General features: G+C 33.2%; 2 protein-coding genes across 6 annotated transcripts; both read right to left on the reverse strand.

Annotated features, from left to right (window-relative positions):
- Positions 1-32390: 32390 nt before the first annotated feature.
- On the reverse strand, positions 32391-56655 carry LOC128234530 (synaptogenesis protein syg-2-like). 4 transcript variants are annotated; one of them, XM_052948796.1, is made up of 12 exons: positions 56519-56655; positions 53592-53891; positions 50539-50647; positions 47780-48070; positions 47257-47574; positions 41379-41690; positions 40556-40702; positions 38966-38987; positions 38494-38582; positions 37859-37874; positions 35926-35999; positions 32391-35620 (listed from the first exon to the last, which is right to left on the reverse strand). In XM_052948796.1, the coding sequence occupies exons 2-12, from the start codon at positions 53598-53600 to the stop codon at positions 35565-35567; spliced, it is 1443 nt and encodes a 480-aa protein (XP_052804756.1). In that variant the 5' UTR covers positions 53601-53891; positions 56519-56655; the 3' UTR covers positions 32391-35564. The 4 variants fall into 4 exon arrangements, with proteins under 4 accessions (XP_052804756.1, XP_052804755.1, XP_052804754.1 ...); XM_052948795.1 differs by having other exon boundaries at positions 50539-53380; XM_052948794.1 differs by having other exon boundaries at positions 50539-52325; positions 52504-53891.
- A 1556-nt stretch (positions 56656-58211) lies between these two features.
- Positions 58212-109394, reverse strand: LOC128234531 (basal cell adhesion molecule-like). 2 transcript variants are annotated; one of them, XM_052948797.1, is made up of 5 exons: positions 109262-109394; positions 96805-97155; positions 80371-80703; positions 76656-76948; positions 58212-58351 (listed from the first exon to the last, which is right to left on the reverse strand). In XM_052948797.1, exons 1-4 carry the CDS (start codon positions 109314-109316, stop codon positions 76764-76766), a joined length of 924 nt encoding a protein of 307 aa, XP_052804757.1. In that variant the 5' UTR covers positions 109317-109394; the 3' UTR covers positions 58212-58351; positions 76656-76763. The 2 variants fall into 2 exon arrangements, with proteins under 2 accessions (XP_052804757.1, XP_052804758.1); XM_052948798.1 differs by lacking the exon at positions 109262-109394 and adding an exon at positions 97712-97765.
- Positions 109395-144179: the final 34785 nt, after the last annotated feature.

Here is a 144179-nt window from a genome sequence, read left to right on the forward strand (position 1 = left end):
AAACATCATTATAAAGAAGCATTCTCAGTGTTAATTATCTGGTGCTCAATTGAAAGATTGACAACAATGTCTGTTTGCAAAACTCTTGTAGATTAATGACGTTATAAGTAAACACAGATACAAACCATATTTTTCTGCACCATTGAAGCCCAATATTATATATTTAAAACTATAGCAATACATTATTAGAGCTATAGTTGTCATCTACGGAAATACAGTTGTAGAATATGTAACAAACATAAACGTATTTTATCACAAGCATTATCACATTTTAAGATAACGATAATAATTGCACAGAAGATTTTTACAAAAAAAAAATTAAATCAAATTTAGGAATATCATGGGCAAACATTTACTCATCTACTAATATAATTGAAACAAAAACATTCCTAAAGTTTTGAAAAGATTATTTATTGCACATGCTCAATGAAGTATATGTAGCTAAGAAACTCTGACACTATATTTGAAATATCTGAGTGATAATAAATTACATTCTTAGTTATTTATTGTCAATAACATAATTCATGTCGATATAGATCATCTGTATGTTGCATGAGGACAAAACCAGTTGCAATAACTGTTGTTGCGAAAGGTCAACTATGAAAACATTTTTCACATCTATTACATATTGTGGGAAAAAAATATTGTTTGAATAAGTTCATGTTAAAATCTCCATAACCTTTTAAAGTATGAATCTGATTTCCTATCAAAAAATATTTGAGTGCAATGGTATTTAATGACTGAGCTATTTTTGCATTATTGTTTATGTGTACATGCATGTTAGATTTAAAAGCTGTAAGTAACAGTTCGTATGCACAATGTTCAGGCAAATTAGTCAAGCGCCAATTTCTTTATTTTTATGTAAACCTTTTACAAATATAAAAATAACTCACTTATTATGTACGATTCATTATTATATTATTAGACAACGATTGTCTTTGCAACAATATAAGGAAATGAGACTATGCTGACGAAATATGTACAATTGATACTAAGATAAATTACTGCCTTTGCCAATATTTATTTGCTTGTTTTTTGCCCTAAATTTGTCAAATATTTGCAATTCCAAACACCTACACACATGAAGATTTTTGTTTATAATGATAAATAAGGTACCCAAACAAAGGTCCGAATTTGCAATTAAAATCATTAACATATAAATGAAGTTACTAGACAGAAATCAAAACTTTATCCCTGAACTATGACGGAAAATAAATCCAATCCAAAACGCGGTTGCTTTGATATAAAGTGTACTTAAGACTTACAATATGTTATGTTTGTTTCTGGTTGATATTTGATAAATATTACATCAGAAGACATAAATACAAAGGTGGTATCTCTTTTCATGAAATCTTTGTATCACATTGAGCTAAACAACTCTATATGTTAACAATTGGGAAAGTGGAGGAATTAAAACGTTTAAATTGTTTCAAATGGTGTGATGCAATATTTCAATGAACCATTTTGCAGTCTGAACAAATGAGAATACAACTTAATGCTACGTACTTCTTTTGCCAATACATAACTATATTATTTATAGATAGTTCGCCTTATACTGGAAACTTCAACAATTCAAACAGCATACTGAACACTTTCTATCTCTCAATGTCCCTCGAGACACTTGAAGACATACTTCGTATATGAACAATTTCATTATGTTATAATTCATGAATGGATCTGTAGTAGTTCCTACATTTTTGTAATTTATTTAACATTAAAGATGTATAATCGGTTTGATTTTGTTTTATATATTGTGATAGTATTTGTTGTACCAGTTAAGTTATTAAAGTACACAATTGAGCTACTCATTCTTCGATAGGTCTCCTCAATCTTACAGTATGACTGCAACCAGTCGTTATTAATTAATTGTCTTTTTGGTATAAAATTGAAATTAAATTTTGTTTTTCTGCGTACGTCTTGGTATGTCGACATGACTTATTTAATTCAAACATAGCCATTTTTTAAATATATGTTTCATAACAACATTATTTGTTAGAGGGTACAAACGTTTGTTTTTATTATATCGTTGCTATGACAGGTGCCGCATTGACTATGTTTCAGTAAACCTGAATTAACAAAAATGTAAATTAAAAATGCCGTTATATTTGCATTTGCTTAGAAGAGGTGGGATATAAAACGCCTTTGCAAAATCAAGTTTAAAAAATATGAAATGATTTTCAAGAAATAGAATCTCATCCCTTTTTTATCAGGAATATTTTTAACAATTGTTTTTACCATAACAAATAAGTACTATGACAAATCCTATTCTCGCACATAATTAAACGACTGAAAAAGAACAAAATTTGTCCGTTTGTGGGAATCTATTTAAAAATATGCCCGACAATTGGGTTTAAGCGTTATAGAGACTACAACATTGACATTTGTTGAAGCACACACGTTTGTTGGTCTTACTTATATATTTATATTTATCCTGTCACTTGCATACAAATTGGTCCAATAACAAAGACCGTGTAAACTTTAGTTCATTAGGTTAGTAGACCACGTGATGTTTATCTACAGTCAGGTGGTCATGTGACCGCAAAAACGAACTTCATTTCAATATTCTGCAATGTCAGAGGAAAAGCACAAATACTGTTTCAGTATCTTATCAATAGACCGTCAACACTCGAACACAACAAACATTCGCCCATAAACTCCCACAAGTCTGCATAATAATGACACTGGCAAAACAATCGACCTGAAAATCTACATGTGATGTGAAAAGATACCCCACCCGCAAATGCTGGAATTTGTGAAACAGCATTCAACGATACGTGTCGATAGTTTATTCCATTTCTGTGGTGTATGATAAAAATCTCACTTACAACAGAAATGAATGATCGCTTAGTCGGTGCAGTTCTAAACATCCAAAACTATCAATATAAATTAAATCCATTTAAAATGTGGCGTTGTTTGTAAACACTCTTGATCTTGAACCGTGACCTGTGTACTGCACGCTGTGACTTGCGGAATAATTGTTACATTATCAGATAATGTTTGGTGAATGATCCGTGTTTGTGCACTTTTAAAAGCTTTTTTATGTTTTGAATTGAATTTGTCATATTAAAAGGCAATGACTTTGACTATAAGCGTATTAAAAAAATGAACAATTTTAAGAAGTATTTTTGGGGCGATTTAAACATGGATACCTATTATGCTGACGTCACCAGTGAAAAGAAGTTGTCCCCATTATTTCTAGAATACTAGGTTAGTGCCGTGGATGGAGAAAGTTTATCTGGCTCGGCTGCGGAATTGATTGGCTTCAGCTCTCTATAAACTATTAACGATGGAATAAGGTTCCATTGCGTATATGCATTGTCGCGAAAAAAAATTGAATCTTTTTTCTTTCTTTCTCATATTTATTTTCAAAATTATATCATCATTTTAGAAAATCATATTATCTTTAGGATTCTGTTAAGCAGTTATCAGAAAAAAATATTCATTCAATTGAATTTGCTTTAATGAAAATTAATTAGCTGATTTATTAAAGGTATCTAAGCATGGGTGATGTAAAGAAGCAAGCCAAAATATATAGAAGCTTTACTATCTACAAATGCAGCACTTGGTTGTATTTACAATAATAATGTGACCATTTTACTTCTTCATACGTATAAATAAAGGCTCTCTTTTTGTGTATTGGATTTGAATATATCTGAACATATGTATATAAAGCTTAAAACTGTGTTACTCTAAGTTTGTAGGTTATTTTTATTTTTTAGATACATATTCAAACAGGAAGCATGTGTCTGAAGTTGATATTATCATCAAGCAAAATTGACTTTTTACGTCGACCGGGTCTGTTTACATAATAACATATTTTTCTTATGTATTCCATCGCATTGCGTGCTGTCCGTCTGTTTGTCTATCCTGGTGTTTGACTTATTGTAACAACGTTTGCAGACACAACTCCGCCGTTACCAATCCAATAATACCAAGCCAAATTAAATAGATTGTCGGCAGTTGAGTATTGTTAAAAGTAAATAAGGCAAAACGTCTTTGAACAAAGCTCGTCTCGTCAATGAACTTATTGTAAAACGGCCGTTTAATTTTGTTTTTAAATTTCAGGTTATATCTAATCATTTTTATGATTTATATCACAGAGGCAGGGTGCGTTGTTATGTCATATTCCATATGCCATGCCTCCCCCCACCTCACCAAATACCAAAAAGGCAAATATATTTCCAGGATCAAAAGAAATGTTTGGGGAACTGTAACAAGTTCTTAATATTAAAACTTTCATTTAATACTATTCTTCTTGCCCTGAATTACCATACATTTGAAGAGATAACCATTGTATAACTGTATATACCTCAATTTCAAGTTATTACATTTATGTAAAAAAATGATCATAAATATTCCTAGTGGAAGAAAATTCCGACCCATCCTCTGCTCCCCAAGATGGGGGTAAAATTACCAAAATAAATCGGCACAGTTCGATACACTATGTTCCGTTCATTAACCTACGTGCACTACATTCCGTTCATTAAACTACGTGCACTACATTCCGCTCATTAAAACACGCGCACTTCATTCCGTTCGTGAAACTATGCGCACTATGTTCCGTTCATTAAACTACGTGCACTACATTCCGTCCATTAACCTACATGCACAAGATTCCGTTCATCAAACTATTCCGTTAATTTACGTACGTGCACTATATTTTTTTCATTAACCTACGGTTACTACTTTCCGTCCATTAACTTACGCGCACTTCATTCCGTTCACTAACCTACGTGAATTACATTCTGTTTATTATCCTACGTGCACTATACTCTGTTCATTAACCTACGGTCACTACATTCTGTTTATTAAACTACACGCAATATGTTCCGTTCATAAACCTACCGTCACTTCATTACGTATATTAACGTACGTGCACTACATTCCGTTTATTAGCCTACTGTCACTACATTTCGTTTATTAAACTACGCGCACTATGTTCCGTCCATTAACCTACGGTCACTTCATTCCGTTCATTAAACTACGTGCACTACATTCCGTTTATTAACCTACGGTCACTACATTCCGTTTATTAACCTACGGTCACTATATTCCGTTCATTAACCTACGTGCACTATATTCCTTTTAATTAACCTACGTGCACTACATTCCGTTCATTAACCTACGTGCACTATATTCCGTTCATTGAACGACGCGCACTATTTCCCGTTCATTTTTCTACGGAGTCAGAGACTACCAGTTTTACGGTCGGACTATCAGAATGTTTACGTCAATTGTCCATTTGACTACCAGAATAAATAGTATTATTTCAATAAAGTGGCCATTACACCTGCATAACGCTTTATATTGTGTTAAACATAAAATAAAAAAGCGGTACCCGGAGATGATCGAGCATTTACGTTCAACAAAAAAAATCCACTATTCTAAACAGTAACAGACGAGCTGGATTGTTCATTGTATTTTGAGCGCATTTCGTGTATCCTTTCGATCAATATTTGAACCAATCTACGGTATGTCTATGTTTACAAAGGGATAACTAATTATAATATGGTAGGGTGTGGTTTATATGCGAAAAAGACAGATTTGTCGATTTTGAGATAAAGTCATAGATAGTTTTAAAAAATCGATTTTAAATTACGTTAAAGGTCTATCGTTGCTTACAAGCATGAATATGCGAATATTTTAGACCTTTCAGAACCTAAATCGAAAAGAGAAACACAAAAAAAGACAATTGAAATAAAGAAAACAGTAAAATGTGCTCATTGAAGAAGCTCATTTTTTAATCACAAATCAGTATCTTGTGATAACAATCTTCCACCAGAAACATTGGCCTTCCAAGAACGGTTCGATAATGAACATAAAGGTATTGGCATAACTGACAACTGATCCACTAACTCAGAGGTTTTAAAGACGGCAGGTCCAGTTGAAGTACTACAAAGAACGCGCAAGAGATGTATTCTTTGATCAACTTAGTATCAGCTACAGCTGTCAAAGCAGTGACCCCGAAGGCCGCCTGAACGCACGAATGACAAATTAATTCTTTGAACAGAGGCCATAATTCCAAGTGTTTGTCGGACAAGGAAAATTGCAACTTTTGTTTGTCGGGGCATAGTAATTGTAACAGATATGTTGACTACATAATACACACCATGGGAACATTTCAATGGTCACGTGACATTCACGGACCGAGTTGTGTTATGTTTCATTTGTTAGAAATACATAACGGGCAGTATCATATCATGTTTTACATATCCACATAAATGTTATCATTTCTTGTTATTAAAAAGAACATGAGTCATGTGTCCAATTAATTTACTGAAGGGAATTCAATGGTACACTTACCCATAATTACAAGTTTCTGTGTTTGTGTCTCTTTAAATATATAATGGCAATCTTAGCATCCGGCGTTGGAGAGGTCATGAAAAAGAATACTGAACTCTTATAATGGTAATCTTTGAAAACATATAAAAATTACTACATTATACATTAATAATTGAATATTCGCTTCTTCGAGATAACATTTCTCTGTAGTATAAACAATTCACTAGGCTTTTCATATTTCATATCAAATCGTTCCATCCGGGTTAAAATCCAAATGTTTTTGTATGTAAATAATGTTTATATCATTTGAATATTGAACAGTTCATTTTAACGATGACTCTGAGAAGGATTGTTTTAAAAAAAACAACATTAGTCTAACTGTGTCATTGGACCTGTAATATATAATATTCTTTATGTGAATTTCTTTAAAATGTATATACTCTGGCCGAAAGTAAGAGTGACAAGTTTACTTTTAAAATATTTTAGGAAAGTGTGAACGTCATTCAGGTGATTTACATAATAGATTAAACGTATGCGTGAATAAATTTATTGCAAGATAACTAATTCCTGCAACAAAATATAAATGATTTTGTAAAATTAGTAAAAAGAGTGAAACTCAAATTAATCCTTTAATGAAAGAGTACTCGTACTTTGAATTTTTCATTATACTGGTATCTGGAATCAAAATAAAATGAAACTATCCATTGTTTTAAAAAATGAGTTCCTTAGAGAACTATTTAGAAGAGGCTATTTGTACATAACCTTTTCCCAGTATTCAGTATTTAGAAAGGATGCTAGCATTGAACTTTAGATATTGCATAAACCAGATTGTTTATGAGCTTGTAGTTAGAAAAGCTGTTTGACCTTATTAATAACGTAATCCAATTTCCTCCTCGATCACAAACTTTTCCCCCGAAACATAATGGACGCGTGAGAAGTTGCCATAGTGTGTGAGCAAATACGCTGACATTTTGAAGTCAAGATGGAAACGCAACTCCAATGCACCATGTTCAATGATCCCTAGCTATTTATTAAGGCATGCAACCATAAAACAGGAAACGTATCATAAATTTACCTCCGCTATATTCTATATTGCTATCGAACCCTAGCTTTTAATTAGATAAATGCTGTTTTTTATGAACATTATTAAAGTTTATCTGCATAATGATATTCACGTTGTTTACGGACAATTAAAATTGTTTCAATATGAAATGTTTTTTCTGATGATTCTTTACTAATAATAGTTACTGAAACAGTTCCTAATGCATTGTGCCTACTATGTCGAACCTCGTGGAATATATCACACGAAAATGGTTTATGTTTAAATATGCATCCTTGTATAAAGACCTTTCAAATGGCATCATTTTTATATTTAATGAAGCTCCCACAAATAGGATATATAAGCCCATTTCTATCTCAACAATGACATAACAATACTTTAGTATATGACCAGTCAACAATGAAGTGGCAACTTTGATCGGTACGTAATCTTTGTAAAACACCTATTTTCTTAAGTGACCTGAACATTACTAAATTGTTTAAGTATTGTTCAGATCATTTGTATGAATGCAAATAAATGTTATATTTTCATTTTAACAACAATATTTGACATAGTTAATAAGGTATTTAGTGGCGTATAAAACCCACATGTCTTTCGTTTCGAATGAATGAATCAGCTATTTTGTTATACGGAATTTTCTTCCTGATCCATGCTATATAATGAATGAAAATCTAGCATGGTTGTTGAACGGGACAAAACTCGATCTACATGGATCATTTTTTTTATTAATGTCATTTGGCACATGTGAGCGTAACAGTAAAGCCCGAATTGCCAAGCAATCTTAAAGCCTTCATGACGTTTCAAGCATAGCCCCTAATGTGTTTGTTTGTACAATTTGTTAAATAAATGTAAGTTCATTGCGACGTATTTTGAGATAAAAAAGAGGTCGTGTGTCAGTTAATCACGATACAATAGCTTTTATGTTGACAATTCTACTTTAAGTAACTAATTTGGCTTAATGAAATTAGGTATTTACTAAGTATGTAAAGCATTTCTTTATTATAAACATAATGTAAATAGGTTGGAGGTTTTTTATTACAATGAAAGCGCGCTTCATACAATTAATGGAATCAAAGAATATGCTTGGTCCATGGTCGCAGAACTTCGCTTGCAGTTCTTTAAAATAAAACAAATATTCCACTATGCGTTTGTTTTAATAACTACCTACTTACGCGTTAAAGTTGCTCAATTAGTTCAATGTAAGGACATTATATGTTCCAACTTTAAGGGATATTGTTCAAAGTATCAATCAATATTCTTTTGAAATAATAAAACTTAAGTTAATAAAAGAAAAACTGTGAGTAATTTGGTAATTTGTACTCGCAAATTGGCGTGTTGTACCGAAAAGTATTTTCTTCAAATCTGACATCTGACATCATTGATTTGAATTTTCCAGCACAGGATAATAGTGAAACCTAATATAAACACATATATTTATTTTGTTTTAAATGTGAAACTTACAAGCTCCAAAACGAAATGTTTATTAACCAATCACAGGTGGCAGTAAAGTTGACAGGACCCACCTATTTACCACGACTTCTCCTAAAAAATAAAAATAAAATAATAACAAAAGTGATTGCAACATAATCATTTATCGCAAAAACCTAAATATCAACCTAAAATTCCACACAAAATTCCACACAAAACATTCTTACTTTGTTATTACTTTTTAGAGGTTCCCATGTAAAAGCCTTCGTACGGACGATGGTATTTCTGTAATATTTATGCGAAAAGCTACAGACAACAATCTCAGTAGCAAAAAGTAAACCTCGTCACTAACTTGATTTTCAAAAAATTGTCTCCAAATAACATGCATTCGTCTTAAAATATAATTGGAGTTCTAAGAAAGGGCAGCTTTTATACATTTCTATAAAGGAAATTGATATATTAAAACTCAACTCCGAGAAGGGCTAGGAAAACAATTCATAGTCCCAATCGACATCTGTGTAACAACAAAATTTCGATTCGTAAAACTAAACAAATTACTGGGCTTGAAAACTTCCACAGGCAATACAACGATAGGGAACAACCTAGTCACACACAAAAGGTATTCCAAAATCGCTACCAGAAAAAGGTTCATTTGTTTTGACTTTAACTGTCCTGAATTCTGATACTCATAATCGGATGCGGATATAAAAATACATAAATAGTTGTCAACGGGAATGTTATACCAGAGAGTTAAATGTAACGACTTGTTTCATATTTTGCTTCAGGTTTCATGCTCTCTCATTTGTTAAATTTGACGACACTTGCGAAATTTTGTTGAACATTTATTAGAAAAACTACTGAAAAAATACAGTAGCCGAAAATTTAAGCATTTACCCTGTATAATGGCACAGGGTCGACGCCAATGGCATAGAAAACATAAAAAAACAGAAACAGGGAAGAACAGCACAAAACACCACAAACAACTCACTACATATACGATACATAAAACAAACTAGTGGTGTTTTTAAAGGATTGTAAAGTACCGCCGCGGAACGATTAATAAACTGTAAATTTACTGGAGGTTTAATCTTAACCTTAGCAAATAAAAGGCAGGGGCGTAGCCAGGCTTAACTGAATGTTACGTACGAAAGAGGGAGGGTGTGGAAGGGAAATATCCCTGTAGCCGTAGGGGGGGGGGGGGCTCGCCAGGGAAAAAAGGAAAATGGAACTAACATGTTGAGCTCTGATGTGTATATGAAGGGGATGTCATTTTTTGCCATACTTATTTTTTTCATTTTTCAAATTGATGTTACGCACATGCGTAGGTCTGTAACGCTGGCTACGCCCCTGAAATGTATTTAACTGTGTGATCAAAGAGTTTTATAACAATGCCGTAAAATTATTCAGCAACATTTATTTTGCAATAACGTCTGTTACTCGGAAGACGTATTACATCATTTTCAAACGTTTCCGGTTAGAGAGATAGAGATACAAAGCGAGGTAAATTTGTAACATTTAGTATTGTGTTTTTCTCTTTTGTTCAAATTTTAGACTTCATATTACTAATACCATTTTTTTATTCCAGTGTTCCTTTGATACTAAAATACTGATATACTAGCGGGTATAGATATCATTTTAAAATGCACAAGTTTACCTTTTTGTTTGAAAAAGGTCTTGAACGCTCTCATGTTTTCTTATCACTGAAATGAATTTTAATGGCTGAAAATCCAAACTAGCTAAAACAGCTAAAATAGCTAAAACATATGGGTTTTATTCACAATAGCTATACGGTGAAAGTCATTTTAAATGAAAACATAAGTTAAAACAACATATTTTGGCATGTCCAAAAAATGTACAATTAAGTTATGTCTAACGTAACGACGTCTCACTATTTATTTGAAATACAAACTATAATGATCTGTTTTGCCTTAAAACTATGTTACTATATTTATTTTAATACTTAGAATTGTATTGCAGATTTGATATTTCGCAAGAAAAATAAAATGATTTTTTCGCTAGTACAAGCCAATTAAAAAAAAATGTAGCTTAAGCAAAACAAAACCCCGTGCATATGCAACCCCTGAATGTTTGAAAAGTGATCCGATTAACCTCTACAAATTGTACAGTGACACAGGGCCAGACGGACCAATCAAGATATTAACCCTTTCTTTCCCACGCCTGGAAACTCTGCCTCCGGCCAGAAGTCCTGGTTCCGTAAAGCACCGATGGGACAAACAGACTTTAAGGGATCATGAACGAGATGAAAGATGATGCCGGTATCATTGAGCACAGGATCAGTCCATTTAGGTAACATACTTCATGGGGAAATTGTTTTGGACGTTCTTTGAAAGTTGTTTCATTACGTTAATTTATTCTTGGTTTCATACAAAATCAGTTTCAAATGCCAGTTTTATTTTTAGAGAATATTTGTTCGTGTTGTTTAAAAAGTTCAATTAACTGTTTATGTTGGTCCTTGGAAAGTTAACAGTGAATGTAAATCTGTTTGAGTTCATCTGGCAATGATTATTCCTATTCCCTTTGTTCAAACACATTTTCATGTATGGTGACTTGTGGTAATGACTTTTCGATGAATGGTATACATTCTTGAAGTTAATGTTATTACGTTAACTGTGTATTTTTGTTTTGCGTTAGACCTACAATGGGCAAATGCTGGAGCTTGTTCTATGTCTTAAGTTTCCTGAATAAATGCAATATAATGTTGTTTCTAAAGTTTCCTGAATTATTGCATTTGTCGACTGGTGGTTGATTTCTTTGCATGTTCTGCAACTTATGTCTTTGTTTCGAGCTAATGATTTTTTTAACTGTGTCCGCACGGCGTAGTAAATCCTGTCTATTATGATTTTTTTCAACAGTTTCTATCTCATATCAATTCATCTAAACACCAGAAACAATGTTCACCACAATTGTTTCTACATTCTTTCCAAATCTCATTTGTAATGTTTATGCCTAACAGAACAGATATCCTGACGTTGAATTCAGTTCAACAAGTAATAACCATAGTTGCTCTGAATGGGGATTACAATGTGTTTTCAAATTAACTTTGATAAAAGCATTGTAAAGGACAATGTTTCCGTCTGCACATTCTACTTTCAGTATTATGCTTAAAGGTTTGAGTTGTTTGTCTGTGAGATTTTCATCAAAATATTGTGCTGAATACGTCAAAGTCCTTCTGTCGTGAACGCCTTTTTCTAGAATAAGACAATTACTTCGTTGCGTCCGGTCCGGTAGCTTACTTCCCTTTTTGAGGCTATCCAAAAAAAAGTGAACATTTGGGACTTGTTCCTGATTTTTTATAGATTCGTTCTCTTCTTCGACCGTTTCCACTTTGTTCAATGCTTGTTCAAGATCATGTGGGTTTGCAACTTCACAAGAACAACATATAAATCGATTGTTTGAAAACGTGAGCAAATGTGTAAAAATATAGAATATTATAAAAGTATTACGAACTTTGTTTTTATAATGAATTGTCAATTTAAATTTATGGCATTTTGCTGAATATCAAATAAAATAAAGTAAAATAATTTTAGTCAATCACACTATGTATTTAAATTGAAATGCCAAAAACCTAAAGCACACATGAATTTAATCAATTATCCTTTATATTTATTGATACTGTAAAGGTTTACAAGCGTATACTACCAAATGAATGAATAAAGCTATGAAGGAATCAAAATTTCACTAAACCATAAATAACATGACACAATCAAGTATGTACATTCTCAACATAATATCAAAGCAGTTTAACGCCACAAAATAAAACATTTGAATTGTAATTATAATAAGATATGATGGTAAATTTACAGGGTAAACTATATCCAACGCACTAAATATATGTGTAATAACCCTCAGATGGACTAGAAAAATACTCTTCAATAATCATATAATGCAAATTTATTAAAAACTATCCAGAACAACTGGAGGTATAAGTAATTCACGGGCAATGACACGTTTAGGTGTTTACTTTTAGACTTTAGATATCTGCTGTGTGTTTACGTACATTATGTATCGATCAACTTCTATTGTGGGTTAATTGTTTCAGTTAACATAGAGTGATTTCATTACTAGGCCTTACAATATTTAGGCTATACTATTCATGTTTCTTGGCATGCGTCAATTTTAGTTCTTACATCTTGCTACTTATTGGAAAAGCCCCGAACGAATTTTATTAGTGAAAAAAAACGAAACAAAAGAAACAACTTAACCAATATAATAGACAATGCATCATTTTCGATGTTTAAAAGAACATCATAAAAGTGAAAGCAAACACCCCAATACTAAATTATCAGAACTAGAAAACTATTTCACCTTTTGAATATTTGTTATATTATAAAACTATTTGATGATTAACGCTTAAGCCAGGTAACAAGTTTCACTGGCTAGGAAATGTTGTCAACAGTGAAGAGAAAGATATTATTTTAGAGTTAACATGCAAAGCATACTAACCAAGGACATTTTATCCCGTTTTTGGACCCTAAACGTCAGCTTAAGTGCTTACATTTGCTTACCACTGCGTCAAAAGAATTCAAAAAGAATTAAAAGAAATGAGCAACAATAATTTGAATGATTTTAATATAGATTTTGATTTCAGGATGGATGGAACAGTTTAAGAAATATTAAATGACAATGATGACGGAATTTGAAATTGACATTTGGGCAAACATAAAGCCTCTGACAAAACATGAAATCGAGGAAATGAAACAATAACATATTGTAGTGCATCCAGGAACGTTCAGAAGAAACAGCTCAGTTTAACACCAAGTCTTCTCGCGTCCTTTGGCTTTTCCTTCGGACTCCACCCATTTTGAATAGCCCCATTGCATACCATTCCCCAATAAAATGCAAAAGGTCGAATTTTAATCCTTAAATGCGTGTTAAAATTTGTTATTCAGACAAATTTTCACTGAAACCATGATTTTTATGGACTATTCAATTGATAACATATCTAACATATCACGTAAAATAAGATATAAAAAAGCAGAATAAATCGAATACTTATATTCGAAAACAGATTTCATTACTAACTAGATAAAATAATAGTAGATCATAACATGTATTGTATGTTTCATGCACCTTACGTGTTACGTACATACATTACAAAATACTGGAATTAGAAATTAGGATATCTTAAATTTTATAGTTATCTTTTATAAACTGGTAACTTTGAATAGATCGTATTTGGTAATTTTCAATATATCGTATTTTCTTTGACAGATCATTACTGTTTAGTGAAATTTTTAATAACGTAACTACGAACTTAATAATTTGTTTATACGATTCTTTGGTCACGTTTGCAAAATTTACCATTTATTCATTTGGGTAAAACGGTGTTTAATCATTCCTACTTTCCTCGTTATATGTTAACAGATATGGAACAAACACTCTTAAGATAAGATATATATTGGTTTGCCTTTAAATGTATAAGTACATTTTGCTGACATCAAACAAAACCGGAATCAGATTTTTATTTAATTTTGGACATTGGACATCATTCTAGGTAGATTTGCACAAACTTATTTAAAATTTATTTATTTGTATAAAGTTTGTTGCGGGTCTCTTTACATGTTATGCAGTGCATGTACTATTCCTAATTTCGCGAACTTTCCAATCGTCCCTTATACATATTTCCATAGGTTTAACTGATCATGAACAGATTTGTTCCACTTCATGGCATATGCTTAGCATATTCAATTTTAAATCTTGAAAGCACAGGAACGCGAATCCACATGTATATCTATTACTGTCTACCATAGACATACATACACACCATTAAAATCGGAATAAAATATACCTTAGGCATTTTGCTGAATCATCTGGATCTGGAATTGTACCCCCTTTACATACACATTTGTTGGTTGATGCCTGGCATTCAAAGGTGTTGACTTCGCATGTTCCACACGTAGAGCCACATGGATCATCGTAGTAAACTAAAAACAACGGACGTTTTATGCCCCTTGGACAGTTAGTCAAACATAAGCTAGACTTGCTTGAGGTGTTTTGAGAATAAATGCACAACATTGAGTTTCAATGAGGCACTAAAGTCCTTCAAATTTAGGCAATTTTACAATAACCAATACCGACCATCACTCAAGTTACACTGACCCGATGTAGGCGAAATCAATTGTTCATCATGTACCTTACAAGAAGTTGAATGGGAATCAATAAAACGTTTATAAAATGAGTTCCAAAGAAACGACTCTACTTGAATGATTTTAATTACTTATTTATTTACTAAAGGGCAATAAATATTCTGTTATTCATTTTCATCGAAGCTAGCACAATTTGCGAATAAACAAACACACACGCTTAATATAAGTTTAAATAATTTCTGGCTTTATATGACAAAGTAATGGCTCTGGACAGAAAACTATTAGGTTTTCTCATATCTTCAAATGCTTAGTTTCCTACTGACTGATGATGCGAAACGTGGGCGTGCACCAGCGCACTAAATACACCAATTTAAACTTCTTTGAAATATGTTAAGGGCCTAACATATATATTATATAACTATATATTCGCCTTTAACTCTTATAACAGACTCATTACCTTAAAACCTCAAGTATACCCTCTTTTGGCAATTTTAGGCTATAAAATTTCAGTAACTAAAGAATATATATATAAATATTCCAGAAATTCATGACAAGCCAAACTTACTTTATAAAGGCATGCCGTTACCATACATTATAGGAATTATTTACGCTTTTTTTTCTTTCAACTATAAAAATGGAACTTCTTTTGTCTGTAAAAAATGTTTTACAAAGATTGTGCAGTGCCTTTTTGGCGAATACAAAGGGAACCAGTCAAAATAATCCAAATACTTGAATGTGATTATATATAAATTACTGAATGAATACTAGAAAAATGTATGGGTAATTTTCTGAACAATTAATCAATATAGAGCTTCTGTTACACTATATAATGAATGCCCCGTAAATAAATTGTGCACATACACAACAAAACCCAAAATTATAAACCATCATAGTGTTTATTTTCAACATTTTTCTTTAATTTCATATAAAGACAACTAGAAACGTTTGTACACCAAATTATTAAAATAAACAATCAATCCAATGGTCTAAATAATCAACGCATATGCATCGATTTCATTAATCTAGAATTTAGAACAATCGTTATCAAATTTAAGCTAAATTTCACTAAGATGCTATATGAATAACTGCTTAGGAAATTTTAAGTAAATAAATATAAGTAGAATAAGGCCCGTGGCGGTCACAAATCCCTCAGAGAAAATGGTTAATTCCTTACCTTCATGCTTAACACTTATTGAAGAAGACACTGTTGGATCTGTTGCCAATTCACACTTGTATGTTCCACAATTACTTGTCTGGAAACTACTGATGACATATCTAAAGTAATTGACTGACGCATCAGACTCATCCACAGTATATGATAACCTTGGGGTACATGTGAATGCTCCCATAAAAACACTGCATGAACCAAGAACAGTTTCATATTTATCTGCTATTGTAACAGAGGTAGCTTTATCGCTGTTACTGCAGGTCAATGTCACCGAGCTTCCAGTTTGTACGACATATGTACTGTCTTCAAATTGGCCAGATGCTGTCAGGTTTATTTCTCCTAAAATTATAGTCAAAATAAGTGTACAGACGGACAACAATAACTAAACTACAACTCGAAAGCAATGCAAAATAATTTAAGTGTTCGATAAATTGTGATAATGAAGACTGCCATGGTGACCCTATATTGCTCACCAGCGTAATCAGCTCGATGACACGTATTTATTCTTGAGCGAGACAATGACCAAGTTTCACAGAGATCGAATAAATAAGTAGTTATGTTTTGCGGAAAGTGCTTGACCCGAGATGACCCATGTTCGAAATGATTTGAAACGTCAATCATGTACCTGAGACAGTGTTGGCGAATAAAGGAAGCAGCAGGTAGCATAGTATCTTTTTCATTGTTACCTTCATTGTGGAAATCATCTGAAAAGGAAACACCAGAACACCTTATCTCAAAACATGAACATTTTGAAGTGATTGATTTGTGATTATTTGTTCTATGTCTTTGGCGTCGCCCTGACTAGTTTTTCACACACTATGCATACTATTTGCCACTACATAATGTGTTTGCTTAGGGCAACTTTTCTTGTTTCTAAATTTGCCATCGTTTATCATCATAATTCAGCGATTCTCAGTAAAATATAAAACGATTAATTTAAAACGAGAAAAAGCCTTCAAGTTTATTATCAGTCATTTTTAATCTTTTAAAAATAGAAAAATGGAAACATATTTTAAAGGATTTGCATAATAGATACAGAAATATTCGTTGTTGTATAATTTCCAATTTCTTAAAAAACACCAGAAACCTTGCTTATATACAAGAGGACTGTAGACTGCTTATAAAGAAGTCGTTCATCAGTGTTTAGTATTTTTTCCATTTTAGCTGCTTTATCTTTCAATGTTTTTATTGTAAATATGACAATTAAATCGCATGGATGATTTCTTTCTACAAACCTTTTGATCAAACTGATTCAAATAATATCGACATACCTAATCTCAATAAAACCATTTTCATTTAAAATGTAATGAAATGCGTAACAAAATAATACATCTCTTTCAAAATGTGACTGGGTGTACCAGAAGACGCTTAGCAAGTCAGTCTCCATGCAATTGATGCAAAATTGAGGACCAATTCGTGCGATCTTCTTCCTTTTAATAAGTTTCCTCTTGACCAATGTTTTTGGAATGTCAGTCCAATACATCAACCATTTTAATGTTAAATGAATTTTCTGACCATTGAGTTGGAAGTATAAGAACAGTGGCAAACAAAGGGAATTAACCATCACGGTGGAAAGAATCCAATCATTCTGCACTACCTCCTTTCTTTGACTATGCTTTGAAAATCGCAGTATAAAGACAACGCTGTTTAAATCGGCTGTAACTCTCTGGACATATCTTTCAATGCCGTTATCATTCCAATTGAAATGAATTTTATCAAATTTCAGATGCTCAAGTAACCCATTCAATATTAAACATGACGACATTTACATATTGATAGAGGCTATAGATATTGTACATTTTGTCTTTAAATAAATGGATATGCTATTGTTGAAAACGAGATTTATTTTCTTATTAACTGCCCCTTAATTTATTAGGAACTAAGGTATATCAATCTTGTAAGCATAGGAAATGTTGTTAACAGTGAAACTAAATATGTTAAATATATGACTGAAGAGCGACGTCGGTACATGGTATCATTCCCGAAATATTTTAGGATGTCATTTTAGTTAAGGGAAGTTTTTTTTAAAATCTAACTCTGTTATTTATTGTTTTATGTACTGCTAATTTGAAGCATTTCATATTCTTGTACATTAGTCTTGATTATATAAACTTTGTTGTAAAAAACATCACTCTGAACACTATAGATTTGTAATTTGGGCCGATGGCATTTCCTTTACAAATAAAGTAATGTTGTATTGTACTCAATTACTTCGTGTAAATTAGTTACATTCGGTGGTGAATTTTGTGTCAAACTGATCCAATACTCCAGCGCGGCGACATTTAATTTAAGATTTGCCAGTCAAAGTATTGGTGAAAATCGCCGGCAATCGGTGATAAAGACTTGTGTCAGTGAATAACTGTTCCAACAGTCCATGGTGAAAATATAAGACTTATTTCCATCGCTTCAACTTAATTTTATCCGCTTTTTTATTTTTCATCGTTCCAATACTGTACCATTTTACATTTATAGTTTAAAAATATTGTTGTCATGCCATGCTATCATTAATTGTCATGAATGATCTTGAAGCGCCTAAGCGAACACTGCTCAATCAAGTAAAGATAAACTGAATATTAGTCTTTATGATACACGTGATGATTTTAATTTTCAAAATGATTAATTACCCTTCTTTAGATAGACAAGTTCCTAGTTTACCATTATGTCTTAAATCGCTGATTGCTAATAGTATCGCTCAACCCGTTGTTTATGGTGATGTTTTCAAGAAAAATCGTACAATTAAAATATGCGCCGATATAAAGCTTTTCATTTGAACGTACTGCGTTTATGTTAAAGAACACGAATCAATGAAAAAGTATGATGTGGGGAGTAACTGATTGTTTAATGCTTCAAAAAGAATTGATAGATACTTACTTTACAATATTTATAGCGTTGTTCTACTCGAAATATTTCGTTCTAAAATATGTCTGAGATAGATTTAAAGCGCGAAACTTATCATAAAATAGTCTATAAGAGCTACGGATGAATTAAGCGTGTTTACCTTTTTAATTCCCATGACCGTTGACCAACGCATCCCGTTGGGTATCTCATATTTAGACCACATTTACTGAATTATAAAAGTGCATGCCGGAATAAATAGGGCAACATCGCAATACACAGTTTTTCGTTGCATCCTATTTTTAAACACACAATTAACAAACAATTTACATAATTATTTACATTACACAGCTTAAAAAACACAATTTTAATGCATTTGTAAATTTGATACTTTTAATGTGCATGCTTTTATGCCAGAAGCTTTGAAATTTATTACTTAACATTTATGTTTCAAGTGTCTGCTGATTATAAACATGCAAGAAAACAATTGTTTAGTTGTCGCGGTAACAGATGTCGGAAATCAAGCGGATTATTATGCATTTACATTTGAGAAACTGACGAACGGCGTATTTCCGGTGACCGGACCGTTGATTTCAGTTGTTTTGTTGGGTTTGTTTGGATATCAAAAGGGACATTTGGTATTTATAAACAAACCTGACAGTTGACCTGGGTACATAATGCCTTTGCTGTGTATGTTGTGTTCTAACAGCAACTGCTGTCGCTGAATATTACTTGTGCAGTAATTGATGATACTGTAAATGATATAGTTCGTTTTTTAAAAACAGTGATATTTCAAATGTTTACTGTTTGAATATATTATTTGTAAAAAATCCAAAATATTTTACTGATAAATCTCTATAAACCGACGGTTTAAATAAATTAAAGAAAACATCAGCAAGGCAGAAAATTTCAACATATGATTATATGGTTGGATAAACGGGTTTATATTTCTCCTAAATTTGGGATTTTTTGCGCTTCTTTTCCTTTAATGAAATGGCATAGGAATAAGTTTCAGCAAAGAATCACTGCTGTTTATTTTACGAAACTTTGTAAATCCACAAACCCGGCTATGTATGCCTTCAGGAGGGATGAACAGACACATTATTGAAATGACAACTGAAACAACACCAAAATCTTATATACAAAATAGGACTAAGCCAGTTCGGTGATATCTAACCTCATTTTTCTCTGTAAAACATTATACTCAAATCAATTAAATGATATAACTTAGTCTATACATTTCAGGTAAGTGCATGTTAACCAGTTCCAGTAATGTTATTTGTCAATGACCGTTTGGCTTGAAAATTGTGTAATTAAGGGAAACCATTCCTACCCGATTAAGCCGCCAATTCCAGATCCTCAATCCGAAACAATAGTGAACCACTAGAATTGTAGACATAGAGGCCTCCTTTGCTTGGTTGCCAGTTCTTGAGACGTTTAATAACACTGTCCATGACATGGTCATAGACCAACGCAGAAGCAAAAGGTATCTGATAGTGTGGGTCTGTCCATTGGTCATACAACTTGGATATTATCAGAATTGTCCGAGATCAGGGTTGAGTAACTATGTGATTTATTTGTCAAGTGTATGGCAACGATTGAAAATTAATGGTCTTTCTACAGGTAGTTTTTTTTTTAAAGATAACCTTCTTAATTCTGGGAAATTTTCTGTCATATAAAGTCAATAAATCCCACAATAAAAACGCTTTTCACGATTATATAATCTCTAATTCCCTAAACTTGTTTTGAAAAATCTTGACCATCTGATTTCTCGGAGTTGAAAAATGTCGGCATAAAACACGGCTACTGATCCATATATTACTAAAATTTGGGTTAGCCGTACACAATTCATACGGTGATAATATCGTTGTATTCATTGAATAGGTTTCAGAGGCTATGGTTTTAATTGTAATACCTATTTCAAATCGAAAAATGAATAAAAACAGAATTGATAAAGTACATGGACGTTTCGGAACCTTAAGTGAATATCCTTAGAATCCTTTGTATTTCACTGACGGCTGCTTAAATGCATTATTATAAATACTACTAAAACTACTCATAAGTTAACGTTGGTCCCTATATGAAGCTTACGCAATTAATGGAGTGGAAATTAAAGAATGAACGCATTGAAAATTCAGACCGACGAAGTTTTTTAATGTTGAAATGTGTTCCTTATTGCAGGGTTTATGGTATTTATATGACAAAAATTATCCAGGTATTAAGAATCGCATCATTAAAATGCATACTTGAATCGAAACCTTTCATTAACAGTTTTACTGTACATTTTGACCAATAAGTAACCTTGTTTCTCCACCCTGTAGACGAGGAGGGTAGCATTCAGGCCATAACAGTGGTAAACTTCAAGTAAACATGAATTTTCTGTTTCCCTGTTACACTCAACATTAGAAAATAAAAAGAAGGCTTAATGATACATACAAAAACCATTGATTAGTAGACTACATATGCTTGTCTAGTTAAACTTTGATTATTTTTTAATATTCTCCGATTATGATATTTCTGTTACAAACGTTTATAATTTGATTTGAAGTCAGTATTGATATATTTGTTTCAAGTTTTACCTCTACAAGTCTAGTCAAACTTTGATTACTCTTGACTAACTATGACTATTTAGTTTAATTATCTATAATTGTTATTTTATGTATACTAAATTGTTGTGTTCAGTTTATACTTTATACCATACCTTAAAGGCATTGGAGTATTCAAAAATCTTAACAAATGTATGAACTAACTTGTATATTTATGTGAAATATACTTGTTATCTAAAATTAAGTGACTTGTTACCCTTTGTCAGTACTTTGATAACCTCTCCACTATCGTCTGAAAGTGACTCCAAGAGTGTAAATATCAACAACATATTTCTTTGTAAACTAGATTTGGTTCAACTCAGAAATGATTTACTTTTAAATCTTATAAAAACAAATATTGTTCCCAGATGTTTTAAAAAAATAACACGCTGTAAGGTCGTTAGTGATCTGTATTATTATAAATAACTGTATATTCAAATATATGGACTTCACAAAAAACCACAACAAATAAAACACATTGTATATTTAATGAACTTAAACATATTTATTCAAATACTTACCAATATAGAACACCAGCCAAGATTATCAATTAGAACCTTTAATTAAGCAAGACCTAAATCCCAACGACCTTTCTTATCAATCATGTATATAAAAGAAATAATTATTGAAAGGAGATAATTTCTGGGTTAACTTCAACCATTAAAATGACCAGATATTCAAAGCTATTCCCTTAAGAGGAATTTATCAAGTGTAACCAAAAATTATTTCGGCTTTATAGGGACAATCCAATTACACTACACTTCCTCAGATGTCATTCTCAAAGCCGTAGACCGTACCGTACATTTTAATTGTTTAAGAGTTAAATGCTTTATTGTTCTATTTTTGATATGTTTTAATGCATGTCTATCAATACAACCAACGGGCCAATAAACCATTGTTTAAAGGTCCGTGATTCAATCAAGTTATGAACAGTATAAATAATCAATACTGTTTTGTACAATAATCTTCATTTAGTTAGTTAACATGTTTGTACTTTTGTTGGAAGGAGAGAAAACAAACGTTTAATTTGTTCTACAGAGAAAAATATGTTATTCAGAATACGATTAAACGACAATTTAAAAAAAGTTAAAAGCCGCAGAAGAGACTAAGTTTCTTGCGGCATGGCTTCGATTATATCTACATAAATGTAAATCTGCAAACTACTTATTTCGAATCAAATGGAAACGGTGTAAAAATAAATACATGTTCTAAGTCATGTTTTCATTTAACTTTTAAAACCGGTTGTGCACATTTTTTTTTTAAATATACTACCCAAATTTTAGATTGAGTATCCACTCGAAATCAATTATTAAAATGAGCCCCTCCCTTATCATGACCCCAGCTCTCATTTATGTTAAGGAGATCGCCGCTGAAATCTATCAAACCCACCGCTAATTCAAAATGAATCCGTCGTGACAAATATAAATGAGCTATGGGTTTATTTTGCATATAATTGTTTAAGGAATGAATTTTGGGCTGGACAAAGTGTGTGGAGTCCGAAGGAAAATGATATAAATCCTGCAATACATTACTTATATTTACGCTAATTGTACATTTCATTCAAAAATTGTTAAAAAATACTTTTCATTTCATTTAAGAAAATCTTTCACTAATCTTTTCTTACCCATTCTGTAAATAGAACGAACCGATTCTAACCGGAAACGTTCTATCAAATGACGTCACGATAACGTGGGAAAAGATCAACCACTCGAAATCACTTTTAACCTCAAAATTGAAACACGTATGGCAACGATACATTTAACATATTATAATTTAACACTTTCTAAAAGTTTAATGGTTATTTTACGGCACCTGCTGACACAATACAAACAATAACAAAAACATTTTTTTCATGTATATTGTCATGCGATGAATTGTGGTCCGAACATATCTGAGGATGTTGAGTTCATCGATTGATTAACGCAATTATCAAAAGGCAGTTAATTTAGGGAACGGACGTTGAGGTGTTAATATATGTTGTTAGTCGTTATTATTAGGAAAATTATGATAACAATTTGTCTTTATTTATACTACACATGTTTATACTAGGGTGAAATAACTGTTCCTCAAAACGATTATTTTTGGCTTATTTCTGAAAATATATGATGTTAACATATTATCATATTTGAAATACAGAAAAAAATGTTAGATATAAGATCTGGCAAGTGCTTTTTTTGTTGAAGAAGTAAGATTGAAATGCGGTATGTATGGACGAAAAACGACCCCCTCCCTCCTTTGAAAAAAACACCACCCTCTATGTTCCTTTGGTAATAAAGTGTATTCCCTTATTAGTGGTTGTCTCTATATCTAAATTTGGACCAAACAAGGTGAAATCATAACAATTTCATCACATGACTCCTTACAAATACCCCAAAAACACCTTAGAGACTCGGAAAAAGTTTCAAAGCTTGTAACTCGTGTAGCGGCTTCAGTAACATGCCTATTCGCATACACGTTAGGAAACAATGTAAATATGAACATTCCTACTGCCTTCGTTGCTTCGAGATTACAAAGGCTTCTGCCTACATTGTTAGATAAACCAGTAGGCAGTAACCTTTGTATCGCATTCAATAAGTGCATGATGTTTGAAGCCCAAACCGTAAAACATATGGAGTGTGCACATTTTAATCATAAGCATGTGATTATCCTTAACATTTCTATACTGATCATAATATATACTTACTTTTTTGGTGGTTTGGTTTCGTTTGAACGGTTTACGTTTTTTTTTATTTGGCTGCATTGGATGTATGGTTCATTCACCTGTAATTGATATCCTGGTTTAAATGGTTTGGTGTTGTTGTGTTTTTACATATGTTATGCAGACTACTCAATTCAGAATATCAAAATAGCAAACTTATGTAAACACTATATTCATTTAACTCTATTTGCAAGGATGTGGAGCTCCGCACGAAAAGGACCCTAGCGCTGCAGTTTTCATAATATCACAATGTGCATCTGCTTTCTTCGTGTGATTTAACAGAAGGTTAAACTCCATGTTGTGTCCTCACTCGGTTTCACATCCAAATCATCATGATTAAACTACATCCAACATTCATAATGATTATGTTCATTAAAAATACATTTGATAAATTCAATTTGTTTTACGCGTTTTTCAACACTTTATTTTGGAAAAATCTCTTATAACTTAGTTTGTTTTCCATATTGGAAGTTAGTATAGAAAATGTCCATCTAGTAGTATCCATTCCTAACTGTTAAGTCCTTTGTAACGTAAAACAAAAGTGCAATCCTATTTTCAAAATTTGTACTAAAATTGGGCTGTGAATACCTTAAATCTATGAGCATTCGGAAAGATCCAATTTTCAATGTCATACATTGTATGCATGTGTTCACAATTAGAGACCAACAATAGTGGTTCGATTGTAACACAATCGTTTGCTTTAAGAGTTCTAGATAGTAGCGAAAACTACTAGGCGTTTACATCTTCGCGGATGATGCCACAATTAAAAAATGTGGACCTGTAAAATAATTGACATTTGAAAAAAAACAGGAATCTGTAATGTTATATCAGATATCATGGTTTATGTCTAACTGATCATTATAAACATTTGTGGTAAATTCATTCCACTGGCAGTGATAGCAACCGAGCCAATAATATCAATTGATTAGTAAAACATGACCTATATCCGACTTATACTTTATCATTAATCTTTGAGTATGATGTAGATGCTCAGTATGAATCGATAAAGGGAGATATAGAAATAAAAAATACAATGCACTAATTTAATTTGATATAAATGTTGAACTATCAGTGAAATAAATGGGAAAATAATTTTAATGGAATAACACTCAAAAATCAACATAACTTATACTATAACAGGATGTGAGAAGGCCCCGGAATTAAGCATAAAGATATAGTAAGCAATTTGAAAGCATTTTTAACTTCAAGTTGTAATTATGCAAAAATCCTTAAATTTTTTACAATTAATACATGTAATGCAATTCAGTTATTGTATAATCTTGCAAATTAGTACAAAAACATATCACTATCAAATAATTATTCCGATTTTCAAGCTCCGGTGAATGCTAAAATCATTTGCTTTATACATGTACATACAATTATACGCCACTCGAAAGTTGATCCTTCGACTATAGATATAAAGATTCATATCCGTCAAAATATTAATATTAGATGATTTACTATCAACAGTTTATGGCAAACTATCAAAGTCAAACATATAAATTAGGATGAGATCAAACTATTGTATTTAGAATGCATGGCATTTATTCGTCGGTACTTTATGTTGTGAAATTGTGGCCCAGAGCCTTCTAACTGCTTTTATCAACTGTTTATACATTTTTACATCTGAAAATAGTATTCACATACTAGTAAAGAACAAGTGATATTTCAGTTAAGTACATATGCTCATGCAAATTATGTGAACAATATTTAAAGCTGCTGGTGATTGAAGGGAGTATTAAAAACATTAAATAAAATTTAAATTGTGGAAACAGGAAGAAAGTTGGTTCCGTGTAATTTTTCTTATTCTGTTCTACTCTGTAGGTAGAACAGCTATGTATACATATAATTATATAATGATAGTAAGACTAATAAGGCATGTTTTGCAAAGAAAATATTTGAGTTATAAATAATTACTCCGTTACCGGTCGATATCATTTTCTATTATGAATGTTGATTTTATGATTAGTTAATGCTATATGTGCTTTAATTTTCTTTTCTTCCTTCAAGTATTTAATAAAGATATATAAGGACGTATATAAATCAAAGAGGATGCGTCTTTATTATTTCTGTTGGTGTTAAACTGGGTATCAATTGCTTTTGTAATTGCCTAAGATTTCAATAAATATAAGGGCAGTAATGTCAGGTGCGTCTAGGTTTCCTGGTTCATTGTTTTGGCTGAAAAACGTCCTCGATACTTTGGGTATTAACCCTATTTTCTGTATTGTTTTACCGATATATTTTATAAAAGAACTTGTGAACCGAATGAAGAGCAATTGCTTGATTACGATGATGCTTGTTTTAGATGAAAATGATGTCCGTAATAAAATATCTCGTGAAAACAATGCATGTTCTTACTAGGCTTACCAACTCACTCAGTGCACTTTCTTCTTCAAAATTGTGATTTAGAACCATTTTTTTGTGCAAACCTCATCCAATACCTTGTTTTGGTCGATGATATTATTGTTTTTGTTATTGTTTTGTCGAGTGCAGAGTTCAAGATAAATTGCAACATTTAAGGAAATGCCTACTCGTTCACTCTGTTCATTTCTAGAACCAAGGTTCATCTAAAATCGTTATAACTATTCTTATTACCAGTCATTTCAGCTCTTTTTTATCTTCACACCATAATTAATTTTGCTAATTAGTTCATACAATACGAACGTGTACTGATATATAATTTATAAATCAGGGAATGAAAAATGAAACGATAAGAAAGAGAACAAACTTGACTAAAAAAGACGAAAAACCCGACGCTTTAAAACGACAAGGAAACAGGTTCTTATTTGATTAAGTGTTTCACATAAGTTAACATAAACTAGGTATATTTAAAAAGGGCATATTTTAAATAATATGGATAATGTTTTTTACTTTTCACTGATTAAAAGCTGTTAAGTATTTCAATAAAATAAATAATCATAATTACATATATTGTGACCCTTTACTCATAGTAAAAATCTTTAATTTACAACACATAAGTCTCATGCAAAGAGTCGTGTCCACCTTTAAGACGAAAAGTGCATTTAAGTGATGTATGAGGTTTGGCCTTTAGAGTATTCTCACAATCCTCACCAACATTCATGATGTATGAACTTATTTTAGTTTGTGTCCAAACTGACAACAGTTTTATATATTCTTTGATTTCTAAGAGTTATATTGCTATTTGTATCATTATTAAATCTTAAAAATTTTCTTTTTTGTATGCATACTTTGAACATATCTTATTATAAGATGTGCAAATTTCAAACTAACCTTTCATACAGTATTCAGTTAAGTATAGTTCTGATTGTTATGAAAGGTTCATTCGTTGTAGCTTAAATCAATCAAACTCACTCTTTACATTTTACTGTTGGAATAATTGTTTATAACTTGGACATTGTAAACTGTATTGCCACGGCATTTGCTCATTTTTGCATTTGCTAATAATCATATGCTTGCAAATATTATAGTTTAAGATACACATGTGCAATTAAATGTACTTATTATTTCTTACATACATTATTCTCATATATCGATAGGATATAGTCAATAGTAATATCTAATACTTCAGTTTTATAATATGTAATATTGATTATAGACGTATGTATTCTAAACATAATTTAAACAGAGTTTGTTCATCATACTGGAATTAAGTCGAGTTGTATAGAAAACTGTGCTAATACTCACCATTTCGAGGATGTTTTTCAGCCAAAACAATGAACAAGGAAACCTAGACACAACTGACATTATTGCCCATTTATGAATAAAAAAGAAATAAAAAGAATCAACTTCATATCATTCCATTAAATTGTAGAGTTCTGTCTGTAAACCGTCAGATGCTGGGTCTTTGTTATTATTCTTTGCTAATTGAGCACATTCTTTTTCTGCTATCCCTTTTTTTATTTAATTCTTCTTAGATGATATCATTTTCTAATGAAACTGCTGACTTGTACTGGTCTTTGGTCTGTATTGTGCATCTATTCTCACATTTTGTTTGCTCTTTTAAGCAAACATGACATTAATTACAAACAAGTAACAAAACATACTACTCATATGATGCAGAATGAAATTTTATTTAGTTTGCATATGATTTTCAGCTTATGAACAAGAAAAGAAATCTACTTCAACAATCATAACAGCACAATGAGATCCCTATTTTAAAGAAATATTGCTACTTTTCATTAATTCATTAATTCATACTTTCAATCATTCAAATATCTATGTAGACAAGAACCAATGCTTGTCAAAACGTGGTCTTTTGATGGAATTCCATACCGGTTCAAGTAAGAATTAATTCTAAGCATGTCTGGTTTCAACGCTTTCAAAATGCATCTGGGTACTCAATTAGTTGACATTAACATTTGAGTTGTTAAAAACTGATTGCAAAATGTCCTAAAGACTATATATTTCATAAATTTTGTCTTGGAAATATTTGAATTCAGGACCTTTTTTGCATATTTATTCCATTTATACCTACATAGAAGGTTGTGTATGCCTCAAATGAGTATTTTCAGGCATTGTTTTTATAATTCAACTGTCGTAACATATATATTTATTCTGTGTCAAACATTGATTTTGTGTCTTGCTTGCAGATCATGATGTGCCAATAAGCTATAGTTTGTTGCGGCCTTTCGCCCCCGGCAATAGTCCTGCAATCTGAATCCAGGAGATGCATCTCTGAATCCAATATTTCAGAAGAATGAAGATGTTAGTCAACTCTGTAGTTCTTGTTTTTGTGTATTTTATTCAAAAGAGTGAGATTTATAGCCAATCAGTTATAAATAAGCAACTTATAGACAGTGGTAAAGTGCTGTACTCTCAAATGTATGCCAAATCTAGCCTTCAAAACAGTTTCTTAAAGTAAAAAATTGGACATAATAATGGTATCTCTGCATTTTCTATATCATGTAGCCACTTCACACATGTAAACACTAGCAGTTGTCATGAATCTCAGTTTGTGTTTTTTTGTGTTTTTTTGCCATTTCCTTTGTTGCACCATTTGCCCCGGAAGCAATCAGTTTGGCATATAGTGGTGTTTAGTCTGTCTATAAACACATGATCACTAAATGTTTTTGTTAAACTGAACAGTTCTGTTACCTATGTATATAAGTGGACCAGAAAGGCATAACTTTGACAAGTTGAAGCATTTTAGGTTGATTGTATATAATATTTATATGAAACAAAGGGTTTCCGATTTTGTTTTCATTTTCTTAATCAAAATGGTGCAATACCGTGCATTTTAAACAAGTTTATAGCTATGTTCCTTTGATTCAGATTTATTTATCTTTTTTTCTAAATAAATGAAAAGAACGATACAATAATCAAAGTTTAATAATAAGCAACACAAAATATAACTTTACACGACTCAATTGCATTAGACGACATAGCATAGCAATCAAACAAGGAGCGGGCGTTTCTCCCTCGCCCACTCGCACACCATCTTCTCTGCCTACGTTTTGATAGGTATTATCTTTTCTTCGACCATGCTTCTCAAATACAATTCAATAATTGGTAAACAAAAGGACAATTAACAAACGGACTCGGGATCAATACACAAAATAAAACCACACATATTTTTTGTTACCGAAATCAATTTACACTTATTGTTTACTTTGCAATTATAGGTGATTATAGGGATGACGGTCGCAATTACGACAGTGGTGTTTTTCACACATTTTCATTTTGATAAAGAATAGGAGGAGTTTGGTTAATTGCACTGTCGATCCTCACCGACACTCCTTCGTGCTGTCGTCGATCCTGAATGGCTGATACAAATGCCGTAATAGTCCCGACACGCTTTCTGGCTGTCAGTCAACCGTTGCACTTAAGTGATAAAAGTAGAAAAATCTTATTTTGCTTAGAAAAAAGTCTTAAAACAGTAGGCAGGCCATTTTTGTGTTGTTGTTTTATAAACACCATTGAAAGCTACAAGGAAAACTTAACTTGGTCAGACTATTCCAATGCATAAGGAAATAATGACTCTTCAAAGGTTTGCGGCTTACCATTTGATGGAAATGGCTAATTCTACTTTTCATGAAAATATCACAGGTACTAATATTTGTCTCATTCTTTAAGTGTTTTACACGTTATTGCCAAACTTTCAGTGTGTGTTGCATATAGCCTGAAATTGAACTAAAGTAGTTTTGAAGTCTGCTTTACAAAAATATTATTTTTAAGTGAAAAGCCAGGTTAGTGTCTATATGAAACATATCATAAAAATAACTGTGGTCTTAGGCCATATTTACATATTTATAACAAAGGTGACTTCATTTGTTAGTGTGATAGCCTCTTCATATGTGTCATTGTGAACAAATTGACCGTTGCGTATTACTACATTTTGGTGTTAATCTGTTTGTTTTTTCAGGAGCGTATTCACCAGTAACGCAGGATACCAGATCGGCATCTGGGATTGATCACTTCAGTACAGTATTTACCTGTAACGTTTTATCCAGGATACCAGAGTGGCATGAACGATTGAGCACTTCAGTACCGTTTTCAACAGAAACGTTTTATCCAAGATACCAGAGTGGCATCTGGGAATGATCACTTAAGTACATATATAACCCCTTAGCATGTAGTCAATCACATTAAACAGAAACTTACCTCAAACTTAACTTTGCCATTTAAGTACATTCTCTAAAAATCATTAGTTATCAGGCAAGTCATATAGTAACAAACATCAGTATATATCTAGAATCTATACAAGCTCACTCCATCATGAATGCATTCAGAATGTACAACCTCGTTATCCATCTAATTCAACACATATGCTCTCAACCATGCACCCAATGCCTGCAGTTTTCTGTCATTGTTGTTAATTCAATTTGGTTCATCTTGTTGGCATCACGACCTTTCTGGGTCGGACCCAAAGCATTGGCTTTGGAATAGATTGACCTCTTATGTCCACCATACTATAGCTGGTTGTTCATCTATATCCGAATGATTCTGAATAGTCGTTCCACACCTGTACATCCATGGTATATTCAACCGTATGTGTTTCCTCGTTTAAAGATGCACTCTTGTTCCCAAATAAGATTTATCACAATTAACACAACTGTTTTAATATACTAAAAAAGATAAAAAAAAAAAAATGTTGAAAACAATGTTTTTTATGAAAGATACCATTTTAAATTTGAAAGAAAGGTGCAGAAAACACAGTTTTTCTAACTTTTGTGAAGAAAGTTGATCACAGTAAATCTTTAAGCATTCACCAATCATTAAATAATTTTTGCATTTTCCTTGGATATAATCTTGTTATCAGCTTTTAATATTTTCCATAAACGCATTATTTATTAAGGTTGATCACTCACAAGTTATGTTTGCAATACCTGAGTATGTATTGATTTTTAATAAGAGTGTCACTTTAACGTTTTCTTCTTCAATCGGCGGGTTTTCTGCATTCGTTGCGTTTCCTTTAACTTCACTGTCTTCTTGACATACACTACTGTTCACTTTTGATATGTCTTCTCCAAGATCGATATTTCCAGCATCATCATACCGTGTCGGAGGTACCATACCTTCTTCGAAAGCATGTTGATCATCTTTAACTCCTCTTACATCTGCATCGCTATCATCAATTCCTTCTTTCATCTTCAACAACCGGACTGTAGTCCGTTCACATTTTCTACATGGAGTGTTTTGACGAGGTTTCTTAGAGCATTGTATCTAACAGTTATCTACTTAGTTCACTAATTACCAATTATGATTCAGCTATAAAACGAGCGCTTTGATAAGTCGGTATGTGCAATTACTATAAATAATACTTTTAGAGTATCTTTTAAAACTTATTGTTCTATAATTGTGTTATATATTTCCGATGATGTTGTGTTCTCTTTTAAGAAGAATGATACTTTGGCCATTGACTTAACACATATTAACCATGGCTCTTAGCAAAGGGTAATGAAAAGGTTTCAGTGTTTGTCTATCCAAAGAGGTTGTTTGTACGAGTACAACTTGGGGTAAACTTCCCTGGCTTCTCTGATTGACACGGATGACGAAACATATCCATATTCATATTTCCATTTGATCAAAATTTGTCACATTGTCTATATTGTACCACCATTTCTCAATAAAGCAATCGCGATAAATCATTAGTGGAATCATGTACTTTTTCTAACTTTGTGAATTCATTCTGCACGATATCTTCACTGTTATGGTGCTGTTATTCATAGAGAATTTACGTTCATTGTTATTGTTTTTGTTTAAAAACTTGATATGATTTTTTTTAAATTTATTACAGAACAGAACAGAACAGAAACAGAAAATTTATTGTTAACTTGAACATACACAGTTCATCGTTGTTACAATAACATAACACATGGCATTGCAATAGTTGATAAATGCGAGAGTGCCTTATACATATATACATATATGAACTAACAATGATTTCAACATGTTAAAAGTTAAGAATTATTATTCAAAGCAGTATATCGTAGCTTAAAAGCATGTTTGCAATACAAAGCTAGTTTTCGTAGACATGCAGCATTTTCCGAGTTTAATAATTGAATGGATTTAAACATGCTTTGTCTTGCATAGTAAAATTAGTTATGTATTTTTTCCTAATGTCATTATATTTCGGACAAATCAAAACAAAGTGATATTCATCTTCGATATCATTATGAACACATGAAACACATTTACGTTGATTTCTTTCAATATTAACATATCTTCCTCTTTCAACATTTAACATATGAGAGGACAACCTTAATCTAGCAATAATATTCCTAAGTCTATAGCTCTACAATTTATCTATATACGATGACATATGTATAGTGCATTTTAGTTCTCTGTATAACACTAGTGAACTTAATGAGTTTATATCATTTTTCCAATGTCCAATAAACGAGTCGATTAACCTTCTTCTAAAATTAGGAATAAAATAATCAATATTAATCGACTCCGAATATAACCATACTTCATGGAATCCTGCATTTTGTAATAAAGTGCGTACATTAAAACACCAATTGTTTGAATTTGCGTTATTTTCCGCATCATATCGAAGGCTTTGCAATGTATTGTATAAAATGCAATTGTCTCTTTTAAATTGATACAGTTTAAGAAAATATTTAACAATTCGTACATGTCTAGTAACATACATAGGGTACCGTCCTAGTTCACCATATATTGCAGAGTTACTAGTGCTTATTTTTACACCAAGAAGTCTTTTCAGAAATTTTCTATGAACCCTTTCTATATTTTCAGCTCTACAAAAGCCCCATACTTCACAAGAATAGCACAAAATTGATGACACAAATGAGTCGAATAAACTCAACATAATTTTTACAGGAATTTTTTCCCCCTAGTTATCCCAAACAAATTTCCCATAGCCTTAAGTCCTTTATCTGCTAATGTCTGTGTAGCATTCATAAATGATCCCCCAACCTTTTCTATCCATTCATCATTGTAATAAATATTTACATTTTCATTGTTATTACCTCCCTTTTTATAAACAACTATTTTTGTTTTATTAATATTAACCTTAAGTTTCCACTTTTCACAATATGCATGCAAATTATTTAAAGATCTTTGAAGACCTTCAACAGTATCAGAAAATATTACAGCATCATCTGCAAACAATAACAAATAAATTGAAAGTTGGTCTAATGTTAAACCTGCATCGTTATTTTCATTTAAATATAGTTCTATATCATTAACGATAATTGAAAATAAAATCGGTGACAATATTTCTCCCTGTAAAAGGCCAATATCACAATCATAAAAATCAGATAGCGAGCCCATATGTTTTACACATAATCTTACTTGACAATAAATTGATTTAATAACGTTAAATAGACGACCGTCTAATCCAGACTTCAATAGCTTAAACCACAAACCATTTCTATAAATAGAATCAAAATACTTAAGTAGGTCAATGTAACAACAATATAGCTTCTTTTTCTTTTGCAGTTGTTTGTCAATGAACGACATCAACAAGAAAATTGCATCTATTGTACTATTATTGCTTTTAAAACCGAATTGAGCATCGGTGAGTAAGTCTGTTTCCTTAACCCATCGTTTCAGCCTTTCATTTATCAAAACAGTAAAAACAGCGAAACAACTAGTCAATGTAGTGCCTCGATAATTATTAGGATCTGAATTATCACCTTTTTTAAATATGGGTAAAACTACGCCTTTTGACCACGAACTCGGAAAGCATTGCTTTTCTAAAATGTAATTAAATATAATCTCCAAAGGAGTTTCCAATATGTTAATCCCCTCTTTAAAATATTCATAAATAATGTTATCAAAAGAGCATGCTTTATTTGTTCCTAGTAATTTCACCGCTTTTCTAATTTCATTCTTTGTAAATGATAAGTCGAGTTCTTCGAATATTGTTAAAATCTCAGTAGAAAATTTTTCAACAAAATTCTGGATGTCTACGTCTTCTTCAATTACCGTTTCACTTGATAATTTTTTAAAGTGTTCAAAAAAGGAACTGATATTGACATTTTCACTGTTATCGTTTACTGGCGCCCGTCGAAACATTTTCCAAAATTCTTTTGTTTTTTTATTTCGCATATCATTCATTGTTTTTGCCTGTGCCTGATTATATTTGCGTTTACTTAATCTGCATTGATATTTATAATCTTTTTTGCCGGTAGTAATTCAGTTCTACTTTCATTAGTTTTATTCAAATTATAAGTATTTAAATTGACGGTATAAATATTTTTCTTGACACGACAGTCTTCATTAAACCATTTTTTCATAGTTTTGTCGCTTTGCGTAAAATATGTATTTTTTGCTACCTTAGTGCGCTTTTCAAAGTACTTATTTCCTTTAGAGCTTAAAAATACCGTAAATGTTTGTACCATTTCATACGTATAACAATCATTGCTTTTCATTGTTTATAACTGTCCACATAAAATATCAATATCTCGACTTATATCTTCTAAAAACTGTTCTTTATGCTCTACATTCCACTTGAAGATCATTTTGCTATTCAATTGTTCGGATTTTACCATTAAAACCTTCAGATTATTACAAGGCTGTGTACATTAGAAAACATAGCATTAAGTGTATATATGCTCTATTTACAAAAACACAAGCAATGTACTGCGTAATATAAATGTTTTGAAGAAGTATCCCTAAAATAAATAAAAATCGAATTCCAAATGTGCAGCTCTGGTTTTATTTATGTGTGTGACTTTAAACAATTTTAAGATGAGTTTGATAAGTTTAAGATATTCTGGATATGATACTATAATGGAGATTACCGACAAAAGTATCCAAAGATTTGTTTTCCTTTGTTTTGTTCTACGTCCATGAACATAAAAATAAATACATTATGTCATATCGGTTTACCGCATTTTACAAGTCGGTTATCGATTTTGGTCTTACACGGTCTGGCAAAATACGAGAATTAATCACTAAAAATATATAATAGTATACACTATCTAGGCTTTGAGCTACAGTTATATGACCATTAGAGCACTGTCTGCGCCGGATTTGTCAGTGACGTGTTGTTGTAAATGGGATCCTCTGCAAACAAATGAGATCAACATTTCTAAACGGTACGTTTATAAGCCCAAATGAAATAAAAATTAATATTCCGACATTTTCTCATTTCGGATTTCAAGTATTAAAGCAATTGAATTATATTGTATAAATAAACTTGAAATCAAACACTGCCATTTTCCTTCAGTATATTTCATCGAATATAATTACACGTTTTTAAGTAAGTACGTTATCTATTCCGATACAGCTAAAACGCAGAACTGCATTTATAGTTCAAGGGTGTCTAAATATTTCAAGACATTATTAAAGTAAATAATACAAAGTGGTACCTGGTTTGACATTCTCGTAGTTTACATTAGACTTTGAATCATCCAAACTCGTATACACGTGTGATTCTTTGGATCTAAAAAGGCAAACGTCTACATAAATTATTGATGTTAGTTAATTACATCTACATAAATCATGGATTATTTTTGACCTCATCTATAAATTATGTATGTAATTTGGTAACATCTTCCTATTATAAATGTTATTCAATTACGACTAAATATATTTAAATGACGGTTAAATAAATGAATAAAGCAATAAATATGTAAATAATACATATTACCTATAAAAGTGTGTTGTAACGTTAAAAGTTTGATATAAATGTTTAAACAATCAACTATATCATTGTCATTCGGAAGTCAATAGGAAAAGAAATTGATACTTTGTCAACAGTAAGCTAGTTTGTACAATTGATTTTTGACTGGTCGCATAACGCATAATGCAAATAGGGATATTATGATAGGACGCTCTTCTGATGACCTATATCACGTCGAGTTCGGTGTGTAAACACGGATATATGTTTACTCTACGAACGAGACGTGATGCAGTCACCAGAACAGCGTTTTATCGTAATATTCAAGTCAAAGGAGGCTACTGCAGCGAAACGAAGTCAGAAGTTACAGAATTACTACATTGCGCAAAATAAGTAGAAAATGCTTTATAGCTTAGCAATATTTACAAACTGCTGATAGGAAAACAATTATTAAATGTCACAGCGCAAAAAACAACAACAAAAATACGGAACTTATTTTACGAGTATTCACTAATCGCCATTATCTGTAGACGTAACGCGGCCACTTTTTAACAAAGTGAACATTCGTGGGATTTTTTGACGATCATTATATGCAGAATTGAGGAGATTCCGTGAGTCAATCGCTTTTTCTATCGATGACGCGAATTTGCGTTCTTCTTTGTATTGGCAAGCTACTCATGTTTATGATAATGCTACGATATATGAACTTCGAAATAACAAACATTTAGTTGTCTAGATATTGATAGATTCGAAGTGTTCCCTGCTTCGACCTCCGTGCTTTTTCTCATGTTTCTTTAAAGAACCACATTCCTGAATATTAACATGCTTCTGGAGCGTGAGTAAAGTAAAATCAATTTATGTATTATGTATATTTTATAAAAGTGGACAGACTTTTTCAGATTTTTTGCCACGCTATTTTTACCAACGCGAAAGTTGTTCCGACACTACACACGGTACTCGCATGATACGGAATCAGAAAACGACAGTTTGGTGATACGGATTTATCAATACGGCGTGCTGTATTTTCACTGTTTGATATGGAAAAGAAAATTGATGTGCATATAATAAATATGCCATATCTATCATATTGTAAATAAATAATCGACTTTTGATATGTAAAATAGTGGCAGCAAAACTCGTTTCTATACAAATAAAAGACAGCACAATCGATATGTATTTATGAACATATACGGAGCCGAAATGATTAGAATACTATCTGACATATCTTCTGGGATTTTCTTATTTCTATAATCAGATCAAAATCGATTTATTTTTATGGCTGACGATGTCATGTCATGTGCATGCCTCATGATTGCCAATGGACGCTTTCAACAAAAACGACATATTTACCGTTTCAAACAATAACATGTAGATTAAACATCTTGTACAAAATAAGTCACACTTTCTAATATTTTCTTTGTACTTGTAAAAGCTGTTTGAATCTTAATAAATGAGTTTCATAAAATTACCAGATTCATACGCGTTCATACCCTGAACAGGTTAGTCAGTTTAGAAATTCTAAACAATAAAATTCTTCAAAGTAATATAAGTTTTGAAAGCATTTAAAAGCTGTAAACAGAAAGATATCGTTTTAACGAAATGACATGGAGCTATTGGAGAAGCAAACCATATGCTTTATGGCAACAACTTAAATTTACAAATAGTAAACGTTAAACGCTTACCTGTCGTTTCCAATATCTGAAACAGAACAAAACTACAAAAAGTAAGACTAATCTAATATTATCTCAGAAACTGAACAATGTTTTATTCCATATATATAACTTTCATCTTGAGTGATTAAGGTTTGTTGAATTGACCTTCGGTTGGAACACATTTATTTTGCAGAAGTCTGCACTCAACGATTTGGGATATCATAAAAACTGTTGAAGTGCCTAATTATAACAATGTTTCAAATTGCTTAAACTATCAAATAGAACACGCACAATTTGGCTGTTGCCAAAAAGAATTCTTAGTTTCGCAGTTACCGCGTCATTCAAGTTATTTTTGTCAGTTTGTTAATATTACCAAGTAGTTTATTCTGATCAATACTCAACATTGTTAAATTTAAAAGGTGTGTGTAACCATATTTTATTACAAGAACTGATAACAAAACCGGTGTCAGGTAATATTAAAGTAATATTGCCTTTTAATAACAACAGTTTAAGTTTTCTATAAAGTAGACTGTATTGATTACGTAAACATAAATAGCACATAAGAGATAAAGGAAATGATGGAATAATGAAAACATATTGCATTGCCTTTAAAGTTTGAAAAGCAAATGTGCCTACCATAATAACTATTCTTATTTTAACCTTACCTAGAGCGTCATAAACAGTCTTGTTATTTGTCATTGACACCTCTTCGTAAGTAACCGCAACGTTATATCCGGGGTTTCCAGTGCCATGTCTGGAAATTTGCAACCCATTGAAATTAATTTTCTAGTTGAGTTTTAATGACAAAATTTGCGGAATTTTAATGTATTAAGAAATTTTAATTTACTTTTTTTGTAACATGAATGAAATAATATATCATTTTATCAAAATGCTTTTTTTCCGTCTGAGTCTTGACTTTGATATGAGACTGTTCATAAGTAAGGCTTATGCTCATACATTGTGGAATTAGTAATGTCTCTTAACACAACAAAAGCGAACAAGTGGTGAATAACTTATATGAGAAATATGATATTTATTTGTAATATTCAACAATATGATTTAAAGACCTATATTGACAGGAATAATGCCATAATCGTACGTCTTGATTGTAATAATATTTTATTCCTTAAAACTTACCCAGTTTGACTTGAAGGTGAATCTGTAAATTTAATATTAGACATATTTTAACAATGTATTTATAAGAACACAAGTTGTACTGATTTACATATACATCAACATTACACAAACATTTATCCAAATGTTCAGAAATACTTAACATTTAATTCATCAATACTGCATTAAACAGGCCATAAACGTTTTGTTTGTAAAAACTATTTTCTTTTTTACAAAACATCTATTTTCGAGACTGTCTGAGATTTCCCCAAACAATTATTGTGGTCAAGTTTCGGATAAAAGTTTGATCTCTTATCTGTAAATAACAAACCAATGGGATATAAATACCTTCAAACTGATCCTAAACAATCCAAATAAGTAAATATACAAATAACAATCATCAGCATATTTTTTTCGGCCATAATTCGCAGTCATAAGATGAAAAAGTGAGTCTTTATAGCGTTAAAAGTTTGTCCGAAGTGTTGACCCATTCAACGTTTGTGAACTTGACAACACATTAGCTTCATAATTTCGCAAAGATCGGATGAATAAACCAATATCTGCTGTTTATACATTTTATGAACTAGTTTAATTCCTGGATATCCGATATTTTAATTCCAGAATGATTGTTGTAGTACAGTCACTCTGACCAATTTTCGCTAAGCCCAAGGGAAATACAGATTCTATTGGATGCATGTTATTTATCTAACTTTCTAACTTGATTCAAGATGACCCGTATTTGATATTACCAAAAACTATTAGCACAATCATTTTGACAACTATTCCTGGGCCCAATTTAACAAAAAATAATTAAGTGAAATCCTGATTTTGTCTCAACGTATTTACCACAGCGCATCAAAGGTAATTAAAAACCGTATACGTTTTTACACATTTAGTGCGCATTCCATCAAAGGCCATGTTCATAAAGGCCTTTGGTCAAGCTTCTCAGAGATTTTTTTACAGCAGAAAATGTATTTAAGTACAATTCATACTCAAGTATATTTGCTTGCTCTAGAATATTTTTTTCTTATTAACACAGTCTTTGCGAAAATACGTTTTAAAATAGGTATAAAAACAAGTAAGGTTTTGAATAATAATTAGCTTGTATTTGGTAAATTGAGTTAAGATTGAAACTGAGATTTGACTTGAGTATTTGTGTGATATTTGGGCCTGGTGATCATATGATAAATGATGCATCTTTTGCGTAAAGAAGGCTTTTTTAACTGATTAAGTTTTAGGCAAAGACTCAGTATTTCGAATTTTCATAACATTTTTTTATCAACATTTATTTAGAAGTGTGTACTTCCGCGTGTATGTTCGCATATGCAAACGATGCAGACGCAAAACGGAAGATGTTCAATCGTCCGACCTGAATAGCTCACCGAGAGTAATTCAATTAAACCATACCAAATACAATCTTTCAAAAGTCACAGTATTTAACACTTGGATTCAGATATTTTAAAGAACAAATATGTGCAAGTCACCTAATTATACAGTCCGTGGGAAGTGAAAATCCTCAACATCTTTAGTGTAGGTAAAATATATGGCGTAGGTCAAACATAAGTCCACCAATGCCCAAATATCATGAAATTAGATTTGTAAGTGTGCCAATACCTTCTTTACGGGTAAGCTTGAAGGCACACGATACAGAATATTTCCTGCGAAGAACAAAGATGACTACCGAAATACCCAGTATCGATACAATCCCAGCTGCAACACCACCAGCAATTGTAGAGGTCTGTGTTTTTAAATGGCTGATTTCTGTAAGATATAGCAAAACATATGAACTAAAAAGTAATTCATACTTGTCAGAACCCTTACTCATTAATTAGGTTATGAGCCTTGTATACATGCAGGTATTGGCACTGATAATATATTTATTATATTTCATGTCAATAAACTGAACGAAGTAGTTATATTTGTGGGGTATTGTGAACATAACAGTTTTTGAAAACGATCAAAGGACGCAATCCCAGAACAAAATCATACATAATGAGGATTCCTACACATGTGAATGTCGCCTGTAATCTGTGTACGTCTGAAACAAATTTCATCATCGATCTACAATTGATTTGGTGCAGAGACAAGAAATGAAAGAATTGTCAATTTTATCATATAGGACTTACAAACATGTCTCTACCAATCTGAAAAACAACCAATACTCATGAGCATATGCAGACAAAATCTTAACTTCGCGGTCGATTGGTGCAAAATAAATATAGTGCAGTTACATACTAATTGGTCAAAAAGTATAGTATGATTTTACACACACATACGTGTGTCATGAATCGTTTTCGAGCCCGTCCTTATAAAATTCTATCATTCACTTAAAGATATATTGCGCGTTTGAATTGAACACTTCACCACAGTTTAATGGCTACGCTAATGAAATGCCTTAAACTTGTTGTTGCACATATGACAACGCCATTCAAATTACCTGATGGTGTATGCGTCAAGGTGCTGAACGTTATGTTCCTTCTCACTGACGCCCCTTCTAAATTTAATGCATACAATTCGACAATGTACGACTCTCCTGGTTCTAAATTGTCAAGTGTAACGTTCATCTCAGTCTCTCCTGTATGTGTGACATTCATCTCAAGCCAATCTGCAAAGGGTTTTGAAGGCCGATATGATATGTGAAAGGTTTGCAGAAGACCATTATTAAACCCTGGAATCCATGTAAGTACAACGCTGTAGCTCGTGATTGTATTTGGAATAACCTTGAACCCTCTTGGCGAGTCAGGTGGACCTTAAACAAATAAATAAAATGTCATGACATATAATATTTAGAAACAATGCGAAAAATGACCTTATAAAAAGATATATATATATTTAGCATTTACTTATGCAGCTCTGTTAGGTTGCAAATGTACAATTAGGAACATCGCTAATTAACAAATGTAAAATATGGGTTCCAAATAAAGGAGCCCCAATCGAGTTCATTACACTCATCAGAGTGTATGGCTACAACGTCAACGGTATTATTAAGTCAAAAACGTCCAACTATTAATCAAATTAGGACGGAACTTTATATAGATTATCCTCCTTTCAATCTTCGTTCGGTACTGTCATCGTTGCTCATCATGTAGAACTGGAATATCAGATATGGTGGTGCTTATTGACTGCGATTGGTTGAAAGTTGTGGAGATGATTCATATATTGAAAGCTTTACTCTGCTCCTAGGGCTTGTTGTGTCCCATGTGTAATTTTCGGACAACAGTTGCATAGCATTGTGCACGTTCAAATTAAGTTATTATAATTCACTTAAGTCACGGGTGAAATGAGCTTTAATGGGTGCCGTTGTTCGAAGTATCATTCATCTCTTTTTTAATACAAACATACTTTACAACGAAGCAGACGACAAGTGTTTTTATATATTGTTTGTTTCTGTCACTTTGTGTTAAGATGTTTTTTTAATGCAATATGTGTACTTAACATAATAGCATTACAATGCTTTTACAATCGGTGGTTGTCAACATTCAACTGGTTATATTTATACCTTTGATAATGTAAACATTTGTATTGAATGTTGTTGTTAGGGTGGATAAGCGGCATGGCCAAGCTCTATCTTTCCATTTATTGGTTTTTACGTTTAAATATTTCAAAGTGTTGTATTCAGATTCATTTTATTAATTATTGGACGAAAGAAATATCATTAAACATCAACGATTTTAAGGAAATGTACAAATTTACTAACCCTTATTTTGAAATGCGGTAAAAATAGGATATTCTAATGGATTGATCCAATAACTGACTTAACCTCTGAAGCCTGTAAGAGATATGTCAAAAAGCATGCACTCCAAGTGCAGATTTGTGAAAAGCATTTGAATAATAAAAAACCGGTGTTTAAAAGGGAGAAGTCTAGAAGCCGAAAATCAAAACTAAATCCTGTTTAGAGGAAAAGTCAAGGACACAAACGACAATGAACTACAGTCATTCTAGAGCTTTTGAGATACGAAACAGTTTGCTCTGTAGCATTACCATGACTTAACATGGCGTTTTAGTGTGCTCAAAAAACTTCTGAAAACTATTGACATGCCAAGATCTAGCTTGCATTCATTAGAATCTAGTTGATGTTTACATTAAAATATGCCATAGTATGTGCTATAATACTAACTTTTCTGTTATTTCAAGATGTGACCCACTGACCGCCATGACCTTAGACCTTTTTCATTGTATATAATTATGTTGAATGTTTGAGCTAAAATAAACTGATGTGTTGTGTTTTAGAACTTAAATTATGGCAATTATCTCTAACATTATGTAAAATGTTCACCTTTAACATGTTCAAGAAATTCCGGCAATCTTATTTAAAGGTCCAACCGGCAAAAAGTGAAATCCACTTTATTTTCCAGTACCTTATTATATTCTTGTTAACACTTTGCTCTTGTTAGCAATCAATTTTTCAAAGCTACATGTGAAGGATAGTAAGTTCGTCACGAAAATAGGTAAGATTAAAGGCTAGCCGTCCAGATTTGTCCAAATAATAATGGATTTCTGTCCAATGAGACATTTCTTGGGCATTTGTCACGTTCCTGTGACAGTGCTTATTGTTATCAATTTAGTGCTTTAATTTATTTTAATGGTTACATAAAATGAACAGTATAAGGCAAATATATATCGCATAATTGTTGTAAACAAAACACACTAAATGTTCTGGCATTTTTCAAAAACAAAAGGTGTAAAACGAATCCTCTTAAAAGCTCAAATGAATTATTCTGTTTAATTATATATATATGTATATCATTATTATGCAAATGCTGTGGTGTTTATTGAAGCTTGTACCTTGCGCAAGTTTATGCAATTTATTAAATTTAAATAGATAATCATAAGTACGAAAACAATATTGTCAACTCAAGCAGGCAGGATCATATGATTTGACAAGTCCCGATGAAACCTCCACCCAGGAGTCGACGTCCACCCCCCTCCTCCACAAAAAAAGATATCAAAAAGTAATCTGGCAATATTTGTTACACACTATGATACTTTGGGTCCAAATGAGGTAAACACTTTTTTCCGATAAAATCGCCTTTATATTGACGACACACAATTAAATTTTATTTCCAATAAATTTCCAGCAAGTACTATCGCATAGGAATCATTTGATCCTGATGTTGCTAATGAACTTTTAAATGGTGATCAATTCTATTTTGGAAATGTTGACATTGTTGACCTTTCTGACACAGAAGACAACAAAACTCAGTCCATACTAGAAGCCTTGATATTGTTGAATATCAGATACTTAAGAACAAAGTTATTATTGTTGTGACCATTTCTGTTATCAAGTAGTAGGTCACTTAGTAAGATAAGCGTTTCAGAGGATTAATTAAGCTGACTGTTTTACGTTGTTATTTTAAGAAATATTTTGTCTGATGTTTTTGTGACAACTAACCTTGCCCTTTTAAATAGTGATAATTAGGCAGTATGTTAACATGAGCACATGTTGTGAACAAAATGTTAAAAACCATTTTTATATTTTAAGCAAAGGGTTACAATTGTAATGCTTTTTAAATAAAATTTTGTGACCTTATTGGAAAGATAACTGAGCAACATTTAAAAATGTTTATTTTTGCTGTATATATAATGATGATCATTCAGAAGTAAACATTTAAAGAAATGCACTTTTTTCTTGTCATTTCCTGTTCTACAGAAACATTAATAGCTCAGTCAAAAAATTACATTTCATCAAAAAACTGATTTATGTTGGGAAAAGAATAGGCTTCATGAATATGATTATAACTCAGAGCCAAAAGTCACATAGTAAAACACCAAATGTTATCAATAAAGCTAATAAAAGTCCTGTTCAAGGCTATAATAAGATAGGAATCCAAATAAACTATAATTATATTTCAACGATCTAATATAATCCACTGGATCTTTCAAGGGTCAGTGACAAACTTTAATTATGTAACCTATATTGACAGACTGCAGGTTGTAATTGTACCGTTTCTTCTTTTTACCCGTCACCACATATTGAAAGGTACGTTAATTTAGCCGGACAGTCGGACAGCGGTAGAAGATTTCCGGCCGGAGAATAAAGTGGTTTACACAACTTAACGAGTTTTCCCAGGTTATTGACCATAAATGGGTGGTAGGTGTATGTGTCCCCTACAAGCTAACTAGGTGTTAGTCCGCCTACTTCACTCTAATGGGTACCAAACATAGTCAGAAATCGGTAATGGGGGAACGAGTTTAATTAAGTATTCCGAAAAAATCCCTAGCCGGAAATTTCCTTTTTCCCATCGAATAACTTTATTCTCCGTCAGGAAATGTCTTCCCGCTGTCCGGCTTTCATATATGCTAACTTCACACACCTGGTATTGAGACGGTAACTATTTAAATTGACATGATCGTTCTTTAATCACCGGTCGGATGAATTGCATTGCTTTTCACTAACAACGCAGGCTATTTATTGAATGTTGTTCTGTAAAAAACAAACAATACTTCCAGCCCTCATGATTGAGTTAATACACTAACGATGTATTTAATCTCAATAACTCAAGTTGAGGGTGCTGAACATTTCACTGTGCACACAAATAATTATATTTTGTAAAAAAATAGAAATATATCTAAGGGCTTGTTATTCCAAAGGTAAATTTGCAAATATGTACGTGATTAATCATGCATGTTCTGCATTAACGTTCGTAGTAATATTAATTGAATATTATATTTACATTTTTACTGGCAGTGAATACACTTGCATCCATTTAGAGAAAACATTGCTTAAACTAATGTGCCTTATTTATGTAAACTATTTTGATTGCGTATAACAATTCGAAGGAACATAATTTTGCTAAGCACTAATTTAAAACAGAGCAACATTCAGATTATAAGTATCAGCCATGGTCGAGAGTGTAAGATAGGTTCGTCCCAACCCGAGCGAGGCATTGAACGCCTTGCGCGAGCGGCTATGGTAGATGTTTTTTTTCTTTCGCTACCGCAGTTAAACAAAATAAAGTTCTCTGGAACTGTTGTATTCGTAGTGAAAATAATGTGCATATAGACATGTAATAATTCGTGGTTGTCATGGATATGCGCGCAGTGATTCAGATAACGTTTATAGTCAAATCGCTCTTTTAAAAATCCGAGGAGAGTGCAGCATTATTCTTTGGGTGCCATTTGAAGCTAGAAATAAATAATAAGAATACCGAATAATGCCACAAGATAAGTTTTCCATAATGCTATAGGCGGCGGTCTTCAACAAGGGATGCGTAATGACAATAAAAAGTTCCTTAGGGTTCTTGTTTTATCGTTGCCCATGGGCAAGATAAAATTTCAAGCATTGTTAATTTTTTTGATCTACTTATCAGTGGTGGAACGTAGATACAAACCAGAGGTAAATTCGACACACTTGCACATCGTATTGATCAGTTTTGAAATACACCTAATGTTCAGTATACTAAGCTTAGAAAATAATTTCGGAAGGTTTTGGAATATGTGCGTGTCCATTTGCTGATGTTATTTGTATTGTGACTGTTGTGAACGTGTTTGTCCTTTTATGTGACGTTATGAACATTTTGCTTTGATGTATTGTTATGTAGGCGGCTTATTTATGTATTGTGCACTTGCTTTGTATTTAGAATGATGTTTATTGTTACATATTATACATTTGGAACATTCTGGAACATTGCTGATACTTTAAGAAAGTTATAGAATAGTATGGAAACTTATGGAATGTTTATTACTTATCAAGTATATTCTAGAAGAAGATTATTCTAGAAAGATCTTTTACTATATATATAAGGTATAAAAGAGATCGAGGGGGATATTTGGTTATCTTTTGTGGAATTCATAAGTTTTAAAATTTAGATTTACATTTGGATTATGCTTTGATGAGTTTACTGTTTGGACAATTTAAAATATAAGTGCTCAAAAACATTCAGCTTTTTTGACTTTACAATGGGAAAAAGGACATAATCCAGGATTGAAATTATTTAAGCTATTTAAAAGTGTAACAGAGGTATTCAAATTGTATTTCAACATTTTAACATTTTAATTAACTTAATTAACATAATAAATTTTGTTGTAAGGTTTTTTGCTGGCTTTATTTTTATCGTTACGCCTGGCTCAGTATTTAGAAACTGACTTTAAAGTCATTTTTCGTAAATGTCATCAAACAAACCTCAGAGGAGATTGAATATTGAAATACATAGAGATACATGCTAGTGGAAAAAATAAAGAAGGGTAAAAGTACATCAGAAAACTGTTCATTTTATTTCCAAATTCACTGAGATTTATGTTATTCAGAATATCGAAGCGAATATCGATAAAAGGGAGCAAACCATACATTTGCAGCAACTAGATCAGTAGCTTACCTACTGGTTGAAGGAAGATCTCTTCGACTAACTCCTCGCCAATACCGTTGTCAATTGAAATAGTGTAGACGCCGAAATCATCCATACTGATATCAAAAATGGTCAAACTACTCGATAATCCTATTGTTGTAATTTCAGTTTTTCTGGAGGTATTTGATAAATTGGTACATTTTGTACTGCTTGAACATCTCTTCCACACAAACTGTGACGGACTAGGGACTGGGTATGCAAGGACTGTGTATTGCAGTGTTGCTTTGTCATGTAGTCGGGCTGTAAAGTTCGTATTGATATTCCCGCCAGGAGGGCGCCTTGGTGCACCTGAAAATGAAGGTTTAATCCAGTTTGTGAGTTTCTTTTGATATATACACACTATATTTCTCAAATTTTCATACACATTATGTTTTATAAAGCGTTGTCAAATTTTAGACATTGTGTCCGATGATTATATACGTTTCAATAGAATTGACTTCCATCAATTGTCTGTCAAGTTATCAGCCATCATTTAAATGTGCATTTAACTTACATGTTACAAACAACCTCAAATCCTTCGTCGAAGGTGTGTTATTATTAAACTTATTGCTGCCATCGCATGTGTAAAGCCCGGCATCCCAGCACGTTAAGTTTACAATGGTATATTCCAGCTGTTTTGAATTTTCGACTGATCTCCTAATTTCATCTTCCTTTCGAATTTTGAGGGTTGATAGCGGATTGCTATCCACAGTGCAGGTAAACGTCGCATCACTGTACTCTGATTTTGTAACAGTAACAGTTCCGATGTGCTCAGTAAGGTGAAAGTCACTAATGAGAGATTCATCTGGAAAATGTATTTGATTATTGCTGGTATTAGTAGATGTTGAAAACCTTAACCTACATTTTATTGTTATCATTTAGGTTACAAATTCGCTTTGTATTCGGGACCTGTACTCAATATGTGATGCGATGTACGCTTAAAGTGAGTACATTTCCTACTTCTGGTACAGTTACTTATATCGTACGCGGTACAAAATGGGAGATTGGTTAGTAAATCTATTTTGGTAACGTGCAAATTGAATTGTTTTTGTTTTCACACAATTATGCGACAGCCGTCTATGACAATATTTGTCAAATATATGACCAAATTTCATTCACATCTTTCTTTTACGTTAAGTTTAACTGTGAACAGACTGATGCAGATGCAGAGAGAAAGCAAAACATACCATTCCTCTATGTTATGTATAACAAACTAAATCGTTTTGTTTTGCACAAGTTGTGGCTATTTCAAAGTTGAAAAGGGAACAAACAGCGGTTCAAAATAAAATAAAAAAGTTATACTGTTTCAATTAAACGGTATTATAAAAAGCAGACCAAAATGTTTAAAAGAAGAAGTTCCATATATAAAATCCCCCTTCTCTCTGTACATAATGAACTGTATTATCATTATATATGGTTAAAATCATGTCAGACGCGATATTAATGTATAAACCCTGACATTATGCATAATGAAATCTTCAAAATAATGCACCCCTTTGAAAAAAACTCAACAACTTAGACTATTTTTGCACAGTATGGAACTAATTGTATATATGTGTAAATAATTATGTTGTCAAAGCTACTAATTACATGCAGTTGATTATGTGCAAGTTGTATTAAAAGCAAAATCATTTGTTATTATTTGAGACTCAGTATTGTTTTCAAGAATAGAGAATATTTACGATAATACAATGAAAAATACAGGGCAAGCCCAGTAGTCGAAAATTTTAAACTTATCCCTGTTAAGGGTCAAAAGGCAAGAGTCCAAACAAGTTTACCAGTTCAGCTTGGTGTACTTTTTGCAAAACAATCAAAGATTACTTTATTTTTCTTAGAAAACTCTCTTTTATGTTTTTACAAATCGGGACCGGATAAGAAGTTCGATATAACCGGAAAATCGAGATATCAGAGGTCAAAATAGCGAGTTTATACCATATTTTTAATGTAATACTTTTGAATTATAACGGTTCCATGCAAAAATGTAAATGTTTCTGTTCTTTCATTATTTTCTTTATATCATAAAGTAAATAATAATAATAATAATAATAATAATAATAATAATAATAATTTTACATGAAACATACTTTCTTTTTATTGCTTTTACATTCAATGAACAGTTGCCATTACACCTTTTTTGTTTGTTTGATAAGTGAATGTTTTAAAATAAACATAAAATAAGATATAAATTAATTTAATGGAAAATAAAGAAAATGCTTTGTTTTATAAAATGTATTTAACTTTAATAAAGACGTTTCGTAATTATATTTTGGCAGGAAATTTGATAAAAGTGAAAAAAGTAAACTCACAAACTTTTTAAGTTTGTATTGACACCACAAACCAACATCGAACAAGACGTGATAAAGGTATTTAGAAAAGCGTCCCATTATAATACTTCTTTAAGTATATGTCTATCTCCATGTGTATAGAAACTGCCTTTAGATTGCACACGCCGGATTTTACATTTCCCGGAATATCCATGACGCCTTAATTAATCACTTGATTTAGTGCTTTTTTGTATATAGACACAAATTAGCAAATGAATACATTCGAAATCTGTTTTTCGGAAATAAAATACGTTCGTTTAAAATTTGTTACTCAATTGTAATTTTATATTGCAAAACATATTTAATTAACACCAGTTTGTGACAGGAATCACTTAACACATGCTACTATGCTAATACGGATTTTTTGAAGAGCAGTATCATGATTATACGGCTGCTGTATTTCCACTGTTTAAAATGGCAATTGAAATAGATAGATAACTATACAACATATACTCATTTTTACGTTTTTATTGCTAGGAGATATAATGCAGTAATTGTTGATGGTAGGAATAAAGTTCATTCAAATGGTCCGGAATAGCAGGGGCCTCGTTAATGAACACTTTAATAGTGAAAGGGGGAAATATTCAGCCATGACTGAAGCTAAGAGAATGGGTATCCCGCACTGCACTTGCGCATATTACCTCCTTTGTTTGTTTTGAGTTTCAATACAATCCCTTATAACTTTTTAGTTTTGACAGAAAGCCGGAAAGACGCACGAATTTACGGACGAACGGACGAACAAAGCTACGACTTTAAGTAGTAGAAAGTTAACAATGTTCCCGACATGTCAATTACCACCTTATAATGCAAGACAAAGATGAAGATACGATGAAAAGATTGTGTCGCTCAAATGTTAACAAGCAACTGTTAACGAACAAAGACGAACAAGAAGTTGTTTATGATCACTAATTTTATCTTAAGTTTACAATAAACGAAAACATTTACATACACTGCACATTAATGTGCGTAGTTCCACTGTGAATTCCAATCTGGATGGGAGATCCAGTAGGCGCCATCTTGTTTGTCGCAGTACACGTGTACATGCCGTCGTCAGATCTCTGCACAGAGCTGATACTAACAATTTGGCTATTCCATTGTCTGTGGTCAACTGACGACGTCCAGACAATGGATGTCTCAGAAGGGTTTCCAGGAATAAACAAGCATGGGTAGCTTAAAGCAGCGCCCTCCAAAATGTTATAAGTATTAGGAACTTGCACTTTAGGTCCAACTACAGGAGTAAACATGGTTAGTACATCTTATCTGTTCTGTATGAGACTGACAGTTCGATGTTGTGCATACGAGACGTTTATGTTCAAAATTTGAACAGCGGATTGTCAGACTCCTCAAGAGCTTTATTTTATAGAAACATTTCTGAATTTGAATTAAAACCCTATCTTAAGTGTGTTAATGTACAGAAATTCAGAATTGCTTTAAGCCAATTGAGATTATTGTCGCATCGGTTAAATATAGAAGTTGGTAGGTGGAATAATACAATTTAGGAACAAAGACTTTGCCCACATTGTAATGTCTTAGAAGACGAAATTCATTTCTTGGTTGAATGCAGCCTGTATACAAATTTTAGATCTAAATATATTCCTAGATATTATCGTACTAATCCAAATATGTTTAAAACCATAGAATTGCTGAATACAGATCATACTGATTTGTTAAAGAATCTTTCTATTTTTGTGTATAAAGCATTTGCTCAGAGAAAGAATTTCATTACTTTGCATGTTACATGATTATTATATGTATTAATACCAGCCGTTATATAGTTGTAATAAGGATTTGTTCGTAATAATTCTTCTTTGATTAACATTTGCTACTATTTTTGTTACTGTAAAATATCTCAACTAGTTAAAAAACATATCATCACCGCCAAGCAAGTGTTTAATAATGGAAATGATCGTGGACTATCATAGTCTACTTCATTGATGTATATATGTGTGATGTTATGTGTGGAAATAAACTTGTGTTCTGTGCTGTTCTATATATTTAAAAACAATCTAACTCATTTTATTTATTGTGCAAGTCTCACTCGAAGATGTAATAGTAATAAGAATCATGTTGAATAATAATTACTTAGAATAGAGCTAGGTGTTGTAAGAAATACATACATACGAGGGCTGTCCCATTAAATCGTAGACGTTCCTTATTTCCGAAAAACTAATGAACTAAAAGAAGACAAAGATATCTGACGTTTTATTCATGATCTTGTGCAAATACACACGAAATAACACTACAAAGGAACAATAAATAAAAATTCTACAACACATTTAATAATACCATGTACACATACATAATCGGCTCAAGCCGACGTCAAAATTGTGGCGGTAGATAACATAAGAATGTCACATATTATGCCTTCTCAAAGTATTCACCCTGATGTGCGATACACTTATGGTGGCGTCTTACCCAATTCTCATAAACGTTCATGAACCAGTCACGGTCTAATATGCGATTTTATGTTTGTATCGCATGGCTGATCTCAGTTCTATCATTGAATCATGTTCCTCGTGAAATGTCTTCAACTTTGGAAAATATGCGAAATCCAATGGCGCAAGATCGGGGGAATATGGTGGATGGATAGCTCGCTTGAACCCTAACACATGGATGTCTAATTGTGTGTTTTTAGCAGTATGGCTTGGCGCATTGTCCAGGTGGTATACTAAGTTTTCAATCTGTGCTGTCTGGGCACTTCTTCCGTAACGCATGCATGAGATCGCGGCGTACCGTCTGGGATGAGACAAAACACAATTTCCTTAGTTTGACGAATAAGTGTTATAAGAGTTTTAAACCTTGAATCATTTAAACATTTCATAAACTTCAACCATTAACGATTTTATTGTTATAATAATTTTATATTATGTTATATTTTTATCTAGTGAATTTAAGTAATTTATTATTAACCAACCTGCGAATAGTAGCTTGAGTTGACCGTATCATGCGTATGTCCGGGTTTGACGATATGCACCAATATGACACCCTGCAGGTCTATATGACGATTCACATCACCTTTCCTATCGACATCACTGCCTTCGCCTTTTTAGGAGGTGCTGTCGACGAGCTTCTAAACCATTGATGCCTGTTTACTCTCTGGTTCAAAGTAGTGGACCCAAGTCTCGTATGTTGTTATAATTCGCGAGATCTCTTCCAACTTTTCGAACGAACGTCCTTGATGCTCTGACTCGAACATCCTTTTCTTCCACTGTGAGTAGTCTAGGGACCCATCGAGCTCTCACGTGTGACATACCCAAGTCCGATTTAAGAATGCGTTGTGCTGTAGACTAACTTATATCGGCCATCTCAGCAACTTCTCGAACGGTACGTCGTCTGTCACAGTCGATGACGTCCTGCACAGTTTTTACTGTTCTGCAATCCTTGTACTTCGGCCGCCCACGAAGTACACTATCCGTATTACCGGCGCTTAATCTACCAGGTCATTTATACACAATTGAAACATTTTTGTAATGATCTGTGGATTTCATCTGGCGTAACGCGTTGATAGGCTTTATTCCTGGTTGAAAGCATTGAATAGTTGTTCTGCACGCCGCTTCTTTGCCTGACGTCGCCATTTTCTGCTTAACACAATTTCTGATGATGTAATATTATCATGTGTATCATTGTCAGTAATAACGTCAATATTGTTTGAAACTTAACATGATGACGTCCAAATAACGGCGTCGTCATACGATATGACGTTTTTTCCCGGGGAAATTGACGCAAATGTCTTCTCTGAACACTTTAATCAGAACTAACGAATTTTCTAACGTTTGCTTATTAGACTGCGCCTGTAAGGTATAGTTGTACATTAAAAACAGTGTATTAACACTAAACTAAACAATACCGTTTTTGTTTTCTAAATTTTTTTGTTAAATATTGAATAAATTAGATGTTAAGTATTTTCCATATGTGACGTCGTATAATTGTTTTATCAACAAAGTCTACGATTAAGTGGGATAGCCCTCGTTTTGTCTTTTTTATATTTTTTATACAACTCACATTGTACATCCACCCAAAACGTAGTAGTATTTGTACCCGTTTCCATGATTTCTCCAGTGGGATCCATTGTATTTGTTACGGTCAGTGTATACTGTCCTTGGTCAGCTGGGTGCTGAACATTGGTCAGGGATAAATAAGCTCCAGACACTATTCCACGGCCCTGAGTAGACCAGGTGTATGAGATCGGAGTCGGCATGGCGGAACTGGTACAGATTATATTGCCGTCTGTTCCATTTAGTAGTATTGCGGTAGTCGAGATCAAAGTTGCGTTGATGGTACATGATGGTGTAACAGGAGGATCTAAGGGTATAAAAATGAAGGATGATATAATAATGCATAGGTGTGAACTGAGGTAGGTTTAAGGAACCGGTGCAGTTGATAATGCGGTATGTCCATCCTCAACTGGTATAGTAGTAGTCGTGATAAAAATTGCATTTATAATTCATTTAGGTGAACTCGGCGATCTACGTATACATAAGTAGTAACTTTACTGGGGCAGGTTTGCGAAAGCCGGTATGTGTCATAAACCAGTCCATATAATTTTAATTCAAAATAGACACGAAGGATTATCTCAGAACTCGTAAAATTAATTTGCACAGTATATCGTAATCATTATAACTGTGTAACTTGCTGATTTTTTAATTGATACAAAATATTTTTACAACTGGATGTCTGTACACATTACACTAGCAAAGTATTGCCTTGTAAAGAACATTTCATGTACAAGCAGTAAAACTGTCAGATGTTTATACATTTTCATTAAAAAAAACCTGTATAGTTTCTGCTTCAGATTAAGCTATAAGGGGCATATAAAATGGTTTTACAATTAGAAAGTTTACAAATTTATTTCTTGTAAGAATTAAATGCTACAGCACAAACGCTGAATAAGTCTGTTTATGCATTACTAGAAAGAGTTTTAGCTAAATGTTCAACTTACATTATAAAACTAAGGAGAAAAATTATACATAGGAGGACTATAAAAAAAATCGTAAAAAATAATTCATGACAAAATTAAATGTACTTTGATTTAGGAGATTAAAATCATTGGATTCTACAGTTAAACGCTGATTCCATTTCTTGGATAAAACGATGCCAAGTAGTATTTAAGTGACGTTTACGTTAACTCAATAATTAAGTTTAATTGGACCAAGGCCATCTATATTCGCAATTATAGAAACGGGGGATAGGGGATAAGGGCTAATTGGAAGACGGCAATTTTAGACCAGGATCTAGTTTGTGAATATTGATATGAGCCTTGCTAGAGCCCTAGATTTAAAAAAAAACAACAACAACAGAGTATGTATATATGTATATCACGCCAACCCCTAAAAACGGTTGGCCAACTCGAATGACAGCTTTACTAATTACCCAAACATAAATCCCTAGGAACCTGGTGGTCTAGACCGAATTGCATCTTTTTCATAATACCAAACATACCTTATGAAGTAGTACAGACTGGACAATGACTGAAAAGCCATTAAGGTGTAGAAAAATATGTAAAAATAAAGTGAATAATATAAGTAGAACATATGGAAGATATAACAGACATGAAAGCAAGGATTAAGACAGAAACGACTAAATAAGCTATAAAAAGGGTATAACATATATTAATAACATATCGGGGTAATATAAGCTTATTTTGCAGATTTTTTTGGTTATGACTCTGCCAATAATTCTGCTTCACACCATTTAGTCAGGTGATCTGATTTATCAAGTTAAGTGTTCATTAAACTTGAAAATAGACGTTTTTTTCACTATCTATCTCTAAACTCCAAATCATAAAGTCGACAAAACAGAACAACTTTGCCATAAATGTTCATAGCTTGTAGAACACGCAAGAACGAAAAGATAACAAATGTATCGAATAAGTTATCAGAACACTCATAGAATATTCAACTAATTAATCCACTATTAATATGTTAAAAGATTAAGATAGAAAAAAAATATAATGAGGATATTGTCAATGATAAAAAATTACAGCCCCGATGTAGAAACTGGGGAAGAAAGAAACAAAGAAACAAAATGCCATTAATCCCCCCCCCTCAAAAATATGGCCAAATCCAGTTTGACATTATAGATATCCTAAACACATCAGAGGGCAAGTACCTGGCGATTTTGATTTTCCCAACAAACACTGCATACACCATAATGCATTCGTTCGCTAATGAGAAACTAGCGGATGAAAACAGTTATCTGGATGCCAGGTACTATTACCGGAATATAAAAGCATTTTATATGTCAAGACACTTATTCCAAATCGTTTTGACATAGACAAGAAAGTAAAATAGCTCATAGATATACATCTGTTTCTGTTCCTGGGTAGAAATCTAAACACCTAGAATGAATGTACACATCAGTCTCAACACAAAATTGTAAAAAAGGCATAGTCTGCCTTTAGAAAATAGTTATACAAACGTATGAACCACTCCTTGGTCATAAAATGTATAGACAAAAGTTAACACTGTTACCCATAATCTACCTTAAACAATCAAGGAAATTATGCTTTGTTCTGTTGCTGATTGAAGTATTTGGAGAATATTTTAGATTTTTTTTGACTTATTAAAGCTTTTGAAATGTTCCATTATACAAGCTGATGAATAACTTGCGTACTAATACCAATTATTCAAGGAAAAAGGAATTTAAAATTGCAATTGATCATCCCAAACTTAATAGGTTATTTTTTACAGAATAATAAAAATTTCATCTTAGTATGGCGTTTAAGACATTCCTTTATGTTTCACTTAAATCGCTCCATAGACCATCAGCTCTAGTTATAAGATAGACAGGATTGTTGATTACGAAATTAAGTTTTTTTCTAACTCGCATATATATATATATATACGAGTATATGAAATATATGAAATGAAAATATATGAAATGAAATGAATATATAAATGAAAATTAAAATTCTTCAAAAATGAACTTACATAGAACTTGGAGACTCGCGGTTGTTTGCTTGGTCTTATCCAACGCTGTTTCTCCAGTAGGTGAAAGCGTATTCCTGGTTATACACGTAACATTTCCGGCGAGTGTGGTCTGCACGCTGGTAAATATGAGGTCTGGGCCAAAATATGAACCTCCACGGGGTACGACCAAGCATAAGCGGGGCTCGGGTTTCCCAAGCTGCTGCAGTTGAGCGTCATGGGACGTCCGGATATAACGCGCACGCGGGAGATTATCGCCAAACCCCAGTAAGATACAATAGGGGTGGAAATTTCGACTGAAAGAGAGAGCGTTTTTCATATAAATATTTTGTTTGGTATACAACGACCACGATAAAAGACAGTAGAAAACTTTCAGTAAGAAAGCATTTGCTAATTAGTGTTTATGTGATATACCATATGGATTATGCATACTTCATCGTTCTCTTGGTTTAATAATACGCTGTGAGTTTTCTGAAATCAAACCGAACCTGCTCATACACATATATTTACCGTACGCTGCAGTGTACAAGATTGGTTAAAGGTTACCTTCAATCGCTCGTTGTCAATAATGCAAAACGAAATAAAGCATACATTTGTTTTATCCCGATTAGGAATTAAAGATTGAGAAAAGAGTTACAAGTTGAAGAGATGTTGGAAGTGCTTCGTTGTAATAATCCGTCGGTCAGTTGTTAGAATCTCACACCGGTGTACATTTAAATGTACGATTATGCAACCTAATTTTGTTTGTATGAATTGTTACAAAAATTGGTCGCATTCAGTTCACTGGAAATTGAACTTTACTGCTTTAAGTGAAAATATACAAATACAAGCTCGTTAAATGAGTGATGACGACATCGTTTAATGAAATCAAACACTGTCATACTTTAGTCAGCTATTTATTGAAAAATGAGTATTTCTGAATAATGGACAAATCAAACAAGACTGACAGTGCGACATAAACAAGTTTTGATTTTGTTTTTGTTACGGGTTGAATCATTGTAAGTTAATAAATGCTGCAGACAAAAATTTTCAATGAGCTATATTGTCATGATACAAACTTCGTTGTTAAATGTCTGCGCCATACAGAATGGTAGACGGCTTATACATGCAAATACTGAATTCATTTTTTATGATAACAATCATACAGTGTGCCTGTACAGTATATGTATTTTAACATTAAAGCAATGGTACTGTATTTGTCGGGAATCCCCCGAAATATATGCATGCCCTGAAGCCATTTTTAAACAAAGTCAACAGTACAAAATCATAAAAACATCGGCTTATAGGTTGGAGGTTTTGTTTATTAACCGTACCATACATAACGTAATGTTTTAGAGCGCTGTGATAATGATGACGTATTTAGCGTATCCGTATAGAAACCTTGCATCCGAACACTAGCGACAAATCTTAAACTTAAACCATGTAATCTGTTTTTATTAGCGATTATGTAACCAGAGGATCCATTGGTAAAATGTTTCGATACTAGTAGAATCATACTTAAAGCAAATATATATCTAAATAAATAAATAAACTCACATTGTATATTCACCGAAAACGATGTGTAGCTTATTCCCGTTTCCGTGTTTCCTCTTGTGGGATCCATTATGTTTGTGGCTGTCAGGGTGTACTGGCCTTGGTCGGCGGTTTGCTGGGCATTGGTCAGGATCAAACTGTCTCCAGACATTTTTCCACGTCCCGGAGTTGACCAGGTGTACGTAATAAGGGTCGGATTTGCGGAACTTATGCAGCTGATAGTGCTGTCTGTGCTCTCGACTAGTACAGCAGAGGTCGAGATAGAAGTTCCACTGATGGTGCATGATGGTCTACTTGGAGGATCTACGAATGCCAAAGTCACTAGTTATTGTTATGTACATTCTATATAAACGGTATAAAGATTGTTTCATATTAAGATAATTCACAGAACTATTTCTAATAATGAAAGTGTTTTAAATGGTTTGTCCTAAACAGTCTTAAAACTTATGTTACCATAAAAGGTAACGTATGTGTACCAGTTGTTGTGATATTTTGCATGGCGTACCGGTAAACGCGGTATTTAATAAGGTTGCCGTTTCTATTCAGCGTTGACATTGGCAAAACAAAACGGCAAATTTGATCAATTATTTCCATACAATTTAATGTTGTTAACTGTTTATAAATTTTGACATCAAGCATATGATTTATTTTATTCTTGTAGGATAAACTGACTATGCTTGATATGAGTTTATTTATTTTAAATTAAATTGGGAAATAGAAGACATGAAAAGGAAGAGTATCCGTGATTCGTAATATAATTTGATAAAACTTGTGAAATCTTCATGTGCATATTAGCTGCGTTATACACGAAGGGAATTAAATAAAAAAAAGCACGTGCCCATCACAGAAGTTCTTGTTTGTTACCGATTTTGGCCTACTCTCAAAACTTATATTTAACATTATGGTAAGTTCATTTAACACAATGCGGCTTAAAGGATAATAATGTAGTACATCGAAATCATTTTAGGTTAAAATACTTATTAAGAGGATGTTGTCCTTCTACCCTTCGTGTATATAAGGGCCTACTTTCTTTCTTAGCCCTTAAAAGTGTTTGTTAATCTAGTGGGAACCAGTAAAGCTCGTCATTTATTGCTCAAATAAGGAGCGTTCAGCTCGGTAAGAAATTTGTATACATGTTTATTTACAACAACCAATGAAAATCAATACGGACATACCCGATGTACATGTACATTAGTACATCGTCACTTTCCGTAAAACAATTCGAAAATAAACATTTATGGAAAGTTCCATATTTGATCATAAACTATAATTTACAGCTTTTTTTCACAAAATGCGATAATAAATATTTGAAACACTTCCTAATTTCCTAAAACCAAGCTACGTTTAGAAAACAGTCAATCCGCAGAAACGAAACAAACCCCAGGACAATGCACTATTTCAGAGGGCTTATTACACTTAACATCTTTATCACAGAACGACCATTCCACTTTGACATTGACATACCTTGAAACCGTCTCACGCTTTTTAGTAACTTGTATATTTTATAACAATATGGGGATTTAATTTCGGATAAGATGACAATCTTTACCGGTTTTGAAAAATTATTCAAAGTTTGATGAGAAAGTTTATTTCGAGTCATCTTGCATACCAATTTATTGGTTAAATAAATGTAAAGCTCAAAACGAAATATCGATTTGCTCTCAACGTCTTGGTATGGCAAAATGACTGACGCCTACTGTTCTTTTCATATAATTCGTAACGAGCGTCTACTTCACAGCGGTATCAATCAATAAATCATGAGCGAAAATCCTTTGGTTAACGATTAATAACAAATCGGTTTTGCGTTCCAAGGGATATCGTAAATCAAAGATAATAATATTAAAATATAATTATATAGTTTGTGTTTAGCCGACCACAAATTTTGTTTGTTTTTCGTACAGAGGTTAAAGGATGAACTAGCTGAATATTTCTTTTACATTGTGAAAATAAGCTAGGTTGGTAGTCATTTATTTTGGACGGTTATTTTCTTGTGTCCAAAGTATATATATCATTGAATCAATTACTTAGTAATTATGACATTAATGATGCCAAAAAGTAACAAAATGCATGTCAACTGTTCCCACTATTAGACGATGCAATGTCTATTTAAAAAAAAAAATGATCGCAATAATAAAAAGAAACATAATCTTATTTTGTAATATTTTTACCAAAGAATATAATTCAGGTATGAGCTTTTAAACAGGGATGATTTGGGTATCTCAAGAATTTTTCATTTAATAATGATAAATTTGCAACTTGGTGACAGTGTTCTTGGGCAGAACATCGTCAAAGTTTGGTTGTAGAGTAAATCGTATAAGTAACTCCAGAGTTATGCTCAATTTGCGTACAAAGAAAAATAGCATTTTGTATTGTGCTGACAACAATTTTATTTTTAATTTCTCAATTATGATCGAACTTTGCGAGAGTGCTGATGTACATAGTGTCTCGGTAAATCTATGTTGTTCCTTTATTCCATTGTTAAATTTATTTTATGTAAACAAACATAATACTTATTTTTTAGTGCAGACATACCTTAGGTACCTTTTAATCAAGTCATGAAACTTGGTGACAGTCTTTGTCAGGTTTTGACTATAATGTATCGCTCAAACTCGATCGTAAAATATTGTCTTTTTGTCTTGTATTAACATGAGCATACATATTTAGTACAATGAGTACATTTTTCCCAGTATCATAATATTTACAATTAGTAAACCCATGAATTTTGTTACGAACGAAGAGATAATTCCGAAGTTACATAAATGATTGCAACTAATAATCGAACATGGCCAAAACATTATGCCCATATACACAGTTATTATTCCATCATGATTTGATAGAACTACTTGATGTAATTGTCTGGACAATATATAAACCTGTATTTTTTTCTCAATGTAAAAAGAACATAACCCTGGACATTAAAGCTATTCATTTCTCAAATTGTGTTAAGCAACACTGAATAGAGGTATACTACTGAAATCAGCAGCTGCCACTCTACAGTATAATAATCATAACAGAACTTTTATCAGCTATTTCAAACGCAACAAATAAATATGTAAACGTATATCCAACTTTGCTCACGCTCCAGAAACATGTAAATATTCAGGAACATGGTTCTTCAAAGAAACATGAGGACAGGGACGAAGCAGAGAACACTTCCAATATTTCTAGACAACTAAATGTTCGAAGTTCATAAATTGCAGAATTATCATAAACATGAGCAGCTTGCCAATACAAAGATGAAGGCGAATTAGCGTCATCGATAGAAATAGCGATTGGCTCACGAATTTCCCTTAACTCAAATTGAGTCCAAACAAAACATATCTAAATTACTATATATTACACATGCCAAAATATATTGTTGGAACTTAAACACAAACTGAAGTGGGAAAAATCTGTAAATAAGGATTTAGCTTGGAGATAAATTTACACAATTTCTTACAATGCAACAATCGAAACACGTATACGAGCTTTTCAATTCAAGCTAATGAACAGAATCGTGCCTACAAACGAATAATTACTCAAATGTAAATTATCTAACACTAGCTTGTGCGACATATTTTTTCGCAAAATATAAACTTTTTAACAAATATTCTGGCAGTGCCATATCATACATGACCTATGGAATAACCTCATCTCCAAACAAGAGCTATATTTTTTGAACTCAACGAGGTAAGCGTTCTTTTTTAAATGAGCGAAAGGAGTAATAATAGCAGTATTAACTTCATTATTCTACTCATTTTGTCTTAAACGCAGATGTGAATTAAACTTTCCATTTTCGAAAAGTACTTGCGCATACGCAACACGCAATTTGACACAACGTAAACGTGAATAGCTCTAATGAAAAATAAAACAAACTAAATGTCCACATACATTATTGGGCATTTCTATCATAAAACATGATTATTATTTTTTCGTTTTTATTACTATTCTTTGTACGCCCATATTTAAAAAAACCCATATCAATTCGATATCGTACATAACGTTGTTGTTTTGTTTTACATAATAAACTCTGCACCATTATAATGAAAAAATAAGTATATGTTTACTTTATTTCGGTATTGATATTGTTTTATTGATAAGTGAATAAAGAAAATATTGCATTAGTTGAATAACTTGACAATTGACATAAGTCCTAAAAGTAATAAATAATAACAAAATGTTAATTCAATTCAGAGATCCCAAGTCTCAAGATAACTCTGGAAAAATAAAATTCTTATTTTAACTATATAAAACAGTATGCTTTTATTAAAGAAATATTGAACTGTAACAGACCTTCATTTTAACGAATTATAACACATTTTTACACATAACCTTACAAATGTGCAGTGATTTTACACAGTTTACAATAACTTGAATTACACCGGATGTAATTGTTGTACACAAGTAATAATGCACAATTATTAACGCTTAGACGTTTGAATTCTGATTTGACAAGGGTAACGTTTCATGTTTACATGCAACCAAATAAAAACCGAGTGACAGCAACAAGATCCGTTTTAAATCCTTTTTGAGAAAAAAGTAAAAACTCTTAGATTTTATAACCTCATTACAACAAACAGTTCACAAAACGAGCTCTTTCACTAGGTTTTTGTTTCAAATTAAAACAATGGTATGACTCTTCTATTATTGAAGTCAGAGTTACAGACGTTATGCAACACGGACACGATCTATCACGGGTCGTTTCATTAAACACATTTTTAATTCATCGAGCTAGTTCAGGACATATGATAGAAAGCAAGCCTTTCTGTACCTTGCTTACATGTTTCCTGGAAAAGTGGAATATAAATGTGGATAAAACGATGATGAGTGTTGGATTCTTCTCGCTTCTCATGAGCATAGTAATCCAAAGCAATATGCTGTCTACATGCTACATGCATTGAAAAATGTATTACCCGAAGTAATTTAAAACAAAGAGATGTATCTGAGCGTTTATATCCCATTTATGTTGTTAGATGACATGAAGTAGCATCCTAATGATTAAGAGGGAGCTGAGTGAACGTATTGAACAAGCCATTCTTAGTAATTAAGATTTACTGCAGATCATCTTACTCACTGAGAATACAACAACATTACCAATGTGACATCTGACACAAGAGTGTGTAACAGGTAACTGGCTAAAGGCGGTCTTACATTCAACCGCAAAAAATAAAATTCTTAATGATAAAGATTAGTACTATTTTTTGCCTTGGTGTCATTACATTAGCTGAACATGTAGGTTGTGATCTAAACGAACAATGTATACTAAGATGATATCCAGTAAGAATCATTCCATAAGCACTATATACTAATATGAACTAAGGCGCTGCCTCTACGGGCTTGAAGAGCTATTGCCGGACATTTTAAGTTTACTTAATGTCTAAGTGAAACATACTAGTAGTAAAAGGGAAACGTTTTTTTGTATATTTAAATAAAACTTTTTAAATAACAAGCAGTTCTGTTGCTATTAGCAATTTATTTAGTGTATACGCAACAATATTCAATAATAATGTATACATTATATATAATGCATTACTTTATATTTTATATGAAGTTTAGAGTTAATCTTCTTAATTAACTTAAATAAAACTACTATGCATTTGAGATCAAGTACACAAACGCATTTGAGGAATATGTTGCAAACAGAAAATAAATAAAAACAAGAGCTGTCACAGAGACAGCGCGCTCGACTATTCCGCCGCTTTTCGGTGTATGGACTGAAAAGTTTTGGAGAAACATGCATTGATCACTGTTATATTAGACTTTAATGCAATACATGATGTGCTGAGATATTTACATGAATTGGAAAATATTTGAGGTGGTACGCAAACTTTAACATGAATTGTAAGTTGAAAAAGGGGAATAATTTTGTCAAAATGCTTGATAGAGTTACCTCCTCCTGTGTACAGGTTGGGGGCATGATGGTGAACAAGCCTGCAAAGTTTCAAAGCCAGATGTCGATGGACTTTGAAAATATTTGAGGTGGTACGCAAACTTACACGTAAATTCTAAGTAAAAAAGGGGCATAATTCTGTCAAAATGCTCGATACAGTGACCTCATTCTGTGTACAGGTTGGAGCATGATGGTGAACAAGCGTGCGAAGTTTCAAAACAGTATGTCAATGGACTTTGAAAATATTTGAGGTGGTACGCAAACTTTAACATAAGTGGTAATGCTGACGCTGAAACTCGGGTGACTAGGGTAGCTCTCCTTATTCTTCGAAGAGTCAAGCTAAAAATGATCACATATCAATAATGTTGCATTGAAGTATATTACAAGCAGGGGTAATTATAATTTTAACTAGAATTGAATGGGTAAAAATCTATTTAAATATGATGGTAAAACATTTAATCAATTACTAATAATTATGATTGTATATGAACAATATGTAGCCAAGCAGCTCTGGAAAATTGTCTGCAAAATATCTCAGTGAGAATACAGAATATATTCTTATTTGTTTGTTACAAAAACATACACCACACCCCCGCCAAAAAAGTTGCAAAATGTTAATTATGAACAAATGTGTTGTTTAGATTTTAAGGGCAAATACAATTCTGCTTTAATTACAGAATTATCTTAACGATGCTTTCAATAAACTTTAAAAAAAAATTGTGTTTGCAATGACAAATCTGACAAACATCATGTCTAATGATCAAATTATCTAAATTTCAATTAATGAATATTGTAAACAGCTTTTCTAAAATCAGGTATAAACCAAAAGACCTGTGACAGTTGAATATGCAGCAACACATGTATTTTTTACAGATCACCAACAGTGACCTTTTTGATAAAAAGGTTGTTGTTTTTTACATCTGGTGGGAAATAAAATTGTATGAATACATTAATGTTAAAATTTTCTAACCTTTAAAGGCCGAATATGTTATGACCTCTTATGAGGTATATTCTAAATGAAGCATGAAAATAGTCAAAACCAATTGTTCATATCATGGGACTTTCAAGACCCAGTGTATTAAAGATTAAACTTATCAAGGTGTAATTACAAACAAATGACTTCTAACCCTCACATAATGTTTAACCCACAGGGTGATCTAAAAAGAAATGATAAATTGCAATTACAATCAACATTCAACAGAGCTGAAAAATATATTCTAAATTTAGCATCTATATAGAATATACAATAAAAGTAATCAAGTCAGTGATATTGTTGGAACACACCCAAATAAGAACCCAGTGAAAAACTTTCAGCTGAGCTCACTAAGCACTATTTCATATATTTTTTATATTTGTTGAGTGTACCAGCTAATAGAGCAAGACCAAATTTCAGTTCCAAAACCATTTATATATGAAAACAATTGAAACAATTAAAATGATTATATTATATTATTTATACAGAATGACATCATGAGGCTATTAAACTATTCACATATGTTAATATGCACAAAATAAGGCTACAGTTATCTACTATTAATTTATATAGATTTGAATAAATGCTTGCAATATGTACAATGTCAAATTATGTTGATAAAATTCAGTGTTCTCAAAAGCACAATCAATGTTTTCTGTACTGACAGCTGGATCTTCAATATTTAACATATATATCAGTTTCACAACATACAGTGATCTTGGACTCATTGACAGTTAAAACACCATAACTACTATACACCGAACTGGTGTCTTCTTGAAAAAATCATGAATAAAAGAAACCGAACAAAGCAGCAAAAACTGAAAGTATCTGGTTTTAAATGCTAAATATGGCACAAAATGAACAGAACAGAGTTTTGCAATTGTCTATACGTTGCTCAATTATTACATAATTGCTGTAAATTTCACATTTTGTATTATTCACACAAACAAGTTTGACAGGGGTGACTAACATCTGTATTCTCTTGAAATATGGGATTCTGTGCTGCATCCAGTTTCAAATTGTTTGACCACTTCAGGCTGCTGGCACATCAGAATCTGCAAATAACATAAAAGCAATGTTATTAACAGAATAAAAATACTAACTACTACTGTAAAGGTATACCAGTTAACAATCATTTGAGGCATACACACTTCTTTATGTAGTAATAAATTTGATATAGTCACATATGGTGATAATTGAAGAAGTCCAACTTTAACCCAAATTATTTATTTATGAAAAAACGTTTCGGCCATTCGGCCTTCATCAGGTTGTTTGTATATAATGAACAGGAAATGACGTCAACATCAAATGACGTCAACGTTGATAACGTTGATTGATAACGTTGATATAGTCACATAATGATAGTCATAGTGTAATTTGACGGATTCAAAGATCAAGACAAAATAGATGAAATATATTATGTTTGAATATTTTGCAATGAGTATTTACCAACTCCAAGGTAATTTACTACAAATAAGCATTTTGGAGGAGTCAGAAATGCACTTGCTTAGAATCTCTTTTTACTTGAAGACATTTTCTATTCTCTGGAGGTGGTATGGAATTCCAGACAGAACTATCTTGAACAGGATTTTTTGTACATAAAGGTCCTTTAGAGCTTCAGCAACCAGGTGGCTATAAAAAAAAGAACCAATACATTTGTGCTTTTACAGAATGTTGAAATGTATTAAAAGTATTGAGGAGTCAAAAACCTGAAATTTATAAAAAAAAGCAAACAAAATAGTTCATTAGAAAATGATATAATCTCATGGCCGTGACCGGAAATAATTTACAACCAGCATGAAACAATGTTATTTAGGAATGAAACAAACAGAAAAGATAAACTTAAAAGATTCAAACTCGCTACTGTTTGGATACATTTTCATAAAGTGATTGTGAATTACTAATAATTTACCGCATGATGTCTAATCCAATTTGAGTTCGGCTGGCTGGTCTGTCATCATCCCCATCTCCAACCAGTTGCAAACAATAACAAATTAATAATAAGTTATTAAGGAATTGGATTACTGAAAATGTCCACTATACCTGGTTGATGTAATTACTAAAAATCTTAATTTCATAAGGACATTCACTAAAGGCTTCGAGTTGGGTTGTTGAAGCTGGCATTAATGCACCAGTGAATTGTAACCATCCCCCCAGGCCCGGGGAATAGCAGGGACTTTGACTTCTGGTCAAGCCAAACCCGGCTAAAATCTCCGCCCTGCGGGGACGAACAAATGGTAAAATCCCTGCCAAACGCCCCCGCACCCCAGGGACTCTTGGTTGGCCCATTCCCCGCTATATTTTGCGCCAAGACAAAACCACCGCATTCATCCGGCACTGCGGGGCCACCTGAAAAGTAACTAGAGCTATCACTGAAGGTGATTAATACCCCCGAACGCCACTCTGATATGAAATTGCAGTCAACTATTTGGAAAGCCAACCTATAAATGACAACTTTATTTTATGGACTATCGTCATTGTAATTTGCTAAAAAAAGTGTAATGATTCATGTACACTGAACTCCTTCTCATTGTGCTGTAACATTGTATAAAATTTTATTACATTCCATCCGGTAGATTTCAAGTTATGCTCCGGACAAGAAAAAAGTAACAAAGGGCAATTACTCTGTAATTGACTCAAATAGAATTGCGGTTCCTATACACTGCACTTCCTCTCATTATGATCTATCACTGTATGAAGTTTTATTAAATTCCATCTAATAGTTTTCAAGTTATGCTCGGGACAAGAAAACAGTATTAAAGACCATAACTCTGTAATTAGCTAAAATAGAGTTATGGTTCTTGTGCACTGCACTTCCTCTCATTGTGCTTTACCATTGTATGAAGTTTCAATAAATTTCATATAGTAGTTTGCAAGTTAATGTCTGGAAAAAAAAACAACAAATAAAGGGCAATAACTCAGTAATTAGCTAAAATAAAGTTATGGTTCTTGAACACTGCACTTCCTCTTATTGTGCTTTACCATTGTAGAAAGTTCCAATGAATTCCATCCAGTACTTTTCAAGTTATACTCCAGACAAAAAAGTAACAAAGGGCAATAACAATAACAATAGTATTAAGCAAGAAAAGAGTTATGGTTATTATACACGGCACTTCCTCTCATTATGCTCTACCATTGTATGAAGTTTAATCCAATTCCATCCAGTAGTTTTTAAGTTTTGCTCCGGACAAAGTTGCAACGGACCGACTAACAAACTGACCGACCACAGGGAATAAATATTATTAAAAGTTAGAAAAAACAATAACATGATAGTATTTAACAGTTTTTTTCCATTGATTTTTTAACTGAATTGTCCCTGACATGAGGAAATAGTAACTAGATTTTTTTTTTACTTCTTATATTGATACTTATTGTTCTGGGTGGTGAAAGTTACATTCACAGATTTCCTAAACAAAGATGAAGTTTACAGATGACACCTCACATTTGACAGTTTAGACATTATTTAGTTTTTGTATCAGATGAAAGAATCAGCTTATTTTTGTATCATTAAAAAACAGATCACAAGTGTATGAAAATATCCCTTGAATTACATTTTTCCTAAAACATTATTAAGTAACGGCTTTTTCTGCCCAATTTGGGAAAAAGACCCTAGACATTTTGGATAATTTTGCGTCGTGAAAATGCTGAAATTGGGAAAATTAACTGTTAAAAGAAAAAGCTGTCTACTCTCCTGGGAATTAGGAAATGATTTTATATTAGTTTAACTCTCTTTAATAGAACCAAAATGGCTGAAATATCAATCCTTGGGTGTAAATATCTATTGCAATTAATCAATCATGACAGATAATAATTCATACAGATATATATGAATGTGATAAAATTCAATGATTTCCGAGTACAATTATCAAAAAAACTTTACATCACATAATTTATTAGGATGTTGAAAATGAACCAGTACATTTTAAAAGACTTTCTTAATTATTTTTTTGAAGATTGGGAAAAACATCTTATATTTTGCTTTGGGAATGGGTGCGAAAGTCGAACCCGTGGATACTATAGAAAAACCCGTATCTGAAACTCACATTGGCAGCTAGATGGTTTATGAAGGTGACTTGATAAGAACAGACTCATATACTGACAATATTTTTAAATCAACAGGCCCCAATTTCTCGAAACTTTTTAAGCTTAACACGCTTAAGTTGCTTATTTCAAACAGCCAAAATACATACTTATAGTGAATTTTGATGAATGAAAAATAGTTTATTGTGATAAACGTAACCATAATTCAAATTTAAAGGATTAAAACTTTTAAAGGAGTATATAAAACGCAAAATATTGAAAAATGAAAATAGTGGGTTTAGCTTAATCCTGTTATAAGGGACTTAAGAAGTTTCGAGAAATTGGGGCCAGGTATTTATATGGTACACAAACAGTTAATTTTAAATTGGTAAAACACAAAAAACAGCGAAAAAAGCAATATTGCGCCATTGGCAAAGGTTTTCGCTATATTTTTTTTCTTGCAATTGCACAATCTGGTGTCCCTTACAGTTGCACTCCCACAGATTTAACGTTTTGACAACTTTCTTATTTTTGTCTTTTAACGAGCCAATTTTTGTGTAAATGCATGGAAACAAGTTGTATAAGACTGCTGACAAAAAATTTGATCGCAGATTTTTATATCTTATTTCAATTTTTTTTTTTTTATTCATTTTTCTTAAACAGTTAGGCCACTCCTTTTTTATTTTTTGGTTTACAAGAATTTTTGGGAAAAATGTCCACCGGGCGGTCGAAAAAAAAAAAAAAAAAGGAAAAAAGTCACAAAACATACTCTTAAAGGGTAAAAATCAGAGAACAACATAAAAACATTGAAAATTTATATCATTTACATGACATTTTAAATTTTTAAACTGCTATTAATGCATGTTTTAATACACTCAAAGTTTCAAAGTTCTAATTAAACACACAGTTTAAATCTTACATACTGTGCATATAAAACATCAATGAAATTGACTATAAAACATGTTTACATGTATAAACTACACTTTTTATCAAAGATACATTGAATATCACTCAGCAAGACATTTGTTAAGCTTCAAGGGTATGCTAAAGCAAAAGTGAATGCAGAACACTAAACTGAACAATATTAAATTGAAAAAAAGAGAAGGCAATTTTACGCATTAAAATACATACAATTGCACTGTATTAAAACAATACATAATATTTTCTAAACATTGTTTCAGTTATTTCAATATTGGAAAATGCCAATAAAGTGAAATAATTACCAATTTTGTAAATTAGGAAGTAAGTAACATTTTATGAAGACATTTGAGCTTTAACATTGTGAAAGCAATTCCTGAAAAACTAAAAACCAAACTAGACCTTGATTTGAGTTTTAATAAACTTTACCATGGTGGGTCCTAGTTGTGTGTAACCCGATCCATGCTAAGTTCGGATATTTTCGGACCGGGATATTTACCATGGGATGTTCACCAAATCCATTTCAAATTCAAATCTTGCAGCAAATTACAACATCAGTACATAAAAATCACATAACAAAATAATAAATCTAGCATGTGACTTAACTGTATGTACCAATGATAGTAACAGAGAAATCCATAATTATGTATCGGATATTTTCATCTTCTCCCAACTCCGCCATTTTGTGTATACACGAGTTCACAGGGCATCTATACTTCATGCTTGTTTATTTTTCATTTTAAAGAGTATTCCTTGGTTACAACAAATCTCATTTATAGTGAAATATCAAGTTCATTACAAATTGAAATGGACTTATTCAAAATAGTTTTCCGTGTTGTTTTATCTAAATGTTTTGCACACAACTCCTGGCATTAGTATTAAAATGTCATTGAGACATGTGTTCAACTCTTTCATTGTTTTTACTCTACTATTAACCCAAACATGAATAAACGTGTATTCTAGAATAAACATAAGCTTTACATTGACTCAATTTTTAACAACAAGTATTTTCAAACCATTTTGTGATTTCAAATCCATAAACACCATCGACCGAACTTGTGAAACTAGGTCACCGGTGTCAACTTAGAAATTTTACTTTCGATTTCACCACTCACACTTAGTGTACTGCTATTTGATATTTAACCATAAAATGTTTTTCTCACACATAATTTACAGATATTTGTGTCTACTAATTCGATGGCAGCCGCTGACAATTTTATTTTTTATCTATAAACAATAATATTTTCATGACCTAAATTGGCGGGGAATAACAACAATCACGTGACAGTTATTGTTTGTATCGGCTGTTAAATTTGCCAATGTTTATTGCTATTGTTATTTTAACAACTCCTGCATATTTTAATTAATTATTTCATACAAAGAATGACTGCTATCGTCAATTCCGCCATTGCCAGCGACGCTGCCATAACAGTTGACTGGCTCACATGCTATCACTATAAATTGGCAAATGCGGCCACGGAACAACAAACCAGTCGAGATCTACTGCATTCGTACTCTTATCTGTGCGTTTTTCTTTCGTTTCGCACCAAAATCAATACGGTCGGGAAAATAATTTTTGAAAAAATAGTGAAATTCATTTTTATTTTTTTTGTACTTTTCGGAAAATTAGACCCGCCGGTTTTGTAAACCAATTTATATAAAAGTAGTGGCCTTAGTAACGTTTTAAAAACATAAAACATTAATGCGCCAGTCAAATGTAACCACGCCCCCCCCCCCCAGGTCCGGGGAATAGTGGGGACTTTGACTTTTGGTCAAGCCAACCCCGGGTAAAATCCCTGCTCTGCGGGTACGAACTGGTGGTAAAACCCTGACCAAATGCTCCAGCACCCCAGAGACTCAATACAAGGCCTAATTTCCGCTAAATTTAGCGCTAAGTCAAAACTACCACGGTCACCCGGCCCTGCGGGGCCACCTGGAAAGTAAAAACACGGCCCATTTCCCCGGCTATCCCTTGTATACCCCTGGACCTGTGGAAATATAAAAAAAAATCTGCAATCAGATCTTTTATCAGCAATCTTTTATCATTGGTTTGCAGATATTTACGCAATAATTTGCTATTTCCAAGGTAAAAAAAAATAAAATGTAAAAACGGTAAATCTGTGAGAGTGCAGCTTTAAATTCAATCACTGAGAAATGAAAATACATGACATGAATAGGATCATAGCTCCACCTGCTAAATTGTCATTATTTATTGTCAGAATTTGAATTATTTATTGTCAGAATTCGTATTTATCCATTGAAGTACAATTGGGACAGAAAAATGTACGACAATTGCAGGGCTGGAACCCGGGACCCCTTTGCTAACAGGGCGAGTTCTTCACCAACTGAGCTACTGAGATGCATTCACGTTTTCTGACAATCTAAATAAAGAGGATGGTACCATGCCATAACTTATGTGCGATAACTTAATGAAAGAACAAATAGTGAATTTGTTTTGTTCTAGTGTAAAATCCTGATGTTCATGAATTTCACTGAGTGAGAATCAAAAGCTATATTTTAAGAGTAACGAACTGAAATATTTCGCGATCTATCACAAACATAACAATTTAATTTCAGACCCTCAAAGTGTATAAAATGGCATTCAATTATAATTATTGAAGTAGGGCAACAAATTATAATTTGTATACAAAGATTACATTATTTTGGTAATGAAGTTGTTCAAATTGTGTCCCAGCCCTCTTAGCACTGGCATTCAATATTTATTTGAGAGCTGGCTGAAATTTCAAACAGTAAAAAATATCAAAATGTTTGAAACAGTGAAAGATTGTTTTTCTATTGTTTATAAATGTCTATAAATCACCACAAAGCATATATAATAAAAAGTTTTGAATTTTGCTACGCCTATGCTTTACTATATTAGAGCTGGCATTGTAAATGTCTTGTTAATTTTACATGAACAATATCGCTTTTTAAGTAATTCATACAGTATAGATTGGGTTTGAAGAAAAAATTGAGAAGAAAATATTTCTCGACCATATTCTATCTCAAGTCGAAACAGCAGTTAGGAAGAGTAAATTGCACACTGCACGAAGAAAAATCACTAATCTACAAGCATGTTAAAAAAATTGAAATATATTGCGAAAACCGCCACTGTTTTTGTGCTGAACTGATGACCCCGCTTTTTCTGATTATATGCAGAAGAAAAAAAAGTATTATAAACATTGATTGTCGTGAAGGGAAACCCTTCCCTAACCCACCCCATTTAAATAATTAATTACTTAAATGTCATTGTTTACTTTGTAGGAAAGAGTTTTTGTCTAAAACTGTCTCGCATGCTTATACATGCCTTCAGCTGAATAATTTTGAAAAGAGGTTAACTTAAAGAAATTCTGTGCGGAAATATGTGCCAGTTTAAGCGAGACATGTCAATACATTTCATCTCGCCTAAAGGTATCCTTCTGAAAACCTTGGTAAAAAAAATCACCAGTAAGACGCTGTAGATATAGTGTTATCATGTAATTCTGTCAAAAAGTAACGCTGCCTTTTATGCTGAAATCTCCCCCGTGTTCATAATCTATAATACTCACATTATTATGCTTGTTGAAACCAGGAGGGGTTTCCCCTCCCGAACCCTCCCCTGAAAAACAAATTATGAATTACTAAACATTTGATTTTATTATTTGTGCTGAAGTGGTTTTCTGTAATTTCATTCATACATCTTTATCGCTTAAAGAATTCGCGAGTCATCTGCCCCACTCTGCCATGAAATTTTTATTTTATCATCTGTGAGACAGCCCCATTAATGGGCGACCGAGTCTAGCCTGTGTGGCCAGCTGCCCGTTTAACTCAGTTGGCAAGAGCGCCGTGCTAGTGTTCCTGTGGCCGTGAGTCTGAGCCCCACACCAGGCACACTTTTCTTCTCAGGTTTACCATAATCATGTTTGAGAGTCAAATTTATTGGGACTTCCCAATCAACAATGTCTTGTGGATTTGTGTTGATTGCAGCTATTTTAAAAAGATTTATGCATTTTTGTAACGCGGAAATTAATTTCAACCGTGAAAATTCATTATTTTTCTGAATAACATTCTTATTTGACAAAATATTATCAGGATCTCTCAAGACATTGTTGGATAAGTATTCTGTGGCATTTTGACATAATGACGAAGTACTTATGTCGACAGACTTTTTCGTAATAATGTGAATGCTTTTTGATCCATAATCTGTTAAAATCTTTTTTTGTAAAATTTGTCCAACTCCTAAATAACCCCAAACATGTCGCCAAGAATAAATGTTTCAACCCCAAAAAAGATCGTTTCTCAAATCTAAATAAAACAAGTATTTTCAACGTTTTAGTTTTTGACCTTCCCCACCCACTTTGGAATTGATGTGGATACCGTTTGCATCACTTTAGCTTGTTCATTACGTAAAAACCAACGTTATGTCATTATGGTGTCCAAACAGCAACGTATGAACGATTGAATTTACAATAACAAGTATAATTCTTAGTTCAACTCACCGTGAAAACAACGTTAAATCCGTTGCATCATGATATTGATATATGCAAATCATTGTTTACATCAACTGTCGTAAAATGCGCATAAATACATTTATCTTAATTATTTAAATATCCGGTTTAGACGGTATTTTTTTAAATGTGGGGTAAAACAACAATTGTTATGACAAACCCTTTTCGTTTTGTATTATTATTGCAGAGTTATGAAATATAATTTCCGGTCAAGAGAAGTACTGTTTAGACCTGTATTTATAATATGTGTTCTCCACTCCTTTTATGGAAGTGCGGAAGGTGGATTGTACATGTACCTCGGGTATTTCCGTATTGATTTTCATTGGTTAACGGAGGTCAAACCCCGCCCTAAACATGTACAATTTGCTTGCCGGCATGCACGCGCTTTATATGAACAATGTATGACGAGCTTTTCTGGTTCTCATTTTCACGGTTCAGTAGTGCTCAAATTTTTTAATGCCTATCACTCCGGCAAAAAAGAAGTAGTTCCTTGCATACACGTACAAACCGTAAGAGGGCTTGTACAGACAAACGGTTCGCGTTTGTCGTCAAGCCCGTATTAACGAATACTGCTTTATTTTAAATATTGACATCGTATGCAGTAAGATGACATCATAATATATTGTATATTCATGAGGGTTTTTTTTGTATTGGAATGCGTAGAAAGTAACATGAGTTATCGCCATGGCTTTTGCAAAGCACTACTGATGACAGCGACACCAAGGTTTTAACAATACCTCGCTTTTTCATTCAAAAAGGAAATACAGCTACATGTAGCAATCAAAGCTGAAATTATTCGTTGTAAGTATTATGTACACTTCATTTCGGTTATTGGTGTATTGTCACACTTGAATAATAATACTGTTTTAATTTGAGTTAAAACACTCAAATTATAGGGTGCTTTTACTTGAGTCGCACCCGTTGAACACATTGATCAAACATAAAAAAACGAGTTCTGGATCTTTTTTTTATCAAAATAAATTTATATATTTCAAAACTTCTCTTTAAAGTAAAATTAAATAACAAGTTGCAAAACAGGTAGAACATTAAAATGCCAACGTTCGGTGTCGGTTAAACTTAAAAAATGACTATTTTTTTCAAATGTTTTTTGATGCCAGAAGAGAATCCCACACCAGTCATTAAAAAAGTCTTTTCTGGGGTTTGATTAGACAACAACCTTAATCTACGATAATTATATCAGACGATCTAATTTATATCCACTCATATCCTTAACCGGAATATGCAGGGAAAAATCTGCTATTACTATTGAGATAATAAAAGCTGTTGTAAATTGTATCATGTCCGAGTGTTGTTTTTTTCCGTCCACACATTAACTCCAATATCGGAAGATAAAAAAGTCAAGTGGTCATAACCATTATATCATCACTGTGTGAATAAATACAACGCTTTTCAATAATACCCCGCACTGTTTATAGAAGGTTGTCCTTGATAACATAGTAAAAACAGCTATGATCTCCGCAACCCTCATGTTTAAAATTGTTCACTCACACTATAGCGCTCCTGTATAATCTAAAAAAACCCTCTAATTGTTGGTTGCGTACCATTTGTACAATTTAAAAGCTTGCACCAAAATAATTATCTTTGAACGTAAATAGAAAAACATTTGACTCCTCCGTAGTTCTCGTTGTAAAATTTACCCAAAAATATCTGTTCCGATCATAAATATTGATAAAGGGCTTAGACACCATATGGTCCAAAAATTGGTAAATACAAGTTACTCAAACCGGCCTAGAATTGTCAATGCGGGCCGTTTATTCATTATTTCATGTGATTAAGATAATCAACCAAACAATCATGTCTCATCTGTGTTTCCCCCGTTTGAAAGAAGGCATTACGGTTTTCCAGCTTATATCATACCTGTTTTTGATTACAGATACATATACCGACGCTATATAATAGTGCATAATGGAGAAAGACGTCAATGTTACATTCGCTTAGGAAAAACGTTTCCCTTTAATTTCTGGTATGTCTCACTTGACTTGAAAATTGAACATGAATTAAAATAGCGTTACCGGCAATTATGGTTTATTATTATTATTTGTGCTATTATTCAATGTTTCTTGTTTGTGATTTTATGTTCTATGTCTTTGGCGTTTACCCAGCGCCATTAAACCGGGTTTATGTTTAAACGTTTTGCTACTGAGCTTGTTTCCTTAGTTTTTCGCATAAATATTAAGACCGTAGAGACCGCGCCGTATTTTAAATTTTATATAACTTTCCATTATATTGAATTTGTACATGATTAAGAAACATCGCTCATGATATAGATTGTTTTCTATTGTATTAAATACACTATTTTGTGAACTAAGAATCACTTACATAGAACTTGAAGAGTGATGGTTGTTTTCCGTGTCTTATCAACAGCTGTCCCTCCTGTAGGCGACAACGTGTTCTTTGCTGTACACGTAACACCTCCGGTGTGTGTTTTCAGCACGCTGGCCAGAGTGAGCGTGGAGCCACGATATGAGTCTCCACCAGGGTACATCCAAGTGTAAGTGGGCTCGGGTTTCCCGTGCTACTGCACGTGAGCGTCATGGAACGCCCGGAAATTACCCGTACAGGGGAGGTAACCTCGGAACCCTTGTAGGATACTTTCGGATCGGTGGGTTCATCTGTAAATAGAGCAAAACTATAATAAGTATTTATTTAGTGGTGCACGTCAGGATGATACTTCGACACAACTGTATAATATTTCGTTGGCATTTTTACTACTATATGCCTACCATCTTCTTTGTTTCAGATCCAAATGAGAAAACACAGCCGTATTGAATTATTCCATGTTTCATCAAAGTGTCGTTTACTGAGTCAAGACGTTCCTACGAACTATAAAATGTTCTTACATATATGACATTTTTGGTGTTTCTCTTTAAATACTGACATACAGCGACCATTATAGAAAATTCAAAAGAGTTTGTTTATTCAGGTTTAAAAACAGTTCGCTAAATCATTTATTAAATTGATTTATGACGTCATTTTTGGAATCGACAGGTACGGAGGTATCAATTATTATATGATGTTTACACGGAAATATTTAATGAATAGAAGATGAAGAAGGTTTTCTTGTAAATAGAGTTACGAAATACATGTTCGTTTAATCTAGTTATGGAAATGGTGAACGTCTTGCGATTGGGTTGTTACCTTGAATAAGCGATTGTTGGTTATGAAATAGACAGTATCACATTTCTACTAAAATGACGTGATTGATATAGTCTTAATACACAAGGCATGTTGAAGTTGAATTGTCAATGTTGCAACTTGTTCAGTAACTACAATTCAATGTATGCTTTTATAATGTTACCAAAGCAGGACTTAGTGGGCCTCTCTGTACTATCGCTACCGTGTGGACTTTGATATTTTTTGTTTCGGTAATTTTATGTGGTACTTTGTTTGAATGTTTGGGCATGATGTATCCCACACTCAAATTCAACATTAAGAGTCATACAGCCCCACCTGGTATCAGTAAAGCGCTATATCTGTATCTTAAATGTTGATATGAGTTATGACCAGCATTTTGAACTGCGCCATTGCATACCATACCTAAATAAAAAGCAACATGTCGAATGTTTATACTTACTTATATTTACATTTATTTAAATCTACATTTCTGCTTAAATAATTAGATTATTCAAGAGCATTTTTTGTACTTTTTTCTCTCGTTGTTCGCAGCGGTGGGTAAATTAGGACAGCTACATTTTAACCTAATGTTATATAACATTGAATGCGCAGATAAAATAGTTCCTTATTTATAGGTTTAATTTCTATATTTTCAAGGACAAGTTTATTATAAATACGTATTATAACTGTTTAACAACTAGGAAAACACAACTGGAGTTTGGAACATTTACAACAACAAGAAAACGACAAAAATATCGCAACATGCATGTTCTCATCATATCTAGCGATAAATCTCGACAAAAAGCGTTTGTTAGACACGAGTTGTAAATTCAAGTCAATTTATTTGTTTGGCGTTATTTTAAAGGAGCAGATGGTAAATGAACCATGTTGAAATACGGTGTTGGACAAATCAGCAAGTGTTTTGTCATTTCTTTGGACTTTAACATCGGATGAAACGACTGTGGCGGTGAGTGGGGTAACGTGTTTAGCAATGGGAGCTTTTGCGGAAGTAGAGCCAGAGGACGCGAGAAGACTTAGTGTTGAACTTCTTTCTTATGAACGTTGCTGGGTGCCCATGCAATACGACTTTTTTGACGCCTCATTTCTGTGCCCGGACATGAACATAATATGACGAGCTTCAAAGCCACTGTCGTTCATTGCATGGATAGCTGTGGCCCTTACATTGTGTGCGGTGTACCAACCTGTAGTTTTGTTTACTCCGCAAATGTCAGCCATGAATCTGCAGTATGACCGCCTTGACAGAGGCGCATTGGTGAACCAAATGTCATTTGCGTCAGGTCTTGCGATGGCATCTTTGAAGCAGGCATTGAACAGCATCGATGCCGATGAAATCAAATTCTAGATTAAAATCAATCAAATTTTCGTTGCTTATTTTGTTTTATCTGGTTTTCTGAAGTTTTCGTCGTCTGCATTATTTTGACAGGTTGGCAATAATTTTACTACGATTTCATTGAAAAAAAATGTTCCGTAGTAAATAGGCTCCGCCCGTTTGTATTATTGCGCACAATCACAGGACAGACGTATCGAACAAACGCACGCGATTTCGATGGGAAATGTCATTGCACTTTATACAGAAATAATGTGAAATTGATAAACAACAACCATCGTTAAGGAATTAAGTGTTAATGTAAATATTTGATATACTCTGATCAGTAATATAGTTGACATATATCCCTATTACATTTTTGCTATTAAGCTCTATCTACATGTTAGGAATATGAACTTAAGAAAGGGGTAGTTTGGTAGTTTATGTCAAAACTGTATTCTTATGTTATGATGTAGTTCGTGATTGACAATTTGGCTATGGTCAGTGATTTATTGTGTATCTGGCAACAATTGTTCGTGTAATCTGGATTTTTTCTGTGGTTTATATTAGTATTGATACATATTCCCTGTATGTATTTTGTGGGGGGGGGGGGGGGGTCAGGCAATAACCTTTAAGCATATATAAGACAAGCGTATTTAAAAATATTATAAATAGTTATTGTTACATTTTAAAACCAAAAATAATGACACTCTGTCTTTGCTGGTTTTTTATCAAGCTCACATATGCAATATTGGTTACAACATTGTGCGGCTTGCAATTTCTTAGCTTAGTAGCAAGACACAACGCATTTAGTCAACAACAAAAATACTATGACTGTATGATCGATCCTTTACGGAATATAAAGTCTAATTTAATGAAATATATACATTAGTGAAAAACAAACAAATATTAAGTTTCCAATATAGGTGGCCACAAGTCGAACAATGCATACATATACACTAAATATAAAAGAAGTAACTTGAGACATACAGGCACCGTTGTCTGTAGTCATGCCCTGTTTGTGTACTATAATTGACAAGAATATGTCAACAATAACTGATAAGAATACAAAGTTGACTTCAAATGAAACATTTCATCCGGAACATCCATTTAAGATAACCGGAGGAATACAGTCAATTATTTTCATTGGTAGCTATGTAACACAAGTCGTGTGCGTGTCGACTATAATTGGCAAGACTTTAGTATACAACATATGAGAATTAAAGTCAAAACATATTGCACTTTTAAGGAAATTTGGAATAGTACAGTCGATAACCGCCGTTGTTTGCCAAGCAATGATCAATCTGTATTTTGCCATATGAATCAGTGACTACACGTACAACGACTATCCTTACAAGGAACATCAAACACAAAGCTCAGAAGTACAGCCAATCCCCGCTGTTACATCACATGTCCTGTATATTATCATTATACGTAAGTGGCTGCAAGTACAGCAATACAATCGTACTAAAACTAAATATCAAAGAAAACTTTGAGGAGTAAATCCAATAACCGCCGTTGTTTGCCGATCAATACACGAGTTGTCTTTTCTATAAAACATAAGTGATAAGATGTTCAACAATTCATACTTACACTGAATGTCTAATACAACGGTGGAGGAATACAGCCAATCCCCTCCGTTGTTTGCCTTGCAGTACACACCCACTTCCTGATCGCTTCTCAGCACAGACAACGTAAGTTTACCGATATTCACAATGAGAGTGCCACTTGCTCTAGTGTCTTTCTCTATCCCGGTAGTAATCTCCGTGTCATCCGCCCTGTCCAGTGTACCATTATCCTTGTACCACTCCACGGTGGCCTGTGGGTTCCCGGCAGATGTCTCACAACGGAACTGTCTGGCGGTGTTTTCGATGACGGATACGTAGCTGCCCACCGGAAATACCATAGACACCGCGGTTATACCGACTGTGAAAAAAAACACATACAGTTTATTATAACGTTATCCCTAGTGAAATAGCTTTGATTGAAACAAACAATTGGAAATTATCGTAACAGAACGTATACATATTCGAGTCAAATGAAACACGATTTTTTCTTCATTGTGAACAATGTGGACATACAATTACAAAAGTATAATTATGCCTACAGAAGAACTTACGCATGGACGCGAAAGGACAATGGTATAGGCGAAAAAAATGTGAGACTATGCCAAGAGAAAGAGCAAAATGTTCGACAGCGGCTCCTAAAATCGAAAAAGGTAAATAGTATAAACCTTGCAGACTGTTAAATCACAGATGCCTTTGACATATCAAGCTAAATTACTTTTAGTAAATATATAAATTTTGGCCGGATCAGTGTCCACTATAAAGGAGTGTATATACATGAAGGAATAAATACATTAAAATAGTATAGGTCTTGAAAATGAAGCGTAAAACAGCAGTTTAGAGGGTTTTAAATTCACCCTTGCGATACTACATTATAATCAGTTTAGGTTTTAAGCACTTAATGTGCAGTTATTTTACGTGATGCATCTCAAAAAATTTAAGATATACTTAAACGAGTGTTGTTCCAGAATTGATTAGGCCTATTGCGCAGAATTGAACGGAATATGTGCCAATGTTAAATATCTCAAGAAGCATATAGACTCTCTTTTTTAATTTGTGTTATTCACTATAAATTCAATGTACTTATAAATCATTTGAATTTAAAGAAGAACAGATTTAGCCAGGCGGAGCACATCAATGACTTATAAATATGCGCAAAAACATACAACCAAAGTATTTTATTATATTATTAGTGTTACTTTTAGTTAAGTCGTTCATATATAAACCACATGGAGTAAAACAACAATAGCACGTTATTTCGTTAGTATATTATTACTATATCATTATTATGTCATTTCTTTTAACTTAACCATTTTAATTAAAAGGCTTTATAAAAATTAAAATACCATTTCAAGGACAAATCGGCTACAAAGTGTTTTCAAATGTTGTCTTTATGTTCTCGTTGATTGTTCGTCGGTCATGTTAAAATGCCTATTAATATTCATTGTTGTAAAAATAAATCTGTACATATTATTTTTATTATGATACTTCGAAAACAAACTAACTCACAGCAAAGGTCCACGTTATTCTAGATGAACCCTAGTACATGTGTTTCCTTTAAATAATAACACTTGATGTAATCCATCATTTAGAAATAGTAACTCTAGCGGATAACAATGCTTGGAAAAAACATTCTGACATCGTGTTGGATTGAATAGCCAAACGCTACATGATTGACAGAACAATAATGTGAATTATTGTGAATGTACATATTACATATCTTCTTAAAATGTATTAAACACATCAAAACTTTTTCAAAACTAATAAAATAGTATTTATCTTTTAATCGTTTTGTTAGACTTGGCCTGTTTATGAGTCCTACATATTTCCGGTTAAGCTACGTAGACCTCGTTTCGGATGGATATCTGCCAATCATTGAGAACCTCTTTCTGAGAAATTGTGTTTAACATGCATGCAATTAATTGATTAAATGTTTTGTATTAAATCACGCCCTTTAAAGGGACAATGCCCGTTTGTCAGTCGTACATATGTATATTTATCTTTTATTGTATATTATACAAGTGAACGCATTATGAATGTGCGACCTTAAGTGTTGAGTTTGGCATATTACATAAAGTAGATATCACTAAATAGTTCCGATCGATAGCCTTTAACATACATAATCAGAACTGCTACCTGTTCTATATAACTTAATGAAATAGCACACATATTATCAAAAGCCGAGCCTGCACATATATATTACTGAAAGATCAGAATCAGCTCATAACATTGGCTGCTTATGTATTTCATTGTTATACTATTGTTTTTAAACACAGTTCAGCTTATCTTTTTTCTGTAAATAAAAAAGGGCAGAACTATACTTGCAATCAATTTTAGCAACGGTTAAGAAGCGATCCAAGAAATATTGTGCTTGTGCTTATGCTTATTGTTATGTCGAGGCATTTAAACTCTCTCCATTTTGTCAGACATGATCTTTTAAAAGAATCGTACTCCTTGCTATGTGTAATGTGATATAATACCAATTGTATAAGAATATTTCATTCATGGAGTGAATATGGTAATATAGTTTTACAAAGATGAAATAGAGGAAGTGTTGCTTATTACATTATTTTATTTTCAACACTATTTCTCAAAAGTAACTAGTAAAATAAAACGAAATACTGTAAATACGTGTTGTATTCGTTGAGAATCTCTGTCCAAAATGGTATTGTTTTCTAATTTTATAGTCACCACACATATGCACATACACACACAACGATATATACATACACACTCACAATAACTCATTTAACATTTGTTAAGATCCAGCTGACATTTAAAAGGAAATTAAATACTGATTTCATCAAACATAATCTGCATTTCTTCATCCAAATAAAACACATTTATTTGGTGTAAATTAACATTTAGTTAGGATCATATATAGCTATAAAAAAGAGTCATCAGTTGTTAGGTTTGAAACATATTTCTAACAATATTTTAACTTCAACAAATATGGTTAAGTATTTAGCAATTAACTGTGTTCTTACTTTTATGTTTTTTTCTTCCGTCAAGTATTTTAATATCCACTTTGACTCTGAACCCTTTGTTTCTACATTTAGAAAAGAAATTGATTGTTTATACAAGTTACACTTGTTCACAAAGAATTCTCAGAAAGACTGTTGTCATTATCATCATTACAATTTCCAGCTGTATTTTCGTTATACATAACAGGTCAAATCTGTGTTACTTTTTATCGGATATGCTACCAACCAACACATGTTAATAAGGAAATTCCATATAAGCTCAAAAGAGTTGCCTTCTTGGCTATATTCACTTTTCGAAGGTTTAGTACCTTTATTAAAACATCATATCAAAGTTAACTACACAGTGATCTTCTGTCACCTTTTCAAGCTGCTTGTAATAATGAAATTGTTGTAATTATTTTAAGATTTATGTCATCGTTAAATTTGAAAGATAAGGCGAAAGACAAATATATGTACATGTAGTATTAGGTGGTAAAATGCGTTTGAAGTATAAAAGAACCCAAAGAGAGCCACTAAAAGAGCAGGAAGAGCATGGATAGGTCAAGAAAGTTGTAATGTCATGGTTATTCTTATTTAGCTCATGGAGATCAAATACGTTTAATTTGGCAAATGTAGTGCTGGACGTGATTAAACGCTTAAAAGCAGACAATTGGTTGAATAGGTGGTTCCTTTGTGCATGATATAGGTAACAGGTATAGAGGAAATGGTAGGTGTCCTCTATTTCACCATTTCTATTTGATAAAACAATTAAGTGAACGAATGTTCATTAAGATTACTACAGTACATCACCAGCCTTGGATAGATGAAACACAATTTGCGTTCACCTTCATAGTAGAAATGAGAAACTGTTTATTCTTGTTAAGATTGTACTAGAAGGAGGGCAAGATAATGTAAAAGAACGAACTGTTTCCGGAAGTGTATTTCCTGTTGAAATTGTAATTGGCAGAAATGAATTCGATATGGAATCCCGAAGATTGTAAGAGGTTGTATCACCTTCTCGGGACGGAATAAGTGAATCGTGATAGGCTCGCGTAAGAAGATAAAAAGTGTGAGTTTATGTTTCCTCTTTCTGTCCTTCAGAGGTTCATGTTCTGTTTCAAAACACAGATTTGAAATGGAAACAAGTCGTGTTGCTCCAGAGATGATTCGCGCTGCCTGATGCTAAACCTTCTCTTTGTCTTCTTACCAGCTTGCGCAAGAATGTCCCAAATTACATCTTAATAGTCCAACAGTGGCCGAATAAACGTTTTATATAGAACTTCTAGTGTTTCGCGATCCAGGACGTATCTAAATGATCCTATGTGGTAAATATGTTGCCACGCATTGGTTTTGACAGACTTAATATGCTTATGCCCATATATAGAACATTATTATGTCACCATTTAGTTGCTGAGCAGCGAACAAGGGATCATCGAAAATGACATACATGGTTGTTTCATCTCCAAAAAGACATATTGGTGATTTTATTTTGCGGAATATATCATTTATAAGGACAAGGAAGAGTAAGAGTCCCCCATTATTGAAAATGGATTTTCGGCAGATATTAAAACCGTATCCAACATAGTACCAGTCAAGACAACGCACCGTTTTCTTTTACTGAAATAATCAGTTAGCTTTACAAAAGGGAACCGGACATACCACTTTCTGAAAGTTTGAAAATAAGACATTCATACCATATGCTATCAAATGCTTTTAAGATGTCACAGAATACTGCTATAACTTCTTTACCCAAATCTAGAGCGAGGCAGAAATAATGATAGATCGATACACGCTGATTAAAGATGGAGTGGCTTGGAACAAAGCCTGACTGAAATTGGGTTAGAAAAAACGTTATGACGAGTAAGTTGAACTTATTTTTAAGCAAAGTTCTTTCTAGTACCTTACTAATTACAGTCAACAGCGGCACTCGAAGGTAATTACTAAAATCTTAGGGATATGACTACTTAAAAATCGCGCATACATGAGCCAGCTTCCACTACTTAGGTACCCTAACAGAACGACGAGAGAAATAAAAACCGTCTCGAATGAGCTGTGAATTTCGGTTGCTATCTCCAGAAGGGAATACCTGTACCTAGTCCGGTCCTGGTGCCCTGCCAGTCTTCAGAATCTTTATTAAGTAGAAATCATCTTGCCTGGACATATCACAATCATGCAGGGAAATAATATCAGAGACAAAAGGTATGGTAGGTGCAGTAAGAAGGGTTTGTGGAAAAGGTTTAATAGAATATTTGCCTTGTGAATGTTTGATTCGTAGACGGTGCAATTATGTACGAAAGGTAATATTGGCTTTAATACCGATGCTCGGCATTCCCTGTCATTACCTGAAAAACAAACCTGTTTTCAAGGGAAACAGACTGGTATCTGACAGTAAAATGACTGAATGTTCATGTATCATGAAACACATGCAGTCTTAGACTAAGAAAAATGTTTGGCTAACACATTTGACCTTCTAAATGTTCATTCATTAAATGGTGGCGTAGTAATTTGGTTATGTATTCATTCCCCACTTAAAATAAAAGTGTTTTCATTATTTATTTGAACATAAGTGCACTTATAAAACTTCAGAGATTACTGTTCATAAAAGCTTTGCACTAAAAAACGAGCGAATAATAAACTATAAGAATGAATAGCAGAGAACTTTTTCTCAATAAACCGGAAATAGAAAAACTGACAGATTTTGCGTGAGGGGCATCCCACGGGTAGTGGCGTAAATAACAACCTTTTGAAAAAAGTGGGTAATTAGGAAATAAATTAAAAAAACTAATAAATCTCCGAAAATAAGCATAAAAGAAACAGAAATTTGTTTATTTTAGTGTAAGATCGTTTAATTTCACTCGTGATCATAGAAAAACTATATTTACCCTCGTTGCTTCGCCACTCGTGAAAATATGTTTTTCTATGACACTCGTGAAATAAAATACGATCTTACACTGAAATAAAAAAATATCCTCTATTTATTAGTATTGTGTAATATGAATAACAATACCTGCCTGCATATCTAATCTGATTTATTGATTTTATAGTTAGTTGCATAGTTCTACCGAAATTATTACTTAATAATAAATTTCGAATATTTTGAAATGTCATTTAATACATGATTGTAATATTACATCACATATTGGAATTTGTATTATTATAACACTCCATCTTCATTTCCTACACATTCTTCCATGACATTGTTTAAAAAAACAATATCATGTTTCATATTTCAATCAAGATTTCTTCTGTCTTCTTTCTACACCTCCTGTTCTCAACTTTGCATGCCATTTGCTAAATGCTAGTTGTGGGTACAAACCAGTGACATTTAATATCGTCAATCGCAAGTTACCGGCGGTCATTTTGTTCTTGTTTCTTATTCACTCTATCTCATGAAACCACCTTGTAATATGACCCCGGCCGCTGGTTTGACACAATTAAACGTCAGGGGAAGTTGGAAAAACAGTATTTTTATAGTTTCCATTCCAATCCTCTGCAGTGTATAAGCTCTGATTTCTCTTAAATCATACCATGCTCCGCACCAAATACCAATCCCTGGTAGAAAATCAGACCTAATGGAATAAAGTGTCGCGGTTATGCGTTATGGTTTGTGCTCGTCGTTCCAATGTTTGCTTTAATTGAAGTCGAATGTTGGATTGTTGAGCTTATCTTATTATCTAGTGATGTTCACCTAAATCCTGGCCCTGATTCAATTTAATTTATATCAAAGTCAAGCTCAGAGTTATCCAAACTTCTTTTGTCAGAACTTCATGTTTCATTCATCCTTTACAATGTGCAAAATCTACAAAGCAAATAGATATACTTTTCTCTAAACTGAGTGGGTTTGATGTCATAGCTTTTACTGAAACATGGCTTAATGATTCAATTTCTTGCAAAGATATATCCGTCAATGGTTATCACACGGTTGAGAGACGCGATAGACAAGGAGACAGTCATGGTGGTGTTTGTGTTTTCATCAAAAATTCTGTTCACTTCTCGCGTCGTCCTGATTTAGAGGTCGAATGTCTCGAATGCGTATGGGTCGAGATTACACTAAAAAACAGTAAAAGGATATTATTTGGTACGTTTTACCGACTCCCTAACTTTTCTGCCGAATTTTGCGATTCTATAGAGGATTCTGTGGGACTGACCTTTGATACCGGTATACGTGATATAATGATCACTGGTTAACTACAACACAAGCAATATAAGTTACTCTAGACGTGTTCAAACTTTATGTTCATTATATGGTCCATCGCAGGTGATAACAGAGCCAACTCACTTCACATAAAGTACCTCATCCACTCTAGATCGGATTTTTATTGCCAACTCTAATAGTTTAATAACATTGGGTGTTGGAGGTCCTTTCCTGCCATCAAATATTCGCTACCATTGTCCCATATTTGGCATTCTTAAAATTGCAAAATACACTGAAATAATCCGCAAAGACATTGATAGCATGGGTACATGGGCTGATAAATGGCTAGTCACCTTAAATCCTGCAAAAACTAAGTCAATTTTGTTCTCCTGAAAACGACTACCGCGTATTTATCCAGATTTGTCTACGTATGGTCAACAAATCTCAGGAATTAATTCGCATAAACACCTTGGTTTGGTTCTTTCTAGTGACTGTACATGGCATAAACACTTTGATTACATCAGAAGTAAAGTCCTTTAAAGAATATACATCATGCGAAAGCTTAAGTTTTGTCCGGACAGAAAATGTCTAGAAACTATTTATTTTTCGTACACCCGTCCGATTCTTGAATATGCTAATATTATCTGGGATAATTGTACGGACTACGAAAAAAAACGAAATGAAAAAGATCAAAAATAAAGCCGGCAGAATAGTCTGTGGGACTACTAAGTTAATTTCGATTGATGTTCTTCATGCGGAGCTATGTTGGCCTACTCGGTCAGAAAGACGAATTTATCACAAATTATGTCTCTTTTACAAAATGAAAAATGGCCTTGCTCAAGAATCTCTGTCATCCCGTGTACCTTTAAATGTCAGTTTACAGAATTATCCACTAAGGAATGCATCTAACATAAGAACGGTTATGTCACGCACAGATTATTACTTCTCCTCTTTCTTACCTTCAACTATACGTGCCTGGAATGAACTTCCACGGAATGTACGGGAACGCCGTTTAATTGCATGTTTTAAGTATGCACTTCGTATTCGATTGCCAGTCTGCCAGCCCTACTATTATTACGGTAACCGCCGATTACAAGTACTTCACAGTCGACTGCGTACTAGTTGCAGTGGTCTTAATTGTAAAATCATCAACTCTTCTCTTTGCGAGCGTGGTGAAGTTGAAAGTAGTACTTACTATTTTATGCATTGTCCTTTATATACCGACTCTCGACAAACTTTTTTCGTGATTTGTCAATTACCACACAAATTAACATTGATTCCATTCTCTAAGGCAATCCACCGCTAATCAACTAGAACAACTCCAAAATATTTGATACTGTTCATAAATTCATACAAGATTCGAAACGTTTCTGATCATAACCTGACTGGCAAAGTTTCCCCAATATGGTATGTACCCAACTTTTATTCTTCCTAAATATCTTTCCACACACTAATCTATTAATACAATAACCTATTTTATATATATTATATTATCGTGTTTGAACTATCAAACCTATATCTAAATACCCAATCCTTAGTTCTATTTTTTTAGCATTAGTAACATTCTTTCTCGCATAAAATATATATATTGTCTAATCGTCAGTCATATGCAATTTTCTGGTAAATGAGTAATTTAATACCTACGGAGAAGAACAATATAAGCTAAGCTTTCGTTCCAATCTTTTTCAATATTATAGACAACTTGTGTGTGTACATATTCTGTGTAGTTTGTTGAATAAATATGTCTAAATCAAGAGTTCCATACACGTACTTGTGTACTTACTCTAACACGTGGGCAAGATAAGAATTTACAGCATGGCCACATTGTTGGATGTTCTTATCTGAGGTGGAAGAAATAGAGAATATTTTATGTTTTTCTTTCAGTGTAAGATCGTATTTTATTTCACGAGTGTCACAGAAAAACTCGCGAATGCAAGAATGAAAATGTAGTGTTTCTATGATCACGGGTAAAAAGAAATACGATCTTTCACTGAAAAAAAACAAATATTCTGTTTCTTTTATGCTTATTTTCGGAGTTAATTTAGTACTTTAACTTATTTTTAAATTACCCCCTTTTTAAAAAGAGTGTTATTTACGCCGCTACTCGTAGAATGCCCCTCTTGCAAAATTATAGCTGATGACGTAGCTGTTTATTTTCTATTTCCGGTTTGTTGAGAAGTTCTCTGATACGTTATTTTTATAGATTTATAGATTATTATTATTCACTCGTATTTTAGTGCAAAGATGTTATGTTCATAAATGCATGAATTATTATTGTTTGATAAAAAAGTAAGCACTTTTATATCATTCAGGGCATGAATACATAACATAATTATTACGCCGCCATTTATTAAATAAAAATTTGAAAAGTAGAACGTGTAAGCAAATAAATTGCGGATGACCATTGGATATAAAAAAATGTTTCTTAGTTTTAAGATTGTGTTTTATAATGTATGGCAATTCAGGTATCACACTGTGTCAGAGACCAGTCTGTTTTGCTTAAAAGACAGTTTAACACTTTAGACCACGCTAGGTTGTTGACAGATTTTGATGCGTGGGTTGGGTAAAAAAAAACATCGGATAATATGTTAATTGTTGTGTGATTTTTTTCGGAATGTTTGTATTACTTATTACAATGCCGAACAGTTCAAAATATATTTCAACGATGTTATAACATTTCATTTATGTTCGAGTAGTTGTTTTTGTCTGTAATTCGTTTGGTATGAAAGCAACTGTTAGAACATACAGCTGCAAAATTCAAGAAAACGTTTAAAAAAACGGGATATATTTTTTCTAATAGACGGTAAGTTGTTTATTTCTATATATTTGTTTAGAAACTTATGTTACCTCTTTTAAATTATTTGTTTAGGCAACAGTTTTTGGTTTAAGGGTTTTGTTTTGATCAAGGCGAAGTATTTCTAAAAATTGATATTTTCGCTCCTTATTTTGCAGTGAAAATATCAAGTTGTTATTTCACTGATAAAACTCCATATTTCATCAAAAAGCATGTATACATGGTATACATCCAAAATAAGATTTTCGGCCAATATTTACCGAAATGAATTGGATGAATGATAAACAAAAATGTGCATTATACACAATGAAATACAGTATTTACTGCTCTATAAATAATGGGCAATCTTAAGTCTGACCCCTTGCATTCCTGTTTTATATTCATGAAGTGGTAAGTAATATGCATTCTTGGCGTTCTGGGTTGCTTTATTTAGTACTGGACATTTTCTTAGGATCATGTAGTTAAATATGCATACCGCAACCTTTGCTGATTTTTTTTCATTATTTTGTCAGAATCATGTGGATTCAGCTGTATACTCGCGTAAACTGGTGGGCAGCTACTCGCCTGGCTGCTCGATCTTTGCAATAGTTCTTCCACATGAGCAATTTGCGCTGCATTTTGTATAGATAATTGTGTATTCCAAAGGTATCTTATTTGTATATTGAACTCATGACGATATTTGAACCCAAAACACCCGGCAACGATGTCAGATTATCAAACCATTATGCCATTGTATCTTCTTTACTGAACGAACGATAAATGAATACTCCCAATTTTGAACAGTATTTATTTGGTCACGGTTGCAACTTTTTTACCTGTCTACTCTTGTTTGGCAAATAGCTATATTTAAAACATTTCTTATATGATGGTACTGTAAATTCGGTGTGGATAGACTTTATATGGTTCGAATTTTATCAAACAAAACTAACATTATGCAATTTATGTGTGTAGTCATTTATATTGACAAACAAAATGTAAGTTATTTGCACCCTTTTGTCTTTTATTTATTAACATCTGAGGGTGCCTATTTAGATAGAAACACACTAAACTTTGTAGAAACAACGACGGTTGACGAAATTTGCAGGAGGTCAATCGAGTTCCTCCAAAATACAAGCCATTATATCGGCCGGATGTTGACACTAGTGATTAAGTTTTCGGATAACATCCAGATAACTCATTTGCTTTTCTGCAAAGGATGGACGATTTATACTACCTTTCAAAAGTTATGAAAACTAACGCTAACACGTTGAATATGTATCAAACACACAAACAATACTATTTCCTCAAGATATGTACGCCATATTGGATAACCTCACGGAGATACCCGAAAAAGTCCGTAATGTTCCGTAAGGTTACATTTCTGTATACTGAAAAACTTGGATGATGATGGTTCACGATATATCGACTTTCTTATTTTTGGTTTTTAGGCAATAGAACTTCTGTATAGTGAACAATAGGCTTTATAGGCAGTATATAGCTAATTTGGGTCAAAATTAGTATTCTTTTCCTGGTCGCCTTAATAGCTGTTTTTAGAGATTCACAAATAAACGCACAGAAATGTTTCAGAATATTTTTTTTCATATTAAAAAAAAAATTATATTTAAAACAATGAAATAATTTTGTAAATAGTCGGTATGGAGCAGTTTGATGTCTAAACATAACGCGAAACAAAAACGCTCTCTTTTAACGCAAATAAACGAGAATTTGGCGCATAATTTTGTAGTTATGACGTCATAACCGTATTCATAAGATATATTAGTTTAGTTTAGTTTTTAGTTTAATGATATTTTATTGCATATAAGCAAGTTTACATAGCACATTTAAATGCAAATATTTCAGCACATATGCATACTTCTACAAAAATGTTGGGCCACAAGGCATAACAGTTTAAAATTGTCACTATGATACAAACTGCTATGTTTAGAACATTCTGGTGTATACAAATTATATTTAAACGAGCTTAATTCAACTATGATACGATGTTAATAAATGAATGCACGAGAAAAGGGAAAAAAAGAAAGTAAACGTTTGTCGCCATTACCCCCTTTTTAATTTGCTGAAATGACGGCTATAACGAAAATAGTTTAGTATTGTTTATGTAGTTTTGAACTTGTATGAAAATGAACTCATTCTGTTCATCAGTTACGTTGCCGAGGTCAAACAAAAGTTTGTCGACATTAAGTGGATGGAAGGCACGGGTTTCCCTAAACATTTTTAGTCGTTCTACTAAATATGTTTTGCACTGGAACAGGAAGTGTTCGGCGTCTTCAATATCAGCTCAACATGCACATGAAAGAGTTTGCTTTAAGTGTTTATAATGGAGGTCAGCGTTAAGACTGCTACATTTGTTTAGCATAAGTGCATGGTGACAGAAGCAAATCGTTCACCTGTGGTGTAATATGTTGGTATTGTTTGTGCTTTTTATAATACTTAAATTTTCGTTTTAAATTCTGCTAAGGATTCCGAGTCTCTCGTTGCCTGATCAAGATCATTCAAAATACTTGAATGTGGAAATAACTGATGTGGCATATATTTCTGTTCTTCGAACAAATGACTGATAATTGTTGAAATTCTTTAACCAATATGAATTGTTGCTAGTATTTTGAACTGTCTGCGGGAAACGTTGACATAGATATGAAGGTTGCATATTGTTTTCTCCTTATAAACTAAAATAAGCTTTTGGAGTTTACTTCTGTCCGTTAATGAAACCCACCCGATTTCTTTAAGCAAGTTATTGATGGAGACTGATCTCGTTAAGCCCGAAAACTTCTTGCGGCTTCATATTGACTTTTCTCGATGATATCTTTTTCATATTGAGTGCAATTATCCCATAAAAGCGACGCATATTCTAGATGTGGTCTAAGAAAAGAACCACAAATATGATTTAATGATATCCTTTTTATTTTAAACTAAAGCATTTTCATATAGCCTAATATCTTGGAGGCATTTGCTACCATGTTAGTGATGTGATGATGCCATGAACCGTCCTGGCTAAGTGTAACTCCTAAATTTTTGTGGAAATCATTAAATGTGAGAACTGTAGAATCAAAGTTAAGCTTTGGTAAGTTTCTCTGACAAAATTAAAAGAACATGTGTACAATTCCTCGGTTTTTAATGGATTAAAAATAACAAGCCATTGTTTGGACCATTGGAGAATAATATCAAGATCATGATTTAATGTCTCTTGAATTAACTTGGTATCTTTACTTGATACTGCTAAAGAGCTATCGTCAGCAAAAGAGTCTGGTAACGCTATTGAGTGACTCCGCTATATCGTTTAGATATACCAAAAATAATAAGGGGACTAACACCGAACCCTGAGGGACCCCGCCGTGTAATTTTTTGGCATCAGAAAAATAATTGTTGATAAAGACCTTTTGCTTACGGTTTGTTATGTATTGTTTTAACAAATCGAGAATTTTCCCGCCGATTTCATTTTCTTTGAGTTTACACAACATTCCTTTGTGCCAGACTCTATCAAAAGCCTTAGAAATGTCGCAAAATACAATACATTACTTTTGTCAAATGCTGTACATATTTGATTGTATATATCGATTAGTTGATAAACTGTCGAATGACCTGGTAAAAAACCAGACTGTTTGGAGTAAAAAAGACTGTTAAAATGCAAGAAATTATAAACGTGTTTAAAAATTATTGGATCCATGACTTTTCCGACACAACTTGTAAGTGATATAGGTCTATAATTGACAGACTCTTCTTTATTGCCCTTTTTAATTAACGGCATGACATGTGCAAGTTTCCAAATTTCTGGATAAACACCAGTATTTATCGAACGATTGAAGAGCATACAGAGGGGAAAGCACAGAGTTTTTGACGTTTCTTTTAACATTCCTTGACTTATTTGATCCGGACCAGTTGATTTGTTTACGTCGAGGTTTTCTAAAATGTCTATGACTTCCTGTTCATTAATGGTAAGTTCTTTCAAACAACAATTTGTTTTTAAATTGGATCGTGGAAATGTACTACTTGAGTCATTTACATTAGATATAGATGAAAAGTTATTTAGTGCGTTTGCTTTTTGTTCGTCTGTTTGCGCGTAGGTTCCATCACTTCCTAACAACGGTGGTATTTCTACTTTTTTGTTACAGTTATCCTTAATCAATACTTTAACGGTTTTCCCATACTGTTTCGAACTAATTGACCATGTTTCGTCTATATTGTTGTAAAATGTTTCTTTAGCATGCTTTTTATATTTTTGAATTTATTACGCAATTGTTTATAGACTTTCCAATTAGAAACTTTGTTAGAAATTAACGCTTTTTTCTTATGTCTATCTCTGTCACGTGAGAATTTTCTTATTTGAGAGTTGTATCACGGCTTATCGTTTGGTGTTATTGTTATAAAATCGGTTGGTATACAATCGAGAAATGTCGAGGTAAACAATTCATCTGCTTCTTGTTCACTAATTTCATTTATAAATGACCAATCTGTATTTCTTATAAGATTGTTGAGTTTAATAAAATCTGCATTAAATATATAATAATGTTGACGTCATTACTCAAAATTTGATTTTTAACGACATTATCAACACACATAGAAGTGAGCGCGCTCAGCTGTAATTATGAATACAACTTTAAGGACGGAACAACGTTCCGTTATTAAACATTGTGCTACTACGGGAATGACTCCAATAGCAACCCTGAAGTTTATTGAGCGTGGTTTTTCGAAATGTTGTAGAAGTCTGTTTAAATGGCATTAGCGTTTCAGAGACGGTGAAATCAGCGTGGCCGGCCATCTAACACTTAACACGACATCGCATAAGTCCATGATATTGTATAAACTGATCACAGAAAAACCATTCAGGAAATGTAATATCACTGTATCATTTGTGCAAATATTGTGTATCGGACCATAATACAGGACTTATTCATGCGGAAAGTTTGTGCGCGATGGGTACCCGGCTACTTAACGATGAGCAGAGAGAAAAAGAATAAGTTTTTCAAGTGCCTTTTAGGAGCATTTTCAACGCCAGGGTGATGTTTTACTGAAACGTATTGTGACAATTGACGAGACCTGGCTTTATTTATATAAACCGGAATCCAAACAGCAAGTCATGGTATGGAAACAAACGACCTCACCAACACCAAAGAAGACGAAAGTTTGCAAGTCTGTAAAACAATTCATGTATATATTTTTATGGATTCTTAAAGTATGAATTTTACAGCACCAGGTACCGGAAGGGAAAACTGCCAATGCCGTGTATGCGGCAGAAAAACGTTTCCTACGGTTTCACATTAATTTGTTTTTTTTCAGGTATTTCTTAAACGTTTACCGGAATAAGCGACCATAGGCGAATATCGATGATATCATATATCACCAGGACAACGTATCTTCACACTGAGCCGCCGATACACTGATGACAATTGGTTTTCTTCATTATGAACGTTCGGAGCACGCGCCCTATAGTCCCGATTGCGCCCTCATGCATTTTGATGTTTTCCACGCCTTAAGCGGGATTTACGTGGATTTACGATTCACTGATATGCAGGAACCCACTCTGGTCATACAAATACAGTTGCTAAAGATGACAAGTCGTGGAACCGCGACATTTACACGAAATGGGTAGATCGTCACAACACGTGCGTGAACTGCATGGGAGAATATTTTGAAGAAAAAAAAATGTGACGTGATGTTATATGTTGGCGTTTTTACATCAAAGTGTTTCGTGGCTGTGATAGGGTGTGTAAAGCCGCTGTTAAACTGTTCATGTTCTATGTATTTTAGACACATGTTCGTGTATCCAGTGCGGAAATAAATGTATTTTGACTGTATAATTTTATTTTCTCTATCTAAACATACTTATCATATTTAGTTGTTGTCTATGAACTTTACGAATAGCCATCGTATGTGGGCACCTTAGTATATGTAGTAGATATATATAATTTATATGGAGTACACTTCAATAGCACGTTATTTTCTAGTATATTATTAAAATCGAAGATAACTAACTTTTCATTTTTAACTTTATTTAAAGGTTTAATTGAACAAAAATACTTTTTGTCTGCATGTCTGCATGTCCTTGTTGTTTGTTCATCGTTCATGGTTAAATGCCTATTAATATTTATTTTGTAAAGGATACTCCACATATAGTTCAAGATGTTTTATAAGGATACTTCGAGGAAAGAAGACCTTATAGCACAGGTTCATGTTATTCTGGAATAAGCCTAGTACATGCTGTCCTTTTTATCATAACTGAATACATTTTATAAAACAGTATAAAATAGTTCCAAGTAACTCTCGCGGATATCAACGCTTGGAAAAAAGATTCCTGATTCAAAGGTATGATAAATCAAACATAACATCCTTATAAAAATAAAGGAAGAGTACTGGCTGATATTCCGATCTGGTTTTATTCCCGTGTTCATGTACATATAATATATCATTTCAACATACCTGTCTAGAAGATATAGAGTACTTTTGACACTTATATTATTCTTTTGTGTTATGACTATTCAACACAATGGTTACGACTATTTAACATAATTGTTACGACTATGAAACATAGTTGTTACGACTTTTAAACATAATTGTAACGACGACAATACATACTTGATACGACGATTGTTTGATCCCCACTGTTGTCGGATGTATTTCCTCCTGCGGGTACACAAAACCAAACGTCTCCGTTCATGGCTCTGGTGACGGTCCGAATGACACAGACGTACTCCCTCCTACTGACACAGGAGCAGATAAGATAGGACGGCGGTATTGGGTCCATGGCACAGCCTGATATTCCGTACCCTACTGCGGTTATAGTATCGGGAGATATATAGGAATATCTTTTGTAATAGGTTACATACTGCGTATCGGTAGGCGAAGAACACGTTAATAGAAGTGATGAGTTCTCTTGGATTGTAAAACCTCCAGATGTCCCGTTTCCTGACAAAGTCACGCCCATAGCTGTAAAATTGTCAACTCTCATGAATGTGTTTTTGCTTTTCATTGCAAAGTTTAAAATAAGAATTAGATTTCAAATACTTGAATGAAATGATCGTCTTGAAAGCTGCAATCTAAGTACTCTGGTGAAGCTTTTCCGGAAGAAAATAATTAAAAATTAAACTGTTTGAGAGATGTTTTAATTCGTGAATATTTCACATCTAGGCTATATTGTATAATAGCAGATTTATTATTTATCTTATGTCATTTTTTAATATGCAAGCACTCAGTTGTTTCTTTGAACGTATCCGTGTTTTGAACAGGAACGGAACACTTGTCCATTCGTCCGCAACGAAAAAACAACAGAACACATCGTGCTGGGTTAATTAGCAAAACACTTCATGATTGACGGAAAAATAAGGTTTAAATATTGTGAAAGCACATATAACAGTCGTAATAAATCTTCTTTAACGTGAATTTAACGGCGATGATAAAACACATCAAAACTTCTTCAAAACTTATGAAATAGTGTTTATCTTTTAATCGTTTTTGTGCATATTGGCCTTTTTGTGAGTCTTACATATTTCCGGTTAAGCTAAGTAGACCGCGTTTCGGATGTATAGCTGCCAATAACTAAGAACCTTTTTAGAAACATGCCTGAAAGATATTGACAAATCATGTAATTTTCTTTGAAATCACGCCATTTTGTGAGAGAATGGCCGTTTGTCAGTCCTACGTATTTATACTTGTATATACTACAAGTTAACGCTTTTTGAATATGCGAGTTTTGAGTTTGGGCACATTACGTTGGTAGATAGCACTAGATAGTTCCGGCCTTTTACATTACTGCACCCTGTTCTATATAGATTATCAGAAACCAAGTCTAGGCTATATTCACTATTTGAATGTTTAATACTAATATCAAAAATTTATAACAAAGTTAACTACAACGTGATCTCACACTTTATTAAGCTCTTTCTGACGAAATGGTTTCGAAATAATCAAAACAATCACAAATATAAATACGTATATATATATAAAGTTCTTTCCCGTTAATAATCATATAAAAACATAACCATTTTTATAGTAAAAAGATCTACTATTAAATATCCGTGAACCTCTACTACAAATTCTAGTAAGCATCTGACATTTTCCTTCTTTAGAGGCATACCTATGTATAGTTTGTCTGATAGTGACCAGTTGGATTATGGAGCTATAATCGATCGAATATTTGCGCCGCTTCGTAATCTGATAACATTGTTGTAGGATTACGATTATAAGCAGTGTTCATTAGTCCGCGCATTTCTCTTCCTATGAGTCAAACAAGCTAACTTCTAGTATATACCTTCGATTCAGCTAATGAACGTGTATGGACATTGATTGATTTATTCTCCATTTAACATAGAGGTTTCAAAACAACTATCAAATTCCTTTGCTCTGTTAACTCATAAACATAGTGACATTTAGTCATAGTAAAAACAATATGTATACTGTTTGCTATGACCTGCTTCAATCGATACATTTGATGGATAAGGTGAATGACAAATATATAAAGAAGAAGGTGGTAAAATACGTTTAAAGTAGCCAAAGAGAGTCACTAAAAGAGCAGGAAGTGCATGGATAGGTCAAGAAAGTTGTTATGTCATGGTTATTCTTATTGAGCTGATGGAGATCAAAAACGTTTAGTATGGTGAATGTAGTGACAGTTGATACAAATAGAATAGTGAACAAATGTTCGTAAAGATTACTACAGTGCACCCCCAGCCTTGGATGGGTGAATCTCAATTTTCGTTCATCGACAATGATAAACATATAGTTGCATAATCTGCAAAGAGACAAATTGGTGATTTTATTTCACGTAATATATCATTTTTAAGGACAAGAAAGAGTTAGAGTTCCATTATTGGACTTTGTGGATTTTCAACAGATATTGAAACCGTATCTGACATAGTACCAGACAAGACAACGCAGTTTATTCTCACTGAGATAACCAGTAAGCCATAAAAAAGAGAACCGGAAATACCACTCTCTGAAAGGTTGAAAAAAGACCTTCATGCCATATGCAATAAAAGGTTTTTGCAAAGTCGCAGAATACTGCTACAACTCCTTTAGCCACATTTAGAGCGAGGCAGAAATAATGATAGATCGATACATGCTGATTAAAGGTTGAGTCCTCTGGAACAAGGCCTGACTAAAATGGGGTTAGGAAATTCGTTATGACTAGTAAGTTGAACTTGTATTTAAGCAAAGTTCTTTCTAGAACATTACTAATAACACTCAACAGCGATATTTGACTGTAATTACTAAAACCTTAGGGATCTAACTTCTTAAAAATCGCGCAGACATGAGCCAGTTTCCACCGGATAGGTACCCTAATAGAACGAAGAGAGAAATAAAAACTGTCTCGAATGAGCTGTGAAATTTCGGTTGAAATCTCCCGAAGGGTATACCTGTTAACAGAGTCTGGTCCTGTTGCCCTGCCAGTCTTCAGAACCTTTATTAAGTCAAAATAATATTTCCTAAAAATATCACAATCCTGCAGGGAAAGAGAAACAGAGACAAAACGAAGAGGTATGTAAGGTACTGTAAGAAGGGTCTGTGAATGGAAAAAGTTTTTCAAAAGATTCGCGTTATGGATATTTGATTTGTAGACGGTGCCATCATGTATGAAAGGGGGAATTGGCTTTAGTACCGATACATGAGAAGTTATTTTTTTAATAGTTTTCCAAAAGTTTATTGAGGAGAAGCTAATATCCCGAGGTATCGAAGCAATTTTTTCATAATGTGTTTGCTTGGCAATTCTTATGACATGGTTGGCATAATTGCGTGTCGTCCAATAAGCTCGCAAGTGGTGTTCATCATAAGAACGTCTGGCTCTTTATTATGCTCTTCGTCTTTGACGGAGTAACAAATAAGTTACGAAATTCATTATGAATTCACTGGGGGTCCGAAGTGCGAATCGTTATAAGCTTTGACGGTATACATATTTAAAAAAAAAATCATAAGTTGATCAGTGAAATTATTAGCCTACATATCGATATTTGTGCAAAAACAGGAATTCCAGTCAAAAGTTGACACATGATTGAAGTTTGACATAGTCCCATGTGAGCATTTTCAGATATTTGTTTAAATTTTGATCCGACCGTTTTACTGAATTTCAATATGGTTCCCAAAACAGTATTTTAAAACAATATCTGTTGATGAAACTAAGAATTAGGCGAAACGAGATTCTGAGGTTTCGGTAACATAAGTAGCCCCTCGGATGCCATGTGACAGATTGAATTGTTGACATACGGACTCAAAATTTTGTCCAAATAATGAGTTATTCAATTCAAGGTTTAGTATCAACCGCCAGTGATATTGGAACGTAATAGTTTCAAGTACATATGAAGTGGATTAGGAGGTCTGTAAATAGTACCCAACAGAACACGTTTTGTTTTCATGAGTAATTGAGCCAAAGACAATCTACATCATTAACTTTAAGATCACGTCGCTCTTATACAAATTTGTCAGATTTAATGAAAACAATGACACGTCCATGGGGGTCAGATGATCTTTATCTTCTAAAAATGAGTATGAAAGACAGGAAAAGGCAATGTTAGGTTTGAGCCATGTTTTAGTAAAGGCTAAGATATCAAAGTTCTGTAAGTCAGCAAACAAAATGTGTTTTTGTCGTAAAAACTCTGCACATTGTAATGTACTTTAATTCCATCCCTTACCATCGACCGCCGTAGAGGCTTCGGAAGAAGATGACGACAGACCGGGATTTGAATGAACATAACCAGGAAAGAGTAGAAGCATAGACAGCCAACAAACTTGTTTAAAATGAGTATAATAAACCGACCCTAATTCGATATGACTGTGCCTATTGCAATAGAAAAAAATAATGTCATACCGGTGCCAAATAGCTTTATAAATAAGTGATATCTACATACTGACTGACCTGGAATACAAAGAGAACGAGGGAATGCAAGATCTATGGTGAAATCCCTTGAGTAACATAGCTAGCATTTTAAAGTTAAAAGATCTCTTAAAAAGCTATGATTGGGGGTAAATTGTATCGAGTATCTGTCGAGTGTTAACTGACGTGGCATAATAAATAACAAGTTCTAATAGATGCGACTTCCGACCAAAACCATGATGTGATAGTTAAAGGAGTAACTTCCTTAGAAACTAGAAATTGTTGAAATTGAGATATGAAGGAAAAATGCAGACGGTTTCTGCATGTATTTCGTGGAACATATGAAATAAACGTTATGAACAGGAAATATTTAATAAAACATATGTTTTATGTGACTAGTGTTCTTATCGAATATTGCAAATGATTTAATGCGATCGTGAATGCGCTTTTAATGTGTCTACAGATGTCTACAGATGTTCACGCTTTTCACCGTACAGTCGAGGTTTAAATGACGTCAGATCGACCTACATATTATTTTATAAATGAAAGTCTTCGCTGTTATTGCGACCGGATTAGTTGATGAGATTGAATATTTATGTGGACATAACTATTTGTTTGTTTGTGTGTGTGTGTGTGTGTGTGTGTGTGTGTGTGCGTGCGTGCGTGCGTGCGTGCGTGCGTGCGTGCGTGCGTGCGTGTGCGTGTGCGTGTGTCTGTGCCTGTGTGTGTGTGTGTGTATAGACTATAAATACAGCATGTGAACTAACTTATATAAAGTTAACATTTTGATCTTAATCAGCTCTTCAATCAAATATTTGTTAACCTGTTTATACAAAATTCAAGTAAGCATTTGAAATGTGCATTCTGTTTGGGCTTAACCCTGTTCATAATACGTCTGACAGTTACCAGTTGCACTTAGAATACGAGTTTTAAGAGCAGACCATATGTATATATAGGTATTTTTTGCACCGCTTTGTGATATAATAACATTGTCGAAGTAATACGAATATACGCAATGTTCATTAGTCCGTGCATTTCATTTCCTGTGAGTCAAACGTGCTAACTACTAGGATATGCGTTTGATTCCGCTAACGTATGTGTATGAACATAAATAACAAGCAAGGAAAGAAAATGATAAATTCACAAAAAAAAAAAACAGAATCATTTCGACAGAATTGAGAGAGAAGCTTGGTAGCTTATACTCTCGCTGCTGTCACTCTTTCAAGCTCCTTATAATAATGTTATTGTGGTAACTATTTGAAGATATAATGTTATCGTTAAATGTGATAGTTCAGGTGGAAAGCGAATGACAAATATATGAAGAATGCGTTTGAAGAATGAAGGTAGCCAAAGAGAGTAACAAAAAGAACAGGAAGAGAGAAACGAGGATGGATAGGTCACGAAAGTTGTAGTGTCAAGGTTGTTTTAATTTAGCGTAGGTAGATCGGCAACGTTTAGTTTAGCGAATGTAGTGCGGACGCGATTAAACGCCTAATAGCAGACACTTGGTTGAATAGGTGATACATTTGTGCATGGTATAGGGGACAGGTGAAGAAGACAAGGTAGGTGTCCTTAACTTCACCACTTTGGCAGTTTGGACTGTTGATGATTTGTTTAGAGAACGAAGCCTTACTGAAATCGGGTTAAAAAACGTTATGACGAATTAGTTGAACATGTGTTTAAAGCAAAGATTTTTTCTTGTACCTTACTTATAACATTCAACATTCGACGTAAATTACTGAAATCTTGGCGATGACTAGTAAGTTGAACGTGTATTTAATCAAAGTTCTTTCTAGTAACTTACTAATAACACTCAACACCGATATTTGACTGTAATTACTAAACTCTTAGGGATCTAACTTCTTAAAAATCGCGCAGAAATGAGCCACCTTCCACTGGTTAGGAACCTTTAGAGAATGAAGAGAGAAATACAAGCGGCCTCGAAAGAGCTGTGAAATTTCGGTTGCTATCTACCTAAGGGCAAAGCTGTTTACAGAGTCCGGTCCTGTTGCCCAACCAGTCTTCAGAACCTTTATTAAGTCGAAATCATCTTGCCTGGAATTATCAAATCCTGCAGGAAACGGATAACAGAGACAACAGGAAGATGTCTGTTAAGTACAGTAAGGAGGGTCTGTGATTGTATAAGTTATTCAGAAGATTTGCCTTGTAAATAGTTTATTCGTAGACGGTGCCATCACGTATGAGAGGGGGAATTGGCTTTGATACCGATGTAGAAGTAGTAATTTTTTAATAGTTTTCCTAAAGTTCATTGAGGAGAAGGTATTATCCCGAGGTATTGAATCAAGTTTTTCATAATGTGTTTGCTTGGCTAGTCTTATGATATGGTTTGCATGATTGCGTGTCGTCCAAAAAGCTCGCAAGTGGTGTTCATCATAAGAGCGGCTAGCTCTTTAATATGCCATTCGTCTTTGACGGAGTAACGAATTTCATTATGAAACCACGGGTTCCGGAGTGCAAATCGTTATAAGCTTTGACGGTGTACATATTTCACAAATATGATCAGTAAATTTATAAGCCTACATATCGATATTGTGTGACAATAGGAATTCCAGTCAAAAGATGACACAAGCAGAGTTCGACATAGTCCCAAAGTAAAAAATTCTAGATTTTCTTTCAAATGATGAACTGACCGTTTTGTTTACATTTTATCGAAGTCCCACAGGTGGTCTGAATAGAGAGGTTTGACTGTAATTTCAATACGCAATCAATAGGGCAGTGATTACGAACAAACTGATCCAGAAATAGTTCCCAAAGACTACATTTCAAAAAATAAAATGATGAAACTAAAAATAAGTCGAGAAGATATTCTAAGGATTCGGTAAAATGAGTAGCGCCAAGGATGACTTGTGACAGATTGAATTGTTGATATACGGACTCAAACTATTGACCAAATAATGATTTGTTAAATGCAAAGTTTAAATCTCCTGTAATAACTATATCTTTTATACCAGTATCAACCGCCAGTGATATTGGGTTGGAAATTGATTCAAGTACAGTTTAACACCGTTAATCCAAAATCGTAGGGACCCAACAAATTACTTCGGAATAGCGCTGTTTCGGATTAACAATCTTCCGCAAATGACAGCGTTCGCGTCGCGAATAAATACTAAGTCGTGAAGATTGCAATGTCGGTATCACGTTACCTTCATATACATACATGATTTTATAAAGAATTAAGCATAAACAGCTAATCATCATTTACATGTAAATAAATCACAAATGTACACATACACAAAAAATGGCATACAACAATATTACAAAAAAATGCATTTTATCTCATATTATGATAATCTGCTTGACGTACCAACTGTTTTCCATCATTGGGTGATATAAATGTCTTTAAGCCTTAATCTCAATTGAGCAATAAAGCATGTAACATTTATTACCGAGTCCCTAAATAACCACACATCATTAAAACCAGTCTGCCGAAGCATTTCCTTAATATTTGAAAGCCAATTACTTTCGTTGTTTGCACATTTCTGTAACATATTAACATATATAGCATACAAAATACAAGTATCATCATAGCAACTTATAAGCTAAAACCAATATTTAATAATGCGTATCTTTCTGCTGATAATCAATGGTAACCTTCCAGTTTCACCATACAGTCCACTATTACTGGTTGCTTTTATACCTTAACTTATGCTTTAAAAACTTTTAATGCAGTCTCTCAATATTTTCAGCACTCAAGAATCCACACAGTTCACAGCAATAGCTATGTACTGAAGTTACATAAGTATCAAACAAACCAAAAGTCATCTTCAGTGGTATACACATATCTTTTATAATATAATTCAATGAACCTACAGATTTAAGTCCTTTACTGGCCACGTTTTCGATACCCTTTCTATACGTGCCCCTTTAGGTCATTACAATTATTAAAGTTTTCTACCACTTCGATTTGGCTCCCTTTAAACGCGAATACTTCACACCCAGTCAGTTGCCTACCATTCCTAAATATCATAATTTTAGTCTTTTCTATATTTACTGTCAATTTCCACTTCTTACATTGTAATCCTTGGGCGCTGTTACTAAGCAATGCACAATCGTCTGCAAACATTATTAGGCATATAGATAAATGGTCAAGTGTTAACCCGTGATTTATGTTTTCTTGTCTCACCAATATAACACTTGGTTTGAGTTATCTTTCGAATGAAAAATATTTGTTGATTTAGTGTTTAATAATTGAAAAATAATTCGTTATAATACTTCTTTATTATAACAACACAAAACATTTAAAACAAAATGACAGCACATGTATGTATTCGGAACATAGCACAGTTTTTATTTTATTTTCAAAATGATGTGATGTTGAAATCTGTTGATTCCGTTGATGTATGTTTTATTCACATATACGTCCAGTTTGTTTGCAATTATATACACACTACATCACCCAAATGTATCGCTCATGTTCTGACATTGATGTTTGTAACATACTCGTGCTCAATGTCAGTCTTTAACAAACGCTAATTGTGCTCCATTGTCACCTCAAGTCGATGCCCGAGTGTATTTGTAATATGGTATGTAAACCTATAACATGATCGAATTCGAAATAAGAATTGATAAATAGGTGTAAAATACCAAATCGGGACCGTTACTTCTACCTCGGAATAGCGATTATTTCGGAATAGCGATTTTGGATTAAAGACCAAAAATTTAGTTAAACAAATAAGGAGTAAAATCGGGACCGAAAAACAATTTCGGATAAACGGTGTTCGGAATAGCGGTGTTTAACTGTACATATATGGTTGATTTTTATGGGTCTGCAAAATGTACCCAACAGTACACGTATAGATTCTAATTGAGTAATTTGAGCTTAAGACATTCAACACCATTGAGTTCAAGATCTCGTGGCTCTTATACAAATATGTCAGATTAAATGAAGACACTGACACCTCCATGGGGGTCATTTAATCTGTCTCTTTTAAAATGAATATGAAAGGCAGGAAAAGGCAACTCCGAATATTAAAATGTAAGCTCGAGTCATGTTTTGATTAAGGCTAAGATATCAAAGATAGGTAAATCAGCATACAACATGTTTTTGGCCGTAACAACTTTGCACATTTTAATAAACTATACTTAAACTACAAATAACCACAGTAGAGGTTTCGGAAGAACAGGGCGATAGGTCTGATATAGGACCGGGATTTTCATGGACATCACCAGAAAGATATACAATCATGGACAACCAACAAATAAATTCAAAATAAGTTAAATGTTTAATACCTTTTGCTTAAGATTGATTCTAACAGAATAAACCGACCTTCGATATGTGCCTATTTAAATAGACATTTAAAATAATGTTATACCAGAAACCTGAAAGCGAAAGAGAAATAGGGAATACAAGGTGTATGGAGGAAATTACTTGAGTAGCCTTAAAAAGTTATGTTTGGGGTGGATGTTATCAAGTTTTTTGTCGAGTTTTAAGGTGGATATAAAATGTGTAACGCGAATGTGCACATCATAGTACAATTACGGTTAACGTCAGTTAAGTTATATCGAAAGCATAATTTAAAGTTAATAGAGTATACTCCATGCTTTCGTTTTGTTAACGGACGTGACAAAATAAATAACAAATTTTAATAAATGCGACTTTTCCGACCAAAATTATAATGTAATTGTTAAAGGAGTAACTATCTTAGAAACTTGAAACTGTTGAAATAAGGCTATGAGATACGAGAGAAAAAATGAAGACGGTTTCTGCATGTATTTCATATAACGTATGAAATATACGTTAAAAACGGGAACCATTTAATAAAACATTTTTATATCACTTGGGCCACGGGATAAGAAATTATGTCCATTTTATTTTACCGAATAATTCAATGCAATCGAATATGTGCCTTAAATATGTGTCTACAGATGTGCACACTCTTCTCGGGACAGGCGAGGTTCAAATGACGTTAGCTTGACATACATATCATTTTAAAAATTAAGGTCTTCGCTGTTATTGCGAACAGATGAGTTGATGAGATTTAATCTTTTTTTGTGGAGTGGACAAAGCTAATAAATGACTTCTATTTTTTAAAGTGAATATGTGATTATTTGAAATAAAAGTGAATTAACTAATTATTTATTAAAGAGGTTAAGAAATGTAATAGCTTACTCAGTTCAATGGGAAAAAATAAAAGGGAGGATGTACTTCAGTCTTGTGAGTGAACATTGAAGATATGTGCACTTTAGGTTAATTTATTTGTATATATTTTCATTGCATGAAACAAAAGTGTCTTGGTGAAAACGCACGGTGTCTTGTAAACATATTCTTTCCGTGTAGTACTACCAGCTTGGACGAATTGCTGATGATGAAATGAAGGTTTGATTCAGGTAGTAATCTTAATATGTTTTAATTTTAAAACTTGCCTAATCCAATTAAAAGTCTGCTATTAACACCATGTCAGTCCTATCAAAAATGAATGATTCTTTTATCATAAATAAGAGGCCAAACAAACTTTTAACAGAATGTTATCGGAAATAAAATTGGTTTGTTTGTTTGTCATAAAAAGTCATTGAAATATTGAAGCTAGAAAGTCATTTTTCCAAACAAAAAATATAGCAGAAAGTAGCTCAGACATGTGGCTGATATGAAGTACATGAATACGCAAGTGCACATATATTATTGGAAAATAAGCTAAAATAAATAGCTTCAATTTGATTATCGTTGCAAATATTAAACGGCTGTTATGGTTTATAAATCTATTAACAATTTTACACCGAGTTATATAAGATACATTATTAAGATATCGAACAAAACAAAATATGGATAATGATCTTCTATACAACAAGACATTGCTCACATTAGACGTAAAACACAATACAAGAAACATTAGTATATGGTACAGTTTGAAAGTTTGGAACCTTTTACCAGAAGGAATACGTAAATCTAACACGAAAAAGACATTTAAAGCCTGCTACAAGAAGTTCTGTTTATATCATCAATTGCAAAAACCATTGTAAGAATAGTATCCATAATTCCATGAATATAGATTATAGATTATGTGTATGTCGAGTAAGGTGACTGTCCTACTTACGCAGTTGATTAATTCTAATGAGATTTCTTGTTAACATTTAGGTAAAATTTGATGTATTGTTAAGTATTGATGTGTTAATTTGATATATTGCATTCATGTGTCTTTATGATTCCGTATTACAATTTAATACGTAACATTTAAAATATAACATAAATTTATGCTTACGTTTTAATTCTATGCATTTTTTATCCCGAAGCGATAATTTATTCCTATCATAGGTCATGATGAAAAACATTTGTAATGATTCTTTTTAACAATATGCAATTTTGCGGTAATAAAATGTGTTCTCATATGTATTTCATTGCATTCCTTCTTTTAGTGTCATTTCATTTTTATTTTTTTGTTTGTTTATGTTCTTATAGAAGGCCACATTGTTATGTTTGTTTACAATATAATGGCTATGTCGTAATGCGTTACCTTCTTTAAATAAAGTCATTATCATTATCATTATAATTATTATTATTATTATTATTATTATTATTATTATTATTATCATTATTATTATTATTATTATTATTATTATTATTATTATTATTATTATTATTATTATTATCATTATTATTATTATTATTATTACTATTATTATTATTATTATTATTATTATTATTATTATTATTATTATTATTATTATCAAATTAAACCTCAACAATAATTATAATCATAAAAGAACATTGTTTCAGGTTTAGAATGTTAGAATACAAATGATTGAATAACAATATATATATATATTTCTAATTCATAGATGTATTATAACAACAAGGAAAAAGAACATAAATAGCTAAGTTGCAAGGTACCAAGTATATATCACTTAGTGTATCTATAACAAAACAAGATCATTTCTTAACTTATAACAGCTTTACTACCTTTTGGTAAAACATCTGGATTACATACTGCAAAAAGTGTTTTTTTGGAATCACTAACGCTTGAATAAAAAAAACATATAGTGTAAAAAATTAAATAATATTAATGTTCGATGAGCAAGGTAAAACAGCCTAGTTCTCAAAATATCAGATTTTTCTCTTGTCTGTCATTTCACTTCCTCGTTATGTTATAAAATTCATCAACATGTAAAAGCTTATCTCATCAGCGTTTAGCTTTCGACGTGTATTTACTTAGGAAGTACTTAATTATTTTAGGTTACACAACGTAAATATATAATAAGTGTTCTTATTCTCACCTAAGTTTGTTATCCAATACACAACCAGTATTAACTTTAAGATTTGAGTCAACATGACTGCATGTACACTCGTTCATAAATTTGACATATGATCTTACAAATGTAGTGCACAATCAGGAAGTTTAGAACGTGGGTGTAGATGATTTGATAAACTGATAATGTAACATACATATACTATACACTTTTCAATCAACTTTTTTGAAAAGCTTAAAGCTGCATTCTCACAGATTTACCGGTTTTACAACTTTTTTATTTTTTGTCTTTGAATGAGCAATTTTTTGCGTAAATATCTGCAAACCAATGATGAATGACAAAAGATCAGATTGCGGATTTGCATATTTCCGTTCGAAAATTTTATGACTTAAACCATTTCTAACTGTTTAAGAAAAATGCATAAAACATCAATTTTTGAACTTAAATATAAAAATCTACAATCTAATTTTTGTCAGCAGTCTTATATGACTGGTTTACATGCATTTTCGCCAAAATTGGCTCGTTCCAAGACAAAAAATAAAAAAGTTGTTCAAACGTTCAATCTGTGAGAGTGCAGCTTTAAGTCTAGGTTCAGATATATAGACCGTGTTTCTTCTTGCAAGAAATTAAGCATGTTCAAAGGGTTTATTATGTAGAAATTTTTAATTACAAATCCGTGATTAGGAACATTTCTGACCAACACTAAAAAACATATCCTTAAAAAACATTTAATCGCAAAGCATCTGAACATTTTCAGAAACGGTATAACAAAGAATAATTTCACTTAATCGGGACAAAAATGTGCAATTTTAGAAATGTTCGAAATTTCCCTATATGAAAGATTTATTGGTAATAAAGCACTTTTGTGTGACTTAAGGAAGACAAATTCGGTAAAAAATATAAACTTTAAAAACATACAAGTAAAACATTGCTGCAAATGCAGCAATGAAAGTGCTCAGCGAAAATGATGGTTTGGTTTGTTTATATACAATCTGAAAAGTAAACTTAAATAATGACTACCCGCTATAAGTTTGGCAAGTGTTTTTTAATATTGTGTACACAATGATAATTTTGAAATAAACAAGAAATTTGAAAGGTAATTCATTTTTTTATACTGCACCATGTTCATAAAGATTAAAGAATGTTATATTGCAAGCTTTATCATAAGTGATTCAGTGAGCAATCGTATGCCATATATAATGTGCATGAACATTAAAATGCATTATTACCAACTAATGATAAGCAGAGGCTCATGAAGGACTGTGCTATACTGGCTTGCTTAATATGTTCATGTTATGTCGGAAGTTCTGAAAGTCATCGATCATCAAGCAATTGCCCATATATTAGTCAATTCTACAAAACATTAATCATGTTTGTTGTGGACAAGCTGATATATGGTTTCTTATACCATTTCAAGGGTCGAGACTCAGTCAAAAATATACACAACGGACCAAATTAATAAAAAAGTATTTTCTTACAAGCATTGAGTGTCTGTCCAAGCTGCTAGAATCTTATTTTAGTATGGATTAAAGTCCCGAATGTGGATCAGGAAATGGACGTTACAGAGGGCGCATTATATGTGCGCAACCTTTTAACATGCGCCTCCCACACTCAGAACCACAATGAATAGGAGAAAACGTGTTTGCATGGGAAGTCGATGTTACTGCGATTTGTCTTCAATTTAGTGAGGGTTGAATGCATTTATCATAAACAACTCTTAAACTAATGTGTTCAATAAATGACGGCGAAGTAGATTGGCAATGTTTCCATGACCTGTGTTATCTAATTGTGAGTTCGTGCATTAACTTTTATTAAAATGAACATATAGGCATTAATAAAAGTTCAATAGCTGACTTTTATTAGCATACAATGTTGTTTTCGGGCTGTTATGTTAACGATAAAACAACCGTCGTTTTCGGTAGAAGACATGCATCATTCATTTATTTAATCCGACGTTAATGGCCGTTTTATGATTATCTCATGTCCGCCGATTTGATTCAAAGCAACGACTTATATGGACATGATTTATACGTCGTATTTAATGAGCAAAGAAATTTTCAACATTTCAATTATCTGATGCTGAAAATGAGCAGATTTTAGTTGATTAAACGGAAGCGTTATGGCCAGGCCATTTGCACAAAGTATTCCTGACCAGTTTAAATTAGCTCCTAAACACACACACACGCACGCTCGCTCGCACGCACGCACACATACACGCACGCACGCACACGCACGCACACACGCACGCACACACGCGCGCACACACACACACACAAATATATATATATATATATATATATATATATATATATATATATATATATATATATATATATATATATATATATATATATATATATATATATATGTATATATTTATGTGATCTGTTAAAAGAAGTTACAAATCGGTGATACATCGATTACCCAAGTATTTTGACTAAATTATCCATCTAATCAACCTTATTTTTAAAACAAAAAACAATTTTAAATCGACTTTACACTAAAAATATATCATCTAAGCCTGAATCAACTGTCTTTTAGGCCTGATCAAACGTTTTGTTAAACTTTTCCAAATACAATATTGCAGCTACCAGCTGCCATCGCTGATTGGTTCCACTCCTGCGGTGAAATCGGAAAAAGGATGTGTTATACATGCATAGGCTAGAAACCACCAGTCATGTGCTTTTCCGTAGTAAAACTGTCAATTCACCTCTATAAAAGAATGTCTCTTTTCCCGGAATGGACAAATTTCAAAATTATGTCTTATGAAGTCTTTATTAAATATTGATAGCAATTAGTTATATGCCAGTCATATACAAACATACAAACATAGTTGGTTCCCGGTTATTAATATAGATTAATCAGTATGATCAAACGACATTTCCCTATTTTATCCATCAAAAATATATAGTTCTTGCTATTATAAAATTTTAAATTAAAACACTTATTCTCTATTTAATTCAAGAACTCAGTCATGGCAGTTAACATATTCACAAGGACCTATATAGATGCTGTGGCAACAATGAAGATATTTGTTTTTCTTGATCGTCACAAATCATATTGGTATTTGTTTAAAATAAAGTCATTTAAATGTGTATGTGCATACATTCCTAAAAAAATAAAATACATAACCGTTCAATGTAAAACTATTACCATTGAAAGAGGTTCCACCAAGCAAAAAATGTTGGACGGCAATACAAAAATGTGTAGTACATACCTGTGTTTACATATACCTGATTTTAGCAAGGTTGTTTCAAATATATATGAAAGTTAGTTCATTCAATATGTAAAAGTAATGTTTATTGAATTCAATTATAATATGAACTGCTTAAAATATATTTCAAAGGAAATTGTAGTTTATATTATTCTGCTGTATTTGTCTTTAATAGTCTTTTTAAAAGCAGTCTTTTTATGTTCTAGTAAAATGTAAACAACATATTTTTACATATTTAAAGATTTACTCAAAAAATAAGATCTACCACCATTATTACATTTGTTTAATTTGAGAGAAAGGTACAGAAAACACAGAATATCTACCTTATGAAACGATATTTGATCACTGTTAATCTTTTAGGACTCACCGGTCATCTAATATTTGTGCGTTTTCAGCTATTAAATACACAGTTACAATCTTGGTATCATTAATTCCCATAAATGCATTATTTAGTTATATATGTCTGTTCTACATGTTTACGTATTGATGTTTAATACGAGTGTCACTTTAACATCTTGCAACAACAGTGTATTTAACTGGTTTGTCCACATGCAACATGCAGATCTATATTAACCAGATATATACTTTATTCAATATAAAATTAGGCACTGCCTTTGACGGGCTCTCGCGATAATGTAACCGGATGTGTACATATTTTAACGAGTTTCACTTGTTCTTTATTCATATTCATATTCATTCTGGTCTCAAATCGCACTCACATATATATGGTCACTTGTAACATAATTACGATGCCCTATTTTAATACCTTGAACAAAAGTGTACTACATGTGAGGTTTAGTGAAAAAAAAAACAGTTTTTGCAAAAGATCATAAAAGAGCACCCTATACAATTAAATGAAATGTTAAGAGTCTTGTTACATAGCTGAATAACTGTCACCGGTAACCTGTGTTAACTTAACTGTTATAACTAATTTAACGAGTAAGAGCCAGTATTTACGTTTTAAAAGACAGACTATGAAATTACCATACCTTTTATTCAATACAACAACTAAAGACGACTCGGAGCTTTGCAGCAAAATCATGCAAGTGCTTATCCAAAACTTTAGGAGATTGAAAAATGATTTCAATGAAAATATTAATTGTGAACGTTCAGTATTGCAATCTTAATATGTTTAAGTTCTCTTAAAGGAATTAAATTTACTTTTTTGTATAATGGGAAGATCAGAATGCAGATTTTATAACACAAATTCATTAATCAAGTATGCTTAAGGATTAAGAAAATGTCTAACTTTGAATGAATATTTCATGAAAATAATAGAGTTTTTTTAGAGGAGACTTGAAGTGTCTAAATCATAAGCTCTTTAGACTTATAGAATTGTTTTTGTAGGACTTTTTCTGAAGAAATTTAAAAATATGAATTTCCAGCCCGCTCTTTTTAAACTGCTCGCTTTGTAGTGCAAATATAATGTTTTTCAGTAAAAACGAGTTAACTCAAAACTATATACTTCAACTGTTTAGATAGTAAAGCGTGAAATATTTGCCTAGGGAAACGAGAGAGTTTTTACAGTAAGGTATTGATTGGTCAGTTTTGCACGCGGATTTCATGATATGTCTAAAGTTGTCATGTTGTCACTCTACCAGTCGAGTTCACGCTGTAAGCATCGTTAATTCATTTTGCGTTGAACACGATGCCGTATGTGAATCACACAATGAATCTATATCGATGAATAAAACTCAACAGTCATACTTTGTTAGCCGACACTTGGCAAATGAACACAGGTTTCAAGAGTTAACTGTCTCCTGACCTGTCGGTTGCACAGTGTAGTACTTCTGTAGGCAATGCTTATATAAGTGTTAAAGTGTCCTTGGTTTTTTAAAATGTCTAACACGTGTTTTCTTTGTTGGCTGCACGTCATCACTCAATAAACTGTTCGTCTTGAATGCATACTTGTTTTAGTAAAAACGAAATCAAAAGACTGCAAGAGTCACATAATCACGCTATACTATAAGTCTGTAAAGTCTGAGGTAAGTGGGAAACAATTTATGGCAATGAAATTGCATTCATAACCATCGATTGAGTCGCGTTATGTTTATATGTACTCTGGTACAGTAAGATGTCATAAAATCCGGAGCATCAAGTCAAATGGGTCAATGCAGTAAAACAGATACCGAACAAATCTGAGAAGGATCTTCAATCAGGTTTTCTCAAAATATTATAATGCACTTTATGAATATGACATTACGAAATCGCTACTGGTAGTGCTCCATTGACAACTAATGGCCATGTGCGCAAAATGGGATGTACTAAAGAAGTAACTTGAGTTTCGAGCTTATATAATTATACTAAAATAGGTTGTTAAATTGTTAATTTTGTTGAATAAACTAATGCTGTTACTTGTTAAGGGCCCGAATCCGAAGTTGTTTTCTTATTTTTCTAAGATTTTTTTTTTTTTCTGATGAAATTATCATTCAATCATTCGTTTATTAATTCTTTTGATCATTCAATTATTCATTCGTTCATTCATTAATGCAATAAGTCAATCAATTAATCAAACATAACAATTCCAATAGCAAAATGATATGGAATGATATTTGAGTAAAAAATGCATTATGCTTGATGACATTTGTATTTTGTCTCACGACCACTCCATTCCGCCTGTTAACATTGTACGTTCCATTATGTTTATAGCTTGTTGCCTGATGTTATTTGTATTAAGCTTCCTTACTATCCTTCCTTTGCTGAACAATGTATGCCTGTGTTTAGAATTTGGGTGCTAGTTATTGCGTGTTCATGGTTACAACATGCATACTGTGGTTTGTCAATAGTACATCTGAAATATGTTTTCACCATTGCAACATTCGCTCGTTCATGTCTTGTGTGTATATGTATCCTTCTGTTTTGCCTGCCTGCCTTCTTCGCTTTTTTACGAAAGGAAACGGAACATGTCGAAAATCTACGACTGTACTAGTATAGGCGCTGAGACGGATTCCTCCCACCCGTTCTAAGATCAATACCCCCTCATTTAAAATGTCCAGAGCAGAAAACAAAAAAGCTATTTTTGTTTTTGTTACTTTCATATCTTGAATTTCCAGAAGTTATTATCGTCTACCAACACTTTTAACAGGCACACAGTGAATAAAATTCTTGCTGGCTTGTTATTGTTATAGGCCACAAAGACAAGATTTTGTCACATTAATACTGGATATAAAATTATATAGCTTGACTATTGCTTGTTTATCTTGCACTTGTCAGCTACGGGCAGCAAAACATTATCTGTTTGAGAAGCTGAGGTCATTATCGCAGAAGAACAACTACAACGGCAGCACCACCCATCTCGTTTTGGTCGCACATATTTTGTGCCTTATGGAGTTGCACACAGGGACATGCAGTTTTATATTTCGCCATTAAATTTAAATGTTTTCATATTTTCTTTATAAATCAAAAATAATACAAGTACATAGTCGACTCATGGTACTTCAAATACTTCTTTCAATCAGTTTTGTCGAGACTGCTTGTGAAACTCAACATTGTCACCATAATGGTGTTGTGTTTGTGTTGTGGTTGGTCGAATGATTGCCATGATGACATGTTGTGTCGTGGACATGGGCCAGGTGAGTATGTTCAATTAAATTCAAATTCTTTATTTAACAAAGATAGTTCTTTAAGTACACAATTATCATAAGGCTTTCAAAATTTTATAACATAGTACTGATAACTATACTTAACCATACTTGAAGAAAATAGTGGGAGTGAAATAAACAAAAACTACTGGTGGAAGTGATGAATTGCGATGATGATGGCGATGATAACAACATTGATGATGAGGATCATTAAATTATGATTATGATGATAATGATGGTGGTAATTATAATAATTGAAATGACTATACGGTGATAGTGATGAAACGTACATAATATGGATCTTGTGGCAAGCTTTGGACATTCAAATTCAACCACTGAAGAAGCCATATGGCGAAAGCGCTTCAGTTATCTAATGATATTTAAAGCTGAAAATCTATGTAATTATCTTTTATTCGCTGATTGTAAAACTATATATAACACTAGGTATATATCTTCATCTCTTGTTCGCATAAGAATATTGTGTTTAAATTGTATTCGGTGTCAAAATCATCTAATGTTACAGATTTAATGTATGGGCTTGTATATGGTGGATTCTGATTTTCAATATTTATCATATATGATATTTATGACTTCTTAGCGTATATCTATATTGAGCGGTTTAAGAAAATAGTGTATGTTATATAAGAAGTACATTTAATTGTACAAAGAGAAAGAAAAAGTCACATTTTGGTAGAAAATGATTTTTTTGTATATCGGAGTTTGTTATAAGCTAGTTTGTTAAATGCGAGCTTTACTCTAGTTCAAAAGAAATAAATCTTTAAATGTTCTACCTTGGTGCTTTTAGTTACTTTAGACTCTTAACGTTTTACTAAAAAGTATAAATATCCTTCCTTTTTCAGGACATCACACCATATCGTGAAGATAAGTATAGACTCTTCCAGGCGCTCGGAGGGGAAAAATTATTTGTTAAATCTTCAGACCAAACACAATTTCTCGACAAGCTGGTGGAAGCCTACCCAAAACTGAAGGACACAGGAGGTTAAGTGCTACTTAGGACTTTTAGAAACATCGAGAAATAAGCTTGACATTGATTTCATTACCACCAGGCGGTTATAACGCGGCCTATCTAGCAGACAAATGCTGCATCAGGCCAATCCAGAAGAAAAATGTTGATAGATGTTTTACTGTTCTCTGGTAATACTTTAATATGAAACGTTAATAATATAAGTTTTCATATACCCATAGGGATAAATCCTTGTTGTACATGTTCTATGTTTTTGGGTAGCTCTTAACAAGATATTTTAGAGAACCACGTAAAAAAGGTTGATTAAAATCTATATTTAACATGTCTTCAAAAGATGCCCAACAAGTTAGTGAAGAATGATTGCAGTCCCGTTAACTGATAAAAAGATGAGATGCTCAATATAGACCTCCAAATGTGATCTTGACCTTTCAGATAAGAGCAGTAGATCATACAATACACCATGTCCAATAGAGCCGGACAGTAATGTGAAATTGTATCGAATTCCCATTATTAGATAAAAAATATTGTTGAGATATAAAGTATTGCTATGAAGTTCATGTAATAAATAATATAATGTATCACAATGGTCTCCGTAAAAAATCAATTCATCTCTGTTTAGGTCACCATTCTTATCTTACGAACATTCGATCGCTTTAGGATATGTTAATGATGACCCTAAGACTTGAATAATAACTATCAAAATACCTGCCTTTTGCTAAACACATATCTTATAAGGTATCAATACCTGCCTTTTGCTAAACACATATCTTATAAGGTATCAATCAACTTCGGCCCAGGTCAACCGCTAATGGCTCTGTCCAGAACATAATCAAATTACTTGCCTACTAAAATTATGTCAAAGGGATTTAGAAAACCTAAATTTTACGTCACTGAAACGATTGATTGACGAGCCCTTTTTTGTGGCGATAGCCAGCAAAATCCTTTGATTGTTGTCACATGAGGTTATAGGTATCACAAAAATCATTACACTTTAAAGTAGGAAATTAGAAACGTTTCTTAATAGTCAACTGCTATTGGGGTCAATTAGAAATTATAAAAACCCATTTTGGAGTTCCATCAGTAGTCTGGTTCTGGTTTGAATTTTAAATAGTCTACCTGGTTTAGATCTAAGAGTCAGCTTTGCCTTCGTTTAATAAAACAAGATTTTCGACTATTAAGAAATAAATAATTGCTAACAACTTGAATCATCTGACGTGTTTTTATTTACTTTATAAATATACGATTAAACGGCTTAGTGTATATGACGAGGATTGGACCGTGGATGCAACAGCGCTTGAATCAATGGACCGTGGCCAAGGATCAAAACACAAATTGAAGGACAGACATGGTCAGTTTCTTTACGTTTCCTGAAGTTGGGTTTACTTTTAAATTATTAAAATAACTAACTAGTTCATTCAATTATTATTAAGCATATTTACATTGGCAGAGGTGTTCCAACAAATAACGCAGGCTCTTAATAAAAAAACAATTGTCTCACGAATAATGCGCAGCAATTTGAGACTAATAGTAGAAACTTAGTACAATGCGCGCATGTCATTAGAAAGAAAATTGGAGAAATATTTAAAACACGCGTTAAACAGCTGTTAGAATATCTGCTCAGTTTTGAGTTGTATCAAATTACATCAGACATTTTTCGGTGGGACACAGGGTCCAATCTAAAATATAATCTCGCGAGTATATTCTCGCCTAAAGTAGACAAACCCAAGGCATTCGAGATTCATAAAACCGGTCATAGAGTCTCATCTACTGAGCGTATTTCTGGCAGGGATTTGCGGTAGGAAAATTTGAACTCGAGTAAAGAGAAATAACCCGCACACAATTGATGACGCGTTTGTAATCGCGTATAAAGAACAGATCATTATGAATAAATACGCAGCTAGGAAAAAATTGCAACATGGCCGACTTCAAAGGACTGATCGCCCGTATTTGTCTAGAGATCATAACCCCTGGAAATTGATCATGCGCGGCGAAATTATAATAGTGGACAGGACGTAAATCGTCAAAGAATAATAGGCATGATGACAAACACAAATTTAGACATGATGACAGACAAAACTATAGGCGCGACAACATGCCTTTGGATATGCGAATGGACAATAATTGCTGGAAATTTGCCAAAATTGCTCACAGTGGGAATTAATGGGAAAGTTTTGTCCCTTGTAAGATCAATGTATAATGAGTTGAAACTTAGTGTGAAACACTTGAAACCATTATCAGAGTTTTTAATTGTAACATTGGCCTATTTCATTGGTAGATAACCTCGCCGAATTTGTTCTCCTTTGCTTAATGAGATTGAAATGCATTTAGAAGAAAACCTGTACGTTGGTATAAACAGTGACCATGTTTCGATTTATTTGCTTCTTTTTGCCGAGGATGCGATAATTGTATAAGAGTCTTAGGCAGAATTATCTTAATAGTTTATATTCCTATTGCCGCAAAAGGAATCTCACTGTTAACATAAATAAAACTAAGGTTATGATTTTCAGGAAGGATGGACGATTGGGGATTAATGATAAATGGTTCTGGAAGTGGAAATTGTAAACTCTAGAAGTTGTATTTTCTAGTGCTGGTTTATTTATGCAAGCTACGAAATCTTTAGCTGCTAAGGGGTTGTGATATTTTAAATTTTTGATGGCACTGGTTCGTAATATCAAAGTTCCAATAATTATAATGTTTAATCTTTTGGACGCATACTTATGATCAATTCTTAACTATGGTTTAAAATTTGCGGTTATTTAAATTGGAACGTGGTTACATGTATTGTATCTTCATTACGCTTATCATCCCATAAACTAAATATATAGTTAGGTCTACACACTAATCTTTCTAGGAATTAAAGACAATGAACAATCTTTCATTTAAATGATATTGAGAACGAGTTTTGTTTCGTCTGTAGAGTGCCCAGTATTTGCATACCTTAGACGTCAACATATTCCGAATATATTGTTTTAATGCAAATATATAAACCAAGTCATTCTTAAGAAGATGGTGTTCTACTGTGATCAGTCCTTGAAATTATGTGATTCTTTACTGTAGTATAAGTATTTATTATGATTCCCCCCACTTCCTTTTCTCACTTCGCTTTAAGATAATAATATGACACATGCTGTTTTCTTTATTGTATCATAAACTGCAGTAAACAAACTTAAATGTGTAGTTCTTTGATTCATACAGATATTTTCTCTTTATTATTAATCAATATTATGCCTTTTCATTTAGCCACAACATTGTATGTAATAATCAGCATGAACCATTAAGTTGTATTGATTAACCGTGAATCAGTATGCTTATATAGAAAAACATATCTATTTACTCTAAATATTTTTCCTTAATGTTGAAAATATTCTTGTTTTTTGAATACACATTCTCACAATTTTTATGCTAAAATATAATTAGTCTTCTTTACATATTTAAGCTTTTAAAGCTAAACCGAATACAATCCCCGCTCTGTTCTGTATAGCTTAGGCATCGGCGATTTTGATTAGAAAAAACTTGTTTTACTCACAGTTTAAGTGATTGAGTAAAGCCTGATATGAAGTTTTACATTTGATTTCTTTGTAATAGTTTCATTATGAAACATTGCAACAGAATAGCTTTTATTCCGAAATAATTTGAACTGGAACATCACAAGTACAATTAGCTAATTTCTGTTCGTTTTGGTGCAGTCACTATCCATGGTTTTCTGCCATTTGACCAACATGTTGTGTGTGTTGCTCCCCCGTCTCTGCTAACGAAAATTAGTGGAATGTAACCTTGATGATAACGATCTTTCCATTCTGACACTTACAGTTTTGTGGACGGCGACCATGCCGTTTCTCTACTGAATTTTTTGAAGTTTAGACAGTATTTAAAGCCTGACAAGCACATTGGTGTATGTATTCTTATTACTTTACTATCCAGCTATCATAAAAATATGTGTTTTATTCAGAATTATTCTGTATTTTAAGTAAAATTTGATAAGACTGATTTCTGATTTCGTACCCAAATTGTTCACACCAAGATTTCAAGTATTTTAGTTTCGAATACCATGCGTAGAGAACTAAGTTGATATTAACTAGAATTATTCAATGTTTTATCTTTTTGATAATTTAGTTTTTAAACTACATATTATAAAAGTATAATGTTTTTGATATTTTGCTCAAAATGTTACCACGTGGTATATTTCTGTATTTGTGTATTTTCAGTTTTTACCACATACATACCCAACACCAATAAAGCTAAAATTGGAAATTGTTGTTTAATTGGTTCGCTCTTTGCACTAGGGCAGAACATTGTGTGTTTTCAAGTTCAGTATTATACTTGTTTTTTAATATAGTTTGCGTTTTGTTGTTCTACCTATTTTATACATATTTCTACCGAGTTTTTGTTCAGTTACTATAAATACTATCCACTATTTATTCAAGTTCAAAAGGTTCATATACTTCGAGGAAGTGTAAGAACACCAAATAAGGAAGCTTAATACTTGTAATTATTCATGAGCCCTTAAGCGTGTAGGATATCACATGTTATTGTAAATCCCCTCAAACACACCTTTGCAATCACATAACATTCAATTATTGAATATTAGACAAGTTATAAAGTATCAAACCATTACATGAAGTAATATACATGTTCAAATGGCTTAAATTAGTACAATCTTTGCTTCTATATGTTAGATAGCAGATATCAAAATCTGAACAACTTAAGAATATCGTAAACGCTTATGTACAACCTCACTATCAATTTGATTTAACGGAGATGGTTTAACAAAAGCAACTTAAATATTTAGTTTTATATTTTATAATGTAATTAAGTTAATCTGGTTGGCTTCACCATTTTTTTGGGTGGATTCCAGAATCTTACTGAGGTTTTTGGTTTTGATAAAGGCTGATGTGACAGGGTGATAAAATCAATAGTGTAGTGTAAACAGGGTGATAAAATCAATAGTGTAGTGTAAACTTTAGGTATGTTTTCTTTGGGTTAAGTAAGTTTTTTACACGAGAGGAATACAGAGATACTGACAGTTTTGTAGTAGGTTGTATCGGGAAATATCGACACATTAAATAGAATGGCATATTAATTTAGTGTCATAACAGCCTCATTAGATATCCATATTCTATTAGACAAATCTCATATTTCACCAGGTCCTCCAGTCTCGGTTTGAGAGCGAAAGCCAGAGTTTGATTGGGGTAACGTGTCTAAAGTACCAGATACTTTGACGTTTCACTGTTACTGCCATTCCAGTGGTTACACGGGTATACATGTTTTGATGTGTAAATGACAAAATAAAATATCGAACGAAACTGTACATACATTTGTCGTTATTCTAACGATAGTAGAACCAAAAGTTACACTGACGTCTTATAAGCTATCTTATAATATCTGGTTAACCTATATCCGAACATTTCTAAAACATTTAATCCGTGCGTTCGTCGGTATATTCACCAGCCCGTATACCATTATTTGACGTTCATTCGGTTGTTTTAATTTGGTGCGTTCTTCGATTGTATTGCCTCCTTGACTGTTACTACTGTTAATTTATGATGTGTCTTCTCCCAGATATGTATTTCGAGCTTAATAATCGTGTTTCTGAATGTTATGTATGCCATATACATGAACATGTTGATCATGTTCATCATCTTTTCTATCTATATTGCAAACATCAATTTCTTATTACATTTTCAACAACTGGACTATGGTCAGTTATCACTCCTTTTCAATGTAGTTTTTTGAACATTGTCCTTCTAAACAGTGAACACAACATATATTTCACCCACTAATCTCATGTCGACCTTATACACGAGGCATTCAACTTGGAATATAGCGAAGGTGCAGTAAATTAAACATATTACTCTTACGGTATGTTCCAAAACTGATTATCCTCTTTTATAATGTAATTTATTCCGGACAATGTGTGTTCTCCTTATTGGAATAAAAAAGCATGGTACTGTTGCAATTGACAAATCACGTGTACATGTTTGCTCCGTAAAAAGTAGCGAAGGGTTATAGTGGTCTTAGGAAATTTGCTTCAGTCTCGCTCTTACCGAAGAGTTTTTGTGTATGAGTTATGCTAGAGGAAAATTTCCTCAGCCACTCTGATTGACACGGACGACAAAATATATCCATATTCAAATTTCTATGTCAAATTGTCTGTATTGTGCCACTGTCTGTCACTATATTAATACCTAAAGCAATTGCGATAACATTGCATAGGTTACATGTAGTTATTTTATTTTTTTATAATTCATTCTGTTCGATTTGTACACGTGTAACTGGACATTCATGATGTTATTAAGACGGCATTAACGTTTAATGTTTCTTATTTATAAACCTGATATAAAAACTCAAAATTAAAAAGAGAAATCATTTTATAAGAGGAATTAGTGTACATAAGCCAAACTAGCATAGTGTATATATGCACTATAAACAAAATAACAAACAAATAATAATATAAATTATATACTGCTTAATATATAAATGTATAATAAGGACATATTATCCTGATCTTGTAATTCTAATTTCATCTTAAATATGCAGGTGGGTATTTAGTTAATAATGCGTGTATACAACTAACGCTTGATACAATTTTTAACAAATATTAGATGAGTTTGATAAGTTTAACATATTCTGATTAATGGAGATAACTGATAAAAAAGTTATTTACAAATCGTTTATTGATTTGTGTCTTCAATCAATCTGGCGGAAACGAACTTAAATATCTATCACTAAAACATAATAAATTATGTTGTATATTTTGCCATGTGCTACAGCTACAGCTCTGTCTGCACCGGATTTTTCAGTGACGTGTTGTTGTAAACGGGATCCTCTGCAAACAAATGAGATCAAAAGTTCTTGTTAATAAGCAATAAGATATAAAGGTTACTCAGACATTGTGTATTTTATGAATTAAGATTTTATTCTTCGCATTATATTGTATGAATGTAATAGAAATTGTTCACTGCGACAATTGTTCCCAAGTACGTTTTATCTGATATAACTAACCATTATTGATATTTCCAAGAAAATCATCTATAATGCCAGAAAAATCTTTAAATCAGAACTGCATTATAAATAGTTCACGGGTTTCTAGCCAATTTCCAGACAAACTAAAAGTAAAGATTAAAATATCGTACCTTTTTTGACATTCTCATAGTATGCATTGGACTTTGAAGTGTCCACAGACATGTACACGTGTGGGGTGTTGGATCTAGAATGCAAACGTCTACATAAGTTGTGGATGCTTATTGAATACATCTACATAATTTATGGATGGTAATCAATTACATCTACAGAATTATGGTCTTTTTTTAAAAAGCAAAACATATGCCTTCTAACTTGATCTTGAAATTTTATACGTAAACTGCTTACCCATCGCTTCCAATATCTGAAACAAATTAAACTACTAATTATGAAACTCATATACTATTTTCTCAATTATTCGAAGATTATTTTCCATTTATACTACTTTAATCTTGAACGTTTCAGGTTTGCTGAATCGACCTCCGATTGAAATATTTTACTTTTGAGAAGTCTGCATTCAACGACTTGGAGTATCATGAAAACAGTTTAAGTGCGATAATTCAGAAATGTTTAACTGATTTTACTGTCGACAGAACGCTTACACGCACAGGCTTAGGCCAATGCAAATGTTTAAGTGTCTCAGGCACCTCCTAACTCAAATCTAATCCGCCCTTTAATTTTGATTTTCCATAGTTTATTCTTATAAATTCTAAATATATTTTATTTTATAACTGGTGTTTTTAATCGTATCGCATCACTGTAAGTTCAGACAAAACCGGTGTCAGGTAAAATAAAATAAATATTGCCTATTCAAGAACAATAGTTTAAGTGTCCAATGGTCAGGTTTCTTGCTCATGCAAACTTAAAAGTACATGATAAATAGAAAACAAGAACTCCGCGAGTCGGATGTGTCGCTTGACGAATTGTTTACCGTCGACATTATAGCTGATAGATTGGCATAATATTCATTAATAGACAATGATGTTGCCATTTAACTTTCAAGTGTAGGTGGCATTTGGACTGAAGGTTACAACGTTAAGCTGGACAAAAATTAGCAACGAAAATTAACAAAGGGCAATAACTTTATCCATATATCTGCAAGAATTACGGTTCTTATGCACTGCACTTGCCCACCATAAGATCTATCTACGTATGAAGTTTCAAGTTGATAACTCTTATATTCTACAAGATATGCCCCGGACAAAACTTTAAGCATGAAAATTATCAAAGGGCAATAACTCTAAAAATATGGAAGCAAGAGTAACAGTTCTTATGCACTGCACTTGCCTTCAATTAGACCTATCTACATATGAAATATCAAGTTGATACCGAAAATAGTTTACGGGATATGCCCCGGACAAGTGAAAACGGGACGCGGACGCCAACAAAGGGCAATAAATGTAAAAATATGGAAGCAAGAGTTACGGTTTTTGTGCACTGCACTTGCCTTCAATAAGATGGTTCTAGCTATGAAGTTTTAAGTTGATACCTCTTATATTCCTGACAAGTGAAAACGGGACGCAACGGTCTCCGCAACCGCCGCCGCCGACAAAAGTAACCCCTATATGTCGCCTAGTCAGGCGACACAAAAATGATTTATATGAAAACCTTTTGCTCTTCCTGGTTTGTTTAAAAACACTTAATAAAAAAAACATAACCATTTCTCATTAAGGCCCTACTTAGAGCGTCGTAAACAGTCTTGTCATTTGTCATCGACACCTCTTCATACGTAACCGCAGCGTTATATCCTGGGTTTTCAGTTCCATTTCTGCAATCATCAGGCCTACATATATATTTTGTACACATGTCGAAAATGAAATAACAAATATATTGATAAAAGGCTAATTGTGACGTTGAGGTAATAAGATTTTCTGCCAATTCTAAACATAATAAAGTGAGCACGTGATAAATCATATCCATCATAAATATCATAGTCATTCATTTTTCTTTACAAGATAACTTTACGACCCTAGAATTTAGTAATGATAATTTATTGGTTACCTGGCTTTTGTATTTCATAATACTTACGCGGTTTGCCTTGAAGACGAAACTGTAAATTAAACATTAGACATTATTTAACAAGGTGATAATACCAGCAGCACTGTTTAAAAAATATTACATATACATTTAATTTACACAAACATGTTTGAAATTATTAGTCGTAATCCTATTAACAAAACCTCATTTATGGGACGCCAATGCTTATTACTTGATACAATAAATAGTATTTTAAAAGTGTGTGTGTGTGTGTGAATTTAACTTCTTCGATAAACTTGAAATTTAATAATTAGACAGTGGCCTCAATGGCCCTATAAAATCAGATTAGTGCACTTTTGGCTGAATAAGACTTATGTGCATAAAATTGTTTGTGTTTACTATAAAGTCACACTTTCTGCCTTCTCACAGCTGCATTTGTATATATGTATATTTGAAATATTCACTGCTGGCTGGATAAGGACTCATAATACACATGTTACTATAAATAGTAACATTTTACTATAGAAATTCGTTCCCGCAGTAATGATTATTGTCTACGCCCGTGAGATTATCACGGCACGTCAAGACGATTATGGCATATAGTTGGTAGGCTTGCATTAAAAAATTAAAAGTAGTTTTACAGGGATTGAAATGGAATGGAACTATCGGTGCAATAATAATGAAATTAGTTTTACCAATAATGACACCTTCTGTGTTTCAGTAACGAGTACTACCCGAAACTGTACCGTATGTGTACATTCGGTAAAGGTCATAATGCAGTAGTACAAGGAAATGTTTTGTTGAAACGTTTTGTTTTTACTTATTTGCTGAGAAATGTTAATTATTCCAGCGAAATGGCTATTGTGGGGCGGCTAAGCATAACATCATGCACTTTGGGTTAAAAGCATGTAATTTGGCACACATATAAAACATCCCCTACTGATTAATATTAGATATAGACCCAAGACAGCACCGCCCCCAGGTGACCGTGGCAACAATTTTTCAAAATGGCCGCCAAAATGGCCAACCATTCCTTCAAATGCTTTTATTTTCGTAACTAATTCCCACAGACTCATGCTCTTGGTGTCTAAATATACATATTTTAGGCCAAGGATGCCATTGGGCACACAAAAAAGGGTATATGATGTGTTTTTGTTCCAGAAATAACTTTTATATAAATTAAAATGGCCTTTTTTTGGCAACACTACCGACGAATATTAAACGATCATGATCCTGGTATCTAGGATATCTCTAAAAGTTACTGGCCCCAAAACTCTATAATATATGGTATTTTCCCAGTAATCTTACTAACTTAACGATTGTCTTCCAACGTGGGACAAAAGGCTGCAACGGCATTTGTGTTTGAACCATTCCATGTTTCTGTTTTTAAAAAAAAAACCATGTCGTAAAGTTACGCGATCACTGTTTTTTCGTTATGTTGTTTAACCCTGACCTTTCTTTGGCCATCCAAATAGTGTCTGGCTCATGCCAGATCCTGTTGTTTCTCAATTAAAAGGACCAGTCAAGATTCTCTTATTGCAGCAGTTGCACCATTAAAGGCCAATGTCTGTTTGGAGAAACTATGGGGACTGCTCAGTAAACAGGAGCTAGCCAAGGAAGATTTTGTCTCATGGTCTGCATACCATGCTTCCATACAACAGGACGAAACAGCCCCTAGTACAGTTGAGGCTCATGTGCCCTTGTTCCTTGAATTCGGATACCATAGTAAAACATCCGATGAATGTAGTTAAGGCTGCAACAGAATACCTCAACACTGGACAAAATCCAGTGCTAGTAATGGATCAACCAAAGTGACTGTTTGCAGAAACACAATCAATTCAGTGCAACACATGGAGAAGATGAATATCCTATTTTGGTTGGTGGACTCACTACACATTGAGATGACAGCATTCAATGTCATTGGCGACTGGCTTGACGGAAGTGGCAAGGTAACTGCCATCTTTAATGCCAGGATTACAGCAAGTGGAGTCGATGACTCCCTATTTAAAGACATACATGTAACCCGAACAAGGCATAACAGCTGCTGACATCTGAATCCTGCAGCTTGATGCTTACGACAAATACTAAGAAACTTACCTAGCGGGAGAGAACCTATTGAATTTCACAGACTTGTGTGGCAAGATGACAGCAGAGCAACCACAGTTTAAATATTGGTCCGTTACGCTTGAAATGGAACTTTGTATATTTAAAATCATCGAATTAATCATGACAGGAAATTTTCTGAGCCACCCCGTGCAATGGTCATCGCATTGGTATTCAGTATTGACCATATCAATGATGCTAGATGGCTCTCGATGCATATCAGAGACATATACTCTCTGTCAGAAATGCACCCTGCCATCAACGAAGAGCCTGTCGCAGGAAAGTTAATTGCACACAATACAAACTGTCCATTATCTACCATGACAATTAATCAAGCACAGGCAAATGCCAATGTAAATAAGTGATGACAGAACTGTCGACTTAAATGACAATCCATATGCACGACAGCGCTGGATGTTTGTAGGCCTCGGAATATTAAAAATGGTGGCAGAGTTTGAAGATGGTTCAACTTTAGCTGTTCAAACCTCATTTGCCTAGGAAGTGAAGGCATTTGTTTAGGTCTTTGAATAAATTGGAATTCCATTTTAAGAGAAAAGTGGCGACCTGCTTACACTGGACACAAAGCTCATTATGGACTCTGACGTACATACAATTGTAAAAAATTCGGACGAAGTGGGCCTATGACCTTTTTGTCAAAGAAAGGTTTGTTGATCAAACAAAGTCAATCAATTACCCAATAATGAAAACACACTTTAAAGTTTAAACAATGAAGGAAGAATTTTCCTGTTTCCCAGATTATACATTGCTTGCAAACACAAAAACCAGCCATAGTATCCAGCACTTGAAAGGTGGGGCACTATCTGACTTACTTGTAGAACTTGCAGCTTTGGCGTAACCAGTAGATGCAAACCCACAAATTACTGCTTGAATACTGGGTGGTGCAGTAGTAGTTGCAATTATGTCTGAAAGAAACTCATACACACTTGGAAACTATTCTAAAACAGTATTGAAGGCATACACTGAACAACAGCTGGAACATGACGATAAGACTGATATCGTTCCGGATGTTTATACCCAAATGGGTAAGAAGGAGAGCGGAGCTTTCTTCAAATATGCCAAGTAACTGTAAGTTTTCTTCGTGTTAATGAGAGCAAGACATAATTGTTTCACCTGTTGCTGGCAGAAGAGGCTTCAGGCAAAGACCTTCCACATGAAAAACAAGTCTTCTTCACACATGGAGACAAGCTGTTTTCAGCACCAAAATATATTGCAGATTTGCAGATTAAAACAAATTACGCAAAGGCGCAACAGAGTTGTACATAATATTCATCTCTGATGTTGTCGTGAACATTCTGTCCAAACAAACAAGCATTCTAATGGCATGTGAAGTCTTTATTTTGTTTGGTGTAGGGGTAAACCATAAGTAAGTTGCAGCACATACTATAACAATTACTTTAGGCCCACCTCGAGAACCAGCATTGACATAATGCATGCGTTGACGTGAAGTTACGCAATGTCTGTCATTGTAGGCATCGGCAAGAAGATAGCATGGAAACGTGGGATGTATTTCCGGATGATGCATTCTCGTAAGTCCCTGCTGCCCCTCAAAATTTACTTGTCAGCACAATTGAAATTCAAGAGTTGTTCTCTTGTACGATAAAATATGTCAACACACTGAGGTAATTAAGCAAGGCAGCATCTCTTTACACTTCAATCTAGAGCATTGGAAAATATTTCTTCAACACAGGCAGCCCTGAAACAGCATAAACTACGAACAGCCTTACAAGTAGGGTATGTTTGGGTCAATCACTACAAACGTTACCAATACAACAAGTGCTGTAAACTGGGGATGTCACCAAAGTGGTGGTAGTGGACACAGAACTGGACCACAATTCGTTAGTCACACGACATGTGTAATGTACTGATACACTGAAAAGGCATGCAAGAGTTTGTGTAAATGCAGCAAGGCTAGCCATCAGTTTAAGACCCTTTGTCGTTGTAAGGAAACTGTTACCAAGAGAGGGTATAAATGTGTAGATTGAATAGTGATATAAACCATTATTCATGATTCTCATGTGAGGTGTACAATAAGCGACAAATGTCGTATGTCATCCTCGGCACCCCAGCGTGTCATAGCTTATGAAATACCCTGGGCAAATTGGCATCGTAAATCTTGAATATTCATAACCATTGTCCGACCAATGAAGTAGTAGATAACAAAAAGGAAAAAAAAATCTCTTTTGTGAAAAGCTATTGGCGTATAAAACAATATCCTGCCTAAAACGATTTGTAAACCGTGATATCATTGGATTATTTCGAACCGAAATTACATCCGTAACTTCTCGGCCATTTTCGCACCACACGAGTGTGCCTCATGCAACCAATCAAGCGGCTGGATATCACCTGATTAATTATTCATGAGTACGAGAGTTTTACTACTGACATTCTCAGCGTATCATATAGGATACGCTGGGGTGCCGAAGATGGCCGTATGTATGAAAACCCTTAGTAGTAATGTTTTATACAATAACTTGTAATGTCGCTCGTATTGGACATGTATAGTATTAATTCCGCACTGTTATTTGCTGTGGTAATGCAAATCCTTTAATTTTATAAGTTTTTATAACATATTATACATATGTGGGTTGATTGGTTGGCACAATTCAGTCGTTTCTATTTTTACTACTTACGATGATTCACTGGTTGTATAAAATTACTATTGAAATTTAAAAAAAGAAAAACGCTTTTAAAAGGTAAATACTTTATATATCAATTAGCGGGTGTTTTGTATGTGTGCCAAGTTCCATGCTTTTAACCCAAAGTGCACGATTCTACCAACATTTGCCTTAAACAGCCTACTACTAGGGTAAATCAAGCCGAGATTCTTATGAACCTGCTCCTAGGCTTGATCGACCCTAGCTGTTCTCACCTATTGAAATGAACATCACCATCAGCCGATGAAAATCAAGAACTAATTGAATAATTGAAAAAATGACAGGCTTTTTCTGAAAACACGTATGAAAAGGTTTGCTATTTTGATTTCCAGTCACTCGTTATTTTTCGCAGCTAATGCCATTCAAACCATTTCGCATTTATAAGACTTTCAGAAACATGCTAATTATATGACATATCGTTCATTACTCCACAAAATCATGTTTTTAAATCCATTTGAAATCATTGACAAATGACAAAACATATGTATTATACAGGATACTACATGGTTGACCATGGCTTTTGGTTAAAAATTGCCCCAGTGAAAATAATTTCCCTCGGGACAATTATTCCTTCCACTGGGGCAATTATCAACCAAAAGCCATGATCAACCATGTATTATTCTATAAGTAAGCCAATCTGATTAACCTTCTGACTGATAGCAAAACAAGTCGACAAAATATAACTTTACATGGGTTTAAAACGGTTTACATGCATTCATAGCGCAAGCATAAATATTTGAAATTGGACAACCTTCATGATTATAAAATGTTTTTTTATGATATATAAAACCTGATGAAAGTATCTTTATAATGTGGATTAGTGAAAATGATCCCCGATTGCAGACCGAGAGGACCTGGGATTGATTTTTGCTTCCAGCGAATGAATTATGAATGTATGTTTGAATTATCGTGTTAAACTTTGCATTGATATTGGCATTGTAATACTAGTTGTTATGCTATGAGATAGTACATAAATTCTTCCTTTTTCCTCCGTTTCTTCTTATTTTCTTTTTCTTATAATTTTCTAATATGTATTTTATACTAAAACCTATTATAACAATATTATTTCCAAATGTCGAGGAAGATTTTAAATTTTACACACCAAACTGCAGATAACTTTTGGTTAAGTATTTTTGCCAAAAGTTTTTTCACAACATGGGTTTTATTCGACACAGTCTGAAATTTCATCACGACAACTGTGTCAAAGTTTCAGAAAAAGGTTTGGTCAATAAATTGTTAATCATAACAATTGGATCTTATAACCTAAATTATTATTCGAGACAATCCAGATACAATATGCTCAAACATTCGCCGCATAATCATTTAGACCAGAATGGAAGCTTTTATCAAGTAAAAATGTAATTCTAAATGGTTGCTCCTTTTAACATACTATTGTGTTAACAATCCTTTGTTATATTTGCCTGAGTGACTTAATTTTAATACAGGATTACCAATATGCAGTATGCAATTTCTGTAGTTTTTCATATACTGTAAATAGAAATAGTGTTTCGCACAAAAAAGCTCTTGGAAATTCAAATATTTTAACGAGAAAACACGTACATATAACCAATTTATACAATCCGTTGGAAGTACAAGTACTCATTTTCACTTTAGTTTAGGTAACTTATACAGCATATAAACAGCATAGGCTGAACATATGTCCACCACGCCCAAATATCATAATATTTATTTTGTTATTTATTCATACCTTCTTTACGGGTGAACTTGAACGCACACGATACAGAATAATTCCTTCGAATAACACAAATGACTACCACAATGCCCAATATCGTTATAATCCCAGCTGTCACACCGCCAGCAATTCTAGTCGTCTGTAATTTCAAATGGGAGACTTCTGTAAAATAAAAACTAATCATATGAAATGATGCACTACCTTGAATAGGAAAAAGGCTTTCGTTGGACAGTACTGAGTAAAAGACCCGCATTATATATATATTTACAACGATTTTCGCATGTGCGTTTCTCTAAGAGTTATGCGAACTGGTCGGTATTCAATCCCATTAATTATTATGGGCGTTGTAAACACGTGAGTTTTGTAATTGATAACATTTGTTTAGTATGTTTCATGTAAATACCATAAATGTTACAAATTTTGATAATTGTGAAATAAGGTGAAAGTTAAGTTTAAATGTTCAATGGTCGTTACTCCAAAACCGTTAAATCTAAAAGTATGAGCCATGCTGCACCTGTGAATAACTATTACCGGTGACCTGTGTTTATCTGGATTTTTTAAAACTGCTTTCGACGTAGACCCAACTTTCTGAAAGATGACGTGATGAAGGTTATGACAATACCATGACTTTCGGGGAAAAAATAAACACGATGCAGCATACATATTAAATAATTCGGGGCTGTTCAGATTTTTTTTATCAAAAATACTCATCTTTATTTTATGGACTTATCATAATATCAACAATGTGAAAAGGCATCATTAACCAATGATCTTTAGCAAATTAGAGTTGTTTGACAATTAAAATGGTAAATGTTTACATTGTATATTTCATTCTTTTTGCGTTAAATTCCTATTGAATAATTCGAAATTCTGTTTGGTATAATGAATAACATACCATATATAGATTCAATACTCAATACATTTTTTAATATATATCTTTTATTTAATTACGTTTTGAGCGTGTCTAGTTGTTTTGTTAACAGTGTGTCATTTTAAATGCTGTCATTCACATTTTATAGTAAAGTCTATTTTGATGATAAAACAACATAAAAAATTCAAATTAGAGCTCTTTTATTTACGATTTTATAAAATATAACAGATAATGCTCTATTTTGTCGAAGAGTTATTTACTAATTGAGAAAGTTATTAACCAAAGTGCGTTGAAATATATACATATCAGTTGCTGTTTAGTGATGTTTCATAAATTAAGAAACTCAATTTAACAAAGTTGTTAACAAATCATTGCTTAATTTTAGGCGGTGAATGAGTCCCGTAAATGCACAGATCTTGTTTTTTTTCCAGAAATATTTCCATAATTCATCTCGAACGGTAGCAAAACTGTTCTTAATCTTCATTCGTGGGGAACAGTTCTTGATGCATCCATCTTGTACATGTAACCTGAAAATAAATAGATAAAGGTGAATACTTTGAAACAAGCACCATAATTTACACGCATTCAATGCTTCAGAATGTTATAAATTTCCAATTTTCAAGTCCTTCAAATAACGTTAACAATATCGATTTCACATATATTTCAAATGATGTGAAAAAAACCCATTTTATGAAAAAGTATGTCTAAACACTGAACAGAGATCTTATGCTTATATTAGCAGCTGCTTTAATAGTCAAGCAGCAATATCCAAAAACAACGAATACATAAGTGCACGGAAGAATTTTAAACCTAAAAGGGAATAGCAGAATTCTTTAAAAGGATCTAGACATATATAGTTGTGTTCCTTTAAAATTCCCACTTGATAATACCTCAAGTCACAAACCTTGATTAATATATAAATGTCGATTTGGATAAGATATAAACGTATTTGTTTATTAAACAAATTACGGAATTAACAAAGGCTAGTCTTTATCCAATTAAAGTTACATCAGTTCCAAACAGACCTTCATTATTACATATAAATTATCTATAATGCATTCTTATGAATTCTAAAAGAGATTCAAACATTTTAGAGCAAAGTTATTTTTCATGTTTACAAATTACAAAAAAAAGATTTCTGATTGACATAGGTCTTGTTAACACTTCTTCCTATCTTTTGTTTTCCTTTTTGTCTTACAGCGATACATATTGACACGTCAGGTAAAGAGCAGGTCAATATTTGTTTAACTAACCTTAAAGACTAGTCGTAGTGCTACACTTTAAGGATCTGTCACGAGTCAACATATAAGAATACAATTTTATTCCACGCGTAAAGGATTATGTTAGTATTAAAGTGAGCCTTTGTTGAGCTTATTAGCATATTTTCAAGACGAGTTTAATACAATTCGGTGTTAAATGATGATTAGGTTCCGAACTTTGATGGTCCGTTTATAGAACAATGCATACTTAGACGATATCTAGTAAGATTAAAAACATTAACACTATACTTACAAAATAAATGATCTTTAAAACGCATTAAGTACCGCACAGCTATAAAATGGTTTTCACGAAATTAAAAGGAAATCACACAAAAAATAGCACTTCATCTCATCTGTTCATAAGTTTTAGTCCAATAAGTGTTTAAAAAAATCATCATACCTGTTACGTGACCAGCTCCGCTCTTGTTTTCGATGATCGAATTCAGACAAAATGGTCGATAATCAACCAAAAGTGCAGTAGTGGCAAATAATTTCAAATCAACAATTCTCGCAACATGAAAATATATTCTAAAAGCGCAACTTAAAAGGTTACCGTTGCTTCGTATTGTAAACAATGCGTAAACATATCTTTTTTTATTAAGTGAGTACATAATTTATATCCCCCAAAGAAATATTAGTATGATTTTTTTTCTGTGCTAGTTTACCAATATTCTTTATTCATAGGCAAGATATTTTTGCATCTCGCAGTATCAATATTTATAAAAGTAAATTTTGCAAGACGGCCGATATAGCGCTGACGAAAACTACCGAACGGCATGCACGAGCTCAATAAGGTTCGTAAAACGAAAATTACTGGCTCCATCACATTAACTTCCTTTTGTTAGTCTTCAAATAGGTGCATTTTTGAAAGAAAAAGTCTTTTACACACAAACATGAAGAAAGAATATGACTCGGCTAAGCTCTGCTTGGTTTCATGTCCGTTCTTATAAGGATATATCCTTCATGAAAAACGTCTTGTGGGTTAAGATTGATTAAACGGTTAACCTACTCTAATGGATTTCCATAAACGTGTTTGTGCACATATAACAAAAATATTCATACTACCTGATAGTATATGCGTCAAGGCCCTGAGAGTTATGTTTCTTCTCGCAGATTCCCCAGCTAAATTCGATGCATACAAATTAACAATATACGACTCTCCTGGTTCTAAATTGTCAAGTGTAACGTTCATCTCAGTCTCTCCTGTATGTGTGACATTCATCTCAAGCCAGTCTGCAAAGGGTATTGAAGGCCGATATGATATGTGAAAGGTTTGCAGAAGACCATTATTAAACCCTGGAATCCAAGTTAATACAACGCTGGTGCTCGTGATTGTATTTGGAATAACCTTGAACCCTCTTGGCGAGTCAGGTGGACCTAAAACGTAAATATAACGTGTCATGATATATGATATTAAAATGGCTTTTTAAAAAAAATGTCTACAGTTTATTTTGATTTGTTCAGCATCAACAAGTTCAATTGATGATCTCGAGTCGTATCAATTTTTAACATTAACTCATGTCAGTTCATTAAATTGTTATTGTGTATTTAAGATTTATTATACAAAATCGATATAATTCGATATATATTGCGATTTGCTGATGACCTGTACTATCGAACGCAGACTGTTTACGTTCTCATGAAATGTTGCTGTCCGGCTTTCACGCGATCAATATCATTTGTGAAAAGAAAAGCACTGGCTCAATCACATTTACGTCTCTTTATGGCCCCTTCTAGGAATACTTTTGAAAAAAAGTTGGTCAAATTTTGGTGCATACATAGATGTAGTATAGCTGATGCCGTATAAAGGTATGGAAGTAAGTTGTGAAACTTTACCTTTAATTACAAATAAATACAACGCTTTTTATTCGCATAAGTTATATTGCTGTTATCATATATTTGTCTACGTTGCAATATATGTCCATTTGCGTATGTAATGTATACTGAGACTTGGTAAGTTTATACTTTTAAGTGTACTCATGCACATCTTGCCTTTTTGTTTTTCAACATTTACTTACGTTATTTAACACATCATAAACTTACATTGGAAAACATTGAAGTTAATTTCCAAATGTATTGTAGATTCATGTTATTCTGAATAGCGGAGCGAATATCAGGACCCCCCCCCCCCAAAAAAAAAAAAAAAAATAAATAAAAAAAAAATAATAAATAAATAAATAAATAAATAAATAAATAAATAAATAAATAAATAAAATAAAATAAAAAATAACAACACACACACGAAAACGATACAATTTTACTTGCAGCATTTAGATCAGAAGCTTACCTGCTGGTTGAAGATACATCTCTTCGACTAGCACCTTGCCGATACCATTGTCAATTGAAATTCTATACATGCCGTAATCATCTTTATCAATATCCAAAATGGTCAAATTACTCGACAATCCACTTGTTGTAACTTCCGTTTTTCCGGAGAGATTTGATAAGTTTGAACAAATTATACTGCTGGAACATCTTTTCCAGACAAACTGTGACGGACTAGGGACTGGAAACGCAAACACTGTGTACTGCAGTTTTGTATTTTCGTGTTGTCTGGCTGTAAAATTCAATTTAATATCCATGCCAGGCGGACGCCTTGGTGTGCCTGAAACAAATGTCTTGATTTTAGGTTATGTTCTTCTCTTCAACTTGTTAAGTATATCGTTGCTACTGTTTCCGGCAAGTATTTTGTGTTCGATAATACTATTAATTGACTTAAATTGTCTATCAAGCAAGCAGCAAGTGTTCTCAGCATATACATTCGTAAATAACTTACATGTAATCAGCAGCCTAAGTCCTTTTTTGATGGTGTTTCCATATTAAACACATTGCTACTATCGCATGTGTAAAGTCCGGCATCCCAGCATGATAGGTTTGCAATTGAATATTCTAGCTGTTTTGAAGGATAGACAGATCTCCTTATTTCATTTTCCTTTCGAATAGTTATGGATGCTAGAGGATTGCTATCCACCTTGCAGGTAAACGTGACATTGCTGTACTCTGATTTTGTAACGTAAGAGGTGCCTATGTGCTCAGTAACGTGAAAGTCACTAACGAGAGATTCATCTGGAAATTGCATTTGAGTATTGCTGATGGAAATGAGATGAACATATCAAATACAATTATTTTGAGACTGACCCCCCCCCCCCCATTTTTTACGTGGAACCTTTACTCGATATGTGATATGCTTAACGTAGTGACTTATTTGGTTTTGTATTGTCTTATTTGGTACGCATTTTAAAAAGTTAAGTCGAACTCACTGTAACTGCATTCAGTATTGTGACCATGCATATTAGTTTGTTTCTGCGTTCACACAACCTCGAGCAGATTTTACCTCTTATATATGATAACGGATACTCAGCGTCGTTCTACATTGATCATGTACAATATGTATCTTGTAATTTGTTCGTTTGACCTTGACCTTAATAAAAAGCGAAGTATATGTCACTGTATACTACACTCCTCATAATTAAGGAATATCTGTATAGGAAGGCTGCAGTCTATATCTCAAAGACTTTTGAGTTATTCTTTGGAAACAAAGTACACAATAGTTAATACTTCTAAAAATACTATGGACATAGTTATTATTCATGTAAACTGCACTTTTTTCAAATAAAATTGTATGAATAAGAGAACTGAGGTTAAACACTCAAAAGTTTCGAAGTTACACTCCTGACTAAATGTCAATGAACAAAACCGGACAAAAATATATTGTCAAAAAAAATAAAATATATTGTTACACTTAAACACTTATATATATATATATATATATATATATATATATATATATATATATAGTTTTAAAACCTCTAAAATATTGGGGCCCTGTTGATATTTACACCCGAATTATTGGGTCCACGGTGTATTTATTGGGGCATACCTCAATATTGGGTCAAAGACCCAACATATAAGGACCCAACATAATTGTTTGTTTTAAATGTATCTGCAGGGTCAAATACGTGATTGCAACCTGTATTCCTAAACACATTTATTGGGTCGCAATTTCACTGTTGGGTCGCCAAATATACACGCACCGTGTTTCGTGTATATTTGTATATTATATTATATATTTTGACCCAATATTGCAATATATTGGGACATCACAATAAAGTGGAAAAGCTATCGTTATTGGTATATGTTATACTTATTTTTTTCCATACACAGTAACAACAAACCTTAACGTAGCAATATAACACCTTAACCGTTTAGTTGATGTACTATTATATAGATGATGACATCATTTTCTATAAATAATTCAATTTTTTTTTTTGCTTGTGAATAGCTTTGAAAATATGATGTAAAATGGAGAATTTGCTCCTTAGGAGCAAAGTTTCCATGTTTCATCGTGTTTTTAAATATCACATTCTACATTCTCTAGATGCGTTAGAATGTGTCTCTATCAGTTATTGGGTAGATGTGAACATTAACATGTAACTCAAAATAATTTAATTCATAGAATAACTCCTATGTCAGCCAGTATAGATCCCAGGAAAAAAAATCAGGCATTCTAGTGCAAGAAAACTTTCTAAATATTACTTTCTATGAAGTTTAATGCTCCTTCCCTAAAAATCTGTTTCTTAAATGCTAAATAATGGTTTATTTTTTTATTTCTTTCCTGTACATCATCGTATCACTTCATAAGCATACAACTTGAATCCAAATGAGACGCCGAGTAATTGGACGTCCCATTCGGATCCAAGCTGGTTGACATTCTGATATGAGTTAACAATCAACATACAATAGGGGAGTGGGTACACTGACGAGCAATGAAAATGCAACAAGTATTTTTGAGTGTAACTACAAAACGTGCATTTTCGTAGACAACAGACCAAGACATATTTCATATTAGTTACCTATGCTACTCCCTGAAATGGGTTTTGTTTTCTGAAATCAACCATGACTGACTACGGCCGGACTTCTGGCGTATTCAACGTCCGCGACGCGCACGCTTTCTTAGCGACGTTTTTAAAATTCGTTTTTACTTTTATTGCACGTGTGCGTTGATTTACTTTATGAAAATCACCTGAAATAGCAAATCTCTAAGAAATAGGCAATGACACGATAAAACAATCGAAAAGTCAGTCTTCAAATTGAACGGTATAACGTCACGGGCTCCGTTTCAGACTGTCCATGACAAGGTACACAGCGTGCAACGCCGTCAAGACAGAATGTCTACCAACGTTAACGTAATCGATTCCTTGCAGCCCAATCGACGACAGAAGACTTGGTCAGGACACGGTGGTAAACCAAAACATTGGAAACTGTGTCAAGAAGACTTAGGGACTACGGTGGAAGTTGTCATCGGCTTTGCAAATTGTCGTGTTGCGCCGTAGCCATCGTATTGAAGTTACAGTCAGCTTGACACAGGCGTGGTAACTGTGTTGCTCTGGGTACCACATCTTGCACACCCGTCTCTCAGGCAATGCCTTGTTTAAATTTTCTTTTTCTGCAGGCATTAAATCTTAACACTTTGCTAGATGAAATGACGACCTTAAGAGATGTGTATATGTTTGCATTCAAAAGATATTGAAGCATATATTCTTTGTTGCGTTTTCATTGCTCGTCAGTGTATAATCCGAAAGCAGACGAAGACAACCAAAAATAACACATAGGCAAAGCAAGTTTGTCGTCACTAAGTATTATCTAACAACTGTCAACAAGTGTGTATGTGTTTAAATTTTCCAAACACTGCTGTCTGGTTGTGAAAGATGTTTGTAAAGCACTGACAAATCCTGACGAGTCCTGACTAGCAATTGTGTATAATTAATCAGAGCTTAAGATAAGGTGTGTATTGCATGTTCTAAAATATCCATTTCTCAATCTATTCCTATGTTTGACCACTTATTAGAATCGCAACCGAATGTTTGGATTCCTATAACAGGGGGAATGTCTAATATATGGGCATATCAGATACGGCCACAGTACCACTTCCGGGTTTAATCAGCGTGTTTCCTGGTAGTATCGTGTCAGTGTTACGAAAGCTTTCCATTTTATTAAATCATATTTTAAAGTATTTCAAAACTGGATAAAAATATCTCGAGAACATTTCAAGGATACACCCACTCTTATCCAGAAGCAGTTTTAGCCACTTGTGCCTATTTTATAACAACATGCTGTCGCATTTATAATTCCACAAAGATGTAACGCCCTCGCATTTTTGAAGGAGTAACATTTTTGTGGACTTAAGGTGACGATGTGACATCATGTGAAAATTTCATTAGCACCTTTCTCAACCATTTACCTGTTTATCACGTGTTTTCACGCCCTTGCAAACAGAGTAGACCCAGATCAGGCAGCTCCTAAAGATCTGGGTCTGCTCTGCTTGTTTCACTCAGGGGTGACAAAATTCCAGAATTCCGGATTTTGGGCAAGTGTCCAAAAAAAATAAAAAAAATGTTTTGGACACTTGCCCACTCATTCTCAATATGTTTCTAAAACACATTAAGAATTAGTGGGCAAGTGTCAAAAACAAATTATGTTTTTTTCTCAGCTCAAATACAGTTTTCACATAAGCTTGAGTCGGATATTGTTTATGAAATTTGGACCAGGTCTCTTATTCTTGCATGCTCAGACTTCACCCTTCCTCCACACAAGCACAGTGCACCTATTGAAACCTTTGAAACTTAAAGTGGTTGAAAATTTAAATGAAATTAGAGTATGTGCTCCTATAGAGCAAAATGCTCCATTTCCCATGATATTTTTAAAGGTATTCAGACCATCATTTTTTTCAAGTTCATTTTGTGCTCTTTTTTTTAACTTCATTTTCTATAAATTTGTAAACAATACAAATTTATAGAAAATGAAGTGATGATCTAAAATTAATGTATGAAGTAAATAGGACTGCAACGGTTCACCGAAGTTCGGTTATTTTCGATTCTTTTTTCTCGGTTCGATTTTCGGTTTGGCGCCGCAAAATTTCGGTTCGGTGCGTCAATTTACGGCCATGACGGCCCATTAGACTATACCGCTTATTTGGACCAATCAGCTTGCCGATAATATTCTGCCTACCGTTGTTAGGTAAAAATGTCTGAATTGTGCGATCCACTGGCTGCTTTAAAATCGGCACTTTGGAAGCATTTCGGCTTCTTCAAGAAGGCTTGCAGCATAACTTGATAGTTGATACAGTTGACAGATGTATATATTAGTCTTATTAGATGAATATTGGCAAGTAAATGAGTTGTTTTAAAGTGTTTCTATAATTATCTTGTGTTCCCTATTTCCGAACCGAATAATCGATAACCGAGAGGGTAATAATCGAAACTGAACCGAACCGAGAAGTACCTGTATTGTTGCAGGCCTAGGAGTAAAGTGTTAAGACTTTGGAATAGTCTTGTGTGAATGGAGAAAACGTTCGAACAGAAGCTGATAATCATTATCAGCTTCTACCAAAATGGTTATTTCATTCATTTGATTGAAAAGTCCCAACTGTGAACTGAATACATAACACTTGACAGTTCAAAAGGTAGCAGGAGATTGCATTTTGAGTCTTGATTTCCATTTAAACCCAGGAGCTTTCGGGGGCTTTGCCCCCTGGCACCCCTGTTCACTAAACAATGTAGTTTGAACTTCAGACCAAGGCTTGTAAGACAATTAACTCTCAAACCAGGACTGGTGGGACATTTTAATCTTAGACCTGGACTAATGAGGCAGCAGGCAGTGCAGTGCTGACCAGATGGAAACAGTTGACCCAACAATGTTATATATATTACTTGCAAAACCCTTAGAATTGTTGGGTCATAAATTTTCTCGCAAAACCTGGTGAAAGTGATGATATATAGTAGACAAAATTGGCTAGGGGCCCAAAAAGAGTCCCTTTAAGCCAAAACAAAAGTGACAGTTAATATGGTTCCGAATTAACCAACAATGTTGCCTAGATGCCCCTTAAGGTTACCTTTAGAGCTAAGAAAGCTACAAGCTGTAATGGAGATCAGTGATCCAACAACATATTATACATGAATACCTGTTGGGTCATAAATTGTTTTCATACAAGTCCTGTTCCCATAGAGACCATGACCATTGAGACAGTTTACTCACAGGCCAAGACTAGTGAGACAGTTTAATCTCAGACCAAGACTAGTGAAGTATCAGGCAGTGCTAACCAAATGGAATTGACACAACAATGTAATATATACTACTTACAAAACCCTAAGAACTGTTGGGTCATTAATTTTTTTGCAAAACCTGATGAAAATGATCATATATAGTAGACAAAATTGGATAGGAACTCTTTTGAATCCCTTTAAGCCAAAACAAAAGTGACAGTTTTGGTCAGACCTCGGGCCAAAAACTTGCTCAGGATGTTTTTCTTGATGATGTCTTGATCGAGTTCAGTCATGGATGGGGCAAGGTCAAAAAATAGGTCAGTAGGTCAAATCTTCGAAAAATCCTGTTTACCCTGTAGGAGCCCCATTTTTTGCCCAATCTTCCTGAAATTCAGTCAGAATATTTGTTTGATGATATCTCAATCGAGTTTGACCATGGGTTGGGCCAGGTCAAAAAGTAGGTCAGTAGGTCAAATCTTTGAAAAATCCTATTTAGGCTTTAAGGGCCACATTTTTTACCCAATCTTCCTGAAACTAGCTCAGGATTATTTCTTGATAATATCTTGATCAAGTTCAATCAAGGGTGGGACCAGGTCATAAAGTAGGTCAGTAAGTTAAATCTTAAAAAATCACAAACCTTCACCTTTGACATTAGTGCGTAAATGGGCACTCCCAACCCCTATTGCATGCACAATTGTGAAAAAGTGCCTTCATGCTAGACCCAGTCCTTTTGGGGCATGTGTCATGTGACTGTGACAGCTCTTGTTAATCATTTCTTTTTATATGCCCAAAGAAACTTTGGTTGTATTTTGTTATGGCGCATCTTCCGCTTGTCCATCCCTCTGTCTGTTTGTCTGTCAGCCATTCTTGTCCGCTCAATAACTTTAATACTATTCAGCTTAGGGCAACCATGGATTAAAAATTTATGACCCAACAATTCTTAGGGTTTTGCAAGTTATATATATATTACATTGTTGGGTTAATATTTTTATGACCCAACAATTATTCAGAGTTCTCATGGAATATATAAAAAAATGTATAATACATTGTCTTTTTGTCTGTTAGCCATTCTTGTCCGCTCAATAACTTTAATACTATTCAGCTTAGGGCAACCATGGATTAAAAAATTATGACCCAACAATTCTTGGAGTTTTGCAAGTTATATATATATTACATTGTTGGGTCAATTGTTTTATGACCCAACAATTATTCAGAGTTCTCATGGAATATATAAAAAAATGTATAATACATTGTTGGGTCACCAATCTCAAATACTACCAGTAGCTATCTTTAATTTGAAGGTTATGTTATCGGGCACCAAGGCAACACTTAATTAGGGACCAAATCAATGTCAATGTCACAGTTATCTGATATATAGAATGCCTGTGCACTCAAACATTTCTGCTCAATACCGTAACTTGAATAACTCGATCAATAGGTCATCGCCACCGTGATCTTTAATCTAGTCAGTACCATTAATTGAAACGCATTCAGCTAAGGACTACCTTATGTGGTGTTATAGATG

The sequence above is a fragment of the Mya arenaria genome, chromosome 5 (genome assembly GCF_026914265.1).
Source record: "Mya arenaria isolate MELC-2E11 chromosome 5, ASM2691426v1".
Taxonomy (NCBI): domain Eukaryota; kingdom Metazoa; phylum Mollusca; class Bivalvia; order Myida; family Myidae; genus Mya; species Mya arenaria.

Excerpts from the sequence above, each read along its gene's own strand:
- LOC128234530 (XM_052948795.1), bottom strand. The coding sequence starts at position 50,833 with ATGTTTACTCCTGTAGTTGGACCTAAAGTGCAAGTTCCTAATACTTAT. Across the intron at positions 47,575-47,779 it reads TTTGAGGTTGTTTGTAACAT|GTGCACCAAGGCGCCCTCCT; the intron begins GTAAGTTAAATG and ends CTTCATTTTCAG. Across the intron at positions 38,988-40,555 it reads CAAGCTTACCCGTAAAGAAG|ATTCACCTTCAAGTCAAACT; the intron begins GTATTGGCACAC and ends TTAAATTTACAG.
- LOC128234531 (XM_052948797.1), bottom strand. The coding sequence starts at position 109,316 with ATGTTGACTCAAATCTTAAAGTTAATACTGGTTGTGTATTGGATAACA. Across the intron at positions 97,156-109,261 it reads GTATTGGATAACAAACTTAG|CTATGGGCGTGACTTTGTCA; the intron begins GTGAGAATAAGA and ends ACAATTTTACAG. Across the intron at positions 76,949-80,370 it reads CGTTGTATTAGACATTCAGT|ATGAACCCACCGATCCGAAA; the intron begins GTAAGTATGAAT and ends CTCTATTTACAG.